Source organism: Liolophura sinensis, chromosome 1 (assembly GCF_032854445.1).
Source record: "Liolophura sinensis isolate JHLJ2023 chromosome 1, CUHK_Ljap_v2, whole genome shotgun sequence".
NCBI classification, from domain to species: Eukaryota; Metazoa; Mollusca; class Polyplacophora; order Chitonida; family Chitonidae; genus Liolophura; species Liolophura sinensis.
Window position 1 is genome coordinate 24,493,074 of NC_088295.1, and position 129,547 is coordinate 24,622,620.

The 129,547-nt window shown below is 38.2% G+C and overlaps 7 protein-coding genes across 8 annotated transcripts; 4 read left to right on the forward strand and 3 right to left on the reverse strand.

The window, feature by feature from the left end:
• Positions 1-16,382: 16,382 nt before the first annotated feature.
• On the reverse strand, positions 16,383-33,963 carry LOC135476669 (chitobiosyldiphosphodolichol beta-mannosyltransferase-like). The gene is made up of 13 exons (XM_064756777.1): positions 33,717-33,963; positions 33,184-33,264; positions 32,905-33,008; positions 32,302-32,450; positions 30,366-30,455; positions 29,799-29,909; positions 28,730-28,839; positions 24,315-24,353; positions 23,920-23,982; positions 22,651-22,761; positions 21,808-21,922; positions 20,646-20,721; positions 16,383-17,581 (listed from the first exon to the last, which is right to left on the reverse strand). The coding sequence occupies exons 1-13, from the start codon at positions 33,916-33,918 to the stop codon at positions 17,423-17,425; spliced, it is 1,410 nt and encodes a 469-aa protein (XP_064612847.1). The 5' UTR covers positions 33,919-33,963; the 3' UTR covers positions 16,383-17,422.
• Positions 33,964-34,397: 434 nt separating this feature from the next.
• Positions 34,398-44,964, forward strand: LOC135479170 (ankyrin repeat domain-containing protein 54-like). 2 transcript variants are annotated; one of them, XM_064758945.1, is made up of 8 exons: positions 34,398-34,644; positions 35,220-35,421; positions 36,814-36,861; positions 37,175-37,273; positions 38,467-38,538; positions 39,443-39,496; positions 39,898-40,022; positions 43,445-44,964. In XM_064758945.1, exons 1-8 carry the CDS (start codon positions 34,498-34,500, stop codon positions 43,625-43,627), a joined length of 930 nt encoding a protein of 309 aa, XP_064615015.1. In that variant the 5' UTR covers positions 34,398-34,497; the 3' UTR covers positions 43,628-44,964. The 2 variants fall into 2 exon arrangements, with proteins under 2 accessions (XP_064615015.1, XP_064615023.1); XM_064758953.1 differs by lacking the exon at positions 36,814-36,861.
• A 16,633-nt stretch (positions 44,965-61,597) lies between these two features.
• Positions 61,598-77,428, forward strand: LOC135473487 (thioredoxin domain-containing protein 11-like). Its single transcript, XM_064753341.1, has 14 exons — positions 61,598-61,930; positions 63,230-63,449; positions 63,781-63,901; positions 67,258-67,364; positions 67,708-67,801; positions 68,407-68,519; positions 69,231-69,299; positions 71,041-71,172; positions 71,614-72,369; positions 72,910-72,958; positions 73,395-73,543; positions 74,118-74,230; positions 74,685-74,765; positions 75,184-77,428. Exons 1-14 carry the CDS (start codon positions 61,791-61,793, stop codon positions 75,692-75,694), a joined length of 2,655 nt encoding a protein of 884 aa, XP_064609411.1. The 5' UTR covers positions 61,598-61,790; the 3' UTR covers positions 75,695-77,428.
• A 1,884-nt stretch (positions 77,429-79,312) lies between these two features.
• Positions 79,313-83,766, reverse strand: LOC135482336 (ATP synthase subunit d, mitochondrial-like). The gene is made up of 5 exons (XM_064762265.1): positions 83,625-83,766; positions 81,701-81,797; positions 81,473-81,550; positions 80,013-80,075; positions 79,313-79,705 (listed from the first exon to the last, which is right to left on the reverse strand). Exons 1-5 carry the CDS (start codon positions 83,744-83,746, stop codon positions 79,550-79,552), a joined length of 516 nt encoding a protein of 171 aa, XP_064618335.1. The 5' UTR covers positions 83,747-83,766; the 3' UTR covers positions 79,313-79,549.
• Positions 83,767-83,855: 89 nt separating this feature from the next.
• On the forward strand, positions 83,856-94,594 carry LOC135466440 (BTB/POZ domain-containing protein KCTD5-like). Its single transcript, XM_064743914.1, has 6 exons — positions 83,856-84,142; positions 85,041-85,149; positions 86,371-86,462; positions 88,470-88,565; positions 89,683-89,808; positions 90,092-94,594. Exons 1-6 carry the CDS (start codon positions 83,951-83,953, stop codon positions 90,119-90,121), a joined length of 645 nt encoding a protein of 214 aa, XP_064599984.1. The 5' UTR covers positions 83,856-83,950; the 3' UTR covers positions 90,122-94,594.
• Positions 94,595-95,778: 1,184 nt separating this feature from the next.
• LOC135468834 (WD repeat domain phosphoinositide-interacting protein 4-like) lies at positions 95,779-108,884 on the forward strand. The gene is made up of 12 exons (XM_064747284.1): positions 95,779-95,845; positions 96,864-96,967; positions 98,381-98,455; positions 99,000-99,104; positions 99,859-99,955; positions 101,551-101,645; positions 101,769-101,842; positions 102,366-102,488; positions 103,284-103,369; positions 105,059-105,160; positions 105,769-105,887; positions 106,557-108,884. The coding sequence occupies exons 2-12, from the start codon at positions 96,922-96,924 to the stop codon at positions 106,661-106,663; spliced, it is 1,029 nt and encodes a 342-aa protein (XP_064603354.1). The 5' UTR covers positions 95,779-95,845; positions 96,864-96,921; the 3' UTR covers positions 106,664-108,884.
• A 1,050-nt stretch (positions 108,885-109,934) lies between these two features.
• On the reverse strand, positions 109,935-120,707 carry LOC135468237 (dnaJ homolog subfamily B member 14-like). Its single transcript, XM_064746383.1, is given in 10 exon segments — positions 109,935-112,957; positions 114,298-114,461; positions 115,565-115,605; positions 115,607-115,675; positions 116,168-116,253; positions 116,510-116,566; positions 117,114-117,244; positions 117,467-117,610; positions 118,213-118,408; positions 120,573-120,707. Coding segments are annotated over 10 exon segments (1,131 nt in total). The 5' UTR covers positions 120,706-120,707; the 3' UTR covers positions 109,935-112,847.
• Between the last annotated feature and the right edge of the window lie 8,840 nt (positions 120,708-129,547).

The following is a 129,547-nucleotide window of genomic DNA, read 5'->3' on the forward strand; positions in this document are numbered from 1 at the left end:
TACAGGAAGTGTGGAATGCGCATGGGTGATCTATTTAAAACTATCCGCAAACAAATATAATAACTGTCACACAATATGTTTATATTTTATGTTACTGCTTTTCACACGTATATATGGCGACATTCAGGAAATGTAGATGCCTGTGTGCGACTTTTCAACTGACTGCATTTATTTAGCAGCCATCAAGTTTTTGTACGATTCGATCACAAACTCCGAATATATCTAGTAGGCGCTCGTAAAGCTGAAAATTGGTCATGACCGTTAAATGTACAAATTCCTCAAGTACAGAGACGCCGCCATCGACCACAAGATGAGTTAAAAGGGACAATACTCTGTTAGATGAAAGGAGAATATGCATTTGTGTCTTATCTGGCAAATGATGAAAACCGTTTAATAAAGTCCTTATCTGAACTGGATCACCAGAACGATGTATAATTTTTTGGAGGTTAGCCCAAGGCAAGGCTAAGCACAAAATTTCATCTTAATGGGGGTATATCTTTACCGAAGATTTGCTAACAGATATTCAGACGGACAGACAAATAAACCCCTAGTACCACTCAGTGAGTGGAAGTATTACCATTCACCACGTTTACGACACAAAGGCCGTTAAATTTAAGTCGGTGTTAAAATTTAATGTAGTTTCATACGTTTTATGAACCTAGTTTCAGTTATGCGCTCAAAAATTTAGTCCATCATTATTAGGAAATGGACGCAAGGGCTACCGTTAACAACTGATCCCTGCATGGAACATTGTCATCATACATGCTGCAGGAGGGATGGCTTCAATATGGACATCATTAATTACCGTTATTTGCATAACAATAGATTGAGCGGTCCTACACAGATGCCTTTTTTACATTGTGTCTGTTGTGTATGTGACGGTTATTATTATCATAACTAGTAGTATCAAAAATATTCAATCAAACGCCATCATTGTAAGTGCTTGAAATTTTACAATAAGTACAGTTATCTAATAAGTAAATGTGAACGTAGCGTCCCGAATCTCTGTCGATTTTGCCTTGTAAATATGTCCAATTCCGCTTAACTCGGGGCTATGGACAGTATACGGATCATGTTGAATAAAATCTCCCGTTATATGTATGAATAGTTCAGCCAAGGTGTTACTTATATACATGTCCATATTCTGACAAGAGAAAACTTATAAACTAGTATGGTACATTTTTTAATGATTAAATTAACTCGACCCTTTGGCAACATAGTTGGCTGCCTCTCTTTACATAAATTGTAAAAAATTTCATACTTCATATAATTTTTTAGTTCTTTGGTAGTGTGTGTTGAACGTTGTTTTAGAAATTATAATCTGCGATTATTGACCTTGAACGTCTATTGTCGTTAACGACGTACACGAATGTCTGTTAGGACGTCTAGACTGGATAAATACATCTCAAGGACAACCGTTTTCGGCATGGATTCGTCATCTTACAGACAACAGAACGAAAAGAAGGAAGAAGGGGCGGAAAGACGGACCTCAAAGGTAGTAATATATGTTGAGAGATGAAACACAAAGCAACACAGAATCTTTATGTGTCTCGTCAAATACATGCGTCTCGAACAATATATAAGTATCTATGGGTCGGGGATTAGTTTAAGACATTAACCTTTGCGAAATTGCCAGCAGTAATTCACCTTCGATTCTCCTGGATTACTGGCCAGTATAGGAAATCAAGTTGTATATGACCAGGCAACAAACCACTCTACCTGCTTTTCATTTCCGGCTTCTACAAGGTTTGATTTTCAACAACGCCATACCTAAAACTATATTAAAATGATTCATAAAAAAATATGCCTGCCTATAACTGCACTTCAGTCATTTACATTTAAGGAACATAAACTACTCGTTATTCAACAAAATATCAGATAACAAATGTTTAGCATTTAGTTGAATTTAAAATTGAATTGTATTCTGAGTGGTAAATCTTCGCAAGGACGAAGTGAAAAAATAAGCTGACTGTGTTAAAGAAAAACCTAATGGAGTAAGGCAGAATTACAGTATTAATCAATAATCAATCTATTTTAAGGACGGCAAACACTTATTGTAGCTCATGTAATAAGGACCAGTGTAATATTTTTTGAAGGTACCCATGTCAAATTGCAGATCAGCGATAATATCATATTCCCATTGCCAAGAAGCCGAGCCTTGCAAACATAATAACTGGACGGCATTCCATGTCCCGTTTCAGAACAAAAGTCTGATAAAAATGTGATCTTTGTTTTTCAATAGAAATTTCTCCAAAATTCAGTACGACTCATGTGAAACAACTATGAAAGGGAAATTACTGTGAAGAGGAATGGAAATGAGTGATACCCAAGTCTTGGCCTAACAGTTAGTGCGTAGTGAAGGTTGGCCTCATAACATGCAACTAAATGTATGCAGTGTCTGAATGCTTTCTTTTGTGAGTGTGGTGGGAGGGGAAGGGAGCTGTTGCCTTACGCCATAATTAAGAGTTTTCTCATTATACCATGATAGCCAGACTATACCGTGAGTGTGTATGCAGGTGTACTCAGAGTAAATCATAGGCACTTTGACACGTTCTGTTGACAAGCCATTAGGTGTGTGTAGTTAGCCAATGTCTTCCTGGGGTATGGCCAGTCCATGCGGCCAAAGTGCACCAGACACCAGACATGACACTCCACTCAGTCACATTGCACTGACACCGGACCAGTCCTCCTTCCTTGCTCTAACCGCTCAGTGCTGAGCACCAAGCGAGGCAACAAAAAGTACCATTTTCAAAGTCTTTGTCATGACCGAATCCCGCAATGCGAATACCCCGAATCCAAGCTATAAATTATCAGGTCAATATGACAGTAATGGAACCGGTAAACAACAGTAACTAACGAACTTTCGTGTTTGAAACTAGAAAATATATAAGACTTAAAGGCCAAGATTTTGGTGCAGTAATGTCCTTTTATTTTGTTCTGTGTATTTGTCCAGCTGATAACGCGCTTAGCTTAAATCTATACAGATTACTATGTCGAGTTGAAACAGCACTACGGATTCCAACAATATTTTTTTTACTCTTTCCGGGGCTTCCTTCTACGAAAATTATAGCAGCTTAAGACTTGGTAAGTGTTAATTTTGTCCAGCTTGTATAATGTAGGCCTTGTTGTGCCGATACAGCACGGACTTTTCACCAGGATGATTCGTTCATACCCCACAGATGATTTGTTAATAACCTTGTCCATATAACAGAATCAGAATATATTTATCATGTATATATATATATATATATATATATATATATATATATATATATATATATATATATATATATATATATATGTATGCATACAGTATTTAAAACAAAACGAAAATACGTTCGAAATGTTTAATATCATGTTAAGGTTTTTGTTTTCCTGTCGAATTTTAATTTGCCTGATCTGAATGTGCTAACTGTAGCTTATGCAGGTTTTAATTCATGGCTTGGCCTCATTAAGAGGGATATTAACGATGTGTCACTTTGCAGAATTTGAACATTTTTCTCGTGTCTGACGTTACCTAGTTAAATGGGAATTTTTTAGGGATTGCACCAGGTTGCTGTAGGTTTTCAAAACCACTTCTGAATTCGCTGAAATTTAAAATACAGAGCATTTTGGTCATGTTCTTTCAGGGTATTATTGCCAGATTGATTGTAACGTGAATGGGCTAAATCAGAGTTATCCAGATCATGTGGTTTGGCGGCCATATTGGAGTATGTGGTACAACTAAAACATCTTCTATCAGAATCTCTTGAAATTTATGATGTGATAAGATCAAAACGAGAAACTGATCCAAGCCACAGGATTTGCAGGCCGTTTTGTATTCACGTGAAAAACTTTTTTTTTTAGAACTACTGGGCCGATTCAGGTGAAATGCTATATACTCGCATAACATTTGCCGCGAAGGACAATGTACAAAAACCGTTTATATGTCTTCAAAACTGTGGAAATGCTCTTATTATCATGTTTGTCATTTGACGATTTTTTTAATTTGAATATCACTATGCTACATGGTGTATTTTGACCTCCTGATGACAAAAGCGGTATTATTTAGTTCCTGTGATGTATCATTTGTTGTAAGTTTTTCATTTTGCACGACATTCACCAGTGAAACCGATTAACGAATTAAGCTGAAATTTAATATACTTATTTTGCTGTATGGAATATATTACATATGCTACCTGGTGCAGTTTTGCCTTTCAACGCAAAGGTGGTGACTATAAAGGGTATAAGGTATAAAAGGGTCTAGCTCTGAGATCCGTTGGCCATGTTCCCAGCACATAAAACGCTCTGAATCGTTACATTCACTAACCTGGAACTCGGGCCTGGAAAGTGCCAACGCTGTACGCCACGAATGAAGGTGTCCCGTAATGTTAGAGTAATTCTGAATTCATATCACCCCATTATACGGGAATAATAAAGACGATAACATTGTGATTAAGACAAATGTATATAACCGACGCATCCATGGGACTGCATCAGAACTTCACAAAGCGCCATTTTCAGGATTGCATTGAAATGGTGGACTCAGAAATTAGATCCTCCCTTTTTTTACAATAGTTAATAGTTCCTTCTGATCATTATTAGCACACAGGATAAAGTTACGAGTTTCAAAAAGTTGCCAGTCGCTCTTTTAATGGTGTACATATGCCTGGTTTCAATCAAATATTTCCACTGTATCTTTTTTCCAGACAATGACGAGTGCGGCCGATTCGAACCTAAAATAGTGGTTAGCGAAGTTTGGCTTTCTGTCGATGCGCCATGTTCATTTGTGACATTTGTAACGTTATGGCCTCTCTTATTAACAAATAGCTGAGTGAATGGAAAAGCACAGATCTGTAATTCTGAAAGGTGAGCTTGGATGAATGAAACAGATTTAAAAGGAGACCATATAGTGAAAAGCGGAAATCAGTAAAGTATGCAAATACAGCAAAAAAATAATACCACAAATAAGCGATTGGATTGAAGCTGTACTGAAAATAAGCCTGGATCAATGAAGCAGGAGAGTAGTTCAAAAAATAATTACACGAAAAATATACATACATAATGAGGTATTAGATGTCAGGAAGTGATGTCAGAAAACACAAATAATCCGTCTCAACCTTTGTTTCCAATAATGCTTCATACACATGCATTCTCTTTATCTAAAGTATGTACAACATAATTCTAACCAAAACCTGAAATAATTGTATTGATGAATGCTGAATAAATATTTTCGCGCGAGTACACAAGTGATGAGGTTAAGTCTAAACAAGACTACGTGCGTCTCCAAAGGTAAAGCTCTCTAGTGGTGGGGGTGATATAAAGTGAAAGTAGAGAGTGGTAAATGCGTTGTAACGATTATGAAACCCATATACACTGATGGATAGCCATCTTATAGTAACCGGTAGTGACATCATCAAAACCGGAAGAGATCGTATCTCCATTCCAAATGATCGTAGAGATAAGGGAGAAACACCATTAGATATTACAAGGTATATTATAAGATGTTACATCTAATCCGATGTGATGGTATATCTTTTACAAATGACCCTGAAGACATGGGATTAACAGCAAATAAATAACCCAAAGTATGGACATAGATCATATCTTTAAGACAAAGTAATATCAACAAAACCGGAAGGTCTATGAATCGTATGCAGATGATCCTCGGAAATTGAAACATACAACACGCGACAGTCCGATAATCGCTGGAAGCCCGGTTTCGCTACTTGTAGCTATATTTTTTCTTCGTTTTCAGAACTGCCATAGTATGACGTCACGGTGACGAACTTCTTGGAGCCAGGGAGGGAGATTTGGCTTACAATGAATGTGAACTGTAAAAGGGGAGCATTACGTAAGATAAACGTGTCTGTCAATGCCAAATTTGATAACGGGCTTCAGAATGATATGTTTTGAAATATAGTAAGGTTTTCGTGTGGGAAGTTTTCGGTGAGTTATCTCTCCAATTACAATCCCATTCAGCGATAAAGACTCGCATACGCTTGGTGTCACCATTAATTATTGTGAGGGTTAGATATATCTAATGATGAGAATGAGTTCTAAATCATGACACGCTATACCATCATTGTTCACCGCTATTAAATCGACGGAGACGGACATCAGCAGATTAGAGGCCAACAGATGTCTCTGATACACAGAGCTTCCTCAACCATCAGTGCCACTCTGAAAAATGAGAGTGCAACTCTATACTTATTAAGTCCAAGTAGCGAATTTGTCTTGCCCTTTAAGCCTACACCTACTACCGTAAGACCAAATGGGACAGGAGCCTAGCTGCACTCAAGTGTATTCGCCTGTGTTCTCATCAATTATCATAAAAACCATTGGGCAATATCATTCAGGTAAAACACCCCAAACATTTAATTCTTACTGAAATTGAGTAATAAATTAGTTACTATACTACAAATGTTAATCATAGTCGTATAACCACATGATGAAATTATTTGAAGATTTCAGTTTCTTTGTTCACAGGTTGTCATCTCCATTTTAATCATATTAACATTCATAGTCGTAAGCCACACTGAAGTTACTGAAAAAGTGGGTAAGGTTTATGAAAATGAATGAACTGCAACAATCAACCACCCAGGCGTCCAGTGTCGCTGGCGTTGTAGTCATGTATAGGAAACACTAACTGGTCGCTGTTCCTTGGAATGGGACAAGTGTATCTGGGATTCAAAACCTGCTAACCTTGATGAACAAAACCACTGTGCCGCATTCACACCGATAATGAGCTAATCGATTAGCTGCATTCTGCTACACTGACTTTTTTCTTATCGACAGGAATTTGAGTGCTACCAGTGGCATATTTCAGAAAATTATCACCCGCCTTCATTGGCTGCCCCCTTGATCCGTAGTCAATACATCAGCTGTTATTGTACACAGCGACACAAGGTTAAGCGGGCAGAGGGCAGTCCTATCACACCCTGTCCGTCAAACGGCCACCGGCCACCAGCAAGTTTATTAACCCTTTATGCATCAGAGCCAGATTTTCTGATAACAGTTGAACAATTCTTGGTAATATTTGGACCAAACTGTGTGATGACAAGCAAAGTAATAATGACATGATCGATCACTAGCGAATTTCTAATAATACTTTTCGCACAACAGTAATCAGTAGCTGCTTTGCATTTTTCGTACAACCGTTTAAATCCATGGATTCTATGAGAAGCTTTGATGAAAACAACTTTAAAGATCTTGAGTGAAGTCACCGTTGCGCGTTATCACCTTTTGTTAATATCTATATTTAATGTGTACGTCTCCTTTGTGAAAGGTAAAAAACATTATACGAGGATAGCATCAGTTCAGAGCAACATAAAATTCAAGTTTGGCGCTTTATGCATCTGCAGAAGTCAGCCACGATGCCATAGTCTTGCATATCGCTGTACAAGCCAAACCTTTGATGGCAGGAAACAGAAGTTAAATTTGAGTGGGTGTTATGAAATGATTTTCCAGTGGACTTTTCCAGGTATATTCCACCAATAAATCTGGCTGCTGTTGAATGAGTGCAATATTTTAGAGTACCGTACGATAAGAATCAAATTAGAAAATTAATAAAAATCGCTCATTAAATTTGCATGAGCATTTCACCAATCTATACGCTTTCTGGTTGCTTTTTAGGGCTTCGCCAACATAAAAACACGTACAGTGATGAAATTGTTTCGTACTGGTCAGATTTTGTGCTGAACTACTGTGAATATGAAACGGCTGTAGCGTAGAGAGTGTAGAACTGGAGCAATGATGACAGCGTCGCAGCTGGGAAATGGGCACACGTATAACTGGTAAAGAACGGCCACCTGTTAGTTTACCTGAGTTAGGGTTTTACTCTAGCTCTTCCTTTTAAATGCCTCAATAGTAGCAATTTACACGCCATGTACAAATGTTATACCCAGAATTAAACAGCAGGTTCACTGTATCTGATTATGTCTAAATGTCAAATGTCAAATTGCAGATTTAGCTTTGTTACCGTGCTATCTTCAGAGGAGGCCGTAAATGTGTATGATAGGTGATGTGTTTGTGGTTTTCCCCGCCTTAACACATTGAGGTCAGGCAGACCTTATCTTAAGGCAGCCATTACAGTCAGTCATGAGTAATACGCATATATTGAGGGCTCTGGGAAAAGAATAGTGTTTTCCTGGGTCTTGTAGCCTCCAGATAACCTAAATATATAGCCTTTAAAATTTATGAAGCTCTTACACTCTGTACGTGATAAAATGGAATCTCTCACGAGTATTGAATTATCTAAAACTTGACATAATATTTCATTTCATATCGATGTTTATGTCTAACCAATGTATCATGTTTGCGATGCGGGACTCCACCGGGGATTGCATCCAGAACTCCACGGCTGGAGTGGAACGTAAGGAATGCGTTTCTAAGAAATACACCAACACATATTGAAACGTTACAACGTAATAGCCCTAAAAACTGGCCATCAGTTTGAACTTAGTTATTGTTATCAATATCAGTCTTCATCAACCTAAAATGATTGTTCGTTACATCAGCCCAACTGTCTATAATTATGAAAAAGTAAGACAGCTGCCCTCTTTTGATAACTTTGTAATGTGAACAGATGGAAGAAATCAGAAAATAAAACAGCACAAATGTGTTCCCGGACATAGAATGAAGCTTGCAATAAAATATTTTTCGCGCCAACATTCCATACAGTCTTAAATCTACATCAGGCTGTTTTCAGAGTAAATGTGTATATCAGAAATTCGTGTGTAGATCTCCAGTGATCTCATTTTTGGCCACTTGTAATTATCACACATTTCAATCTTTCAATGGTTAGCTGCTTCCTGTCGTGAATGTGTGTGCCAAATTCATCTGATTTGGTCGCGTCTTATGGAGTTCCGTTAACCAAATCACGCAATAGCTGCCCTCATAAATTAATAAGACCTCGAATCTGACCGCGTTTATCTCGATATGTGATACTTATGGTCGTACGCATCATCCTCTTTATGCACGGAAAATTTCAGTGCAAGCATAATTTGCAAACTATTATTTCCATTTCTTTTTAATAATTTAAAAAGATCTGTTTAGCTCTGGCGTTCCGGTGAGGTGGTTCCAGCGTTCCTATGAGGAACCACCAGGGTTCCGGTGAGATACGACCAGCGTTCCGGTGAAATACTACCAGAGGCCCGGTGAAGTGTAACCTGTCATGATAACAGTTAACGTTGTCGCTTTTCTTGGCTCTGGTGTGTTGTTTGACAACAGCCGCTTCCACAGTGCCTGCTTTGCAGTTACCAGGTATCACCATTAGTGATAGCGGACTAGGATACTGTTATCAATCACTGTTCACGCTGTCATCATCGTGGTCTTTGGAGAATTGTACAGCCTTTGCTGGAGAATGCTATCACAAGGACATCTACTATGTTCCCCTACCAGGTTCTTTGTTAACTTGTGTCAGTCCCACAACGTCAATCCCACAGTATGCTATTCACCATGCTCAAGAAGTCTTTGATGTTTTTATGCGCTTGCTCTTGGTTCTTCGTGAATGGGTTGTGCCCATAACGTGTGCGTAATACTTTCCATTGATGTAATTGGTACTCTGATGAAAAAGCACTCGAATGAATATTCCGGTATACGCGAAGAAAGGTAATTTATTTGACGTTGACTAGATTGTGACCAGTGATACAAATTTCCAACGTGAAGTCCATTCCACTCACACAGGACAGCTGTTCACAGTTCACACAAATAGGATTGCAGCTCTTCCAGAATAAGATGAATGTTATATGATTGTTTTGAATGATCAATGATCGTTCACTGTTTTTTACACTTCAATTTTCAAAATAACACAAAATGTGGAAGTTGAAGATTGCCCTTTTTATCATCATTTGTGATCAACAAGTCAGTACGACTTCCCTTGATATTTCAAAGCAAAACTCTTTTGCACTATAAATATTTCATACCATGCGAATTTCCAAAATTGCTGTTCATTTATCCCTTTCAAAAAGGTAAATACAAGCTCGAAATCAAATTATGTAACAAACGTGAACCAGTGTATATGGAAGATGAATTAATTTCCAGTGATTTGGCACAAGTTCCCGTATTTGATATATGGTGCCTCGTCAGTTACCTAGTCCAGAACACTGTTCAGGTAAACATTGCAGTTCCAAATTTTAAGTCTATGGTATTGTTCCCCGTTACACATACTGAAATATCGTAGTCGAGCATTTTCATTACACCCAGACACTATTTGGCGGGAATACGTACTGTATCTATAAACTAAGTCTTAGTGTGATCATCTGCCAACTATCACATTGCCGTCACGTACTGCTCTAGTTTAACTCTCCATGACGTAGTCTTTTATATTATAATCTCCTGCACAATGACCGTCAACTCTCATTTTCTGTCAATGTTCGATAATCCTGACAAAATTTCAGAATCTTTTCAATAGTTATGAAGGTTTGACCTAGACAAATACATGTACAGTGTTTGACGACGTCGACTGGAATCATCTATCTTCATCGGTTTGTACAAGCGCTAGTGTGTTGTTCATGTAATGCCACGCTGTAATTCTTCTTATCTCGTGATGCTAGGGGCTGTATTAATTGCTACTAGTTAAGTATTTACATGAACCGTTAGACAAGAGGCGGGATTTTACAGGTTACGTGTGACTATTTGCCAACTATAACACTGTCGTTGTTCCTCTGCTTTTACATGTACTTACCGCGATGTTGTTTTTTTATGCCTGCATAATTCAGGATTCTGCTGGTGACTCCTAATCCCCAAAACCTGCAGGTCCCTTTGCATTGTTTTCACATTATTGTTTAATAAATGTGATGATAAGTGTGTTGAGCAATTCTAGACCGGTGACGTCTAATAAATTGCAATCAACGTCGCTGCGTTTCTTTCGCCTAATACTGCTTAAACCATGGTGCTAAAGAGTGTTTAAGTTGCCACCGATTAAGTATATTAGGAAACCTAATATGCTTTACAAGTACTGAGCTGCACAACTTCATCGATTTAAAGTAAGAATGACAACCAAAATACTTTGGTTTAATGTGTTTCGAAGTTCATGGAACAATGGCCTGTCGTTTGAAACACCTAAACAATCCCCTCACTGAGGCTTTACATTCAATCTTGATGAAAACTCCCAAGTGCACACACGTTTTATATGCTATTGGATCAGTTCAAACTTACTGTTCGACCACTGTCTTATACAGAGATATTTACTCTACCATCCACACAGAACAAAGCAATATCTATAATAGTACACCCAAACATAAAGTTTTTAGTTTCGTTCTAAAGAAGCCTGATTTCCCCCGAACTGTCATACTTCCGTAAATTGTTCACATGTACAATACAGTTGCTTTTCTTGGACGTAAATAACAAATACACCTAAGGTGCCTTTATTAAATGTCAACTGTTGAGAAAGAATGACAGACGCTGCTTTGAAGACAGGCGATCTGATTATGTAGTCTGAATATCACAAATCATCGTTCGTCAAATCTCCCGTCTGGACACGTTCCAGTCAATCCCCTTAGATTATTAGGAACAGTAAATTAACCATGACGTTTTAAATGTACCATTTGGATAAACTGTCATCCACATGGTGCTGGCGTGCCAAATTTTGTTAGTATTCCAAGATAGCCTAATTCCGGTCATGTCCGCTCCTTACCATTTTCCGACATTAGTGCTCTGAGTTTTCTGCCCAGAGCAGACGAGGAATAACAGCGGCCAAGAACAAGTCGCAATAAATATAGGTTGTGTCTGGGATGCCCAGGAATATGAAGTTCGCGCCACAGCTTATATGATAATGATAATGATTTCAGCCAACGATAAAACGTGTAGAGTTTCATATATTCTTCTGCACGTGCCAAAAAATGTGTACGACTTCTCTTAGAAAATGCCACGGAGCAACACTTATAACTGAGGATTGCACTGGAGTGGTAATCATGGTCGGAGCACAAGGTTATAAGCTGTTTACAGAACACCATTTGGTTCGTAGTTGGAAGAAACAAAATATATGGTATTTTTACAAGGAAAATAATATTTCAGAACTTCACTAGCGCGTACACCATGGTTTTATCACCAACAGACGATGGCGGACGGTATGTCAGGGGGAAATACTATAATATTTTGTTCATGGAACAAAAATATAATAATATACCATGAGCATCTAACCATAAAGAAAGGAATGTCTGTTCTTCCGAAACTATCTATAAGATCGACTCCACATCTCACGGTTGTTCAGCCGAGGACGTGTAAGTGCATTGTCGAGCATATAAAAAGTGAGTCAGTAAAGTGTGCAATGATGACATAAATCTTTTCATCGAGCACTTTCATTGAACAGGCTGGGTTTCTCCACAAGATGATCCCCACAAGGGCTTAGTGCCTTTCTGACATACAAATTCAGATCTCCAACAGGGCTTATACTAAGAGTTACATTCTTCACATCTCCAGAAGAATTTGTAGTGACAGTACAACAGTTTCTGACAAATCTTTTCGACAGACACTGCACTATTTACTAACAGATCAGTAATGTCGCGTTTTGAACTATATCTCTATGCCGTGTCCAGTAAAAAAGTCTGAGCGCTTCCATACGAAACAATGACTGGCTAGGTAACAGCTCTTGAGATTTGATTGGCTGATATTTATGTCAATGTATTCAAAGTTATAATCAGATCAGAGACATTTCCTCGTGAATACAAGTAGATTGACCTGGATTGCTAAATCAAACTTTAATGATGTTGACAGGAGTTACTGCGACCTCCAATGGAATATTGGCCTATCGAACTGAATTATGGACCAAACATCTTCAAGACAACCTTTCCAATCCTAAAGGACTTGCGGCACCCATAAATCCCGTTATAGCTGTTATAGCTGTTACATTGCTGCGTAGCAGTAACAGGGAGATGATACTTTCAGCCAACACAGAAATTGGAACCCTGTGCCGTTGGTATACAACTTATATATACAACAAGCATAAGCTTGGCAGAAATTTGAAGAAAAAAAAGAAAGGATGTCTGAACGTATGGACCGAAATGGTCAATAAAACAGTATAGTAATGATCTAGCAATACTAGTTTTATAATATCATGCATATTAATATTGCAGCCTTAACGTCAATAAAGAGGTCTTCAGCACTTGTACTTTTACACCGTGTAAGAGTAAATTACACACGATATATTAGGGCCGAGCAAAGTCTATGGTTAGTCATATCAAATGCACTTCCATATACACCACTGCATTGGTGTAACTTCTGTATACAGCATACTGCAGGTATCAGCCGACAAAACCTGAATTGAAACTCCATGAAAAAGCAGAACTAAACTAGAAGCCCGACACAGTCGGTCACGAACATGGAAACAACCTGGCGGAAACGTTGATGCGCTATACTTTACACAGGATACGACGACATTTAGAAGAATTTCTCGCATGGGTTCGAAGAAAGGCAAGCCGCTCAGAAGGAAATGAATACGGACAGCCGATTGGCTGTCCCCAGACGCGTCGCTAGTTCCAGGAGATGTTTGTGGAAGGCTGATTTACATGCCTGCGATCCGTGGTCATGTGGCTCCAATTTATATTATGCCTTTGGAAAAGCATATTAAATCCTGACCTGTCACATAAACAAGCATTACAGAGTCCAGGTGTAATTCAGATATCTTAAATTAAGCAATCATGGAAACATTCTACGATACTCAGTAACAGTAATCTACATTATTTTACCAAGACTCGGTCATTAAATACACGCTTATAGTACTCTGTATCATCGTTAACTAACTGGTCCATATAACGTGTGACCCAACAGACTGTATGGTAGTGACAGACTAACGCTTCACACGCACCCTACTTAAACATGTATTACTGGATTAACAACTAATTTTCATGACCATCGTTCTGATACATCCTGCTAATGTATAGGTGGTAATTCGAAAGCCCTCCGCCACATAAAATGAACTGAAAGTGTGTTATCTAATACATGCCGAGATTAACCTTTCACCATGCCTGTCAATACCTGAAGCATCAGGGTCAGTGGTTACATTACCTCGCCCACTTAAGCCACTGAACCGAAGCCCCCGGAAGGGGAATGCCAATCGAATGACTGTTGGCCTTAAACATAGACCAGTAAACCAACAGAGAATGCCCGACCGACTTCTTTTCACGTTCCAATTTGTACCTGATGTTATCAAACATTAGAAAATCAACAGAGAACAAAAAAGTCCCTCTGGCGGTCAGTGTTTGATGTGAGCTTGGCGGTTCCAAGCGGCAGCTTTCAAGTCAATGAACCGCTTGTCAATGGTTGGATCGGTAAACAGGGAGTGACAGGTTCATTCCACCCATTAGACATCACAAGCTTCAGCCTTCCTTTTACACCAATGTTATATAATCAAATCACACAGCACTGCTGTTCTTGGGAGTGATACCCAGCTCCTGAATGAGAGTACCACTCCAATGAGACCAGGAGGTTTGCAATATCTAAATGAAATAACAAATGAACTCATTCAATGCTACGTCGTAAAATCAAAATATATCAATATATCGACCCGCCTACTTAATGAAATGTTTTTCCTCTGCGCCCAGACTGCTGGACACGCCATGTCGACTTGTAGGTTTCCGTGAGCGAATAACTCTGTCCACTAATTACTCAGCTCCGATGGGTGGTCGTCATCAGCTCGGTGTATTTTCCCTCTGTTGCAACATTTTTTTCACATTTCAAGTGTTGCACGGACTAGGCGATAGTTTCAAGGTTTCGAAGTTCATTAAATTATTCCAGACTTTATGGGACAGCATTAGTACACCTGCTGCCCGATGAATCCAGAACATTTTACTTTTTTCTCCAGAATTCTGGGCCCTAACAAAATTAATCAAAATTTACAAAGTAAAAACGATAATACACTTGCATCTTTAATATATCATATCATATCATATCATATCATATAATGTAGTATAAATTTTCAAACAAATAATAAAATATTGAAATGAAAAGCTTTCATCATATACTCCTATTAAATTCAGTGAAGCGTACCGGTATATATGATTTAACGCCAGGGAAAAAATTCAACAGGCCAACGAAGTTCGAGAATTTTATAGTTTTACATCACAGTAGTCTAAGTCAAGTGAATTTCCGGCCTACAAATCTAAAGAACCCAAGATTCTACCCTAACAATGTGTGATAAGTGAAGTAATGAGACAATGTCAGGCCCATGGGTGACCAGTGCGAATAGCTCCCCATTTCGAAATGAGATATTGCACGTGTTGAGTTGTTTCGCTGCCGATCTTAATCAGATGAAAACTACAAGTTTTTCGTGGAAGGAATTACGTGACAGATTTATTTTAATTCGCAGGCAAGAAATTCTTGAAAGCTTTGTTTTAGCATGGAGTAGAACAAGAGAAGTCGATGATGGAAAAAACTTGAACTAAGCAGCAAGGCTACCAAGAAGCTCTTCTGCCGGGAACACTTAAAATCAAAACTTCATCTAAATACACAAAGTATTTAAACCCCATGAGGCGTTAAGTAATTTGGGGTAATATGATGACAGGATGGCACATAGCCCTTGTGTGATTGTGATTTATCTATGCCCACTGTATGCCGAGCTTTTTGAGATACAACAATCCTACTGTAATGTTGTAAACATTTAATTGGGGTCAAAATCACCAGCACAACCCCTCCGGAGGCCACAACATGAACCAGAAATACCTAGACTATTACATGGAAAACGTCAACGTTGGAGAGCTTGAGCACATCGGTTATTTACATAACTACGTTTAATACAAATATCGTATCAATGTATTACATTTATTTTCTATACGCTTTGGTCGAGAGTATTACACCTACATCAGGAGCAGACTAGGGGAAACTGGGAAGATGGTATCTACACAAAGCAGCAATATGTGATCATTTGGTAGAGAACAGTTTGAAAACCAACATTGTTTGCTGTGATAGATTCCAGAAGACCATTTCTGACAAGTTCAAAGGACATGGTACGGTAAGGCGGGGAATCGGCAAGAAATTGTGCACCTCAGGAAACGAACCTGACTATAGCTGTGATTGACAGTTGCTGACATCTTTGTATCTTCTTTTTCCAGTTCTGCTTTTCTCCTCTTTTTCTGTTATATGACAAGCGTGTGTTAAAGCTCCAACATACCGTGAAGCGAGTCTATATCCGTGTATTATATCAGTCATGAAAATAGAAGAAGGAAGCCTACTCCAGTCAAACTGAAACATATTTGTAGACACAGTCGAATCATAACTAATGCAACTTTCTTGAATTGAAAAATTCTGGAGCACGGCTTAAACACCAAACAAATAAATATATAACAAATATAACTTTTAGCCATATAATTCTGCTACACAGTACATATTGCACGACGAGTTTATGATAGACCACCACGCGCTCTCAAACAGGATTCACATAGGATTTCGGTACAGTTGCCACGTTATGTATTAGCACATCTTAACTATTACCGATTCTAATTTATATTAACACTTTTTTAATACAAGCTGATCTATAGCTTTATTCGCACAAAAGTATGCTACCTGACTTCCCTTAAGAAGTTTATGTTTTACATATGAAGTCAAATATTAACCAAAACGAAAATTTGACAGCACCGAGAAATCCATACGTGAAAGTTTCAGTAAAAATATGTTTCTGGTTAACGTCGATCTTCATAAAGCAAATTTAAAACACAAAGCCTAATTTCGGCCAAAAATGTCGTTTTTGATCGAGATATCATGTTCGGTGGGGTAATACTAAGCAACCATCTTTTGAGTGGCCAAATTACTTTTATGGGCGCTTTGACAAAGTTTTATATTTCTGATTCAGAAATTCACAGAATTGTGGTGGCTTTTGAAACTTGCATTTTATTACCGTACCTCTCTGGAGGGCGATCCTCGCCTTATCGTACCAGGTCCTTTGAAGTACGGTTTTACAGGTTAAATTAGGGTCAAGCAGGTTAAGTTTAAACATTTCATAAATGCGTGTATTTATTATATATCAAGGCACGTTTGTTTAAAATTTACACTTCTAGTACCAAAAACTAAGCATTGTGACGACAGTCTAAATTTTGACGAAGGTCAGGAATGGCTTTGTGGAATCGATGCCGATTCTCTTATACCACAGATTTTCTCCTACAAACATCCATTAACATCGGCTACTATAGAGATGGTTATCTTGAAAGCAGTTCTTTGCAATCGGTTTAAAAGGTACTAGAATACTTATATACATATTTTGTCCATCTTTACAAATCAATTTCACGACGAATGTAACACTCCAATACTGACATAAAGGAGAAGACCCCCCCAATAACAACAACCGAAGAATTTTAAAATCTGAACCAAGTTCATGTACTTTAATATGTTTATCACTTCGTATTACTTCAACACGTTTTCCCTATCAACAAAACCCAGGAATGAATTCCTGCTGATGTTGGTCTTATGTCTGTGTTACAGAAAAATTTTCAGTGTCGCCAGCAATAATCTTTCAAGAATCTTTTTTATCCGGATTTATGTTGTTTCCTTTAAGTATTGGTAATACAACCCTTTTCCAGTTGGGATGCCATCTGTTTCTCCGGAACACCTTTAAGTTTTCTCGGAATGCTTCAAGCTGAGCATTTTTATGTGGAAATCCTTTCAACAAGGTCTGAAAGAAGAAAGGGAAAAAAGCTTACCTCGAAGATTCTTGCTTCCAGAGTAAATTTTCTGGGTATCTTCAGGAAATTTCACAATGTCCGTGCTGACAACATTCTATTAACATTATGACATACACATGGGTTGTGTGCTGATGAAATATTATCTTCAACGAGGATGATGGAAGATGTAACACGTGGTACACCCAGTACAATCTTACAACAAAACTTCCAAAGCGATGTTCAAAGAGAGCACTGACTATTACCTGAACTTATCTTAAGCGCCTATGCGCAGTGACTTAAGCGCCTATAAAAGAGATTAAGGTCTACACAACTGGTCTGGGAATATCAGAACTTAAAAAAAAACGTTTCTATATTTAGTTCAAGGAAACATCAGTGAGAAGCTTTAAAGAATGAAATAACCGTTAAAGAACTTCCTCCATATATGTGTTGCTTAGAACGAATGTGTAAGTTAGCCAGCAAAGAACCGTTGAAACACCAATTTGGTCAAGGCATAGGGCTGGAAGGATCAGTTCATTTTGGTTGTCCTTGAGTATTCTGATGACGTCCAAACTGTTTAATGTGCATGAATACAAGGTGATTTGAAGATGTAGACCTAGTCGATTAAGAGGGGTAACATCAGAGTAAGAGCCACCATAGTTACAATAATCACGATTAACAGATTGAAAGGGACAACTTTTCTCAAATGAAGGTGGAGAAGTCAAACTTTTACATTTATTTGATGAAATAGTATGGCTTCATTCATAAACACTTTTATATATTTTTAAACTCCCATCTACTTGTCGCATGATTGACAATCAAGTGATCTTGAGGGAATTTAATTCTGATTAGAACTTTATACTATTTTTTACTTTTGCATGCAGGCATTAGACGACATTTATCTGAGTTCCATAAATTGATCTATACAACCAATCGGGTGTGGGATGGCGTATCGTCGAGCGGAGACAGCCCAGATGCCGTGTGTAGGGGACAGGCTGGGAGACAAGGCCATAAATCCTGACATAAACCAGACGGGCTTGATTGAGCCGACAGTTCTATTAGCACAGCAAGAGACGACCAGATGACAGGCCAGGCTCTCCTCTTTACTCAGAAATCACATTCCCACATTTCCTCAGCTTAAAATACTTGGACTGCTAACATCAAAGAATTTCGAAAAGGCATTAACACCGCTTCCATGCCCAGCTTAGCTAGAATATTGAACACGGACAACGGCATAGATATTATCCCACACTGTGTCTGGTGTCGTCGAAATGATGTTTGAATTTGACAGCACGGTAAATTTTTCCGCATTTACAATCTTAGGAAACAATAAAGTCGCTGCGTTAAAGTCGTTGTAAGTCCAGTAAACCCACTTTAATACAAATCCATAGACAACAAAGCACAAAAAATATTTAAGGACGCATTCTACAGGGTACTTTTGAGATGTAGCCATGTTCTGTGAGTATATTCAAAGATTTTGAGGATGTTTAACTTAGGCATAGTTAACATGGTAACCTTTCTGTTAATCTACAGTTTCCAACTTCCTTCAGAGCCAACCAAAAATAGATATATCAGAACATATAGAAGATGATCCTAGAGGTATTAATTGTAGAGTACACCTTTTCATAAGGAACGGCTGTTTTTTTTACTTGATGCTAGTATTGTGCTAATCTTCACTGACAGGTGCTAAGATAACCCTCCAATAATGGTCACCTAAAGGAAAGCGAGGGGTGCTGTTATCAGCCTGTCTCATCCACTAATTGTTATATCATTTCATCTGATTTAGGGGATCGCCTACGATTTCCAACGACTTCTGGTGCCTTCCAGGAGCATAACCCGAAAAAAAGTGCATATGGTGGGATAGATTTGACTATGGGAGTGGGGAGAGGCTTGATGCGATAAGCAAGAGATAAGCCTGAGTTAAACCAGGTTTTACATTAATATGACATGGACAAGAGAAGGCATTGTACATATTAACATTAATCTAAATGCAAAAAAAATAATACGGGCAAGAGGTATGCTTTTCGATTACTGGACGAACGAAGTCATAAGTTACAAAATCCATCTTGGGGCCACAACTCTTTAATGTCACCTGGGAGTAGTTATTTAATTATCCTTCCACACCAACATCCAATCACTGTCAAATCAAGCTGAACAGAGGCCAATGGAGATAAGTATGCAGCAGCCAAATCTATCTGTTTGCAGAATTAATTTTCTGGGATGGGCCTGAAACGAGGGATATCGGGTGGAAAAGAATTATAAACCGTAGAATCATACCTCTGCCTATGTCGACTATCAGACCAACTTGCCAGCACCAGTCTCCACCAGTACAAAATACTAGAACAAAAACTTCATTGACCATCAACCGAAAGACCTATATCAACATCACATAACGATACCAAGACGGCAAAATAGGTTCAGAGTTTGCTGTTCCTGTATTTTTCAGTTCGAAACTCACCAGCAAGTGTGGGGACCAGCTAGATTCTGTCATATACCACCATCTCTTTTTCACGCCAACTATCCATTTCACACTTGCACACATTTAGACAGCAATTCAGCACTACCAAACACCATCCCACACTCCAGACAAACTCATTCACACTAAGTATCCGTTTCACACTGACTCACCTGTATTTGTATGGCCAACTCGGTGCTTTTAACGACACCATTACATTATCCTCGTTCCGGACAACCCCTTACAATCCATTTCACACTCACCTGCACTTGGGTGGCCAACTCGGTGCTGTTACCGACACCATTTCATTCTCCTCGTTCCAGACAACCTCTTACAATCCATTTCACACTCACCTGCATTTCCATGGCCAACTCGGTGCTTTTACCGACACTATTTCATTCTCCTCGTTGCGGACAACCTCTTACAATCCAATTCACACTCACCTGTATTTGTATGGCCAGCTCGGTGCTTTTACCGACACCAATACATTCTCCTCGTTCCGGACAACTTCTTACAATCCATTTCACACTCACCTGCATTTGCATGGCCAACTCGGTGCTGTTACCGACACCATATCATTCTCCTCGTTCCGGACAACCTCTTTCAATCCATTTCACACTCACCTGCATTTGCATGGCCAACTCGGTGCTGTTATGAAACACCATCCCGTTCTCCCCGTGATGGACAAGCTCACGCAAACTGAGAAAACAAACGCATAGAGCATGGTAAAATCTTTGAAAATTTCTCCATCCAAAGATCTAACAAATGAACTCATTAACAAAGGTCTAACAAATGAACTCATTAACAAAAGTTACAAATGCTCCAAAGAGTTACCGTTATAGTGATAGCGCCGCGGAGTGATTTGTAGTACCAACTTGTAGCATAAAATCGAGTCGAACCGTCAGATTACCCGAATCGTTTCGACATCGTATCCCATGTGCTGGCAAATCAAATCGCTTAAATTTTTTCCACTAAAAGTTACGCTTGTCAACAACCATGACGATACAAATGCTTGTACCGAGGAAAGCAGACTGGTGTACCACTCACAGAAACCGAGCAATTTATTGCTTACTCTGTCAAGATCTGCTATAAAATAACATGTGAATTACAGTAAACAACTCATTATGACAAACGTGCTAACAAAAACTCCTGACATTAACAACGGAAATGAACGAGAAAAACGCGATATCCGAGACATGTCGCATGCGACCATATTACATGCGATTTTTGTTAAACACTACAAATCGAATGTTACAAGATGGTTCTACAAATCGCATCGTGAGAACGGGCCTTTACACGTTTAACCCGTAAATGGGTCCTACATGTATCAGCGTTATATATTCTCCATATGTCTGGCCGGTTGGACAAAGGCTTTAATTCCGGTAGTTGTATCTGATACCTGACCAGTGGTGTTCATTTTCCCAAGGCAATGTATGCGTTCGTCCATCCATAAACCGCACCCAACATGTACAAGTACATATAACGATGTTAAACAACCCACGCAGAAAAAATGATAAATACCTCAGCATGTTTCAAGCTTACACAAATGTGCGCCAGAGGAGCTTGTGATGATGGGGTATAAAAGGTAACGTGGCTATGGATAGTGATCTACCAATCATTAAACTTACTCCTCATTTATGTAAAAATCGTAAATCAAGCAGAAAATTTATAAACTATATCGTATAATCTGTACTTATCCAATATTCACATCTTGTATTCAAGAGGCAAAAAGGTTATAGACAGGGTCGAGTCAGTGCAAGCAATATTAAAACTTTCCAAACACACCACTCGAAGTGAAGAGCGCAGACCGGCAAGGCGCAGCCAAACATGTCCACTACTTTCATGGGTAAATCCAGACCACTGGATGACTTATGGAGACAAACACCAAGGTCTGCAGAACCTGAAAAGCATGGACACTTAGGATAACCACTTGAGACAGATCAAATGGAAAGTGTGGTTAAGATTCCTTAAGGACCGTCGTCCACATTATGTATGCAGTACACTTCATGATGCGTCTTGAGGACACTTTTGACAACGTTGCGTCAGCTGATCTGGTCTGCTACACACGATTTTGACAAAGTATCCCAGAAATGGTAAATACATACCTTAGGAGGTTACTCGTATAACAACTGTGTCAATTTGGACCACTTACTCTGTTTCCACCTCGGCAAATGGGAAAAAATATTAAAACTTTCAAGGAGATGGACAAGCACTGCTTCCTAGATGTCTATTACAGAATGAGTGAAAGGAGGGGGTCTTCCAATCAGTTAATGAATAAGGCTGGAATCTTCAATTTTCAAAAAAAAAAAAAAAAACTAACACGGAAAGATTTCACTTACAAACAGTTAAGTTGGCGCACAAATTTAATAAGAAATTTGCGCAAATATTTGATAACTAATTGCGAGAGTGTGTGAGTACATGTATAATTCCAATTAATCAAGAAAAGAACAAGGAATTCCACAAACTTTCCCACAGTTTCCAGCATTACGAACAGTATATTTTATTTGCCTTGCTGCGTTATTGTTCCCGATTCTAGGAATATGGCAAAGTCATGGCTCCCTGGAGAGGTAGAATCAATTACATTATCTAGATTTCATTTGCTGGCTGACAGAACAATCGCAGGTTTACCTAGCATCAGCGGGTAATCACCGGACTCCAGCCATGGCAGGCACACTTTGACCACGCCAAACTTCTTCTGAGACAGCAATCCTTGGTAAAACGCCTTCTGGGGCCCCTTGCCTGAAATCAAGGTCAGCTGGGAGATCAGCCAACAAAATGAAGATTTCGACTACCCTAAACTAATCTGCCAATTAGAACGCTTCGAATCAATACTGCTCCTGGATTTAAAGTGATGAATGCTGCACCGGCAGCAGGTTGTTATTGAGATATGGTCCCTTTGTTTTCGCCTTGGCTCCCACGTTATGCACAGACGGCCGGCGGTAGTCCCGCTTCCCATATCAAGATTCTTCCATTCCTTGCAAACAGTTACTCCTTTAACATTCTCACGTACCAGCTTTATTGGAATTAGAACGCTAATAAAGGGACCATATTAAGAAAACAGTGCATATCTGAGACTTTATCTAAAGCAGCTGATCAGGGGCTTCCGTCTTTGGGTTGGACAAATCATTAATATAGTTAAAATATGTGATTATACAGTCTTATGTATAATAACGTCTGATGTTACGAAGCCAAACCGTTTTGCCGACTGCACAGCATATCAAGACGATGGAAAAGCCATCCTGTAATGTTGGAGACAACAGCCCAGTACACGTACCCTTACAACCGTTGCCTCCAATGATATACAACCTGTCATTATTCAACTGCTCAGCGACTCGCTGGAGATAGGCCTACCCCTGTCAGAATCCGCTGCACCGTGCAGTGAAGTTCTTAAGTAACCTAATAATTAAACTCCACTGTGTGACAAGCTCGCAGAAAGACGAAAAAATCAATGTTACAAAAGGCATTTGTTTGCTTACCACAGAACTTGAAATCGCACAGCTGTATACGGCCAAGTCGCGTTTAATCAGAGCAGAATGTAATGGTACCGTTGCGTTTGATGTTGAAGGCCTTATCCTTTAAAGCAATCCAGTCTTTAAACCCACTCCAGTCTCCCATATTGGGGGCGATCGAAAGGTTTACATATCACTCAAAGCAGGCTGCTGTCTACATGTCTGCCTCTGTAGAGGTTGCATTTCGAGACATTTTTAATTACACCTTGGCAACGGTTACACTTGGCAGTACATCTATGCCCTGTATTAACAAAGACTCATGAAACCCCGGCATTGGACATAGCCTTTTCTCGGAGCCTTAAATTTCATTGCACTGAAGGCAATACCAAAATGCATCTTTTACAAGGACTTTACGATTTCTGGGAAACACAATAAAAGTGGAACAGACCTGTAATTACGCACTTCAGAGGCGGCAGATCTGACCCTGGTTTCTGGGCAGCAACATCATATTCTGTGAAAACAGAACAGATTCGAACTTAAACTACTGCTGTTATATATATACATCCCAGCATTCCTTTCATGACCGAAATTAGTTGAACGTCATGACACAAAATGCATGTAACAAAATACCAAGAATCCAGTACATCGTAGATTAAGTTTCACGTAATACAACTCAATATTTCAGCATTTTATTTTGCCATCATGATGTCCATGATGCTGGCAAAACAGAATGACGTCCATGACATTCAGCTAATTTCGATCAATATTGAGAAATGTTGAGACACAATGAAACTTTCGTTTTCGGAGTTATACTACTTCTGTAAATATCATAGATTGTCTCACCGTCCAAGGCTGCCAGCAATATTGAGAAATCTTCATCCTCTACAATAAAAAAAAATAATAAAAATGCACACCTGATGTAGATTTATGTATATTCAGAAAATGAGGCCCCTCTAACCAAGGCACAATGTATCAAGTGTAAGCAACGCTTATTGGTGAATGTACACAATGCAACCAAGGCATAAGACTTGTGGGAAATATACCTAATTTTACCACGGTACATGTGCGGACTGGTGCGGGAATGTACCTAATGTTACCAAGGTACATGTGGCTGGTGCAGGAATGTACCTAATTTTACCAAGGTACATATACAACTAGTGCAGGAATGTACCTAATACAACCAAGGTACCGGAGATTCTATAGCAAAAAAATGAAAACAAAGTCTGTACTTACCAAGATTAGCCCTAATCATTGCCTTTCAGTAAGTATCAGATTAATACCTGTCATATTTGTGGCGTTAACACATACTTTTAATGTTTGAAAAAGTAGCGCGACCCGCTTTATAAAATTTAAGGAATTTTCTTGCCGATTTTGAATGGTAGCATGTGCTTATATGAGACTGATACTTTGTAAAAGGTATTTATTTGAACTAATTGCAAAAATAGTACTTGGGCCGATCGATTGTTTGCTAAAATCCCGGGTATAGCCAATTTAATTCAAGTATGTGACCAATCCACATTTTAGGTGCAAAGGATAGGACCTCAGCCTCCTGAGGCGATTAACACGGAACTCTTTTCTTTTCATTTGCTTCTGTTTGCTTTTTTTTTTGTTCTGATTTTAGTTATCATGATCATGTCACAAGGTATTTCTGGCAACGACTTGGCTGAAATACTGCAAATGTGATGTTAAACGCTAATCATTCATATCTTCATCCTTGAAAGACACAACGGTGGATGGTATCTCAAAAAGAATAATTGTGGGAAATGTTGTGTCCGGTGTGGTCAGCAGTACCCAAGAGCGGACAGAAGAAAACGTTACTAAGCAAAATTGTTGAGAATCACTGATAAATTATGTGTTTAAATTCCTTGGTAGAATTTTTAAACACATGAACTGGTGCACAATCACTGTGTAAGAAGTTCACATGCCACACTAATAGGTCTGTATATTTAGCTTGATGGAGGCTGCCAGGTTACGCTGAGATGTGCTGAGTACATTGACACCCCACTGACAGAAAGGCATAGAATCCCCCCATCAGGTCCCTGGGGAACCCTTAGAAAGGCGAAAAACTGGATAATTTACAATCTTATGTCAACAAATGGAAAGCTGTTTGAATTTCTGTTTAAGTTATACTGCGAGGAAGATAGACAATCTCAATTCAAATTGTCAGTGTACAATATCAAACCATAATACAAATTACCTCATTACAAAAAGTGAAATGAGGTATATTTCAATACAGCTTACAATTCTACACAAATTGTACACAGAACGCTTCTGCCATGTAATGGGGCTTCGGTTTCATCGACAATAACGACAAATCTATTCCGAACAACTTTGGCTATTTAAGATCCCCATGAGGTTGTGAGGTCAAAACGCTTTGTGATTTTTTTCTCGATTTAATAGCACAAACAAAATGAATCACGCACCGCATTACCAAAAAATACGGTTCTGCCGCCTGGAACACTAAGACTATTTCCCTCTGGGGGGTGTTTATTACTGTCTAAAAGCCTCTTAATAGCCGGGCTTTAAAAAGCATTAGTCGCCAGCTGGGATTTGGTCCACAAATTGTACAGGCCCTCTTGAAATGAAATAAAATCAATAAAGAAGCCCGACAAATACAAGGGAAAAAACTGCATTTTGAATTGTATGAATGATGGAAGTTGCCAGCTGAGAAAGATTAACTAGTACCAAAGAGAAATTTGCAGTGCCTCATTTGTGACTTGATTTAAACCAGGAATCTGGTGAAAAAATGACAGGAAGGAAATAAAGCTTATCGCAAACGGTTGTCACTTTATGGCAACTCATATCTCACAATTGCTTTCCGATACTCCTGCTCAGCTTATTGCCAGAAATGATTTTTAAAAATGTTCAAATTTATTGTTATTGATATCAAATACGAAATCAATGCTAGAAATCATTACTTTTGCCCATGTTCAGTAAAATGTACTTTCACATGATAGGCATACATAAACAGAACTTACATGGAGGACAATTACTACATTTTCAGAGAACTCAGTATCTCTCCGTTCAAAGTCCTGGGCACCCATATGATTCTCCAGGAGGCGACTAGCTGTCCATCAGGAGGTGACCAGCCCATGGCCAGGAGGTGACTAGCACATGACCAGGAGGTGATTAGTACATGGCCAGGAGGTGACTAGCACATGACCAGGAGGTGATTAGCACATGGCTAAGAGGTGACAAGCACATGACCATGAGGTGACTTCCACGTCAAGGAGGTGATCACCACATGACCAAGGTGATTTGCCCTTGACCATAAGGTGACTTGACCTTGACATGAGGAGTGGGCCATGACCAGAGGGTATGTCGCCTTGATCAAGTTGTGACATACCCTTGACCTTGAGGTGACTTTCACTTGTACGTCCGCGGCCTGCACTATGGTGTGAGGCAACCGAGAAGAGCCTAGGGGAAACCCATGTGCAGATTGCTGGAAAACCTTCCCACGTAAGGACAGAGAAAAAGCCTTGAGCTCAACTTTGAATTCACGGCAAATGCATTGGTGAGAGGCTCCTTGGTCACAGTGCAGCATCGGCACACTTACCACTTCGGCCATGGAGACCACCCCCTAGATTTCTTTGAAATTAAGTTAATTGTATTCCACATATTACCATGCAGGAACTTCTGACTCACAAATAATCATTAATTTTTACTGATAGACTGCATATAAAATTTCTAAATCAAATATCTGATTTTCCTGGAATTATCAAACTGTGTGGAAGATGAAATCAGCCATTTTTATACATACATATTCTTAAAAAACCATTTTATCTGGCAATGTTAACATATCATTTTTATAAAACCAAGTCACATCACCCTCTGTCTTCTTGAAACGATGAGATGAGATTCTGGCTCTCTCAAAAATGAACAATTACAGCCTCAAATTTTACCATCTGTCAGTCTCTGGTTCACAAGTGATCGATACAAACCTCTGTTACAGGTTTCAGATAATCCCTACATTCTGTCATCTTTCAAAATTACCAACAGTAACACACCGATGAACAGATCTGTGAAAGATTGTGAGTTCATTTTAAAATCTGATCAATATGTACCCGATTGTAAATATTACAGACAAACATTAGCCTACCCTACTCAGATTTCCTCTGGTGTTACAAGGAGTAAATAACACACTCTACTGTAATTTAACAAGGATCAGTTCTCATTTTTCTTCACCAAACAAACACATATTCCAGTGCACACAAATGTTAAAATTCAAAAATTACATGTATAATTGGTTGGTGCTGGCTCACTATGTCTACACTTCATCGTAGAGACTTAATATACACTTACTTTCCTAGAAGCATGACACATCACATGCCCATGACTAACCTCTTAAAATCCAGATCATTTAAGTATGTCATCCACATTCACTTAGCACATTTGCATCCATTCATTTTGAAGTTGTGGCCAGGGCTTCTAAGCTTGCAAGAAAACTTGTTTTGTCAAAAGCAAAAATCAAGTGTACAATATTTAAAAATAAGGAACAGATAAAAAAAAAACAACATAAATACCCCTATGGAAACAATGTGTAACTTATTCTGAACACAGATGTGGTACAAACTTTACCAAGAAATTACTGAAGGGATAATACCACACAACTTTTACAGGCATTTTCACCTAATTTTCACCAGATGCACGCGTTAAGATTGTCTATATGTAGAGCCTGTGAACAGACCTTGTTCTTAAGATCAAAAATTATTTTAACTGTATTTTATGTTTTTTAACAAATCTGCGGACTTCTGGCAAATCTGGCCTGCAGCTACTTGTAGCTAGATGTAGCATTGAAACAGATCTACTATATTCAAGGGGAGATAACTTTGTCAGACAACTAACAAGTTACAGGCAAAATTCCCTTATGTGTTTCCAGGTCGCTCTCTTTTGAATCTAGAAGATGGAAGACAGTCATGATCAGACTGAAATGATTCTGGTACCTTAACACATCCTTTAACACTTTTCTCCAAGGGAAATGTATTTTCTTTTAGCTTAACTGTTAAAAGTCAAGAGTACACATACATGTAATTTGTTCATGTACTTCCTGGAGCTCCTGAACTCCTTTTTTCGCTTAATACAGCAGCAGTTTTCGGCAATTCAGCAGTTATCGGCAATTTGACATAAAGAGAGGAGAAAAACAACCCAACCTCAATAACTGTTTCACATCCGAATAAAGCGCTCATGAGTTGGATATAAACACAAGCGTGCCTGTGGAGAGGAGGGTACATCCACGCCCACACGTAATTCTGACTGACCTGTCCAGCTGGTACTGCTGATGACTAATGCTGACCGCTTCTCAACATTTTCCACGATGCCAGACCTTCTCCTCACAGTAAATGCTGTCATCTCTTCCTCAGATGGCTTGCTGCAATATGAGCAGCCATTCATTACATCTGCTTCATTTAGATTACCCTGACATTAACATACCTGAATTTATTTATTTATTTGACTGGTGTATCAGGGATAAGACAAACACTGGGATGAAAAAAAGGAAACCATACATCACACTCATAATTTTGTCATCTTTAGCATTCTGAATTGAATTCTGAACATTTTACTTATGTATTCTTTTGTATAAATAAAGAGGAGTTCCTCCAAAAAGAGGACAAATCTCATGCCTGTGTACTCAAGAATATTTCACATATATGATGACGGCCAGCATTATGATGAGAGGGAGCCGAGCACAGCTTGGGGAAACCAACAACCATCCACTGGCAAGCCCTCACTCTTCTAGAGGAAGAGTGAGAGGGGCAAAGGAGAGAGGAAACCAGAATGAGCTGGACTTCATCATATTAATTAACAGTTTTACACTGAGTGAGTGAGTGCTTGGGGTTTAACGTCGTACTTAACAATTTTTCAGTCATGTGACGATGAAGGCATCCTTAGAATGCATGTAATGTACCTCCTTATTGCAGGACGGATTTCCACCGCTCTTTTATCTAGTGCTGCCTCACTGAGATGCCTTAACATAGGCAAGCAAGCCACCCCACCCGAGCCATTATACTGATACGGGGTCAACCAGTAGTTGCACTATCCCCTTCATGCTGAGCGCCAAGCGAGGAAGCTGCAACTTCCTCTTTTAAAGTCTTAGGTGTGACTCGACCCAGGACTGACCCTTGATCTACTGCACCCGAAGCGGACGCTCTATCAACTGTGCTAGCAGGGCCCATCAGTTTTATACTACAGTTTCCATTTAAAAGTCTGGAGCTTTCAGTAAAATTGGCACAACAAGAAACACTTTTAAATTTCTATTTTTTCTCAAATAGTGGTATAACAACTTGCTATCGCTGATTTAAATATAAATAAAAAAAACATAAACCTTACCTTGGTTTAAATATTTCATATTCACCAGAAAGTCTTTTAAACAGTTTATGTTTTGTTTCCAGGTCTGTTTCTTTAAACATATCTGGCGGACGGTCATACAAGACATCAGCTCTGAAAATTCAATTCTTGAAATGTAAAAACATAAAAGCCTCTGATATAATTAGATGATTTGTATGTCAACAGTTTCATTATTCACTATTGTGGGATTTTGAACCACAGGGTTTATTCGCTCATATTACTGCTGTTGGGCTTCAGGGTGATGAAAATGGATGTTAAGGTAGACAGCACACATGTGTTTGTGCATTTTATGTTAGGCCACATAAATTTAAATTGTTCTTTTATGGACAGGATAAATATTTCGGAGGGTGGTATAAAAATAAACATGAAACTTTAAAATCATTTAACTTGTAAGAAGTGAGTCCCAGCCATTTTTCCTGTGAAAGACACATTTACATGATCAAAAGTTTTTAATTTTTTTTTTTTATTCTTTTTATGCCTACTCACCCATAAAAACACAACAAAAAAAATTGGTTAATTTGTTAACAGTTTTACAATACAAATACATACTCTATCTTCCAAACAGTTTTTAGATCTTCCTTCATCGCCTCAGTTACGCATATGTTAAATTTTGAGCGACATCCAAACCAACCTTCATACCTGTTAACAGAGACATGCAGTTATATGAGACATATATATTAGTTAATAGGATATCCAGAAAGTCTATGCTGATATGCACTTTTATCCACTGACATACAAATACATGTATAAGAGAGTTATGAAATCTGAGAAATACCATAAATAACAGGCTTACACTTACATTTCATTTTTGTTTCCCATTTCTGTACGGTGCTAAATTTAAATAAATAACCATAAGTACCTAGGACAACAACTGCAAGAACAAACTTATATACTGTAAATCTTCAACATTAATGGAATTGTGGAATTTATGCATATAATCATTATGAAAATGATGCTTAAAATGATTTATTTGTGTCATTAAAAATGCAACCTTCATAAAAGTGTGCAAATTATTTCTCTACACCCCACAGTTTTCTCAGAATGTTTCAAAATATTGGTTGCAAATACAGCTGAAAAGGTTGAAGAATAAGGGTAGTGTTTGAGTAGATCTAGGCTGTAGGTGAAAGTGTTCCAGGCCTAGTTGCCATATATGAAGGATTTCTTCAGCTAGAATGTTAGTAAGTATAACGTATAAATCTTCCTTAGTTGAATACAGTCATAACGGCCTGAAAACCTTCTTAATATGACTTACTTATACGGGAAATGTATCATATATTCCAATGGCCTGGTAGACAATTACATGAAGTAAGATAGGAGCTTTGGTCTAGGTAGGTATTTGATGAAAATATTTTTTCTTGTAAACACAATGCTAGAATTATTAATAAATCTCTACAATTGACAAAAGCCTTTGCAGAAAAGTTGCTGAAACAGTCAAAAAAATTCGTGGTGTGCACTGATTGCACTACTGGTACATCCAGTTTGAACGGAGAAATGTAGCAATCAGAACAGTACACAGTGTATGAAAATATGCAATCAATATAATCCATTATTGCACTACGCAGGTAAATACCTGAACAGGAGTAATTATGAAAATAACTACCCGATTGTAATTAAACTTACGCATGCACAAGTTTCATACGTTCATTACTTTAGGGAAAGTTGCATGGACAAAATCTGAATACATGGGAAAACACTATTACACAAAGTCCAATAAAGCATAAAAAATCATAAAAATGATACCACATCAGATAAAAAGCATGACCACTTATATGCAAATATGATCTTTAATATTTTTTTCAATTATATCTTTTCTGAGAGAAGGGTATTTGAAATATTTTTGTATGGTCGGCATTTATGAACATTTCTTATATTGTCTTTGCATAATAATATTCTAAAAAGGTTGTGACGCATGTCTGAGAAATTTATTTGAATATAAATCTGTTGTTTATATCCAAATACATACATTTCATGTAAATTATGATATTATTTATGGATATATTAAAAATACAAATATGATTAAAATCAAACTTGAACACATTTGTTAGATATAATGACCAAATTCTAGATCAGACATATTTTTTGAATGTGTATTACATCCACGTTTATAACATTACATAATATATACCAAGAGGTGATCTTGAATACCCACAACACAAAAATTACTTTCAAATGTCGTCTTCTTCTCTTTGGAAAAACTGAACAATATATTGAAGACCACATTTACAATTAACTTTTCTCTCTCTTCCATCTGAACTTGTACAACATGTACTTTTTATGTTTTCTCCACTTTTACACATAAGCTTGCACAAATTCCGGTGATAGTCAAGGTGTATGGTAAGTTTCACCAAAATCACTGAAGTAGTTTGGAAGGAGATGCATTGATAAAATGTTGTCTACAGACAAACAGACAGACAGGGTGATTCCAGTATACTCCTTCCCACCCCACCAACTTCAATGAGGGATGAGGATTGTAGCAAACACATACCATTTGGAAAATTGCACAAGTGGGTGCATGTCGCCAAGAGCCAAGCTTAAAATAGTAAAGCCATAATTGTGCCAGTCAGTTACAAGCGTTGATCCACGTACTAAACACACAAACCAGACCACAGCCAAAGAAGGTATGGCTGGGGGATTCTGAAACATTAAACGTATTATTAAATGTTAACACTGTATAAAACGTATCTTACAGTGAAAAGGGAAAAAAATTAACTTTTCAACCTGACAGTATTTTCTGGTGAGTGAGAGTAATGGCCACATAACTGTCTGTTATATAATGAAAATTGGTTCATAAAAATCAGGTTTTACTCTCTTAGCCCTTACTGGCTATAAAATTATAGTCTTTCACTTGAAGTTTGGTATGTAAAAATGTAATTTTAGAAGCACATGAAGGCTTCAAACTGACACTTTTTATGCCAACACAAAAGTTTTTCAGATCAGAAATTAATCAAACTTCACAAAAAAATCTTCAGTGACCCTACAAGGTCGATGAATCAGTCTGAATCAAGTGAAATATGTCACTTTAAAAATACTAAACTTTAGGTGAAATACAGAAATGAAAACCAAGTTGAACAATAAAGTGCAAACCTACCTGAAGTATAACATGTGAGAACTTGGGTAGCAATAAGAGGGTGAGCATCACTGACAAAGACTGCCAAATCACTTTCAAAACATAATTCATTAGTCGAGGCATGTCTGTAAAAACAAAAGACAGATTCCAGTAAAATTGATGAAGCCTTATGAATGACGGTTATTCTAGTATCACTTTGCATCCAATAAACTATTATAAAGCTTGACGACTTTGAAAAAATAGTGAATACTGAAAGAGCTGTTCACACCATTTATGACACAGACTCACAATTAAGCTTACATTTCAACACAGCTGGTGGTTCCCTCATGATGTGTTGTTCTATTTTCTCATTTTCTTGGATATCTCTGTGAGGTTTGGATCCTGAAAATGTAAGATTTCAAATATAAGATCACAAATACTTTGTGATGTGTGATTTACTAAAAGTAGATACACCCGTTTAACAGTATACCATTCCTACAAAAGGCACATAATACCTGTCAGACAAATGAATGAGTCAAGCTTAAAGTTTACAATGAAAACTGGTTCAGAAATATTTAGATACGCCATATTCATGGCTGCAGAATATGGCGTATTCAATTATTTCTCAACCAACAGGCAGTGTACTTGGCCTATGCATATGCGTGTGGGGGGAAAAACAGGTTACAATTATATATAAGACTACCATTCTTGTGACATCTTACACAGCACTGACACAAAGACACACAGAATTTACATTATGTATTTTCTGGTGTGACAACAATATCTTAAGGTTGTAAACGAGATCACTGCTATTAAAATCGATCCCATGTGTTGCCATCTACATGTACATGTACCTCCATAACAGGCAACGTCAACATTGTAGCCCTCTGACGCCAGTGACAAGCAGTGGTACTGCATACGAGGACTCCGACCAAAGTCTCCCAAAACCACAACACAAATACTTCTCTCGCCCTTCACCATGTGATTTATTACAAGATAAAGGAAGATGAATATCACCGGTGGCAGGAAGAGGAACCAAGCTAGCAGCTCTGACATTTCTCTGGAGTTTGATCGGAGAACAAAATTTCCACGTGTGCTGGATTTGTTTACATGTACGCCCCCTACATCCACGATAACAAACGGCTTTCTCGTAATACAACAAACTTCAATATTAAATGGTATGCAAATGCTTGTAATCTTTGTTACACATAAGAAAATATTATGAGACATCATAGAATACTGAAACAAATACGTTTCATAGACATGCCTATTGTTTGTAATGGAGTATGCGCCCTACTATTGATTTCCTCCATTAGGGCCCATTTTAAAATATCTGTGATATATATGCAAATATTAGCAAAACGTTTGTTATTTTTTTAATGTTTAACTACCCAAATACTACTTATTCACTAAGATTTATAATGAAATGGGTATATCAATTTAAAAAGATTTCATTGATACAAAGTATACTTGTTATATGCGTGTACATTAAACGACCCCTAACCTTGTCAACAAAGTGGGAGAGGCAGTTTTCGCCTCGATGTTTGGGTGGCAGTGTACACGTTTCGGTACTTAGATGTTAGAATGATTTAGTGGTGTGGTAGCAAGAGTAACTGCAACGGTTAACAAGGAACTATGACCTCTTCTCAGACCGAAAGTGCTAACGATGTGTCGGACTCGGATGACGAATTCCAAGAAGCTACGGAAGATGCACGCTCGACAAACGGGCGACGAGATGAGATTGATAGGACTAGCGGGCCCAGTGTTTGTTACGGAATGGAGGTACATGTGGATGATGTGTTTCGTGTGTGCCACTGAAGAACGATGCACTGTGCAATACCCGCTGTGCCCTTCACAGATGTTAAGGAATAAAATGCGTTTGATGTGGTTATCGATCAGTCGATCAGTTAAAGTTTACATATTATGACAAGCTGAATCAGTATTTATTCTCTAATTTTAAAGATGACCAGTAGATTTGTTCGCATGTCCAGTTGTTCTATATGTACATTTAGGCACAAAGATCTGTACTGTACGTACATTTAAGCATGAAGATCTGTACTGTACATATATGTAGGCACAAAAATCTGTGCTGTACGTACATGTAAATACAAATTATGTTTTATTTTTATTTATTTATTTTTATTGGTGTTTCACGCCATACTCAAGAATATGATACAAATTAAGATCTGTACTGTACATATATGTATGTGTAAAAGTTTTGATTTTTTTGTACCATACCAAACCATTTTAAAGCATTCTAACAGATGTAAAGGAATTGTGTTGTGGCACATAATCAGAGTGTAATGTTTCTCATTTGCATATATGTTCCTTCTTTGTTTTGTCCCTTGTTTTCACAGCAGCCCAGTTTTGATTTCTCAGACTGGAACCCTGAAGCCCCAGCAGGCCTGCAGTTCCTATGTCTAATTCCCCAGCTGTCAGGATATGAAGCCAAGTATGAACAGGGGGATCTGACAGGCAAAGTAAAGATTTCCTTAAGACACAGGCAGCAGAGGTTGAGGCATTTCAAACAGGGCAAAACTGTGGGAAGAGATATTGCAGGTGAGGCGATCGATGTCAACAATGGCTGCAGTAGACTTATCCTGGAGAATAGGCCTGCATGAATGATTTTTACATGTCTCATCAAAATGAACTTCTGTAACCTTCAGATGTAACATATGGAAATTGGGATTTCTGAGGTCATTCTTTGATATATAATGTTCTTTTAATGGCTTCTGTCACATAATATTCAACAACTTATTTTAGTTCAACATCAGAGTCGAAACCAAGACATATTTTTAACAGGTTAAACCTATGTTAGTAAACTTTTATGTTAAAATTACCAAAATATCCTTACACCATCTTTCTGTTAATAAATTAATGATATGCCTGGTTAGTTAGGCATTTAAATGCTGAAAGGAATAGTGTCCAGATTTAGCTACTGGTTTATAAAGATTGTAACCTGTTTAAACAGTATGTAGGGCTTCTGAGAAATGTAATAATGACTGTAAACCCACCAAAAACAATAGATCTGCCCTAGCTGATCTCCAACCGGCTGCCCTCTGCCCGGTATGGCTCAGCAGATGACGTCCTAGATGGCCAATCCAAGTCTAACTGGTCTGTATAACCTGGGAATTCGAAGGGATTCTTGCTACACAGAAGCAAATATACCGCCCTATCAATTTTAACCTATAGTAGATGACATTGAAGTTCCGATTTGTGACACTGACATCTATGGCAAGACTTCAGATTACAAGTTTTCATACGTTGAATTTGATTTTTGCCAGGCATATCCAACTACACTGGCTAAGCTATAGCTAACTGTATGTTAACTGTATGTTCTGTGTTTATTTTAAAATTTAATATTTATTTAATGTTCTGTCCCTCTGTTCGCTTCACAATAACTACCATTCTATTCCCTGAGGGATTCTAAATTCATACCCGTATGTAATGACAACTACTGGTACATGTAAATGTCAGTATTGCGAATAGCCAATGCAATGCAGTCAATAGTATATTATAACCTTTGTGTAGGTGCCCTTGTCGAAATTTTTCCATTTCAGCTGTATTCCTCTCGTAGCTGTCATCTGTAAAATGGTGAGAGCAGATACCACAGTTTTTTGTGGGTCTAAAATCCTTCCGTCTGGGGTGTAAATCCATGCCTTTCCTGGGCCAAATCATCTGGCAACTTGTAAAAACAAACCCATGGTTCTTCAACAACCTGTTTACAACTGTATGCAGAACAGCAAGCAATTTTGTGTAGAAATTCAATATGCTTGGTGTCACACTTGTATTTTTTTGCGTTAAATTTAACGACATATACGGGGGTATCTAAATATGAATAAATAATAAATCTGGACAATTATCCTTTAAAATCAAATAGCCTGAAAAAGTTTGAGTATACTGATGTCTAGAGTGAGTACCAAATCCAAGATATGTATGTTCCTGTTGCAGATGAGAAGAGGTTGAGGCAGGCTGCAAATAAAAATGACTACAGTCTAGGTAATGTAAAAGAAAAGTAAAAGGACAGGCATAAAAAATATTACATATTTGTCTATTTATTTTGATTCTGTTTACTAGTACAATAATTTATCTTGAAAGCAAAAATAACTTCACATCGACAGTCTGTTTATTTCAAATGCAGTTACCGACTACGTGCAGCCTGCTACTGTACAAAATGTTTTGATCAAATACTTGATTTGACCAAAGCTTTGATTTCTCATTAGTTAACTGTCTGCCAGGAAGATGGCTGCTTTTCCAGGGTAGATAATGATAATGAGGGCTTTGAATGGTATCATGACTATTTTGTTTGCAGTATTAGAATTATTGGAAAGTGGAGTTGACCCCTCCAGTTGTGATGATAAGAAGCGAACCCCTCTGCATTTTGCTGCTGCACAGGGCAATGAACTAATTGGTAAGTTCTGGCTATATGGTTATACATAATGTAGATATTTTGTCCATGGCATTAGTGCTGTTCATATTTATCATATCCAAAGTGGGTGTGAATCAAAAGCAGGTAGATAAGGGAATAAGAGGAAATTTTCCTCTTTCTCCCAACCAGACTAGTGTATTACAGAGCCCGAAAAGTGAAATGAAAAAAAAAAATCTGAAAAAGAAAATAAATTGAGAGAAAATTTTTATTGTAACCCCCAACTTGATCAATCACTGTGACAGCCACATATGAATATCTCTGGTGAATTTTAAGATCAGCATTTTTGTGTCATATAAATAAAACTAACAAGAAGCTTCTAATTAAATGCACTTACCAATACACAAGTCAAAGTCAGGCAAATGGCATTCTCTGCCAATTACCCCTGTCAATGCAGTGGTATCATTGGTCAACAAAGTGATGATCCTGACCTTTAAAACTTAAAAAGGTTAAAAAATAGATTTTCTTTCCTTTTCTTTTTCTAATTTTTTTTCCTTATGTCACTTTTACAGCTCAGTGGTGTATTCATGGAGGGAAAAACAAATGTGTAGACATCTGTGGTGTATTAAATGAAATTGAGAGAAAATCCCCATTTCAGGCTGTTTGGTTAGCTGCGGGAGTGGGCGGTAATCACCAGGGACTGCTTTAGAAGCTGTAGGCCCCCTATCACAGTGGTTACCTCCCCCTTGTAGATTCCAGATTACCACACCTTATTTGAACATGTAACCATCAATTTGGAGCCAGAAATATTCGAACACATACTTTCTGTTATATACTGCTTAAGACTCATAGTTCTATGTGGGTTCAGTAGAAGTAATAATGAAGTCAAGGCATCAAGATGAAAATGTAAAAGGTTTCACAAGCTTTCGATCGACATGCCCGGATCAGAAGGATCATAAATGAAATACATTTTCATAATGATCCTGGCACCTCGATCGAAAGCTTGTGAAACCTTTTACATTTATGTGGTGATGCCTCGCATTCATCATTAATCTTTCTGATTTAAATCATAAGGAAGGAAATGTATGTACCGTTCACCAACAACAATTCCATTGTGAGAACTTGGGATAAATGAAATACATGGTGTGTATTTAATATTACAGGCTATATCGACCAAGCAATAAATGTGAATATTGCTCATGGTCATTAATGGTAAATTTGTTTTTCTGTTTTATCAGTCAAGTTGTTACTGGATCATGGAGCTGACCCAAACCTCACAGATATTCTGGGAAATACGCCGCTACATCTTGGTTAGTACATTAGAGACACTTCTCAAACTTATGTAAGATGACAAAAATTTTATTTTGTTTTTTACAAGGCTATCAGACTTTAAAAAATCCACACAAGGAAGAAAAATAATTGTGAAATCCACATTTTTACTTTGTCCAATTTTGATGTTTTTATGATTGTTCGTTTTTTAAGGCGTAAGTGGGAAGGTCTGCAGCAACCTGCAAATGGTCATGGGTTTCCCCCTGGGCTCTGCCTGTTTTCCTCCGACCATAATGCTGGCCGCAGTCATTTAAGTGAAATATTCTTGATTACAGTGTAAAACACCAATCAAATAAAGAAATAAATAAATTTTTTCGAGGTTCGGAACGTAATAATGTTTTCAAAAGGAAAAATTGCTGGAATAGTCCACATTTCCAAGTTAGATGATTTTCAAGTTTTACTTTTATCTTTATACCCCCTTCCAACATTGAGAAAAAAAAACGGATTTATTCATCAACATAAATTGCTGTGGCCGAACTCTCAGTCTTCATGCATGCATGGACTATCTACACGTATCAAGAAGGACTGTGCATACGGTAAAGCACCTCAAAACAAACTCTAAACATGCTGAAAGCCTGTCCAGACTATGCAGCTTTTGATATTTTCTCATAAATGTTTTATTCGCCCCAGTATCCAGCACTAATAATACGTACTTGTAAGATTCTGAAATACTTCTTTGCTTCGTTCTTGCAAGCTCAACAATTACTTGTAAGTGAAAGCAGGCCCGATATATATGTGTTTGACCTGGAATCATTCAGTGATGCTTAGTCGACATCAAAACATGTCGATGCTCTTATCTGTAATCGTATGATTACTACGATAAAATGAATAAGTTTTTGGGAACTCAGTAAGTCTCCATCCCTCTTCAAATTTTTTCTTTTTCAGCCGCCTGCACTATAGCCAGTCACATTGCAGTGGTAACTTTACTCCTCAAAGCAGGTCAGTAGGTTCATGAAAAATTGTGTTATGCCTTCTCTTTGCAATTATTATTGTCATTTAAAACGTGTACTTTCATGTATGTTGTTCAGGCATTCATGCGAATCATCAGCAGTTATCGCGCACTGAAAGGACGTCGAGGAAAGCCCCTGCAGAGAATTGTTGTACAGTAGTTCGAGCATAAGTCCGTTGCATCGACATACATGCATTATGTTGAAGAGCAGGTCTAAAACTACAGACAGACATACAGGCTACACGGATTTACACTCAGTACATTAGTAATAGTGCACTTGATAAGCGTGTAATGCTGGGTGGTGTGATCATAGTAAGGTTACAATGTGGAGCTGCTCATCCCAAAGACATATATTATAATGTTGCACTGTTTTTGTATTTGCTGTTTTTAGGCACAAATTTGAGAGCAGTGGACAAGTCTGGGAGAACGCCGCTGAGTTTCGCCAAGTCACGTCTGCGTGTCGTCATGCAGCAAACCTCTTCCACCTCAGAACAGCTCAAGAAAGACATTCATCAGGTCACCTCTTAAATCCATAATGTTGTCACAGAATTATTATTATTAAATATCAAAGGTTGTTACAACTGTGAGAATCTTGCAAGTTTTGCTAAAGAGTTGGTTGATCTCGGTAAAAGCTTTTAGAACTCCGTGAAACGTAAACAGGCCTTTCCATTACAGGCGTCTCCTTCCGACAATCCCACTGTTAAACAACTGACAGCCTTTCCATTACAGGCGTCTCCTTCCGACAATCCCACTGTTAAACAACTGACAGCCAAAACAACATTGTTTCAGACTTCCCCGCCTCGGTCTAGATCAGGGCACCTGCACAGCATCAAAGATCCAGTAGATGTTGGTTATTTTACTTAATCCTTGCTTTTGACACGGAGCCAAGCATTTAAGGCTCATGATGAAATTGGACAGGTGGCGAGTCCCCCCCCCACTCCCCGCAGCGCTTTGCATAAACTTGTTGAATGGGACAGCCCGGGCTCCACAGTACTCCCCCCCCCCCACTCCTCCCATAAAATGGACTTTCAGACATTGCAGTAGTTGTTTACCATGAACTTTAACTGTACATAAACGTACTCTGTTTTGCAAGGGATTTCAGTAGTATGCTTCTATATGTGAACTAGCTGACATCTGAATCAAAATATTAATGACAGGACTCTTTTATGCATCAGAGATCATGTATCATTTCGTAATGTTTATCAAAGAAGTCAAATTGTCTATCGTTAACGAGACATGCTTAAAGTGATAAAATTAATCGTTAAAACCAAATAGAAATGAATAATTTCAACATATAAGCTGTCCAATTTCATGTATGAGAACACCACCAAGATGAAAATTATTCCAATTATGACAGGCTTTTCAAGGTAAGTGAACCGAAGACTAGATTCGATGGTGTTGGCTTTGTTTTTGGAAGAAAATCTTGGCGGACATAAATTGCAGTGAAAACAATGAATACCATACCTTCTCAATAATTAGACACTCGCTAATTGAGACATATTGAAAGTAAGCGGGTAGATCAGAGAAGTCTCCCAAGAATATCGCCCTGCCAGGTGGCCCAGCTGGAGTACAGGCTTACCCTGGCCTAGAAATCCAACCTTTCCTGACAGCTTGTACAAGGCGATGTCATTTTTCAATATACGCGCTTGTTTAAAAAAGAAAAGATAAAATTATTGATACCAGAACATCAATCTAGTAAAAATATATCTTCGCTATTTCCCTTCCCAAAACACTTAACATTGCCATTTGATCATTGAAATAATAATGCTGCCTTACATATGTGGGTAAAACACCCATGACGATAACGCACGCGTATCGATTTGACTGAAGACTTTCCATTTATGACAAACGGTGTGTGTACTTTGGCGTGAACATGACATACATCTGACAGCTGAGTCTCACTGAGGAGTGTGTGTGTGGGAGGATTGGGGGGGGGGGGGGAATTCACTCTTTTAAGATTAATTTCAAAAAGACAGTTTGCAACATATTACCAAGGGCATTTCAAGATAAAGTTAGTCATGCATGCACATTTTCATCTATATATGTCATTAAATAAGCTAAACCGGGCTTTAAACTTTACCTTACAAATGCTAACAAAACCCACCGATATAAGACCACCTTGAGAGAATATCGAGCTCTTAGGAGTACGTTTTGCTCTGGATGGCTTCGGTAATTTCACAGAAAACATGAACAATGTTCGCTCAGAAAAAAAAATTCAAGTGGTTAGATCCAACTGAAAAGATGACAGGCCTGATTTCCCAGTTTCCCGAAGAGAATACAAACCATGTAGATTTCACATGGCACCTGATGGTCAGGGACATGCGAGGCTCTGGAAGGTCATTTTGCAGACGAAAACCCATACATACAATTTGTTCAGTGTCCTAATGATTGTCTAGATTAAAAAGAACAATTGTCAAATTCCCATGTGTGTTTGTCTACTAAACGCTCCAAAGGTATGCTCCAAACTTACAAATGATGCACGGCATGACATGGCCTCAGTAAATACATTACCAGGTACCTCAACACCCATCCGTCGGAAACATCACTCATTTCATTCGGGCTTCAATTAAGCTGAAGTATCTTGATGAACTCCCCAGTTGAACGTGAGTGAGACAAAATATGCAATGTGTATGTGGATTACAAAAATCGAGACCCCATGCACAACACCCGCTACAGGTACTGGTTTTACAAATTACTACCAGATATCAAACTCGGCAAAAAGCAGAATTAAAATAATATAGAAATTCACAGCTGATAATGTATTTTTAAGGAGCCCAATCATCGGCTGGCTTATGGATACATAAAATGGCTAATACATGAACGATTACCTACTGTGAAAAAACTTTTGAACCAGATTTTATTTTTAATGTGGCAATAAAAGCTCTTAACCAGGGTCTGATCAGCAGAAGCCAACACCAGACGCCATTGGTCATATCAAGAGTCCCAAGAATGGACACGAACTATTAACATTGGTATTCTTAATTAGATTCCAAGCCAAGATTTCCTCGTATTTGAGCAAACACGCATTACACAAGATCGAGAGTAGTCTGACACCAGCCGGTAGGCTGTAAAACCTCCACAACTGTTCAAGCCAGTTATGCCTGGAAACAGTTGTGTCCGTTTCTGACGTAGGCCTACCTGTATAAAGTATGTCTCACGACATATCCCCCACCCCCACCCCCCACCCACCCAATACTATGGGCTATGGAATATTGTGAAATAAGGAAATAAGTAAGGCTGTGAATATATGTCAAACTGTGCCAAACTTTGATTTTCTTTAAGAAAGGTTTGTATCCAGTCGTGAAATGGACTATTTGTTTCCGATAGTCTTCGTGTAAGTTGTAAATGCCACTAGTTGCTATGAATGACATATAAGTAGCTTTCAGATTTCGAGAACCATATCGACGTTAAACCCCAAGCACTCACTCACGCGAGAACCATATCTTTTGAGAACACGTATATCCAACGCGAGAGTCTATTGGCCGACGTTCAGTTGATGACAGCTAATCAATACATATGTTACAAATGCGATGTACCCACGTGTTACAAGCGACAATTCCGGAAATGTCTGTTTTTCTGCAATTTTGTAGGCTAGATAGGTTTACCAATGTGTGTAGAGTTTCAAAACGACATTGGCATGATTAAAAAACAGCCACCCAATGACAAGTCAAATCTTTCCAAAACCCCAGTCAATGTCTCTCCCCGTCTTAACAAGCTGGTGAGGCTCACTATGGTGTGGCGGAGATGTGAACTACTGTCACTAATCTACTACGGGTAATCCCTATTCCCCCACATAGAGTGTACTGCATAAGACGACAGACCGTGCAAGGCTTCATGGTATACATTTTCTATAAATAGGTCTGAAATTGTCGAGAACGTACGGTAGTACAGAGCTATATGCACTAATGGCACATGTGGTGTATTTTTCTCTGTTTCAGGTGATAGAGATGATGAAGGAATACCTGTCCCTCTCTGGAATGACTGAAGATGCTCTACAGTTAGACAGTCTGTGTGAACAGCTGAGTCGAAGTACGACGATTGAGCAAGTGTACGAGCTGAATACCTTGCTGTCGGACTTCACCAACATGACTCTTCACAAGAAATCACAGCCATCATCATGACGCCAAGAGGAAGCTCTCTGTCGACTGTTTAGCGGAATAGAGACGCCGGAAACGAATGCAGCCCAGCGAGAAGCGGTCATTCGAAAGATGGGTGAAATGACAATAAATAATGCTGAAGAGTCAACGAATACGTGAAAAATTGTCACGCAGCTAACTGATAGAGAGGGGGTTTAATTCTTCGGTGATCGTTGTGCTATTTGGTTCTGTAAAGAGGAATTTTCAAGCCGTCAGAGTTATGTATACATTTACATAAAAGGACTTTCTAGAAACGATATAATTCTGCTCGATTTTGTGAGATGTCAGTAGGCTATTGGAAACAATAATCTACTTCATTCATAACCACTACAGCAAATCTGAACTCAAAGTGAAACTTAATTCCGCTGTGGCGCGTACAGAGAGGGTCTGCCGTGGAAAAGGGGTCACATCATGTACTAATCCCTTGTCCATTCAGTCGTTGAATTGTAGGCAGCATCTTACATGGCAATTTAGCAAATTCACATGTAAACAAATTTGTGGACCTGAGAATACGTTGGACGCTTGTTTAGCAAGAATAAAACTGTCTTCCGTGGTATTTTGCCGCTAACCAGACGATATAGGCTACTTGTAGCTCATGAAATGGCCTTTAAGAGGAACGGCCAGATTACCAGAAGGTATTCATGTCCAAATTTCTCAGATTATATCTTTGCACTCACCCGCGTGAGTTTTGTGTATATTCGTTATAAAAAGGAATTGTTGTAAATTGTGTTCATATCTGTTATCCATAGCCAGTCTGCTTGTTATTGTATGTTCCAGTTTAAAAAAAAGTACACATGAAACTAAAATTATATCTTTGTTCGTACTTTCAAATACAAATACTGCTCCCGTGTTGCGTTGACCAAAGTTTGTGGCCCAATTTCGGCCGCCGAATGGTATTCTAATCTAACTGCGCAAATGTATGAAAACTGCATTGGGGGAAAAATTGATGTGTTTGTATCGTCGTCAGGAGATCAACCACTTATGCCACGATATATACAGTCCCTCGTTTTAACTTGCGTTATTTGGAATGCCCAAACTAAATATTTCAACAAACGTCGGGTTGTATACCCCCCGCCCCACACACACACACACACCTGCCCTTCTCTTAAAATGAAAGTGTCTGCCACAGAATTAATTGGGGACACCAGACAGTGGACAAAAACACGTTTTTGAATATCGTACTTTTGATTTGGCCAAAGAATCTATTCAACCCGTACAACACTCTCCCGCTGTACATATTGTAAAAACGTATAATTAATTATAACGGCTTGTATTTTTTCTTGCTCTTGAAAAGTGAAATAAAAGGGAATAATTACATGTAATTCTGTGCCTATGAGTGGAATATGACCTCGAATATATAGACTGATGACATTGACCCAGCCATGGGATTTATGGCATGAGCATAGAGCAGGTGGCTGATGTACATTTCCAGTTACACGCGCCAACACCGTCACACAGCTCTTGATGCAGAAGCTTTTGTAAGACATGTGTCGTGCTCACGTCAACTTGACTCGCCACAGGATTGCCTATTTTTCGTTTCGACATGGTTATCTGGTCTTGTTTTTCTAATGACGAAAAATAATGGTTTCATATCCAAATCATGCTCAATGAAAATCGTTTTCAAAACTTACACAAATATCAATTTGAACAGTAAACGTGTACAAGGCTTGTGTCTTGAAATGCGAAGGAATTTTTTTTTTTGATTGCGATTTAACGCAATACTCAATAACTTCTCGAACCCGTCTTCTGAGTGAGGAAACTGACTTGGTGTGTGCTTACGTGTGACGTACAGTACAGATTTGCACGCCATTTTGGTGGAAGACAAAAGGGCTGGACCGGTTTTTCTACGAACCTATAGGCCTCTGAACAAAAACCTTGCTGGGAAACTACAAATTTTGGCCAAGGCCAGGTTTGAACCTGCACCTAAAGCAACAACTGCAATGTAATAAGCCTTCTTTTGATAAATATCCGCAAGTTGGCATCAAAACTAACAAATTAAATGCACAAAACTGACTAGAACAAGCCAAGCCATATAAAGCTATAGTCGATACGTCTATCGTGGAGTCCTATAGACATTTATTGGTTTGATTGGTGTTCGACGCCGTACTCCAAAATATTTCACTTGTACAAATGCGGACAGCATTATGGTGGGAGGAAACTGAGCAGACCCCGGGGGGAAACCCACGACCATCTGCAGGTTGCTGAAGACCTCCCCACGTACGGCCGTAATAAACACTGTAGTCCCAAAACAAATATAAAATCAACTATTACTGATTCTTTACACATTCTAATCCCTTTATTCTCATCCACTCAGAAGGTGGTGTTGTAAACAGTATGAATACATTTACACAATAGGCCACGTAATTTTCGAGATTCAAAATTTAACATGGAGACCGTTTGAAAATCCCAAGATCGATCTTACATGTTTAGGCGAACCATAAAGTGTAGTAAAAAGATATCGACGATTTTGATCGAATGCGCAGGGCTCGTTTTCATGCGGGTTGTCCCCTGTCGCTGAAATGATCCTTTTTGCACGTGGAGCGGATGTGTGATTTCCAACAATGTTACAGATAAAACAATGTTACAGATAAAACAATGCACCTATGCATAAAATAAATCCACTATATTACCACTTTAGCTCTGTCCGCAAAGCGTCTACACACGCAATCATCATATGCCTATATGTAGATGAAATGTGTTTTGCACAACGCGTATAAAAAAAAATTAAAAAGATATACACATGTAGAATACTTGTACATGTAAAATCGTTTTATAGAATAATCATTGCTATACACAAAATTATAGAATGTGTATATCAAAAACAGTGGCATTCAATTACTATAATTACGACAGTTGTGTTACAATTCCCGAGTAACTAGTGTATAGTCCAGAGCGACTACATTAAAGGAGCACGATTACTTCAAGTATATATTGTGATTCTACAGCGAGATGGATCACAATATATACTTGGATGAAGTAAAAAACAAAAAAAAAAAATACACCATTAGGACATATGTAAGTTTCCGAAATTACACGATAAAACACACAGAATTGGAATACACGTTACTCTACGTCACAAAAATAAAGTTTTAAGAACCCTTCGGCTTGATCACAAACGCTCCGGTAGACCTCAACACTCCCACACTGTCAACCTGAAAAACAAATATGGAATTTAATATTTTACTACATATAATTGTCAACCTTGACAATTCGGCAAATTAGCTACAGGCGATCAGTCTGTTATAATATATGTTTTGATTGTTTACAAAATATAAAAATAATAACTGTTAAACTATTTCTATCAACATATTTACCGGTTTGAAAATACTTTAATTTTTAAAATCAGCAAATGCCTACCAGTAATTCCTGATTAAGAAAATCGACTTCTACCATTGGAGTTCCTTGGTGTCCTCAGCATAGCTAGGCAGCTGACTGGGTTCGCGTTGTTGGGACAGTATTTGATGGTGTGTGCGTTATCCCCGACCGCCCCACAGATAGGACAGGTGTAGCGCCGAAGGATTGGACATGTCACACGACCGGAGGCATCCTTCAAAACGTGCGTACCATACACTGACAGCGTCTCGCCATTATTCTTGCAAAACACACAAACGGTGTTTTTTGTAGGTTTGGCCTTTCTCTTGATTCTTTTATTTTCCATTGTCCCCACAGGTGCATCTGTTGACATTTTGTTTACAGAACACGGAATTGGCGTGGCTCTTAACCTGGCCTGGTACAAGTCGAATTCGTCCAATTCCATTACAATCCCATTCGTCTGGAAATCAGAGCGTTCGTTGTGACGAACAGTATCCAACGCTTCCAAAGGGCTGGAAATCATGATATCAAGAGTAAGGGAATTATTCTCCCCGTGGGGCTTCCAGCAGTTAAAGGGCAAACTAGGAGATGTGGAGATCGAAAAGTTTCCACTTGTTCCCGCTGTCCCATCTGAACTGCTATGACCACAGTCACTGTTCAGAAAGCCCAGTACTGCGGACATATCCAACAGGTCTACATGTAGTGGTGGTTTACTTCTGACGTTGTCGCTCATCTTTTTCGCCAAAGCACGCCGCAATAAATTGTCTGGGTCAAAAACACTGCTCGCCGCTGGGATGGATGAGTACCTAATGGTTAACCTACGGACTTCCAGAAGAGATTTCGGTTGTCTGGACTTACAAGTTACTGCGCAGGCGTAACAGGTTCATTGGCACTATGCATATGCATAGTACGAACTGTCTGCTTTGGAAATCGTCTGTAACTTCGACGAGAGGTCACTGACTGGACTTTAATTATAAGTGTATACACAATCAAAATTATTACTAATTGGTACCAATAAAATTGCCAGCGGTGGCATTGTCAGTATTGACAAAAGGCTACATCGAAACAAACTTACCATACCATAGTGTTTACGAGATAAAAACCACATCCTTTTACAGTTCACGCGCCAGGGGTCGGATGGGGAGGCCATAAGCAAGGGGTGTGTCGAGTGAAGCAATGGACAAAATCCACCGCCGGCTATCACATGCAAATAACACTGACATGAAGATAACCAGCCGTACTTAGTCACACTCATTTAAATACTATCCAATATCACGTCATTCTTTTATTGCGTTTTAAGTGTCATCTATTTATCGGCCAAGTGTCAACGTGCATGAAGACACAGATGTTCACCTGACATAACTTCCAAATGCCTACTGCGCGATGCAAAGAAACTCACACGTATTTTTTGTTTTTGTGAATGGGACTGGATATTTTCCTTCATAAAATAGTGTACAGTACATCAATGTAGGTGAGCCAGCGACAACTCCACGTATGTTGCCACCCACGCATACTGACATGTTTCAATATTTGGCTACATGCTCATGAATTTGGCGTTGGTGAAACAATGTTAAAACTTTCGCTTTATTAATTTGTGGTCGAGTAATGTGATTTCACTGCAAGCATAATTATGTATATTGTTTTGCTATTCCCGAATAGACTGCTGTTGGTACTCTGAATAAATAGTAAAACGGTTTGATATGTATTAAAGAGGCTATATAGCGTAGATTTTTGCCCAAAAAAAAATTTATCACCGCAAATCCATTCTAATTTTTGCTATTACTTTACAATATCCCAAATAATTACCTTTCACATAATTTCAGCTTCATCTGTTCGAAATGTAACGTTCCTTAAATTTATAAAGCGATTCGCATTTTATGTCTAAGAAATTTTAGAATCATTTTAACACCATGAAGTAGAAAGATTTGTCGTTCAGTATTATAAGGTTTTATACGCATTTTCACATGAGCCGCAAAAGTGACTTGGTAAAAATAAAACTCTTGGAAGAGAAAAAAAAATTTTTTTTTGAATTTAAGAAAAAAATGACATGTTTGAAAAAAAAACTGGAGGTGGGGGGGAGGGGGTGGTGGTGCGGAGGTGTTGTTCGGAGAGAGAGAAAAAAAATTAAAAACCCGGCCTAATTGGCCAATCACAGGTCGTTTGCCATCAAACAGCTATTATCGCAGCCACAGACGCGCATCTGTCGCTGATAACTACTTGTACTCTTACCATGAGATAAATATCTTGTATTTTAAATCAAGAACAAGGATTACAATGGTCATCGCCTACTCAGGTCAATTCCAGTCTGCTTGAAAACACATATTCTCAGTGTTTGTGAAGTTCATGTACATCTACGACTTTGCTCAACGGACACGACTAGGTCCACGCAGAAGCAGTGACCGACACTGAATGAATAAGAGTACATCGCTTTAGACTGACTTGTTTTAGGCGGACAATGCATTTCCCCATATCAACGAGGCAGCTTATTAATAAACAGATTCAAAGAGACATATATGTATTAAAGAATAAAATACAAATATAGCACGCAGTCCTGCCCTTATATAGCCTATGTTGGAGTTCTGTCAATCTCAACAGCAACAGCTATATGTGAGACTATTCGAATACATGTACCTGATCCAGCTAGGGTGGAACTAAGGCAAGTATTAGGAGCAAAGACATTAACTTAGTGCCACGCGCGTCTGAGGACGGCTGTGATAAGTTTTAAACTTATCGTTGTATTTGGTTGAGTGTTTACTCTATTAATAATAATCCCAGATTGTTGAAAGTGTACTATAAATCGTGTTGGCTTTCCTTGTCGTCTAAAATAACATTTTGAGTCTGAGAAAGTATAATTTGCAAGCGACAAAAGTTAATTTGCAAAAGCATAATGGCACTGACGATCAGGCAGTAGCCCCTTATTTACAGATGAGAACCCTTAATTTATGACTGGTCATTTATGTCGGGGCCCCGACTTATAAACGTGGGGCCACGATTTGTCGAGTCGGGGCTTAAAAAAAAAATTCTCTTCCAAAATTTTTTTTCTCTTCTAAATTTTTTTTTCACAATTTTTCACTTTTACGGCACCGTATAATCATGTGTCGGCAAGCCATGAATCTGTTGTTTATCTGATAATAAGCATCCCCGGTGCCTTATTAAGTATAACATCACTCAACACAACTACGTCACTCAAATTTCACCGGCTTAATGACCCATCAGCCTCTCTCCAATGCGGTCCCTATGAGTTCAAGACCAGCTCTGACCGACTTCCACTCCAGTCGTATATAGCAAGATCTGACAGCAACTTGCGGGCGGTCGTAGGTTTTCCGCGGTCTCTGCGTGGTTCCTTCTATCATGATGCTGGCTACAGTCGTATAAGTGAAATATTCTTGAGTTCGGCTTAAATTGAGTAAATAAATAAATAAACAATAAACAATTGTTTCTCAACAATCAAATGAATAAAAAAAAAATATCATAACAAAAGATATCAGTAAATAAACTGGTTTAATTCCAGGCCGTGGAGATTAGCGCGCCAGCGCGGCGCAATAACCTAGGAGCCACTCACCAATGCGGTCGCCGTGAGTTCAAGTGCTGGCTTCCTCTCCAGCCATTCGGGGAAGGTCTTGCAGCAATCTGTGGATGGTCGTGGGTTTCCCCGGGCTCTGCCCGCGATGCTGGCCGCCACCGTATAAGTGAAATGTTCTTTCACGGCTTAAACAGCAATCAAATAAATAACTAAATAAACCCTGGTTCGTCATCAACTGAGTTTGGTGTTGCTCAACACATTCTTGAGTTGTTTGTTATTGTAGAAGTAACGTCCGAGTCTGTCCGTCTCCACGTGATCGAGGTAAAAGCCGAAGAAAAGAAGAAAGTATGTGGTGTCAGGGGGTGTGCATCCACCTATGGAAGCCGATAGGGGTCATTTCGCTACCTCGACCTATTTAGAACAGCAAAACGAGGTAATGAGGTAACGAAGTATCGAGGTAGCGATGCGAAACAGTCGCTGCATGGGACAGAATTTTTGTTTCGGTATATATATATATATATATATATATATATATATATATATATATATATGTGTGTGTGACATATATATATTTGATATGTGGTCGCCAAGAATCAAAGTCCGCTATATACAGAATTATCGTGGAACGAATCAAGTTTTAAAATCTCAGCCGGACCTAAACCCCCCGCCCGACAATATCTCGCCAGACCAAAGCCCCGACGCCTTTAATATAATTTTTTTGCTATATGATGGTTCGTCTTATTCTCAATTAGGAGAAAGCTTCAAGTTTGACAAAAAGCAGGCTCTTGCTATTATAATATCGTTGAGTATCTATCAGTCGTGCATGGCATTTCGCGCACCATGCAGGTTCACATGCAGCTTATTTGCACAGGAGTCAAAGCAGCATTTTAGCGATTGGTTGCAGGCGTCCCTACCTTCATTACCAGAATGGTATGCATCTCACATGCTGTATAAGCTATTTACTGGACATACATATAAGATATAAAACATGCAGCTAAGAAACTAGCAGATAACAGCCTGTATAAATAGAACGAAATAAAGAAACCAAAAATGGCGAGTGAAAGATATGTAAAAAAAAAAAAAAAAATCTTCTGGTCATGCGGACTTCATTTTATACCCTTGACACGTTCGACTAACGTACAATAGCCATTACGTTGAAAAAAAAAATCTTCCTTTAAATCTGTCCCCTGAGTGCATTCTCCTCATTACTCAGAAAACTGATTAATTCGTTCCATATATATCCTTAATCCTTACCTGTAATTAGGAACGGATTATTCTACGAACATACAATTTGTCAGAGAACGGACATAACGGAAGATTGGGAGAGATTGTCACAGCACTACAGACGAGGGTCAATGCATGGGCCGCCTAGGCCGCGGAAACTCTGCAGCCCGATAGATTGCCATATAGACGATTTTTCATCCATTCAAAGTAATACTTGTTGTCCGATATGTAGGACCTAAAAGAGTGCGGATGAGCCGTAAAACTGACAAGAAATTTAAAAACAAAGTCAGTGCCCCGAATTTGATCCCAAGTTTAATTATCAATCAGTTTTATGGCAGCCACAGATTTTTGGCAAAATGTTTTTCACTGCGTGAGCGTTCGTTGAACATGGCGAACGGATCTCGAGAAAACAAGAATTTCAAAATTCTTAATCAGATATGATTTTGAATTCTTTGTGAAAACCAAAGAGAATCCATATCTAAATAGTATGGAAGCCATCCATAGTTGTGTATTTAGTCAGAAGCATTTGTGGATATAAGAATTAAATAAGAAATAATCATTCATGTAGTCATGCAGTTAATCCGTTTATTTAAGAAATAATGTTTTTCTCCGGTCTTTGTACATTTTAGTCCTGCAAATGTGGAAGATCAGAATTTTAAAGCTAGGCGGTACAATATATATTTTACATTTCCTGTCGAATCAAATTTTCCCTGGCACGTAAAAAGTGTGTGTGTGTGCGGGTGTGTGTGTTGGGAGGGGGAGTAGCCGCATATTTGGGCCCCAATCCCTTGATATTTTTTTTTAGCCACGCTTATGTCCGCGGAGCTATACATGTATATTGTTATACTGGTCGCTTTTCGGTTCCCCGATAATTAACAAAAAAAACCCAAAAACCAAAAACAACAACAACAACAACTGGCTCTTGGTGCCAGGTTCTGGAAAGAAAAAGTGTATGCGTGTCTGAAGAAATGAAATTCATCTTTGATAATTATTGTTAATAAATATTATCTCGCCCTTGTTGTTATTTGTCAAAACAAATGTTAGTCATTTTATTTGATTGTTCTATAAAATTATCCCATCATTTTTAGAGGCGGTAAATCTAAATATTGATTTACAATCATTCGAAGAAATTTCTAAAGAACTTATTATGAACAAAGCATTTTAAGTATATGTAAATTGATAGATTCAACTATAAAGTTCGTAAAACAGCGAAAAACGTTTTCTCCGCCGTGGAAAAGTTTAATCCGCGGGGAAAACGTTTACACCGTGGAGAAAACATTTGCACCGTGGAGAAAACGTTTACCCTGCAGAAAATACCTTTCTTCCGCGGAGAAAGGGTTTACGCCGCGGAGAATACCGTTGCAACGCGAGAAAAGGTTTTCACCGGGGAGGAAACGTTTGCATTGCTTTTCGAATTTTTTGTCTGTATTTATCGTTTTAGTATCTTTTCATTCTGCATTGTGTCTGTGTTGGTACATTTTTGCATATGCTTGCTTTGAGCATTTTAACCTTTAGTATTTTTTTTTTTGAAAATTTTTAATATTCAAAATTGTCATTAAGAACAAAGAAGTAAAAGTGTAAAGAACAAACTAACGCAGGCACAGAAACAAAATAGATATATACAATGACATAACTTTGAGTGAGTGAGTGCTTGGGGTTTAACGTCGAACTTAACAATTTTTCAGTCACATGATGACGAAGAAATCCTTAGAGTGCATGTTATGTGCCTCCTTGTTGTAGGACGGTTTTCCACCGCTCATTTATCTAGTGCTGCGTCACTGACACGCCTTACCGAAGGCAAGTAAGACGCCCCGCTCGAGCCATTATACTGATACAGGTTAACCAGTCGTTGCACTATCCCCTTCATGCTGAACGCCAAGCGGGGAAAATACAACTTCCTCTTTTTACGTCTTAGGTGTGACTCGACCCAGGATTGACCCTGGATCTACCGCTCCCGAAGCAGACGCTCTAACAACCATAACTTTGAAAAACAAGGAAAAACGTTTTCTCCGGGATGAAAACCTTTTCTTTGCAATACAAAGGTTTTCTTCGCGGTGTAAACATTTTCTTCGAGGCAGAAATTAAAAGGTTTCCGCGGTAGAAATCAAAACGCGATTGAAAGGTTTTCTCCTCCGTGCAAACCTTTTCTCCACTGAGAAAACCTTTCCTCTGTGGAGAACACTTTTTCGTGTTCGTAGATGAATTTATTAATTATTTTTTTAAATGTTTTTGCGTTTATATGCTTTGGCATATATATTTGAAACTCTTTGCTGTGGAGGTTTTACTACATGAAATCAGCTGAATCATTATACAAATCGGTAGAAAAAGTTGGAAATGTTGAATGGCACTAACAGGCACACATACTTTTTCTCCTGTTTGGAAGGGCACTGAACTCATCATGCACTGCACCTCCCCGGCCATCTGGACTCAAACTGGACTCCACCTGACACAGATCATCAAAATACTTATGTTGTCTGCTTTCAGAGGCTTCACTGCTTGTAGTTGCTATCGTTTGCTCGAGCGGCGTCAAGTTCGAGTCCGTCAATGGAGAGAGGCTCGATTCTAGCGCAGGTCCTGAATGCTGTCTAAGATTAGTTTCTCCTTCCTAAAGGCGACCTTAACGTCTTGAATGTATAGTGTTCCAGTCTGTCTTATACAATTTTCCTTCAAATTTGTTCCACCCATTCCTCGCCTATGTGATGCCTGTCTCAAGCGATATGGCAATGACCAGAATGTCAGAAGAACCAGGGCCGCTGAAGCACTACTAAACAGAAAACCGGGAGATAACGAGACAGTGGAAAACTACGTCACCGACATGAAGCGTTTAGGTCTTAAAATCAATGGATTTGCTGAACAACATACGACGGCACTCGCGGTCAAGGGACTATGGCCGACGCTTCTTCGACAAGGGCACATTATGGGACATGTCAAAACCATGGATGAAGTTGCAGACAAGGGACTAACTGCTGAATATATTGAAGAGCTAGACATACAGCAAGAAAACGAAGCACTACAAACATCAGAGACTAAAATTAGTGATGTCCTAGAACCAGCAATAAGAAAGCTAATGAGATCAAATGCTAGTTACTCGGATGTCGCAGGTGAGTGTGATCCTCCTAATTGTACTGCCAGTCAGCATCAAAGTAATTATTATAGAAAATATAATTATACAAGTAAGCACTCGCAAACATAAATGTTGCTGAAACTAAAGGTCTTACACAAAGACAGAACAAAAACAAGAAAAGGATTAAAAGGAATAATAGACAACAAAAAGAATGCTTTTTTTTATTAAATACCGATAATAAAGGTAGTATGGTGAAGGTGCACCATAAGAACTGTGTCTGCTCTCGTTGACACAGGAGATAGCATATCGTGTTTGTCAAAAGCACTGGCCTACATAATGAAAATAGCTTAGACCAAACAGATATAAGTGGTGTTACAGGAAATACAACTCCTGTACGTGGTGAAGTACTGTTACCCGTGGAATTTGGTGAACTTATTGTATATCAAAGTTCCATGTTGTCGAGAGGTAAACAAAAGATGTTATTTTAGGTACTGACTTTTTAAATGAGCAGAAAGCTAACATAGATATTAGCAGAGGATCAGTAGTTTTAAAGCAAGGTATGGTTGAGGTTCCGCTCACTGCTGATGGCAGTAGCGGATCTTTTTGAGTGAGGACCGTAGGAAATATAACAATTCTGGCAAGACATGAAGTAGCATTCTTGTAAGGTGTAACGTACCTACTTCAGAAGTTGCAGTTGGTATAGTAGAGTCAAGCCTGGCTTTACCTGGTTCCTGTAAACTTGCTGGAGCAAGGTGTTTGTTGGAGTTTAATGACAAAATGACTTGTTATAAATTAATAAACCCTACAAATTCAGAAATAGAATTGAAAGAAAGACAAATCTTTGGTCGATTTACTTTTCTTACAGAAGCAGATATTCTTCATTACATCGATATGAAGGACCACAAAACAGAATTTTATTACTGTAATTCAGGAGGTCAACGGTCACAAAATCAAAATGTACATAGAAACAGCAAAGGAATTGGGTGTCGACATCACTAATTCCGATTCACATGAAAAACAAAAACAGCATTTATTAGCATTGATTTGTGAAAATAGGGATATTTTGCCAAAGACTTGGCAGAATTATCTACATGTAATACGAAGAACTATAAGCATAGAATAGATACAGGTGATGCAACTCCTGTTAGGCAGAGATTTTATTGGGCGTCTCCAAAGATGAAAGAAGAAATTTCAAAAAAAATTGATGACATGTTAAAAAATGGAATAATAGAATCTTCAGTTTCTGAATGGTTATCCCCTGTTATATTTGTGAAAAAGAAAACAGGTGATTCAAGGTTCTGCGTAGACTTCAGGAAACTAAAGCCCATAACTAAATCCATTTATTTCCCATTGACAAGATTAGAGGAAGTTTTTGATGCTATTGGTTAATCCAAAGCACAAATCTTTTCCACGCTTGATTTATTTTCTGGTTATTGGCAAATATATAAAGATGAAGTAACAAAGCCCAAGACAGGTTTTGTATCTCACAAAGGCGTCTATCAGTTTAGGAAATTACCATTTGGATTGACAAATGCACCTGCTTCTTTTCAAATGATAATGACAGAGATCCTAAGACATATGGCTTGGAAATACGCACCTGTATATGTCTATGTATGTATACCTGTATATATTCAACAAATGTTTTCAATCCCACCTTAAGCATTTATCATCTATGTTCCAAAGAGTGAGAGAAAATAATTTAAAATTAAAACCTTCTAAATATCATTTTGGCCCTGAAAAAGTAAATTGTTTAGGACATGTCATTTCAAAAAATGGCATTTCAGTTGACTGTACTAAGACTGAAGCTGTACAAACAATTCCTGTACCTACGAATGCTACAGATGTGAAATCATTTCTAGGTTTGTGTAACTATTATAGAAGATTTGTGAAGGATTATGCAAAAATAACACTTCCTTTGAATCAGCTGATGAAGAAAGTCTTTGATTGGACAGAAGACTGTGAAAAAGCTTTTAAGCAGCTGAAAGATGTACTCTAGTCTCCTCCCATTTTACATTTTTCAGATTTCACAAAAGAATTTATTTTATATTCAAATGCCTCCGCATACTCCATAAGATATATTTTAGGACAAAAGAACAGTGAAAATAAAGAAGTTGTATTAGCCTACGGCGGCAGAGCACTACGAAATAATAAGAAAAAGTAGCTATCATCGAAGGCATCAGTCAATACCATGTTTATCTTGCAAACAGTAAATTCCAAGTAATAACGGATCATTGTGCTTTGACTAGTCTCCAGAGTATGAACTGTAAAACCGGCCGCATTGAAAGATGATGCATGTTCCTTCAACAATACAATTTTGCTGTTGTTCATAAACCTGAAGGAAACATAGCAATGGAGATGCTCTACCCCGTCGAACATAGATGTGTTCGTCAAGTGATGAGCATAATCCCATTGAAATAAATGATGGACATTTAATAATGTCTGCAGAAACTCTACCTCCGAAGACAGCGGATATTCTGGCTGTAGCAGAAGAGCCTTACATACAGCTGCAACCGTTAGTAGCACTTCAGGAAGTTTCCACAGTTTCTGTAGATGATCTTAGAAAATTGCAAAGGCAATACAGGAAATTCCTTGAAGATGATATCATTCCTAATGATAAAAAGGTAGCAAATAGATTAGATGCCGACCATCTGTCATATCAGATGACAGGTGGGGTATTGTATCACCTCTTTAGGGAACTAAAGTAGAAAAAGAGGTCAAACAATTATGTATACCTTTTGCAATGAGAGATGAAATTCTGAAATCATATCGTGATAGTTTAGTTCATCAAGGACAAGAAAGAACATAGCTTGCAATTTCTCTAAAATACTATTGGCCAAAAATGATATCCGACATCGACTACTATGTAAAATCATGTGAAATTTGTCAATCATCTAAGAGATATTATCATCAAAGAAGGCAACTTTGAGATCTTTACCTATTGGTTCAACTTCCTATTGGTTTAACTTTTAGCCGCCTTCATTTGGATATTGTTGGGCCTTTACACAAATCTAAAGATGGTCATTCATACATTTTGTTGTTTACATGTTCTTTTTCTAAATGGCTTGAAGCATTTCCTTTGAAGAATCAAGAAGCCAGTGAAATTGCTAGAGTATAATGTTCAGATATAATATGTCGATATGGTGCTCCCAGAGAGCTACTTTCTGACAGAGGACAAAACTTCCTGTCACATTTGGTAACAGAGTTGTGCAAATTGTTTCAAATTACAAGGTTGAAAACGAGCGGTTACCACCCTCAAACAAAAAAAAAACAAAACAAAAAAAAACAACAAAAAAAAACGCTGCGTGTGAAAGGATGAACAGAACTATCCTTCAAACTCTTACAGCTTACTGTAAGCCAAATCAGTCAAACTGGAATGAAGTTTTACCAGCAGTAATGATGGCATATGCAATGACTCCTGCCACAGAGTCAACTGGATACCGCCCTTTTGAACTTGTTTATGGCCGTCAACCAACTCTACCTATAGACACTCCGAATATTGGCAAAGATGTAAATGCTCATTTAGGAAAACTAAAAACAAACTTAGAAATCTGTAGGTCAATAGCACATGACAATATCAAAAAGACTCAGAAGAGGTACAGAAAAACAACACGATAAATCAGTTTCACAGCCAAAGTTTAAAGAGAATGACAAAGTGTGGCTCTACTGTATGAAAAAGCAGCCAGGGTTATCACCCAAACTGTGTAGAAAATGGCTTGGACCTCATTGCATTTGTATCTGTTATGAAAACAATACATACAAGCTAAGGAAAGCACAGGGTCACGATTTAGTGAGATCTGTAGTTCATCCAAACAGACTAAATCCTTACATAGATCCAAAACAACGACCAACCAGCCTACCAGATAATGAGGATGACTCTGAAGACCAAAACCCTGAAGAGTTGCAAGATAAGACATATGAAAAAAAACTTAAGTTCACAAACAAAACAAATAGACAAATCCAAATTGGATAATGACAAAAACAAAGATATACCTAGCCCTTGACAATCAAATGAGCAAAGTGGATCTTTGTCTAGTAGAAAGATAAAATCTCACGAAATAAAGAAAATTTTGAAATCTAAAAAGCAGAAAGGAGAGTAATTTTGTAAAGTGCGCTTTACGTCAGGAAAGCCAGCAGCATGGATTAAGGAAAACTTACTTCCTGATCAAAGTGTTAGACAGTTTCTTGCGATCAAAACCCAGAAAGGTCACGCAAGAAAACGAAGAAATTAAAATGTTCGTTTTATTACATTAGGAAGTTTATTATGGCTTATGCTATTACAATGAACATTATGAAAATTTGTCATAATGTTTCAAATTTAAAAATATACATATTGCATGGTATTCACACAAAAACCAATAAATGAAAGACTTTTGAGACAATCTAATGTTTTAAGGTTGCTCATCTTCATCCATTAGATAAACATATGTTCTCTTTGGCCTGAGCAACCATTGAAAACTGTATATTCGAACCATTAAATATCATAAATGTACGCTTGTACAATCCAGTTAAACCATGTAAAATGCAATGAAATACTGAAATGTTATCACATTGCATACTAGGTACAAACAATATACTGGAATAGTATACCTCTGAAAGTTGCCCTTCTAGTACTGCAGCACAACAGATTTTGTAATGCTGTTGTTGCAGTAAACCATTCAACAAGCAGCTACATGAGGTTTATAGTTTTACTGATATACATCTGATAATCTGTACGTTTATCTTTAGAAATGGATTTATTTTTCGATGCTGGCTGGCACATCTAAAGGATCACACTCATCCATTTACTACTGTATTATTTTGTTCTTAAATGTTCATTGTATTCTGATAAATATTGTTTATTTCAGACAAATATATGGTATTAGCGATAAATCTTGACTTGACATAAATTTAATATTGTTTGACACATTTAATTAATGTAAAAATACTTCGATTTAAATGTTCTATATAACTTTTCATAACTTACTAATTAAATGCATGTATATATTATAATAGTCATATATAATATAAAGTCATATGTTTGAAAGGTGATACGTGCTATAAAGTATAAGAACAGAACTTTGTATGCATGTGCTGTACATGTCTATTATTGGTATTTAAATGATTCTGTGTTTAGCATACCTGTTTTGCCAACCAATAATCTCCTCACAGACGACGAGGACGTCATGATGGAGAGGAGGCATATATGACCAGCTATATGCTGGTCATCCTAATAATTCATGTACATTACTAGTGAACGAGTTTCAGATAAGTTGTGTACACACGTAATGGTCAAGTGTAATATACATGTAAAATAGTTATGATAGACCTGTGACATGCGAATAGTTAAATCAAGCTATAGACACAGTCAACTGTGTTTGACTTGTTAGCATGCAGAGTTAAGTAGATTAAATGTGGAGATTAACTTTCCACATGTACATTAGACTAATCAGTCAGTATTTATAATTAAAGAACAAGTTTATACCTGAAACCAGCAACTGTTACTAATAGTTAAGTAAACAAACTATTGCATGCATAAATATGGGAGGTGAGGGAGTTGACCTGTAAGAACCTCAGAGTTTGGTCACTCCCATTTTGTTATGTGTAATAAATGCCTGTTGTTACTGAGAACGCCTTGGAGAGTTTTCCTATCTACCTTAGACATGGCACGAAGATAAATGACGGTGACCATCCCGGTCGCAATTTTACTTAAGACCCTAACCCCGGTCTTAGATAATCTACAGGGTCGAGGATCTTTAGAGGCCTGGGCGACCCTTGGACCCTCGCCTAACGTGCATGCTCGGATAGATTTCTGAACTGCCAACCGGTCTCAAATTTTAATATTAACTGTTAGCCATGCATGTTAATTGTACGCCTCTATAACCTCTTTAGACCCTGTGTCTTGGTGTCCCAACTTTGAATGTCTCCTGAAGTATAGGTCTGAATGGCCTATGGGACAATGGGACACACTATGGATTGTTACATATCTCAGGGCAACCTAACCCACCAGCTCCACGCGGACAATTTCGCCAAAACATTAACGTCCATATATTTGGTATGCACTGCATGATTGCCAAGGTCATCCAAGGTGTAGATATGTCAAGGTTAGCGACTGCCTTTTTTTAACAGTAGTCCATAATCCGTTTAATCTTTTGATTCGAACAAGTCGAACTACATAAATGTGAAGTCAGCCATGGTTTGAATTCGAACTTCCACCTAGTCCCGGTAAGTTAAATACGTGCTGGTTGTTTTAGCGTAAATGTATAGATTTGGCGCGTTGGTCACCCATATATGCTTAGATTAGCGATAAAATAGAGCTTCTCTCTCCTGATCGACTATACAAAATAAACCGCACGACACAGGCATGGCCGCTGTGGGCTTCCGTATTTTGTATATATACGGCATGTCTGATGTATATTCGAATAGCTCTTAATAATCATGATAAATTTTTAAAAATATGCGTATTTTTGGTCTTGTATTGAAATGGATACTGAAATGCTTGGTTTTTATTTCTTAATATGGACTTTTGATGTGGCCAAACGTATAAAAATGCCAACAAAAAAAATTCTCAGCTTTGCTCTTGGGTTGTAAAAATTGGGCTTTAAACATCAGTTTTCCTCAGGTCCCAGCTGTCTGTCCGTAAATTAAGTAGCCTACTGTGATGACGTCAACGATGATAGCTGTCTGAACAACTTTGTTGAGATTTAAAAGTTCACTGTACGGCGCACTCGTGGTTGGAATAAGATATCGCTGCCGTATTGGAATTGTAAGATGGTCCCTGCTCCGGCCTGTATTGTCGTAAAGTGGATTTACGACATACATCTGATCGATTGTGTTGTTGCAATGTCGATGGACGAGGGAGGAAAACGTGTGTGCTGATACATTTGTATTATGGGTTTATATATGAAAACCATGTGGCTCGTACTTAATGCAGAGTAGAAGCCATATCAGGCGAACAGATGGGCAAACCGCGCGGGGCGTGGTCAGCACTTCACAGTGCACACGTGTTGTTGGAAGCTGGCTTCGCTATGTGACGTGGTTTAAAATCAATGGAGAGTTTTGACAGCCTGAGCCACAACAACAACGTAAAGCTCTACCACGTTGCTTGGAAAGCCATGGCGAGGCATCCCGAAGTCTGCTGTATTCTCCTTGCTGTGTCATTCATCGTATTTTGTAAATATGGATACAGGTAAACATTTGGTGTGAAATGGTCTAAAATTGTGTGAAATTGTGTGCATTTCATTTCCAGACAGTTGTAAACCACATGCAGTCTGAGAGTTATGTGAGGATTTATTATAAGATTGAGGGGGCCTGTGTGGCCTAGCAGTTAATCTGCTATTGCAGCGCACTACCCAGGGGCAACTCACCAATGTGATCGCTTTGAGTTGATGTCCAGCTGACACTGACTTCCTCTCCGGTGATACTTGGGAATTAAGGCCTTTCAGCAAACTGTGAATGGTCATGGCCTCCTTTTGACTATAATATGTGACAGTGTAATGTGAAAAACAGTGTATTTACCCTATTTTTCTTTTTGTAAAACATTTCTCCATTGGTTTTTTTAATCAGTGAGAAATCAGAAAAAACATCGAGTGTCAATAGGAATATTAAGCAACGCTTAAACACAAACCTATCTGATCTTTACAGCTCACTGGAAGATCCCTTACGCATTATTCTTCTCAGACTTTGTCAACCACTTAAACATATCCACTCAGGGTATCACCCTAACCACCATAAATTTGTATCAAGAGTGAAGCCAAATGAGTGAAGGGTTCCCTGTTAGGGCCAATGAAATCATTATGATTTGTGGCAAGCATTGCAGGTGCTGCTTTCCTGATCTTGCTCCACTTCCATCACACTATAACATAAAAGGGAATATAAAAAAGCACTCCAAAGCAGGCATATCAGCAGTGATGTGGAATAGTAGCACCATTCAGTAGTTAAAATTTCCAGACCTGTTTCCAGTCTGAAAAAGCTCTAAAGTATGACACATATCATAGAGTACATGTATATTGGGATTAAGATGTCTTAATCCCAGATGTATATATTAAATCAGTTTCTATCATTATTTATTTGTTTGATTGGTTTGATGTGAGACCTTCTCAAATACGGCAAGAGAGGAAGCCAGCATGGGCTGAGTTTCTATCACAAGTACATACTTCTGTTTGTGTTAATTGACTAAACTAATATAACTATTACAATGAACTGGAAAATTTCTGTAGCTAGATCCTCATTCTAATATTGTACACCAGCCTTTCATAGAAAAAGTCTTTCTCAATGTACTGGGTAATTACATTCATGTTATTAAGTAGATTGGTGTGTTAGCATTTGACATCATTGATAAGCATAGAAATACCATCCACATGTACTTTTATGAAACTGTCAGTATGTAATATAGGAATAAATGTGTAAAAATTTCTTTGTGTCTTTAGCAGTAAGTATTAATGATACTGTATTATAAGTGAATAATTTAATGCGTATTGTTCTGCAGCATCCAGACAAAGCCTGTCATCGTCCCTCCTCGCACTCCGTCTCGCTTCTTCCCCCTCAACTCCCTGGTAAAAGACTTCCCCTATGGTGCCATGGAACCTGTCACCAGCATACTGGCTGATAACGAGTTTATATTCATCATGTTCTATGCACCTTGGTGTTCGAGATCAAAAGTTGCCAGAGCAGAATTTCAGAAAGCAGCCAGAGCTATGCAGGGCGAGGTAATGATGTAAAGAAAAATTTCTCTCTGATGTTTATTAATAATTAGCAATAATAGTTAACTTAAATGTGTCAGTTACATGTATATGTGTGAATAAGATGTGAAAAGTTGGTCATTACTCCAATTTTCTCAAAATGACAGCCATTGTGTGATTGAAATGCACACTGCTTAATTTAATATGGCCTTAAAACCCAATCAAAGAAATGGGTCTTGTAGTAAATCTACATTGTACAGGCAATCAGATGTTTTCTAACCCTGGTATCATCAAATGTAACAAGATATGTATAAGTTACAGTAAAATATTTATAATTCAAACTTCTTTTTCTTTGAAGGTGAAATTTGTGAGCATCAACTGTTCATGGAAGGAAGGAGATTGCCGACGAAGACTGAAGTTCCCTTACTTCCCTCAGTTTTATGTTTATCATACCCATCTTAATGGTTTCAGATTTCAAGGTACATTTTTATCTATACTGAACAAAAATATAAATGCAACACTTTTGTTTTTGCAACATTTCACAAGATAATGCTGTGATTTTTGTCAATTTTAAGGGATGGCCAAGAGCAAAACCCTAAACCAGTGTACATTCCACTCTCCAAAACCAAAGTGTTGTCAATTTCAAGCCTATTCACCATTTTGACCCGTCAGACAGGTGTGGTCCTATCTGTAGTATTCACTGATCTGTAAGGCCTTCCCTGATACTCCTTACCCTCAGGGCCTTTTGTAAGGCTGGCGCCAGAGCCCTTAATATGTCAACGATTAGTTGTCTGAGAAGGCGTCCTGAAGATTTCAGCACGACAGCTAATCGCCCGCATGCCCGCCGACCGCGTGTAACGATCCCTGATCAAGACCACCTTATTCGACCTCCTTCATATTTGCAACTGTTTCAGGCTAGCCACTGCTAATGAAAGACTTATTCTCCATTATAACCAGATTTGCCTCAGAGAAGCGAATTTGCGAGCTCATAGGCCCCTCTATGGTCTAGACCTTACCCCTGTCGACACCTGAGTTGGTTCGAGTGGATTGACATTCATGTTCGTTGGGACAATGGTGGCATATTATGTTTTCAGCTGAATCCCGTTTGCAGCTACACCGAGCCAATGGGAAGCGGCGAGTCAGTGAGTGCTATGCCGACGCAGTCATGGGTAGGGTTCAGCACAGTGGTGGGGTACTTGTATGGGCGGGGATAAGTCATGGCTAACCCACTCAGCTTCATTTCATCAACGTTAACTGGAATGCGGGTAGATACCATGGTGAAATCCTGCACCAAATAGTCGTCCCATTGGTCCTCTTCCATAGGGTAGGACACGACAGTGCCTGTCCCCATGTTGAAGCTGCATGGAGAGCATTTGTACAGGCTGAAAACATTGAAGTGCTTGACTGGCCTGCTTATTCACCTGATCTGTCCCCAGTTGATCACCTATGGGATGTCCTCGAGCGGCATGTTCACTGGCAACTTCCAGTTCCAGGTAACATTGCAGAGTTGCGTTTGGCCCTCGCACAGGAGTGGGAAGACATTCCGCAAGTCACTATTGACCATCTCATCAGGTCTATGCATCGAAGATGTGTAGCAGTGGGGAAGGCAAAGGGCAGACATACTTGGTAGCGAAGGGTGGAATTTCCCAAACTGACCCAACCTGTTCCATTTTATCCCCCCCACCCCCACCACCCCAACTGAAAAAGGGTATTGAAAGAAATTTAATAACGCAGTTATTTTTATCAAAATAATGCGTATTGAGTTTATATTTCTGTTCAGTATACATTATACTTGTAGGACTACTCATTCTTTATACTTCGTATTTACATCCTTAGGACTATGCTTTGCGATGCGTGTGTGGAGCATCCTGTGGATGCTCACGGGTTTCTCCCACCATAATACTGGCCTGTGAATCATCATGGGTTACCCCCGAACTCTGCCTGGTATTCTCCCACCATAAATACTGGCCTGTGAATCATCATGGGTTACCCCCGAGCTCTGCCTGGTATCCTCCCACCATAAATACTGGCCTGTGAATCATCATGGTTTACCCCCGAACTCTGCCTGGTATCCTCCCACCATAAATACTGGCTTGTGAATCATCATGGGTTACCCTTGAGCTCAGCCTGGTATCCTCCCACCATAAATACTGGCCTGTGAATCATCATGGGTTACCCCCGAGCTCTGCCTGGTATCCTCCCACCATAAATACTGGCCTGTGAATCATCATGGGTTACCCCCGAGCTCTGCCTGGTATCCTCCCACCATAAATACTGGCCTGTGAATCATCATGGGTTACCCTTGAGCTCAGCCTGGTATCCTCCCACCATAAATACTGGCCTATGAATCGTCATGGGTTACCCCCGAGCTCAGCCTGGTATCCTCCCACCATAAATACTGGCCTGTGAATCATCATGGGTTACCCCCGAGCTCTGCCTGGTATCCTCCCACCATAAATACTGGCCTGTGAATCATCATGGGTTACCCCCGAACTCTGCCTGGTATCCTCCCACCATAAATACTGGCCTGTGAATCATCATGGGTTACCCCCGAGCTCTGCCTGGTATCCTCCCACCATAAATACTGGCCTGTGAATCATCATGGGTTACCCCCGAGCTCAGCCTGGTATTCTCCCACCATAAATACTGGCCTGTCAATCGTCATGGGTTACCCCCGAGCTCAGCCTGGTATCCTCCCACCATAAATACTGGCCTGTGAATCATCATGGGTTTCCCCCAAACTCTGCCTGGTATCCTCCCACCATAAATACTGGCCTGTGAATCATCATGGGTTTCCCCCAAACTCTGCCTGGTATCCTCCCACCATAAATACTGGTCTGTGAATCATCATGGGTTACCCCCAAGCTCTGCCTGGTATCCTCCCACCATAAATACTGGCCTGTGAATCATCATGGGTTACCCCCGAGCTCTGCCTGGTATCCTCCCACCATAATTACTGGCCTGTGAATCATCATGGGTTACCCCCGAGCTCAGCCTGGTATCCTCCCACCATAAATACTGGCCTGTGAATCATTATGGGTTACCCTTGAGCTCAGCCTGGTATCCCCCCACCATAAATATTGACCTGGAGATGGATGTCGCTTTCTTGAAGGCCCTGTCCAGTTTCTTCCACCATGATTCTGTCTGATGTTGTACATTAACTGATACATTCTTTAAATAAGTACTGCGTAAAACACCAATCAAATAAATAAATACAAGAAATGGTTCTGTGGTTTATGGCTGGTTATATCCAGGTCTAATGAAGGTCAGAGACCTGTGTCTCAGCATTGATGTATCTTTGACACTGGCAGTGCCCAGGCCACCACTTTGAGTTAATGTGGTATTCAGTAAATCAGAAATGCTAAGGTACTTTTTTGGACACTGTAATCTTAACAAAGCATTCCTTTTTTAACTGACATAAATTGTGTTCAGATGTAATTTTGTTGGCAGGCACTGATATTCCTATTCTCTCGTTGTTGGGAAAATGTTGAAATATATCTTCATTGTTACGTACGATCAGCATTTGAGTTTAATTAATGGGTTATGTAACAAGGTTGTTGAAGTAATCTTGGCTGTAATTTTAAATACCAAATAAAAATACCGTTAAATGAGAATAATGTTTTGCTGAAGGCGGTGGTTTACCCTGGGCTTAAGGTTTCCTCTTCCCATGAATCTAACTACCATTTTTTAGGTGAAAAATACTTGAGCATGGCAGTTAATACCAAGCAAAAGTAATTATTTATAAGTAAATAAATAAGTAAAATCAATCGAAAGAATTCATTGTGAATAATTAAATAAAAAAGGATGCTAATGGATAATTTCATATTTTTTTCAGGTATTATAGGAGCAGAACACATGGTGAAGTTTTTGGATAATCTGAGATTTCCCCTAACATTTATATATGACAGACAGCGGTTGAAGGACTTCATCTCTTCCCAGGAGGTAAAACAACCCAGAACAGCTTGAGACTTTCTCATGGTTTCCTTTTAGCCATGAAATACATATATGTCAGTTACCTTAACATTGTATATATATGTGTGTAAAGGACGGGTCACTAAAATGACTCAAGATTATTTCGTAACCCAGTTTTTAAATAACTACTCATATGTACCATAATACCTACATTCATCAAGTACCCTTCTGTCTCAACAGGCCTGTTTTATGGACAGAATTGCACATTAATACAAATTAGAAATTACCAGATCTCTTCATTTTGGTAGCAAACATTCCTCTTTGTATTTTCTCTTCTGGTGTGAAATCTTGTAACCCAAATTCCTGTTTACAGACATCAGTGGTGGGATACTTTGACTATGGGACATCCCCAGAGCCACCTGGTTTCCAGCAATTTTACTATGCTGCAATGCGAATCTGTGAGCAAGGTACTAATCTGATATAGAAGCTACATGTGGTGTTTAGATGTGTGTACAGCATGTAAACGTTTACCTTTCTAAGCGACTTGGGTTGCAGTGGATGAAAGGGTGTGAAATCTGCCTGCAGGGTTAACTCCTTTTGGCAGCCTTTGTCACCTGCTTCACAAAATAAAAGGAAGCATTCTTTAGTAGCGACCTCCTAAATACATGTAGGAACAAAGTGCATACATGTGCAGGATTGAGTGCAATGTCATTTTTAGTGATATCACATTTCAAGATGACCACTACGACAACTGACTGTGAGCCATCACTGTGATATCACACACTGATTGCATCTCCACATGCAGAGCATTGTAAACTCCTGTGCAGAATTAAGCAGAAATTTAGAGAATCTTGAAAAATGAAACCCAAATAATTTACACAAATGTGTTAAAGAAAGATGTTGAAATTTCGTGTAAAATTTCCTCATCCAGTTGGCATTTGTTTTTGTGAATTGAGCAGTTGGCAACCATCATAGGACAGTTTCATTTGTAACAGAAAAATTACATTGTTCTATCAAGGACTAGAAAAGGACTTGTTTGTTAAAATATCTATTTTTGAATTGTTTTTCACAGATCCAATTTTTCCACCCAAGTTTGCAGTGGTAAATTCTAAACAGTTAGGAGAGATGTTTGATTTACGCAGTCCAAGTAGAGTGGTCATTACCAGGCGCTTCAACATTACCTTGGTGAGTATATATTTGGGCAGATTACTCTAAATCTTCAAGATTTTCAAACTCTAAAACCCTTTTTTCAGTGGAATTTATGCATACAATTATTTTGATGACAAATAATGTCTTTGTCTCACTAAAGATGCAAGTCTCATAATACTGTGCAAATTATTTCTGTGCCTCCTATAGTTCTTTCATAACGTTTCAAAATAGTTGTCTCAAGATACTGGTCTAGTGGATGTGTATCTCCTATCTGTAATTCACAATTATGTGTCTGATGCAAACAATTATAAGCAATATTTTCGACAGGATTCTGATTGCTGTCCTCCATGTATAAGTGAGAATTTATGGAGTATTATATTAAATACTGTCTTATAAAACACGCCTTTAATAAGACAGAGATTCATTTTTGCACCTGTCACAAACAGAGCGGGAAAATTTATGGAAACATTACTTTGTCATGTTTGAAACATTTGACAAGGATTCATATGCATGTCATATTTTCGAAATATAAGTATGATTGCAGCATGGCCTTAATAGTATTACGCATATAGGTATAGGTCCTACTATGAGGAAAGCACATGTATGGCTATAGTAATTTTTCATTTATTGGCCAAATTCGGAATAAAAATAAATTTATCTAATCTTTAAAACATTGCTGTACACTTATTTTGCTTTACTTATATATTCTTCTTGTGTAATGCAGAGAGAAAAATGTGATGTTTTCAGAAATTCCCACTTGTGACCAAACTGACCTCAACTAACATTGTTCAGTGGGTGATGAAAAACAGCATGAAGGTATGATATTGCTGCATTGTTACTGATTTTTTCTTCAGCCATATATTTGAAATCCTTTGCGTTTGTTTCAGGAGTTAATGGGTGATTCATCCATCAGGATGTACATGGGTGATTCATCCATCAGGATGTACATGGGTGATTCATCCTTCAGGATGTACACATGGGTGATTCATCCTTCAGGATGTACATGGATGATTCATCCATCAGGATGTACATGGTGATTCATCCTTCAGGATGTACACATGGGTGATTCATCCTTCAGGATGTACATGGGTGATTCATCCATCAGGATGTACATGGGTGATTCATCCATCAGGATGTACATGGTGATTCATCCTTCAGGATGTACACATGGGTGATTCATCCTTCAGGATGTACATGGGTGATTCATCCATCAGGATGTACATGGGTGATTCATCCATCAGGATGTACATGGGTGATTCATCCTTCAGGATGTACATGGGTGATTCATCCATCAGGATGTACATGGTGATTCATCCATCAGGATGTACATGGTGATTCATCCATCAGGATGTACATGGGTGATTCATCCATCAGGATGTACACATGGGTGATTCATCCTTCAGGATGTACATGGGTGATTCATCCATCAGGATGTACATGGGTGATTCATCCATCAGGATGTACATGGATGATTCATCCATCAGGATGTACATGGGTGATTCATCCATCAGGATGTACATGGGTGATTCATCCATCAGGATGTACATGGGTGATTCATCCATCAGGATGTACATGGGTGATTCATCCATCAGGATGTACATGGTGATTCATCCTTCAGGATGTACACATGGGTGATTCATCCTTCAGGATGTACATGGATGATTCATCCATCAGGATGTACATGGGTGATTCATCCTTCAGGATGTACACATGGGTGATTCATCCTTCAGGATGTACATGGATGATTCATCCATCAGGATGTACATGGGTGATTCATCCATCAGGATGTACATGGATGATTCATCCATCAGGATGTACATGGGTGATTCATCCTTCAGGATGTACATGGGTGCATCTGTGACAGAATTAATGATACATGTAGTTTGGAGTACATTTTATTAGGATTATGTGAAATAGATGCCAATCAGACGCTGTTTTTTGCTGTCATGGATATTAAATATCACATGTTATTTGCCGAGAGATTAGTTGTAAATTTTGCTAAGGATCAGCTATCGTCTGGTTCATCCATCACTGTTCTCATTGACAAGAAGGTGAGTGTAGGGCTATTATGGGGGAGGGGGGGGGAAGTGCAGTATTGGTATTTTGTGTTAAAGATGAGTTGTACTGGAGTTGAAATCTCAGCTGCTTGAAATATTGATTTCTTTGTACGTGTTATATGGATCAGTTAAAAGGCCATCAATATACTGCAAGATATGGCACATAAAAGACACTTAAGGATCAGTGTTCAGACTGATACATTGACTGTATATATATATATATATATATATATATATATATATATTTGCTGCCGTGCTTTAGATGTTTGTCTTCCACTTGTGCAGGTGCACGTAGAATTTTCTTTGGATTTTTATTTCTGTCTTCTCTGTCTGTGCCTTTGCGGTAATAAGTGACGAACACTGCTCATTGAATAACTTGCCAAAGGTAGATGCTTTAGTTTACACTTACACATTCCTTCCATGACACTGACTGAAATCCTGTGAGTGACATATTTTCAAGTATTGTTCTTAAGTATTGTTTCTGTTTTTGATGTTATCAGCCTTTGGTTAGCTGGGTTATCCCCCCTGGTATGAAGAGTCTCTTGCTTTCCTCCCAGCTGGACAAAGGACCTGTTCTTCTCCACTTCACCAGGCTTGACCCCCTGTATGGTCTCCATCATTCCCTCACACTTGTGAGTATCACATCAGCTACATATACCCAAGACACATTCTTGGGGGAAAAAATTTGCCAATCCCATGCCTTGTTTAAGCCATAATTCACTTTCTCTATCTGTTCAAGTCTGATTTTCAAAACTTACATAATTTTATCTGATCAGTGTGCTGTCTGTGACAGAGAGAGGCTTTAACCTCATTGATAGAGGCAACATAGAAAGGATTATATCATGATATACTCCACTGTGAAACATTGCCTGTTTTGAATTGTAACTATTGGTTGTATCTTGATCTTGATCTGAGTGAATTAAAAAGACATGTAGACATATGGACAGATTCTTTGTTTTGATTTAGGTTTATTATAAATAGTTTTATAATAACTTTCAATAATCTCTGCTGCTAATCATCTGGCATTGTAAAATTGTACATTTGATTTTATGGGTTTTTTATTTTTTTGGCAGCTGGAGAAGTCTGCCCTTGCCTATAACAACTGTGGCCGTGAGACGGATATCAGTGAGTCTCTGAACAGTACAGTATACAAGGGTTTAGCAGCCAGCAAGTTCTTTCTCCAGACTCTGTCCATGTGTGACAACCTGAGGAGGCAGAGAAAGCAGTTCCTGTACACAAGGACATGCTGTGTTAGTGTGGGGACTAGGGGAGAGACTAACAGCTCAAAGGGTGGTGCTGTCAGTGCCTGTGAGATATGTCAGCACTATGATAGCATGACCCCACTCCAGTCAGGCTGTACCATGAACTTACTCTACCCACAGCTGAAAATGTCTGCACACAGACCAGTGGCCAATATCTGTGCAGAGTCCGTGAAAAACTACAATGTTAATCGTCATACCAGCATCTGCTGTGGAGTTAATCGACAAATAAACAGACAGTATCCAGGAAAAAGAAAATCTGTGCCGGGGCGTAGAGCTACAGACTATTTCATGGAAGTAGCTAAAGAGAGGAGCCAGCGACATGCTTGTTGTAAGCTCCGCCTTCACGCATCTCAGTCTTTGCCAGCTGGGTTGTTCCCCACGCATGCACAGGTGCAGAGCGTTGATTGGATGAAATCAGCAGGACTTGCCTGCGCAACCAATCAGACGCTGTTTTTTGCTGTCATGGATATTAAATATCACATGTTATTTGCCAAGAGATTAGGTGTAAATTTTGCTAAGGATCAGCTACCGCCTGGTTCATCCATCACTGTTCTCATTGACAAGAAGGTGAGTGTCACACATATGAATAATGGCACACATTGGGGGAAGGGCTTTTTTTTCACCAATCATTTCCAGTAATTATTTCCTCGAAGGCTGAGGTGGTTAGCATGCCAGCGCGGTGCAATGACCCAGGAGCTTCACACCAATGGGATCTCTGGACGTATGTGGGAAGGTCTGCTAACAACCTGTGGATGGTGGTGGGTTTCTCCCAGGTTCTGCTCGGTTTCCACCCACCCTAATGCTGGCCATCGTATGAGTAAAATATTCTTGAGAAAATAAAAACACCAATCAAATAAATATATAAATTATTTGCTCCTTTTACCACTTTTTATTATACATGTACCAATAACATCTTTTGTTTTTATGGTTGTTAAATATACTACCACAAATGTTTACTAAATATTCCATTTCATCTTCAGCTTGTCAGGAAATGAAAACAAAATTGGAATACACACTTTCACATGTAACATGTAAATGCAGATCAAGTTTGATATCATGTATTGATTTTACATTGGTTGCAATGTAGACCCTGTTTTCTGCTTTCAGAATGAATGGCATAGTTTTATGAAAGAGCCATTCTCAGAAAATTCAATAGGTAAGTATGCAATACCCGACAAATATACATGTAAGTAGTGTTGAAAGCAAAGAATTACATTTCTCTCTCTCACTTTTTGGGGAAAGTAAAGATAGGAATGTGTTGGTGTTAGCTTAGATGTGCTAACTATGTGAAAAAAAGGAACTAAATATTCCTGCTAAAATTACATGAATACTGGTTAAAAAGATCAGACCAGGTGTCCCAAAAATTAGGGTATGTTAAGTTGCGTGAGTGTTTTTGTCTCGTGTTGTTTCTTGTTTACTGCTGTTCCTTGTTTACTGCTGTTTCTTTTTTATTCAATAGTCAACGCACAAAAAAAGCTTGAATGGGTGAACTATTAATTGGTTGTTGAAGTCACTGCTTCTTCATATTGAAGAGGAGTTGAAAGAGGCAAGCATTAAGTTTGTGTGTGGTTGTCTTTCTCTTCTGGTTTCAGATATATTTTTACACAACTACACCCAGTCATTGCTCAGCCGTCACCAGAATAGTGAGGCGTCTCCCCAAACCTGTGATAACCATTCAGCTGTCTGTGTTACTGATCTCACCACTCATACATTCCATGCTGTTGTTATGGATACTAGTAAGGTCAGTGGGGCTCAACCCAAATAAGGGTAAAGCCAGAGATGACTTACACTTCCACTTTCATACTCCCAATTTTCACTTTCATACTTTCAATTTCCGCTTCTACACTCCCACATCTTAACTTGTCTGTAGAAAATACAGCATGGGCTTATATCATACCCCAAGCATCAGCATCAGCGTCCAATAACAGTCGGAGTTAAATTGAGATAAATGATAAGGATTGTATCTCCAAAAGTAGTGCATTGAAATCAGGTATTGCATACATGTAAAACACAATTACAGTAATAGGGATATTCAGTCATTGATACCATCGTGTTAATTTCCATAAAGTACTATTTTAATGACTTCATAGAATCCATGTTAAACATAAATGTTGATGGTAGTATCTCAAAATGTACTTTAGCTGACGGTTTGTATTAAGCTGAAGTTTTTCATTCACATGTCTCAGACAGGCAAGCAGGTTGGTAACCTTGTTTGTCTTACGTTTCCAGTTTTCAGTCCTAAAAAGATAACTTTTAAATTTCTATTTTCTGTAGTCCATGTGCTAAAATGCATGATATCGTGCTCATGATTTCAGGATGTGTTGGTGTTGTTCTATGCATCATGGTGTGGCTTCTGTACCAGCTTATCTCATGTTTACCTTGCCTTAGCCAGGTATTTTATCTCCGCCAAGAGTATAATTTTTACAAGGTATGAGTCATATTATTTTACTGTGCTGCTCTACTTTATTTTGGCTAACACAATATAGTGTTATTTGCTAGTTTTCTAATTTCCAGTTTCTATGAAATCTGATTGGAAGTAGCAAGTTTCAACAAAGTGGTTAAAATATAAGTCTGCTTCACATAAGAGTATAATAATTGGAGTACTATTCAATTTGAGTTGTTTCAGGTTTGTATAGCAATCAACTGACTGTGACACCTGAAACATTATACAGACTCAAACATAATTTCAGGCCGAACACTTGGATTTCTGACTTTCACACGTGTACATGTAAAGCTGTGAATAGACAGTACCTGTAACACTCATTTCTTCTGGTATGTTTGCAACAGGGGGTGGATGGATTAATCATTTGAAGAACAAGCCTTCGGTTTTGTGCACATCCTCATGTTGAGGAAGACTGTACATGTCTTCTTTTCTCTTTCAGGATAGATGCTGATAGAAATGACCTTCCTTGGGAGTTCACAGTTGATGTCTACCCTACCTTGATTTTCTTCCCAGCCAAAAGGTTTGTATCTTGCATTACCAATGTTAACTGGCCATTGTGTCATCCTTAAAAACTCTTTGTTGGAAGTAGCCTGACCCTGTTCCAAAAATATGGTGTCTCGGTAGGGAAAGTGTGTTTTTTCAAATTCTGGCCAATGAAAAAGATAGACATCTTAAAGAATGTAACATTGAGAGGTAAATAGAGAAGTAGGATGCTCTGTTGATAGTTATTCCGTTTACTAAGCCCACTGGACAACATTTTATTGATGACTTAGTGTTATGAAGTGTGGGTCTGGAAGTTCAGCAATGTTTTCTTGTCATGAGCAATAAGGCTGCGTGGGACTAAGAGCTCTGATAGTGTTTTATCCCCATCTGAAAGGATGTTGGGACTTACATGTAGAAACGAGGGATATCCATTTATGTTTTGTTTTTTCTTGCAGGAAAGCCGACAGTGTGGTTTTCCCAAATGCTCTTCCAAAAACCCTCCCAAACCTGATCAAGTTTGTACTTCGCCATTCCAGCCAAGTCTTGCGTCTTGACACAGCCAGGGGAATCTGTTCCATGTCATGTATCCGCAGAAATAGGAGAGAAGTGTCATTTACCATTGTGGAGTTGTATAAACACATTCGAAAAATAAAACGGAAAGTTCCACAAACTCTACTTTCTTTGGACAGTGCAAGAAATCAGATTGACACTGACCTGACAAGAACTACGAAGGAATTTCGAATTCAACTTTTACTGAGTCAGTACATATTTTTGAAAAAACAACTGAGTAAAACAGAACAACAGGTGAAAAGTGCAAAGTTGTTGGAAGATATGTTGTCAAAAAGTAGTGAGATGCTATCATTATCAAGCCTTGAATATTTCAATCAGCAGCACAGAACATTGTTGACAAGGCTTGCAAAAACAGCTGAAAACCTCTCAACAAAGCCTTTGAGAGATGAGTTGTGACTTTAGCCATCCCAGTCTCAGTTTCTCAGCACTTTTCTGATACTTTTACTTTTTTGAAAGCCTTATGAGATTTGCTGAATGGACTTGTGAGATATGAAATGTGGAATGAAAATAGGATAAAGTCTCTTTCATAATCCCCATTTGGATGATGTGATTTTTTGAATGCTGCAATGGCTTGAAATAGTGGATGTTCAGTTTACACTGGATTAGTTCGGTGTTCAATTGGTTGACTCTTCTCAATGTGTGAATAGAGCTTAATGCTATGTGCACAAAACTACGTGCAAAATGTCACACAGGTTGTAGTGAAAATAATATTACCAAGGCTTTTATATATACTGTATATAACATTGCATAGAGTTTTGGCTTCTTTCAGAGGCATTTAGGAATTGGGATGGTATAGATTGACAGAGGCATTACTTATGCGTCTGTAATGGCTCCGTCAATCTATTGAGTTTCTGAAATAGACCTTGGTGTGAAAACAGCAGTTAGCATCTTATTGATAATGTTCAAAGGTATGAAAATAATTTTTTTTTTTACCAGTATCAAAGTTTTTGTGATTGAGAGTGCTGATATAAAAAAATATTTCCAATGCAGGTGTAGTGTCTTTCTATTGTAGCTCTAAATTTAAAATTTCTTTAACATTTATATGTAACAACTGACATGGAGTATTAGTTAGACTTTGCTACACAAGACAGTTTCATACTTCTCTTTACTGATATTTTTTTTTTACTTAAATTTCAATGTTCCTTAATGGTTGTTTTTATCAGGAAATTAGAGTGTGAAAGTTTACTTGACTGCAGATAACTGATAATATTTTTGAAACTGTCTCAGTAAACATTCTTGTATGTTTTGCTTGCTTGATTGGATGAGAGTCCTGTAGCAGAGTTGGGTGTGTTAATGGCAACTTTCCTTGGAGTCATCATTTGTATGAAATATATTTTAAAATTCAACATTGATGTCATTGGGGTAAAAAGATTTCCATTTTTATATGTACATGTATACAATATTGCCATTGAGTACATGAAATGAATGGAGCTAGGTATCGTAGCAAAGTGATATGATTATAGGTATTTATGAGTGCTGAATGTACTTGGTTATCCTGAAATCTGTGGATACTCTACCAACAGGTGACTCATCATGCATAACCACTGGCGACGAGAGAAATTATCACATGGCACTGCCTTTATGTCCCAACAAATATTGGAAATCAATTTTTATCCATTTACATTGTTTGCATATAAATGTATGTATATAAATGTGATCATACTGCATGTAAAGAAGGTGTCGAGTAAACATGTAAATGCCTTTTGTCTCTTTACTCCTCAGTTTTGTCCGGTCACTGTTGACACTTCCCTTGCACATGTTCCAACATGATTTAATATAGTGCACTCTCTCGGTTTAAATACATGTATTGGTATTATGAAAGCTACTTGTATTTGAAACTTAAAGAACACTTAAATTTCTGAAAGTGGTATAAACTGATGAAAAAATGAAGTCCATGTAAGTTTTTATGCAGCAGTAAATGTCATCTTATAGAAACATGGGGGGAAAAAGTTGAACACTAAATCCAGTTACATTGAAGGTTGACACAAGGTATGTGGCCGAGTGAAAAACTGCTGCAATGGCTACACAGAGGTATTTCACACTTTTAATTTATGTATCAAATGTATGTACTTCCAGTTGTCCATATTTAAGAAATGTACATTGAATGCAGTAAGAGATTCTAAAATTATGCAGACAATTCTAACTGAAAATAAATTATTAAATAAAATATTTATTTTAATCTTGTGATATTTACGTTGTGTAAGTTTGTTACTGTAAGTTTGGTCAGTTGGCATAGGTTGTTTTGTAGTCTGAACATATCTAAATCCTTCTGTATTTTGTGGTGCCTACTTGTTCAGTACCTAAAATTTCATTGTAATTCCTTTGAACACGAGAAACCAGAGTGAAATGTGACGTAAGTGTAGCTCACTGAGCAAGGTGCACAACCAACAAGCCAGGCACATAAGGTGCAGGTTCAGCCGTAGCCCTTGACATGGAATTTTTCGACTCCTCTTTGCTGTTAATCATGGCCTAGATTTGTATATGTGCATTGGGTTTTACGTCTTACTGAACAGTTTGATGATGAAGAGTCATTATGTGTTTGAATATGTACCATGCCATGTGTTTTTGTGTAAGAGCAAGTCCATGCTGCCAAGGTGCTGCCACCACTGAAGCATCATGCCAAAGAAACCACATATGACACCCCACCCAGTCACATTATCCTGACACTGGGCAAATCAGTCCTTTCAGTGCTGAGCACCAAATGAGGTGGCAACAAGTAATATTTTTAATCATGAACTTGATGACAAAACTAATAGTTGTGATAATTGGGCCATTCGCGAAGTCTTATTCTAATTCAACCTTTTTGCATATTAAAAAGTATAATAATACCAAGTATAATATCAGTCTGCACAGAATAATGTCCTTAGAATATGCATGAATAATTAACTTGCAAAGATGCGAAAAGGTTGTATTACAGTATATTAATTGAAGGCCAGTTTGTTTTCCTCTAATGAGGAGTGCAAGTGCATGTATGCACCTCACATGTATGAACCTTCTAACCTTTCCTGTTTCCTTCTCTTTTAAAGTTCGCCAATGATGTACAAGTGAAAAATTTGAGTACATGGATGCTGTTACACAACAACCAATCTATCCAACAGGCAGTAAAACAGTTGCACAAAACAAACAGAATACCCTGTACAACTTAACTGATCTGTACAGAAAAAATAGGCTTTAGACTGGTTACATGTAACCATCTTCATCATGATGGAGAGGGACGCCCGACACCTGTATACAGCACCATTTTCACCACTGACCACTGCATCAATGTGGTTCAAATTGGTTAGGCTGTGGCTTTTAACCAAAAGGTTTCAATGATACACTTGAAGGGTAGTGTTCCCCTCAACTAACCATCTTCCTGTCAGCAAGGTTGACATTGCTTGCTTGATTAAATGAAATAACTGACCCACTGCAAACTTTTTCCATGCCTTTTGGTATATATGGTTTCACTAGGCTGTTAACCTATAAGCATGGTCTGAGTTTATTTATTTATATGATTTATATGCCATTCTCAAAAATATTTCACTTATACAATGGCGACCAGCATTATGGTGGAAGGAAACTGGGCAGAAACCGCTGACACTGATTGCTGGCAGACCTTCCTTCGAGGGGAAAGCCTGGATTTAAACTCACAGAGACTGCAATTGTTAGAGGCTACCGAGTCATTGCACCTTGCGGGCACGCTAACCACTCAGCCAAGGAGCCCCCTGCATGGGCTGTGTGTCAGGTTGACGTCAACAAATAGTTCCCCCCTCCTCCCACTCTCACTATTCATCCTGTTTAAATTACTTAATATAACAACAGGTCCTATGTTTCTACACAGCAGTAGATATTCATATCTGGCTTGTAGTCTAAAAAACATTATTTGCTTTGTCTCACTTTGGTTTTGATTAAAATCACTCGCCTTATGACATACAGTTGGAGAGAGGTCAGGAAGGACTAAATTCAATAATGCAATCACCTCCTTGAAAGACAACCTACACAGAACCTATAAAGTACAAGTGCAATAATCCTGGATTGTTTTCAAATGTGTTTATTACTAGAATCATCCAGTCAATTCCAAATTGTGTGCAGGTTTTGCTAGTGACAACCATTTTCCTGAATATATACAAGATCACCGTGTAACACTGACATAGATGTGTTGCTCACAAGTACCTAAATTTTCAAAACACTATACACTTCCAAAAGCAAACCATGAGCTATTCAATATTACACTTTATCGGCAAAATTGATGAAATTCTAAAGACAATATAATTACATAAGGAGATCTTTCTTGTTAGCAGGCTGGAATTCTGGGGTGTGTGGCCAGTGAGTTGGCTTGTTGGGGTCAAGGTCATTCTCAGGGAAGTAATAACTGTACATCTCCAAGGTCATATGCTCAGGCGGAGGCAATGAGTCCAGTTTGGATAGCTGTAAGCATAAACACGTAATAAAAGACTTAAATGGACAACAGTAAACGTAAACATAATAGATAACACTGACAATGCCCACAATTCTCTTCCACATTTATACTGATCAGAAAATATATATATATATATATATACATATATATAAAAAACACGTGTATCTCATTTCTAACTGCAATTTTGCAGATACCAAATAATATTAATCATCATTTCTTGCACTCTATAGCATTATTTTAAAACATTACCAACATTCTTTGCAATGACAATCCGGAATTATCACTCAGCCATGATCGTTCCTTGATACCACTCACCACTTGTTTAGCCTGAGATATTTCTTCTTGCAGCTCTTTCACAAGGCTCTTGCTAGTTGCCTCCTGGAAGCATACAAAATATATGAACAATGCTTTAACATTTAATTCCTGTGCGTTCTCACTTGAATTTCCAGGGTTTGAATGAAAGGGAGCATGCATTCATATACATTTGATACATATTTTCGAAAAAGTATAAATTGTTAAAATGAGCAATATGTATACTGTAATTCTTTTTTCTAGGATAGACATAAGTAGTGGTGCATGGAAAATACTACATTTCTCTCTTAGTTTCTTGGAAAAGTTAAGATTAGCATCTGTTTTGCTTTTGATTAGACAGACTAACCATATGAGGAAAGAGAAGTTGTGTGTTCCTGTTACAGGTGAACTGCTAAAATGAGCAGACCAGACGTCTCAAAATTTAGAACAATTATAGTATACAGTATTTTTTTTTGAGATTCAGAAAATACTAAATAAATAATGAGGCAAACAGAATTAAAGCCAGACTCAGTAGGAGTCTGTAAAACATGTAAATGAACATTTTGATAAGGCAATGATCATCTCTGCAAAGCTCCATGAATTTCTTTTTAGTACGTTTAATATAGCAAACATCAACCTAGACAGTCATGTCAATATTCCTTTGCTGTGGAATAAAACCATTTCATTTGCCACTGCAACGGTTTAAAATTTTACCTCTAGATTATACCATGGCCGCCAGCATTAACTTATTTTGGGAGGAAACTTAACTTGAAGATGGGTTTATAAAAAATGCATTTTCAAAAGCACATTAAGGCCTAAAAAAAACCCCTTAAGTGGTACTATAAGATGGATGGGTCCATCAGAATGAAGCAAGGTGTGACTTGAAAAATGCTGAACTTTAGGGGAAATACAGCACACTCCACAGTGACTCAATGATTCCACCCAAACATCCCTGTCCTGCAACCCTTACCCAACAGGTTTAATTTGATTGGTGTTTCACGCCGTACTCAAGAATATTTAACTTCGGCCAGCATTATGGAGGAGACCCACGACCATCTGCAGGTTGCTGGCAGATCCAGCTACAAACAGCCGGAGAGGAAACCAGCATGAGCTGGACTTGATCTCACAGTCGCTGCATTGGTGGGAGGCCCCCTGGGTCATTGGGCCATGCTGGCGGGCTAACCCCCTTGGCCACGGAGGCCCACTCAGGGTCTTTGACAACCTATTGTGACGAAATTACAACAGGACAGATATGGATAAAAGGATAAAACTGGATTGATTCATTGAATTGGGTTGGCCGGATTTCAAATTCTGGTTAAATTTATGCCTTACCCCGTTAACAGAATTCTTGATGGAGGCAGCTGTGAGAGTTTGCAATAGGCCAATTGACTGTACTCAAATGTTGGAAAGGTCTATATGGATGGTTGTGGCAATATTCTGAAAAGCCTAGATAACACTAATGTTATGCTTTGCACAATACCTACAGCAGCAGACTTCTCTGAATCCACCTTTGCTGCCAAGTTAGATTTATCCTTGGGGTATGGGATATTCAATCCTTGATACTAAAAAACACAAAGAAAGCAAAACAAATATTACATTACAAATTTCATATTTATACTTACAAATGAAAGTTTAAAACATAAAATCATGGAGATAACTTTGCGCAAAAGATTTATTTTAGTATTAGTAGTTCACTGGTGGTTAATACTTACTGACTTTTCGAATTGCTCTGCAAGAGCAGGAGAAGCCAAAGCTCTTTTGTAGAAAGCAAAGTCTATAGCAGGCAGTTTTTCTGGATACTGATGTACCCTAAAAGTAAAGCAGACATCCTTAAAACAGTTAAGGTGAGATTTCTTCTGGAATGTTTTAATGGCAGTAACCTAAGATTAATTCTGGAAGTGTTGTCACCTGGTTTGAGCCTCACAGTAAAGACTATGCCAAAACCAATAATAGAACAAAAACCAGCCACAATCTTGTTTAAAAAATTGACGAATAGGCTCGAAACCACAACTTGTCAAGGTGAAGACATGTACCAAGTTTAAATTTGACGTAATGAACAATTTTGAGAGAGCGACGAATGGGCAAGACATGTAAACATATTGCTTCTTCCAGAACCAGTCATCAAAATATTTTAAGCATGTCCTCACTTTTATAGCTTCATGTACCAGGACAGTTCCAATGACTAAAGATGATTAAAACAGAGGTAAAAGGGTAAAACCAGACTTCATCAATGATAATGCATTGTCTTGTTTGAAGAAACAAATGTGAGGTGTGACACACCATCCCTATGCATCTACAGTATGTATTAACCGAAATTTACAACTGCACATGCAGGATAACTAGAGTCATAACCCTATAATGTGTGGTATACACTGAATCGTCCAACTCATGCTAAAAAAAATGATTTACTTTACAATTTTTTCAGCCATATGACGACAAGCAGTCATTAGGTGTGTGCATACGCTGTGTCTTCTTGTGGCAGGGTAAGTCAATGCTGCTAAAGTGTTGCCACTACTGAAGCATCATGCTGAAGACACCAGACATATTATTCTGAATCTGAGCCAACCAGTCACGTTTCTTTGCTCTAACTTCTCAGTGCTAAGTGCCATGCAAGGCAGAAACATCTTAAGTACCATTTTAAGTAGTTGGTATGACCTGGGTTTGATCCCTGAGCTCCTGAACTTGAGGGGGACTCTCTAACCATTAGGCCACCAAAGCATTCACTCATCAAATATGTCAAGGCTGTCAGCTTTGAGTATCACCTATGACATGATCGATATTGTGCTTGTGATACATCAACATACGAAAAGATAAGGGACGCAAGTGTCTGCACACGTCACCATGTGGAGATGTATTTAATGGGAAATTTTTGTCTCAAATACCATTGCAACTCCATCAGTTTTTTAAAAGGACAACACTCTGACGTTAGTTTGGGACCATTCTTGGCCAAACTAAATTTTACCAAGCCTAATGTCAAGCAATCTCGGACTATATGTTGCAATGTTGCTGTTTCATTAGCGGAATAGCCATAGACAGCAGTAGCAGCCTTGAAATTTAAAGGCCACTGTCTGCGACTTGGCTGTTAATTTGATCACACCTGCTAAGCGAATTGGTTGAAACTGAACGGGATTAGTGTGCTATACCCAGAAAGTGTGTTCTCAAATAGAGGCAAGTCACAGAAGTATTTCAAGTATTTAAGTATTTTCTATTTTCAGATGTTGTGAATTTTAAAGCTGAGGTTGCTGTGATGTGGAACAATGACATCACATCGTTGATAAACCAGCTTTGCACAATGACCATCTAAAAAAGGAAACATTGCCAAACAAAAGAATCAACCTGTCTTTACAACTGTCCCAAGTGTTAACATTCAAATTAACATTCGGGAATTTTAAAGTTGAGGTTGACGTCACGTGCTATAGTGACGTCAATTCTTTGAAAAATCAGCTTTTAGCAATGAGCATCTGGAAATGGGCTCATTCACAAACAAAAGGATCAACCTAGTCTCTACAGCTGCCTAGCATTCAATTACATTTTTCAATACGGAATGACTTTCCTTCGTTTAACGCATGTTTTTAACATTTTTTACATCCACAAACAAACTTTACTTTCAATCAGTTTAAACTCTAAATATCGTACCGATTTACAAAGCCTTCTGACCGTGCTTTAAATGCACGGAAATATTCTTTTTGTGCTGGAGGCACCCTTTCGGCAAACGCCGTCCAGTCGACCGCCGACTTCGCCAACCTTCGTGCTGCCATGACTTCTCTCAAGGTTGCAAAATGGCTAACTCAGTAGATCTCGCAAAGTCACGCAGGCTGAGGCAACGAGAGTTATTACCGGAAGTCCATTGGCAGGTTCGCTGGGCAAAGTGAACAACGTTTCTGGACATTCTGCTCTCGGTACCATGAGATTTCTTTGACATTTCCGCGATCTTTGTTGCAATTCCCTTGTAAGGGACAAGCATGGCGACTGAGAAAATGGATGTTAACCATTCCAGTTGTCCAGATGGAGATGGGAAAGCCAAGAACAGCCAGTGGGTGAAATTAAATGTTGGCGGGACCCTTTTTATGACGACGAGGACGACGTTATGTCGAGATCCCAAGTCATTTCTCTACCGCTTGTGTCAGGAGGATCCAGATTTACACTCTGATAAGGTGACCAACCAGATGAAGCTAATTGGTGATAATGCATGGCGTGCCCTTCCTATGGTCACAAGTTCTCGAGTTGTCACTGTCACTAGTATCAGGCATGTCTAAGGATAGGCCTGCACAATAATGTTAACTACATGTAACATTGTACTTATACCGTGAACTATACTGTTTCTGCTGGGGAAATGGAAATCGTCAAAGACAAATGTTTCACGAAAGTTAGTAAAGTCTTTCAGGATTAGATATAGGCATAGAGTTCAAGGTATATAATGATATTGTGGGCCTACACCAAGCCCTCCTTGGTGGCATGATCTGTTTATAAGCTGAGTCTGCATTTCAGGAATTTAAGTTCACGCAGATATGGACAAAACAGGATGGAGGCTCTTGCAAACTAATGCAGCTAAAAAGCGAGATTTGACGGTATTTGCCAGACTGAACACACATCTTGCACACATGTCTGTTGGCGCAGCTAGCAGCTGTCGTAAAAACACTCCTTTTAGCCACATTAGTTTGTGAGAGCCCTGACCTTACCTCGTCTCAATCTGTGTGTCACTTGAGAGTTTGGCTTTTTTATCAGTATTTTGGTTTGTATGGCAACAGTTCAACAGTGAAAGTTACACTGCTTGAGGTAAAACTTTCATATTGGCATGCAGGTTTATGTTGAGTTGATCTAGGTTGGTATGTAAGCTGGGGCTATTTAAATCAAGTTTCTGGTTTCCGTGTTAAATAATTATTGGTTTATTGACCTGTTTGCAAATGAAGTTAAAGGTCTGAAGCACCAATTTGTCTTAAGTTTAACTCACCTCTATGGCCTGTCAAATTAGAGGACTGTCATAGATGTGATCTTCGGATATATTTGACGAGAGTCAAAGCTGTATGTGTATGTGTCTCTGTGGTGTTACAGGATGAGAATGGTGCTTATCTTATAGACAGAGATCCCACTTACTTTGGACCAGTGCTAAATTATCTACGTCATGGTAAACTGGTCATCAACAAAGACTTGGCAGAGGAAGGTAAGTGAAGGAGCCAAACATCGATTTTCAGTTATTGTCATACTAAACAAGTAGATGCAGTTATTTATTTATTTATTTGATTGGTGTTTTATGACTTACTCAAGAATAATTCAATTATACGGCGGCGGCCACCATTATGGTGGGTGGAAACCGAGCAGAGCCCAGGGGAAACCCACAACCATCCGCACGTTGCTGCAGATCTTTGCACGTACGAACTAGAAACTGTTAAAATTATCTCCACATACAGTACAGCCCAGATATAACCTTACCAAAAAAAAAAGCGCAAGTGAAACACATGTTTTGTTGTTTTCATGTTCCCAGATCATCACTATTTTCACTATTGATTACTCAGTGCCATCTTCCAAAAATTCCGGATGAGCTCTGTGGCGTGTCAGCAGTGCAGGCTCTGGACCTCTTGCTCAACCCACCTAATCCAGTGACAGTTTACAGCAACTCCTTACGCATTTCTTGCGTGTAATTGCATTGGTTTATTTATTATTATTGACCAATGTTTATATTATTGGTACTAAGTTTCAGAATGCCTTCAACTTTCACAGTTGGGTATCATTTCCGCATGTGGCACGACATTAAACCTCAAGCACTCACTCGCTCACTCTCCGCATGTGTCCTGAAGCTTAATCCCAGTTTTTGTTCATTGATGGAAGAAATTGAAAGAGCCAGGTATAGTTTTTAGTAACTTCAGAATACAGACCTCCACTCTGGCCTACCTGCACTCGCCAGCAACACAAAGTTGCAATGTCAAACACTGGTCCTGTGAACCGATTTTACCGTGAATTGAGCATTGATTGCTGTTATCCTTGACAAGGGTACAGGACGTGCACAAGACAAGGACCTTCACTTATATTATTATACAGTCGTTGATCAACGCTTTTATTAACTGGTGAATCTCACACTGCATAGTTCAGACATTCAAACAACAAGGCGCTGAGAAAACACAGTTTATTGATGGCAGTCCCAAAGTAATCTCTGTTCAACATGTCTTGATGGCAGAACAGTTGGAAAAATGGCCGTGACTTTGTTTCATGTTATGGAAGTAGGATGTCAAGTTATTTTCTGGGCTGTACTGTGCGTGCACCTGTCATCTTTTACATCAAGGATGAAATTTGCCCTGCCCTTGAAAAACTGCCCTGGATATACCTTTTACTGTGATTCCAAGTATTCTGTATTCACAGTGTTGAACCTTTTACTTTTTATTTTTAGGTATCTTAGAAGAAGCAGAATTCTATAATATTACAGATTTAATAAAACTAGCCAAGGAGAAAATTCAGGAAAGGGTAGCTAAACAAAACCAGGTATGTATTCAGTAAAGAATATGGCATTCCTTTGAACTTTATCAAGATAAGTGTACATGTACTTGTAACCACGTATGCTATTATGCTAGTATTTAATTGATTCTTCTCAAACGGTGGACCTCATTGCCATATGACTGAAAAGTAGTTAAGTACAACATAAGACCCCATCCATACATACATGCATACATACATACATACATACATACATACATACACATACATGTTTATTGCATTTAAAGCTGATGACAGCTTCGGTGGCCTAATGGTTAGAGCTTCCGCCTCAAAGTCAGGAGACACGGAGTCAAACCTGGGTCAGGTCATACAAGAGAGTTTTAAAATGGTATTTCTTGCTGCCTCACTTGTCGCTCAGCACTGAGAGATTAGAGCAGGGAAAGAGGTCTTGCTGGCCCGGAGTCAGTATGTGACTGACTGAGGTGCCCATAATGTTTAGCCACGAATTGTTAAACTGGGAGCGCTAAAAAAATTTTAGGGAGTGCATGGTCTTCAACCGAGCTTAGTGGTGGGAGTTCACCGAGCGGAGTGCAGGGAGCTCACAGGTTGGGATCAAGGGGCTGCTTAGGTCCCTGGAAGCTCTTGGTTTCTAGATTGTGTCAGTTGCCTTCGGGGTGAATATTTTTATTTTATTTCATGGTCTCGTTAAAATCTAGCCTATCACCCTTGACATATTTATACATGCATATTAACTCTTGATACAGTATTCAGAGAAAATTAATGCGGTAAGCCACACCCAAAGTTTAACTGGGCTCCAAAACCCTTGAAAATCAAGAGACCAGCAGCTTGGAAATCAACTTTACAAGCAAACTTTTATTCTAAAGTCATCCCGATTCATGCCGCTTCCAGTGTTTCATCGCTGTTTACGACTATTAGCCACCAAAACATTTTTACAAAAATGTCTTCACCCCCCTTTTCAAAGCTCTGTGTTGCAATCTTCCCATTTGTTTTGGATATGTTTGGGTTTTAATTGTCCTCTGTAGCCAGTCAGAACCGTTACCACTGCAGTAGATTTCAAACGGCCGTTACATTGTTGAACACAGGTGACATTTCTGGCAATTTGTTGCAAGTTCACTCATTGGCCCATAGCAGAGACATGGCTAATTGGATGGCATGTATCATAGCAACATTCTCTGGAAGCCAGTGCATGTTGGTATCTACTTTTCTTTCACTTTTACTGGCATGCTGAAGATTGATCAAACTTAAGACGAATGAATTCCCACTTTGTTTACCCATCACACCCTTATTTTTTCTCACTGCTGTTAAAATTTAGCTGGCCTGCCGGACTTTCTTATACAACTCCAGCCAGCCAATCAGAGTTTTTACTATTCACCGGCCATCCAGCCAGCTATTTCGACTAGTCAAGTTACATTCGATTAGATAACAGCTCTTTTACTAGTGGACAAGTTAAGTTCCAACCAATCAAAGACTGTATAATATGGGATCAACCAAGTCCCCCGTGGAGCTGGTTCCTGCACCGTTGTTGTTGGTGACACTGATGTCAATCTTCTGTAAATTCCATGCTTGCCTACTTACTGCAAATTAAACTCTCTATTTGCCAACACAGTGAAGTAAAAGATGCACGGCTTGTTACAGGAATAGCTGAGCTGTGTATGAAATATTTAACCGTGTTTTCTCAGATCTGATCATGCAAATCACTGCTGCACAGTTCGCTAGCTAAATACTTTACCATCTGTGGTGTTTTTGGTGTGACACTTCAGTGGCGTTTAGCATGGACTCGCCCTGCCACAAGAAGACAATACCTGTATACACTGGGTGCCACATTGTCGGTATAATGTGACTGGGTGCATGGCACTTCAGTGGCGTCAGCATAGAATCTAATTTGCCACAAGCAGACACAGTATATGAACACACACCTAATGACTCATCATCGTCATATGACTGTAATATTGTAAAATAGAGCGTAAAACCCTAAGCATTCATACATACATGTACATGTATATTATGATCATAATTGTGTGTTTTCTGTTCCAGTCACATATGAAGAATGTTTACCGAGTTCTACAGTGCTCAGAAGAAGAGCTTACACAGATGGTTTCAACTATGTCAGATGGTTGGAAGTTCGAACAGGTATGTTTTTCGATTAACTTTATGTTTGATTTATGCTTTCAAATGTAGCCAATGTTTGTTTGAAAATTTAATACACACCAAAAGTAAAGCTTCCTTATTTCAGTTTGTGACTCAACAGCTGGCAAGGTTGTTGTCATAGTAAAGATGTTTAAAGCCATTATGCGAAAATTGTGATAATACTAACAGGAAAAATTCTCATAGATGGAATCGATGTCACAAAACATTAGCTGTGTTTTATAGGAGAAACATTCTCATTACACATCATGGTTCTGCCAGATATACTTTGGAAGAGTAATTAACTGTCATGGTAATCAGGTATAAAGTCCTCAAGAGTCCATCATTCTGCAATATCAGTTTTCTCTGGCATACGTGGAACGCAGTTTGGAAGTATTTATACTCACATTGTGTAGACAGTTTGCGTCGCCCACACTTGGCATTAATAGTGCTGCCATAGACCTTTGTACAAACAAGGTTATCTCCCTGTGGGAATGATGCACTTGCATAGCCAATACTGGGGATTCTGTACTCAGTTAGCACATGGAGTTTCACTGAGGACAATTATGCATCAGTATTAACAAGTTGAACATTGAGACTTGCTTTAGACAGTCATAAGTTGGTTTCATGGTAATGACCAAACCATTCCCTGATAGCGTTTTGTATATATGCCTCTACAAGGGTGATGCATAGTTCACCATTTAAAAAGTCACAATACATATGTTTCTGGAGCATTCTTGTAATGTATTATGGAAAAAGGCAATGGTGTATGTATATTTTTAACATGAGTGGGTTGAGACTCCAGCCTCACTTCTACCACTAAACCTGTGCTATTTCTGAAGGCAAAAGACACAATCCTAACAAACAAAGTGGAGTCATTCCAGCTTCTGGATGTCAATATCCAGCACTATAGGTGACGATTTTTGCTGTCAGATAATTAATGTAAAGAGGAAATCTTTCCTTCGTGGACGAATTTACTTCAGCATTAATTGGGATTCTAAAAATTTTCTCTTTTCAATGTTTTATTACTTTCTGTAATTTAGTGGCTTTGTAGATGATGAAAATGGATTGTGTGCTGCTGTTTGACATGCTTGAAGTAATGTTGACTGATTTATTATTTCAGCTGGTAAATATTGGGTCACAGTACAATTATGGCAGCGAGGACCATGCAGAGTTCCTCTGTGTAGTATCGAAGGAATGCCCTAACATTGTGAATGGGCCTGATAATGAACCGACTGACCGAGCTAAGGTGAGAATAACCGCTCTTATTGTTGCTATATGAATAAATACTCTCCATGTTATATCTGCAGCTAGTCCATCCTTAAATTCTGTTGGAATTCTGTTGAACAGTTTGTTCCGGTAACATGGTAAAGTAGGATAAAGTATGCACATGTAATAAAGTTCATTGGACCTAACTTAAACAGTCACTTTGTCTGATAAATTAGATGTAAACTTCAGATGTAAACATGTCAGAATGATAAATATATTTGAGACCTTACCTAGGTATTTTCCTTTTTCTCTCTCTTTTTTAGGTTTTGCAGCAGAAGGGGTCAAGAATGTGACGATTAAAGTGAGCTTGTTTAGTAGGACAGATGCTGGCAGAGAAATTTGTAATGAGATTTATAGCAAAGCTCAATCTGATCATTAACAGATCTTGTGTGGTCAGTCACTGTTATTCTGAAGAGTCTGGAGACTTGCTGAGATACGACAGGCTTTGTATGAAAAAGCAACATCTGTACACTTGATGAACTGTATATTGACTACATAGTTGGTAAAGCTGAGTGAGAGGTTAGATCACATGTACAAGTACTCTAGAATAACTTTGTAAATTATACTGATCGCAAGCTCGCCATTTTGTCCCTAGAACATCTTTTTTTTGGGCATATCTAATGTGAGCTATATTTAAATGCACATCACATATGGTCTGTTGTTGGTAAGGTTGAGCTGAGCCATTGAACCAGCTACACCTGAGTAATAGAACTTGAGGTGCAAGAGGAGGAGACAAGAAACCGTCTCTTCATTCTTAAGGAAGGGACATAGTGTGAGTTCTTGGAGGAGGACAACCAATAAGATGGAAGTATGTCAAATGACGTACAAATCTTGGCTGGAGCATGTGCATATCCCGTGGAATTGAGAAAGCTGTGTACACTGATATTATTATACTCTATTCAGAACAAGACTTAAAAATATCCAGATCTCTATTTGCAGATAACCTGTTCTGTTGTTTGTGGACATGTTAAGTGGATGTAACTACGCTATCTTGTCTACCGTATATGTCCATGTGTCAAGCTTTAGTCATGTGTCTGCCATGGTGTTTACCTGACATGTAAATGTTCCAGGTATGTTATGTACCAAACTCTCAGAGAGACTGTGGTGTTTCACTGTCAAATTCCAGCAGAGATTCCTTGTTGTCAGTGACCTGTTTGTTGATCCATGACATGTACACTTGTAGGGACACGTAGGAGTGTTTTGTCTGAAATGCACTCAAGCAGACACATTTTACAGCATTCGACTGACTGACTGACAATGTCCAAGGGCACAAAAAGTGGTGCTTACTTGAAGAGCTGGATTTGATTTAATATGAACAGCCATGGATCTCAGAGTGTCTTTCATTCCATTATTATAAGTTTCTTTGTATTCGTGTTGCATATTTTACACTAAAGGGTTCCAAAAAGATGACACACTGACCGTGATTTCCGGTCATTACGAAACTAACAACCATTAACACCATTAAGAGTTGGATGCATAATAAAAATTTATTAAGCTCTCTCATGCATTTCAACACCTTCAGTATGCTCATACACAAGGAACTCAAAATGTTCCTTGTCCTGAAACTAAGTCACTTGGATACAAAATGTACATGTACAGCATATGCATATGGAGTGTAGACCAAATGATGGAAAATGATCCTACATGTATAATCTTCTACATGCATTTCTGTGACAGAAATCCTTTGTGTAGCTTTGATAGACGTTAGCAGACAGTTTAGCATGTGATATTCTAGTAGGCATTAATGATTAAGTACATGTACACTCAGAAGTGATGATAGGTGATATAAATTTTCACAACATTAAAATAAGTTTCATAAAAGCTGCCTAATGATTGGGAATTTGACTTTAATTTATAAGTGAACTTTAAAGTTTCTAATTAAATTTTGTAGAGAAACTGATGAGTAACTGTTTAATAAGAATGCTAGTTACTGGTACCTGGCATCTGGATCAGTGTACATAGGTTCACAGCAATCACCTTCACATGTCAAGACTTAATACATTGTATAAAATTAAATACAGCATTTCTAAACTTGTCTTGCTTGCAAAGATGTTTTTCCCGAATATAGGTTTAAACAGTGTTAGTTATATCCAGTATTTTCTCTTTGATGTGTACATATTCTGGTTTGATACATGTTTCTTTATGTGTTGTGTTGTATTGTATGTATATATGAGCATTTTCATATGCTAGCAGATGATGTATACTTGTACATGTATGTATTCACTGTTATGGATTACATGGTAGGCAGATGTTCTAGTATATGTTATCCATCAAAAGTAAGACATTATCTGTTTCTGTACAGACTATAGTGATTTTCATACTTGATGTGATGTAAGTGAAGCAGCATCAGTTATATAGATGCACAGAGTGGATGATGTTCAAGACTAAATTGAGTGAAAAATGGACTGCTTTTCATGTGTGTGACATGCTACATAACTTCATAACACATGTTTGTCAATCAGAATGTCTCAATTCATTACCATCAATGTTTTCTTGAAAATGCCATTGTTTTGGTTTGAAACCCAAATGCTGAATATTTATATGTGAGAAAAAGGAACATGCATATATGTAACAAGTGTGTAAGGAAATGAATATACGTATCTACTTGGTTATGTTTTCATTTGTTACTTGGCTATATTGTATGCTACTTCCAAGGTTCATAACCCCGATACATCCCAAATAGGTTCAGTCAATGTTATTCTCCAAGTACATATCTTTTCCCTATATAGACTAGACCTATGTGTACACTAGTTGTGAAGGTAAAGTGATATTCTACTTGCGAAATTAATAGTTGTTCTTGATGAGTTGCAGATATTGTTTGTGCTATTTCACTAGTTCTGTATCAATATTGTATTTATTATGTTGGTATTATAGGGTGACTACTGCAGTACTGATTTGTTAAACTATGAAATCGTCTTGTGTTTCACTTGCAATATTTGTAGTTTAAACTGCTTATATCATGGATATGTAGTAGTAGGTTGTGTTGTCTCCGTCCTTCCAGTAATATGAGTAAGCTATAGACAGGCTGTACTGATGAAAAAATCTGAGTCAATGTACACGAGATGTACAGGTAGTAAGAAAATCCTGAATAACATGCACAAGTGTAGGACGTCAGAGATGTGGGTGTGCCTGTAAACCTTATTTTAGCCAGTGACATACATTAATTTTATGAAGCTTAAGCTGTTTATAGTTACATGCACGTAATTTTATTTTACATTGAAAACAACCGGGTTATCGGTACATGTATGGGCGCAGATTGAGTGACTTAACTGCATAATTAGATGACTTCACAGAGTTTTCACAATAGAATGAATTTTCAGAACATGTCTGGGAGCTCTGTTTTTGATAGTTACAGATACTGTAGGGTACATCTCTTCTTGTTCTGTTCGTAGATAATGCACATCTACAATGAAAAGAAAAAATACCCTTTGAGTTTAATGTAGATGTATGGTATATGTGTAGAATAGTAATACATGTATGTGTTATGTGTCCATTTGACTGTGGATAGTGAGTTGTTAAAATTTGGGGAATTTGTTAAAATTGAGGAAATTTAAATAAGCATGACTGTAGGGTCTAATGTTTCAAAACTTAGATATTTTTGATTTAGGCATAATACACCATGTGCAAAAAGCGTCGTTTTCTTGTTCATGTGCATAGCTGTCCTACTCAATTTACATATTTATTTGTTCTTTATCAAAGCTAGATGTAGTACTTGTCATTCCAAAAGAAGAAAAAAGTTGTTTTTTTTAAATAAGATTACGTATCTTTTATAGTCATCCCAATAAGTAAGTGTGTCTGTAAGCATTGTTTCCATGTTGATGTTTGTCATCCATTGAACATCTGTAAACCATAACTTTGCCTAACCATACAAGTCATTTTAAAAACATTTGTATTGACAATTATTTCAGGTGTATCGTTAGAGAATAGCTCAAATTACTGTCACCCAGAATATGCAAATATTGTTGGCACTGTCTGATGCTGCTGTGGATTTTCTTCATGGATCATACATGTTACATTGAGCCTATTTCAGGGTCTACATCTGTATCATGCTATCAGATTGTTGTGCCTGTCCTACTTAGCCTGTGCCTGTCCTACTTAGCATGTGCCTGTCCACATATTAGAATTAACTGGTACCAGTTACCAGGAACATCAACTTGCATTAAAGACAATCATTATCTTTTTGAGGTACACAAGCAAATCTTTTGCTTGTCGCAACAAACAATATTTTTAGCTGCATGTGTGGTCTTCCCAAGATACTGTAGGCCTAGAAGTAGTCCTAGTGATATTATTCATACAGTCCTTCTGCTCGCATGTGAATGGTCTGGTACATGTATTTGATAGTCACCTTTGAAATGGTACCATAGCTCTGTGTAGGTTTTGTCATAAATGGTCTGTACATGTATATGTTGTCATCTATATAGTATTCACTTTGTCATGGCATCTTCAACACACTACATACTCCATATCAGATCACCGTCTTGTATAAGAAGTATATCATTACCCATGTCATGCAATCAACCAAAAATCTATAGACTATATGTGTATATGGTACAATGTATTTGTATTGCCTGTGAAAAAATTCCTGATCCTTAATCTAATCTACATGAATTGGCATTCTTAAAGGTTTACTATTCTTTGTACTAGTACAGTCAGTTGTATGTATATCAATGAATACAATTTCAAAACTATCTGCCCACCTGTCTTTTTAGCTTATACCTCTTACAAGGTTCTTTGTTATATTAAATGTTACGATAAGTACTATGAGATTATTGTCTTTTGTTTCATTTTGTGTTTGTGTGCTTAATTGATAGGCCCCTATATGGTTGATTCTGCAAGCTGTAACATCATATGAACGGCATAATGTATATAGTGACGGACACACCAAGAATAACTTTTAGAATAGCAAGTATAGCTTTCTGTCTGTCAATCTGTCTGTAGAGACAATGGGCAAACACCCAGCAGCAGGAGTTTGATGTAATTTTATTAATGTGAAGTGCTCCTTTCCAAGCTTGTATTATCATGACATCACACTGAGGTCATTTCAATTTATTTATTTTCGGTTTCCATGCTGACTAACTCTATAAAGATACATTGGACAGTGTGAGTTCAACTGAAGCCATACCCACATGATGTAGGATTATTGCAGTTCAAATTTGGTATAAGTTTCATGCCTACATATCATCAGTTCAGGGTAAACTATAGATGTTTTCCCACTTTATAATATCCATTTCTTTGCAGGCTGTGTTGTTCTCAAGTCCCCTGGTTTTCTACCACCTTTTTAGTTAACTGTAAAGGCCTAGACCTACCGATAGGCCTATTATCAGTATAAACTAAATAATTGATTTCAAATATTCTGTGCCTGTTAGAGTGCATGGGGCTCCTGATGGGATTAAGTCTGCCACACTCACTTCTTCTTATACATCGAGAGAAGAAAATGGTTATTGATTATTGATAACTGAATAGATCTATATTTTGTTTTGGTAATTTTAGCGGTATAATTTGATTTTCCATAATGAAAGTTATGATTGTAAGACCTCCGAGCTCAGCCAAGTTTCCGCCCGCCATAATTTTGGTCGCGGTGGTATAGGTGAAATATTCATGAATGTGTCATAAAACACCAATGAAATAAATAAATAAATTATTGCAACAGCTTTGTTATTTTCACTGAAAAATTGGCGGCCCCTGTTATTTGAATGTTTTATAATCATAAAGGCAAAAACTACATTTCTGTAGCACATATTAAAGGTGCAAGACTATGACTTTTGTGTTTGGGCAACTGGCGTTTGACGACAAATTTAATAAAAACAAAAAGGAAAAAAACATCATAGGCCGCTAGTGAAAATGTTAGCCAGATATGAGGCGTTAATACATTTATTGAGGCGCGTCCATTCAACCAAGATTAAGGGGGACATAACTCGCCTGAAGGGGGCGCTTCTCCACTGTAAACTTTCATTTTTCGTCATAACAAAGGTGAATAGCCTATTACGTCTTAATGACAGATGCTACGGATTTGAAAGGTGAGATGCGCCTGACAATGTGTAAAAGTGAATTTAAGACGGCAAGGAAGTAACAAAGTCAAGTGTACCTAAATACCAACTCTCTTTTAACCCTAAATTACCGTTCAAACACTGGTCGCCCGTGTCGCATTGTAGAACAACAACAACAGGATAATCTTGACTTCGTGAGTGAAAATAAAAGAAAAATTGCTTTGGCAATATGTTTTCATCGTGTTTCCACGTTTTTAAAGTAGTCCAATATTGTCAAAAGTAACAAAAAGCTGAAAAATCAAGTGGCAAGACTGAGCCAGCTGAATGCAATATTTCACCATCTTTACTGTTGTAAAATGTAGGACCCTACATCTACATACTGACTTCTGTCAGATAATCTGGTTGCCTCAACTTACATGTGACCCGTTGTGACAATGGTATCAAATATATAGGATACAGCGAGAGAGTGTTCTCAAACTCCTGAGTCACATTTATAAGGAAATACTTCATTTATGTATTTGCTGGGAAATCCTTGTGTGTTTCAGAGCAAGAAATAAAGAATTATGGGATAGGACCACAGTTCAGTACACCAGACCATGTAAATTGTATACTTTGTAGATTAAAAGATGTAGCATTAAAATAGGGATTTATAGACCCCTATCTATAGTGGGGAGGCCCGGGATTCACCCAGATCGAGTCGTAAATGGTACTTGTTGCTGCCACACTAGCGCTCAGCACGGAGAGATTAGAACAAGGAAGCAGGACTGGTTGGCTTTTTGTCCGTATAATATGGGATGTCATATGTTCGGTGTCTTCTGCATGATACTTCTGTGGAAGCAGCAATTCACTGGCATGGACTTGCTCTGTCACAAGAAGACATAGTATATGTAAACACACCTAATCACTCCTCTTCATCAAGCATTCATTCATTTATAGACCCCCGTCACTTACTAAATTTGCAGCGAGATACTGACAGGTCACTCATTGAATATATATTATTTTCAATTGATTTTATATGGATAAATTAAACTATCAATTTCACCTGCAGAAGGCCAGAAAGATGTAGCCGTGAGTGAGTACTTGTACATTGAAGGGAGTGTGTCATCATGTCTAGTCGGGGTATCAACAGTCTGCGATTCAACCAGGATCATGGTAAACAGATTATCATTTGTGTTGTCATGTACATGTAAGAATACCATGTTTGGAAACCATAGCAGTTAAAGCCTAGTGAGAAAGTTATGATTTCATTGAATAGTCAAAACATCAGTGCCAAAATTTTCCTACCTTGAATTTTTCATACTCTGGTTTCTTTTCAAATTCCTGACCAGTTGGGTCCCAGGTTCGAATCTAGAGTTAGCAGGAGATTTGTCAGGTTCGCCTCTTGCTCAGCCTAGTTGTTGGGCCGAGTGCAGTGGTTTTTCCCTTCCTCTGCCTGGTTCCAGGCCAGTTACAGAGGTTTCCTTTGGGCTCTACCTTGTTCCTGACCATTTGCAGAGGTTTCCCTTGGGCTGTACCTAGTTCCTGACCAGGTGCAGTGGTTTTCCCTGGCTCTGCCTGGTTCCTGGCCAGGTGCAGTAGTTTCCCGAGTGATGGCCTGGTGTTAGTTCACCAGGGCTTTGTGTGCTGCCTTGCCAGGTGAGTTTCCCCTGGACACTGCCTGTTACCTTGCCAGATGTGTTGGTTTCCTCTGGACACTGCAGATTACCTTGCCAGTTGTGTTGGTTTCCCTTGGATTCTGCTTGCTACCTTGCCGGATGTGTTAGTTTCCCCTGGACACTTCCTGTTACCTTGTCAGGTATGTTGGTTTCCCCTGGACCCTGCTTGCTACCTTGCCAGGTGTGTTGGTTTCCCTGGCCTGGTTTCATTTCCATCGTTTCAGCCACACACAAGGCAAATTGACAGTAATATAAGTCACTTTAACTGAATTGCAGTATTCTTAAATTCAGCCTGTAATTCATGTTCATGCAGGCTGAGAAGTTCTCTGGTACAGCATGATGATCTGCCATGATATATCACCACCCTCTATCATATTTTCTCCACTCACTCCCTGGATCACTGTTGTATGAATCAATTGCAAATAACCTCTTGTACGAGCATAGAAATAAAACACAGATTATTGATTAAATAACCATCAGTGCAGCAAACAAGTCACCTTCAGTTGTAAGATATAACATATCAAAATCACGATACACTTATATGTGATGTAAAAAAAGTTGTGATTTGCAATAAGTTTCTCATTTCTTTGGAGATTTGTGAAACTGAAAAGATGTGGTGTCACCATAAAGTTAAAGGTAATTTACAGATGATGCCATCCTAAAAGATCCGACAGATCCAAGTTATTCATCACTTCCATTGTACAAAATGAAGTTAAAAGCTTTTGACTACATGTACATTGAATATGAGCAGTTCATGGCACTGATTTTCAGCTAAGTAATATTGTTATGACCTACGAACATGAAGTGCTTTAAATTGTTGGTATAACAAAATTATTTCACTATGCTCTGATAACGTGTTTCTGTCTGGAATTAATAGTATGCTGATTTCTTATCTTTTTCTTATTTACAGGTTGCTTCACTTGTGCAACAGAATCAGGCCTGCGTCTGTACAATGTAGAGCCTCTAGCACAGAAACTACACCTTGGTAATGGTATATTTGAACAAGGGAATGATTGTGTGCTATGTGTGCGATCAAAATCTGTTCAGAATCTCTTGCTTTTGACAGTATGTTTAGTATTAAGTACAGTGTTATTTTTAACAAGAGAGTTCTAATGTGTTAGGGAATACGCTGTGTCTGCCCCAGATCAACTGCACATGTTCTTTTTTGCTGAATTGCAATGTTTATACCAAGCTCCATGTCAGTAAAACTATAAATTGCCCGAGAGTCCTGGAATGAAGTAAGTGTAGAAACCTATTCCTTAGGTCTGCTTCCACACATAGTAATAGTTGTAAGAAGTTAAGACTATCAAATTGCTGTAAGTAACTTATAATTTCATGGAATACATCATGAATTAATTATAATGAAATCTTATGAAGTTAAATGCGGTTTGCTGTTAATCACATAAAGTTCCACTTATAGCAGAACAGGGTGATTATTTGGTAAAAATTCCATTCTATTCTTTCATAGCCTATGGGTGATTTTCTGTGTCATTTGTATACTTTAATGACATGTGTATTTTATTGTTCAGGTGTAGAGCATGTTGGCAGTGTTGCCACAGCAGAAATGTTACACAGGACAAACCTCATAGCACTGGTCGGGGGAGGAGCCTTACCCAAGTTTGCTGAAAATGCAGGTACAGTGTGATAGCATTCTCAACGATACATTATTCTGGTTTGATTGACAGCTTGTTCAGCATAAATAGCTTGGTACTCTCTTTGACTTTATTTGCTTAATTGGTGTTTTGCGCCATACTCAAGAATATTTCACTTATATGACAGCGGCTAGCATTATGGTGGGAGAAACCGGGCAGAACCTGGGGGAAACCCACGACCATCCACAGGTTGCTGACAGACCTTCCAATGTATGGCCGGAGGCGAAGCCAGCATTCGCTGGACTTGAACTCACAGCGACTGAATTGGTGAGAGGCTCCTGGGTCATTTCGCTGCGATAGCACGCTAACCAACTGAGCCACGGAGGCCCCCTTGGTATTCTTTGTGTGTGTTCTAAAATTGAATGTGTGGCAGATGTAGTTAATAGAGAGTTGCCAACACAGCCTAATTATTATTGTTTATTAAACTAGTGCAATATGATTTGTTTGCATTGAGGCAACGAAAAATAAGAAATGATTTCCTCATTAGAGGTATAACTCTAAAAAATGTTAGGAAAACCATCAAACACATTATGCAAGCTTGTTTGGGCATCATTATACATTGTTTGATGAAGAAATATAAATTTAAAAAATATATATTTTCTTCCATTCATGTTCTAGAATACAAAGGTTTTAACGAAATGCTGTTTTATGTCTTGTATCAGTTTTTTTAATTGAGTTTTTAGACACATTTATGCTTGTATCGCCCTGTGTAAACATGAACATTTTCTTCTCTCAGTTCTGATTTGGGATGACAGTCAGAAGGGACCAGACAAGGTTGTCTTAGAGGTGACATTTGCTCAGCCAGTCCTGGGTGTCAGGCTACAGAGGGATAGGTTTGTTATATTTACATTGCTTTCTTCAGTTTTTCATGTGGGAGAGATGGTCCCTTGTTTATGGAGACCTCTTCATGTTTTGGCAGCAGCTACAATTTATAAGTGAGGAAGTTTATCAGGTACTTGACCTAAACCGGTGGTTTGCTCTGCACACACTGGTTTCCTCTTCCCATGATCCTTAGAAGTCAGGGAGTTTGTCAGGTATCTGGCCTAAATTGGTGGTTTGCTCTGGGCACACTGTGTTCCTCTTCCCCTGATCCTGAGAAGTCAGGGAGTTTGTCAGGTACCTGGCCTAAGTCGGCGGTTTGCTCTGGGCACACTGTGTTTATGTTCCCATGAACCTGATAAGTCAGGGAGTTTGTCAGGTACCTGGCCTAAATCTGTGGTTTGCTCTGTGCACACTGGGTTCCTCTTCCCATGAACCTGATAAGTCAGGGAGTTTGTCAGGTACCTGGCCTAAATTGGTGGTTTGCTCTGCGCACACTGGGTTCCTCTTCCCATGATCCTGAGAAGTCAGGAAGTTTGTCAGGTACCTGGCCTAAATCGGTGATTTGCTCTGCGCACACTGTGTTCCTCTTCCCATGATCCTGAGAAGTCAGGAAGTTTGTCAGGTACCTGGCCTAAATGGGTGGTTTGCTCTGCGCACACTGGGTTCCTCTTCCCATGATCCTGAGAAGTCAGGAAGTTTGTCAGGTACCTGGCCTAAATCGGTGATTTGCTCTGCACACCCTGGGTTCCTCTTCCCATGATCCTGAGAAGTCAGGAAGTTTGTCAGGTACCTGGCCTAAATGGGTGGTTTGCTCTGGGCACACTGGGTTCCTCTTCCCATGAACCTGATAAGTCAGGAAGTTTGTCAGGTACCTGGCCTAAATCGGTGGTTTGCTCTGTGCACACTGGGTTCCTCTTCCCATGATCCTGAGAAGTCAGGAAGTTTGTCAGGTACCTGGCCTAAATTGGTGGTTTGCTCTGTGCACACTGGGTTCCTCTTCCCATGATCCTGAGAAGTCAGGAAGTTTGTCAGGTACCTGGCCTAAATCGGTGCTTTGCTCTGTGCACACTGGGTTCCTCTTCCCATGAACCTGATAAGTCAGGGAGTTTGTCAGGTACCTGGCCTAAATCAGTGGTTTGCTCTGCGCACACTGGGTTCCTCTTCCCATGATCCTGAGAAGTCAGGAAGTTTGTCAGGTACCTGGCCTAAATCGGTGGTTTGCTCTGGGCACACTGGGTTCCTCTTCCCATGATCCTGACCACCATCATTTAAGTGGAAAGTTTTTGAGCGCATCATTCAACACCAATCAAATTAATTAATAGATTTTCAGAGCTTGGTGTTCATCATGACCTTATGTCAGTTAAACTAACAGGTATAAACCCATTGTTGCAAAGCCAGGGTGTTATTTTTTTGTGGTAAAAAAACAAGTGAAGTCTTTGCAACTGAATATAATGTATATCTCTGGGATGGAGGTTTTACATAATAAAAATACATTAAAAGTCATGTTATGTAAAAAGATGGCTGCAAAGTGGGTGCTGTGGATTTTGTTTCAAGTGTAGGGCCTACATAAACCATGTGCTTAGACAACTGAGGTTTTCTCTTGCAGGTTGATTGTGATACTGCGCAACCAGGTGCATGTGTTCAGCTTTCCCAACAATGTGGAAAAATTGTACAGCTTTGACACCAGGGACAACCCAAAAGGTATGTCATGGTGACAAATTTGAAAAAGTAATCCACAGTATAGGTCACTTCTGTTCAAATTTGCGGCCAATATTTTTAGTGAACGTGAATACATGTTACCTGTATCCATCTTGTTTTTCCCAGGTTTGTGTGCTGTGAGCCCCTATGGACATGTTCTGGTGTTTCCTGGATCTAAGTGTGGCAGTCTGCAGATTGTGGTCAGTACCCATTTAGTGTTACCTGATGGTTTTCAGAGAACATGTGGCAATGAAAGCATGGTATTAACGGATATCAAACAATCACCTGATTGTAATGGGTAAAACAGTTGAGATTCTTTGTGTTACTGTCGAATGACACATGCAGTTGACATGAAAATGAATGGCCAAGATCACAGTTGAAGACTGAACATGTAGTAGTGTCTAAATACTTTACCCTCAGCTTCTTTCTAAAGAGATAGAATATGTAGAGGTGGACAAGCATTGTTCATGATTGGTATTAAGAACTATTGAAATTTAAAACCTTGATCACTTGATGTGAAATTCACAATGAAAGGGTGCAATAGGATGGTAAACCATTCATTTCTAAAGAGTACTCATAAAAAGTTCAGTTCTATTCTTATTTTTTTCACTTTATGATTTTAAACTTTTCTGTGCTCTTTTTCTAGATGATTCATATACTTCTACACCCATGTTCCATATTGACTAGTCAGTATGTCTTTATCTGGTGAACTGTTTTCTGTAGGACCTGGAGACCACACAGCCTGGAAGCTCTGCCTCACCGGTCACTATAAATGCTCACCAGGGAGAGCTGGCCTGTGTGGCTATAGATCAGCGTGGGACCAAGGCTGCTACAGCCTCAAGAAAGGTGGGATCTGGTATAGAATCTTTCAGTGTTAAGAGTCTCCATGTTTCTGTTCTTTTGGTATTGAGGCAGTTGTGGGGCACTTGGAGTAAGAGTTCTCCCAAACATGAGTAGTACCAGATCATTGTCAAACTACACAGCACGGGTAAGTGGGCCCTCGCTGGCTCGTTGAGGTCACTTGTAGTAGCTGATCTGCCTTGATGAAAGAGGTCACATGATTGTACTCAGTTTCTGCTTGTTCGGTTGTAAATTTAAGTGAAGTGCAGTAGCTTATGGGTTAAATGTCCACCGATAAAGCTTAGGCTCATAAATAACAACATGGATCAGAGTAATAGACAACATCATTTGAACTCTTTTAATTTTTTTAGCAAGAGTTTGTTGTAATATATGTGTATGTACACGTGGCTGAAATACCAGTAAGTTACTGTACGTGAAATGCCTTTAAATGTGAGCACAGAGATATTAAGTTGTATTACCAAGGTAGCTGAAATCAAGAGGTACATACAATAGGGAAATATAAATAGGGATATTGAAGGGATTATAGTAAACATAATTTTTGTTCCACATCTACTTCTGTGAAAAAGGAGAAATTAAAGCATTCAGGTAAATAGTGTATGAGAAAAGAGATGGCTCGGCTTGATGGTAGCATGGTTGTATATTTGTGATGTAACACTCAGTACTGGACAACACTACATGTAGTCAGGTGCAAAGAGATATTCACGGTCATGCCATTTGTGTAATCTGGGAATAAATGAGAGCATGCATGCAGACTACATGTGTATATATTGTTTGTTTTAGGGTACATTGATTCGAGTATTTGATATTGTTAAAAAATATCAGATTGTGGAATTAAGAAGAGGTGCTGACCCTGCTACCCTGTACTGGTGAGTTGTGTCTGTAATGCCTGCTACATTTGTATTATGTACTGGTTAGTTCTGTGATAAGTGCTTGCTTCTCTGCACTAGTGAGTCTCGTCACTGCTACCCTGTACTGGTGAGTTCTGTCTGAAATGCCTACTACATTTGTATTATGTACTGGTTAGTTCTGTGATAAGTGCTTGCTTCTCTGCACTAGTGAGTCCTGTCACTGCTACCCTGTACTGGTGAGTTGTGTCTGTAATGCCTACTACATTTGTATTATGTACTGGTTCTGTGATAAGTGCCTGCTACTCTACACTTGTGAGCCCTGTTACTGCTACTCCATACTGGTGAGTTTTCCTCACAAGTGCCTGCTACACTGTGAGTTCTGTGACTGCTACTCTGTCCTGGTGAGTCCTGTCAAAGCTACTTTGTACTGGTGAGTTCCTTGACAAGTGCCTGCTACTATGTACTGGTGAGCTCTTTGACAAGTGCCTGTTACTCTGTGCTGGTGAGTTGTGTGACTCCTACTCTGTAGTGAAGTTGCGGAATGTAACCCAAAGGGTCTGAAAATATAGTTATTTTGTGAATTTCTGCAGTTGTCATGGATCATTTTCAGTTCTGCAAGACACAAATCAGGTTAGTTGATTATGGGGACCACTCGGTTGACATGGGTTTAGGCTAGGGAAGTTTTAATGCATGCGTGAAGATGCGGTAAATGTGGCTTGCCATCGATCGGACACATTAGAAATAGTTTCTCCCTGTAACAGTTACTCTGCTAACACTTCATGCTGGTGAATTTTTAGTAAGGATATAACTTACGGTGTATGGTAATCATACTAACCGGATTGCCATTTTCTTGATGTGATGTTTGGGCCTCATCCCCAGTCCTTATCGCTATACAGTATTTTAATTCTTGGTTGATACATAGACACAAAATTGATGTGTAATTAATACCTTTTCATGGTTGCGATGGTAACTAGATTGCCAATGTCTACCGTGTATTGATGTAAATAGGAATGGATTTTCTCTCTCTCTTATTGACAATATCATTATGAAAGAGGGCTTAATTTGACTGTAATAGTAGATTGTAGGCAATACTTGTTACTCTGAGCAAGGAATAATGTTGACAGTGCCTGGTGCTGTATCTTGGAGAGTCGTAAGCTAAGCCTGCTACCCATAAAATGCCTCTTGTTCAAATAGGATATGTGCAAGTCAGGTAAAAGTGAGGTAATTTTGCAGGTAATTATTTCATGTATGATTTTACCCTTTTTATCTCTTTTTCAATCCACAATACACAATCACAGCCATGATCCTGTAAGCCAAACAGCATTTCAGGAGTCTCATTCAAGTTCATGGAGGTTTAGGCGAGACAGGGAGGGGGCTCGCAAACTAACAAGACTTATCAACACATGATTTTACGGTACCTGGTAACAGCACTGTTCATGCGAGATGTGGACATTCAGTGCAGAAAATACAGTAAAGCTACCACCTTGTCTCGTCCAAACCTGCCTGAACCCATGAGGCACCAGAAATGCTGATTATGCTTATTATTGTATGCGTGTGATAACTGAAATACATATTCAACATAGAACTTTATAGACATCTTTCTTAGTAAGCTATTATGTCTGTATTTGTGGAAGATTTTTGATTTTTTCATGGAGTATATATGTTTGGCTTGCAATATATCTCAGTGTTATGAACCTTGTTTTTCAGCTTAAACTTTAGCCATGACTCCTCATTCTTGTGTGCCTCTAGTGATAAAGGAACAGTACATATATTTGCTGTCAGAGATACTCATCTGAATAAAAGATCATCGTAAGTATTTTCATGCAAAACGGCTATAATCTCTTCTATCTGTCTTGTTACTTTTAACAGAATTATAATGTACTTTCCTTGATAAGCATGACTTATATAATATATTAGTCTTGCTTATATCTTATTTAGTACCAGCAACGGGAAACTGGTAAAACTCCTTCTCGCCTGTATCAAGACGGTCCAAAGTTGTGAACTCATTTGTTCTTTCCATGATTACATCATAATTAGCAGTGTATGTGTGCTCATAAAACATATATGAAGTACACACGCACTGCAGCATCACAGAAGAAAATGAAGTGTTCTCCTGTCATTTGGACTGCCTGTGTACATGTAGCTTTTCCTCAAGTTTCCCATTGTGCAGTCCTTGGTAAGGAGCATGTGTCTGAATGTACTTTACATAAATAGATACAGTATGAGTTTTGTGTATATGAGTCTGCTTTGCTTTGTTTACCAGTATTAACACAAAGATAGATGAATGTAATTACATTGTACCTAATATTTCTCCAAGAGGTTCTTTAATATTATAGCGCAGTGATGTTTTAATCCTCCATGGCACCTTTGAGCATTTGTCCAGCACCCGGATGCCTGTATATAATTGTGTGTTGTAGACTGAAGAAAATGGGTTTCCTGGGCCAGTATGTGGAGTCTCAATGGGGTCTAGCTAGCTTCACTGTACCAGCTGAATGTGCCTGTATCTGTGCATTTGGGCCTGGCCACTCCGTAATAGGTGAGATTATTGATATATAGATGTGAACCTCCAGAAGTGCAACATACAAAGTCTAATGATGCTAGTCTTTTCTTAGTTACAGTATGTGTGGATGGTACCTTCCATAAAGTACAGCGTAGTGAGTCTAACATTCTCAAACTTCCCTGTCTCACCATAATATGGCTGAAATACTTTCAGTGGGACATTAAACCAATTTATTCGTTTAAATTTTTTTCCCTCAGGTTCACTGTATTTGCATATGTAATCTTCCCGAGTGCAGAATAATAAGTTCAAAGAGGCTATACCTGAGATTTTTGGTGAAAACTCAGTCAGCCCACATCCAATCAAATTTTTATTATCATTTTAGAATAGCCCAAGATAATAACTTTTCACAAAATGTCAGTCCCATCTATGCCTGTGCTACCGTTCAAAATTAGTAATGAAGTTCCTGAAACTGATAATCTCTTTCAGTCTTTAGAATCATGTTAACACTATAAATATTGCAGGTACAGGTCTGACATTTACTGAAGGGCAATAATTTATGTCATTCTGAAATAGTGATTTGATTTTATTTGGCCCGATTGATTTTTTGCCAAAATTTCTTGGTAAATATAGAATATTTTGTTTCATTACAAAATATCGATAAAAATCTACAACCCACTTCATGATACTTGTCATTACTGTTCACAGCTATATGTGTAGATGGTACCTTCCATAAGTATGTGTTCACTACTGATGGTAACTGTAACAGAGAAGCCTTTGATGTGTACTGGGATGTGGGAGATGACAGTGACTGACAAAACAGAACTCTCTGTCCAGTGGATAGTTCGGGTGTTTCTTGTCTGATATGACAAGTGTGCTTCTCCAGGGTCTGTAATTTATAAAGTTCAGTTCATAACAATGTTTTTATTGGACTCTTCTCTTACATGTGTAACAGAAACAAGAGCTAAGGCCATAGCTAGTTTGCAATGAACATGTACTTGTGGATTCATCCAGCAAATACAAACATAAAGTTTGGACATGAATGTGTATATGTATAGTGATGTACGAAGATATTTTTATGGTTGTGCGATCCAGGTGTTGTTTAATGGGACTTGTACATTTTCCCTATTGTTATATTTTAATAAATCATTTGGGTATTACTTCAGTAATGAAATGTATTTGAAAGAACAGTGTTAAGTTGAAAGAACAGTGTTAAGTTAGGGTTTTCAGTTAAATTTTGGACACATGTACATAATGTATCTTCCAAATGACTGTATAGAGCTTGGAGGTTATCCAAACTAATTACATTTATTACCCTATTTCTTTTAAAATCTGGAACACCTGGTCTGCTCATTTTAGCCAATGGATATGTAATAGTGGTAGAAATACTGTTTCTTTTTTCTCACTTAGTTATACTCATACCTTTACTTTTCCAAAAGGCTGGTAAAGAAGTGTAATTTTCTACTTTCAACACTTCTGATATCTGTCCCAAATGTTAGACAAATTAGGATAAGCATCTATGTGGACAAGGTCGGCAATTTATGTGTAGTTACTGTTAATATTGACTATACAGATTCATATAGATGTATATGAATTAATGTAAGATTGTCTTGGTTTTGTAAGGGTCTATGTTGTTTGGTTTGCCCGTGATGAACTTGTTTATCTGGCCAATATACTTGGCATTTAATGGAAATAATTAAATTATTTAATCTTATTAATCAACAAGCTCCATTAAATGTTACCATCTAGGTACATGTTGGTCTACTGTTGTAATCTTAAACCGAGAAAAGTCATTCTTTTACAATAAATATTCTTATGTACTTCTTTGAACCTTACTCTATCAGCATATTGTGTCCAATTTAACGATAAGATTTATTTCTCATAAATATATCATATGTACGGGCATTAATGTATAGTGCATTTGTTTCGATGCAGTATGTGATGTAAAATAAGCTTAGCATATCTAAAGTTACGACTTTTATTATGTGAACTTATATATAACGTGTTAGAAAAACGGTTCAGTATCTGTGCCCACAAAATATTGTAAAAATTTTGGGTTTTTAATATTAGAAAACTTAAAGGTTAGAAAATGGCATACATTGCCACAAAAATATGATCAAAACATTTTTAGTTGTGTGGCCTTGTGTATGAATTTTAGTAAACATTTATTGTTAAAGAGTATGGGTGAGTTTTATGTACAGTGTGTAATAAATGTTAATAGATTTCCTGTTATTTTTGAGCGCATCTGCATGTACATGCATCAGTTATTTTGTGGGTTTTAAACCATGCATAGATTGAAATAAATGCACTTCACAGTAAGCAGCGAATTGTTTTTTAAAAGTGGTCATTGTTTTCATTGTTTGGAGGTTATGCATACATCTAGTCAATTATCCGTTTACTTGATTGGTTGGTAGTGAATATAAATATTGACAGATATTTACAAGGTTAAAGTTTCTGCTAGGGGCAACATTTCCAAAGCATGTTATGCCAGTTATATTGGTTATATCATTGATTAAATAACATTCAACAATGCTTTACAGAGAAAAAATCATGGTGTTTAATTCTATCATAGTCTCCATTTTAATACTTTCCTGACAATGCTCTTTCTGGGTCATTCAGCTGAAGATTGTTCTAGCCACAAGCAGCCGCTGGACAATGAGGTTGCAGGATCGAATCCAGCTCTTGCCAGTTTTGTTGTTGATTTAGTCAGACGGTTCACCCTTTAACAAAGCAGTGTTGTTTACTCTTGTTTTGTCCACCCATAAATTTATTTATTTATGATTGGTGTTTTATGCCTTACTCAAGAATATTTCACTTATACCACGGCGGCCAGCATTATGGTGGGAGGAAACAGGGCAGAGCCCTGGGGAAACCCATGACCATCCGCAGGCTGCTGTCAGACCTTCCCACATACGGCTGGAGAGGAAGCCAGCCTGGGCTGGACTTGAACTCACGACCGCATTGGTGAGAGGCTCCTGGGTCATTACGCTGCGCTAGCGCGCTAACTAACTAAATCACGGAGGCCCCTTCCACCCATACAACTGACTGTCATGTAAGTGTGAAAGTCTTAAAAATGACAATAAACACCAATCAAAAACTAAATTGTTTGTAACTGTTCTTGATAAATAAACGATCAACAAGAAAGTATGAGCAGTTTTAGAATTCAGCTGTACACTTATGGTATTCTAACTTAACCTCTATTATTTATTTAATTTAGGCATTCTGAAAATCTAAATTGGTCAGCCCAGCTTTGTCTCCCGACATAACAAGTCACTGGTGCATGATACAAGAAATTGGTCTCCATGGCCGAGGTGATTAGCACGCCAACGTGGCACAATGACCCAGGAGCCTCTTGCCAATGCATTTACTGTGAGTTCAAGTCCATCTCATGCTGGCTTCCTCTCCGGTTGTACATGGGAAGGTCTGCCAGTAATCTGGGGATGGTTGTGGGTTTTCCTACCAGCATGATGCTGCCCGCTATCGAATTAGTGAAAGCACTTTCTGTACGGTGTAAAACTCCAATCAAATAACAGTAATCAATAGGCAGATAATCTATGGAGTTCAGGATATCCTTCTCTGTGAGATGCGCAGAACCTTAGAAAAAAAAATGGCCAATAGCCATTGTAAAAGGACCATAATGTGGCCAGACTAGACTGGTTTGTGAAGGTCATTATTATGTATCAATCGGCTGATTTTGCAATGTCCCATATCTGGATTTTGCTACAAGAGGTTTTAGTGATTGGGTTTGTACATTAAAGTAGATGCAAGACTGGGCCCTAGCAATTAAGGTTAATGGGACACACAGAGTGGCAAAAAGCTACATATTGTGGATAATAAGGCTGCAGTTTTTGCAACTTGCCAAACATCTTGAACACAGACAGTTCAAGGCTCACAGGAAGAAGTGTACAAGATTTTTTGCCCACACAGGTATTAAAGATAAGATAAACATCTGATACCTTATGTTTGTCAAACTTTCAGAACGACATGTATTAGATTTATTGAGGCGGGTAATCATAACCATCGTGAAAGCTCATACAAGTAAGCAACACTGAGTCTGTAAATAATTCAAACTGTTTTTATTTACAATCTTTCACATGTGCTCTAGATTGATATCATACAACACTCCCCAATTTCCTGGTATATAAATACACTGTAAAATAGGTTCAAGACTTACAATATATGATGCTGATCAACAGTAAATAAACAATATCTGGAATACAATGTACAAGTTAATTTAATATTTACACTAATGGTCTTTTTACAGAGTTTAATAAACGAACAACACTTTAAAAAAAATTCCCCTGTACAACAACCTTCCCAGACATAAGATTGAGAACAAGTAAATCACAGCACCTACAAGAGATAAAATCGTTATATTACAGGAAGGAAATTACGTTAGTAACATGCAGATTAAACAGCATAATTATTGCAATGAGGGAATATTGACCAATTGACACACTGTACTGCAAGGGAAATTAAATAACCGCTTAACTTCAGGACAGATTTAGTTCCCAAGAAATCAAATCTGATTCCAATTTAAAAACATTCCAAAGTACAGTCTACATGACCTACAATCCAGCATAATTACAAGGTTTGAACTGAATATAGGTGAATAATTTGGGTCTGACTGTTCATGATGAATTACTCCAAAATTTTAGAGAACAACTGCACATGTAGCTAAAATGTACACATTTTACTGTTAAATACACTTCAAGGGATGCCCATTAAAGCTAATAAAATTTTTGCAAAAATGATCACAAATATAGTTTATAAAACATGACTATGTGAATGGTGCTACTGATTTTGTCCTATATTGTTGACCCAAGGTTTCATGGCAATTGAAAAAGTAAAACAAAAAGTCTTGCTGTTGTAGGCTTTATCCTAAATTTCAATATATGTTAAATCTCATATTACTAGTAAGTTTGAAATAGCCTGTGCACACCATATTTAGCCATATTTAGTCACTCTCGTACTAAACATAGGTTTTACATATGTTGCAATGGTATCTAACTGTTTATAGGAAAATCCTTTTCTCTGAGCGACACTGAAAAAACATGCACTCAAGCAACCGGTATGTCTTTGATTCTGTACAGAATATCGTTTGTGTCCTACACAATGCACCGATGATGTATTATTGCACACACAAACATACAGGTGTATTAAAAATAACTTGTGGACATAGATTTCTGACTGAATGTTAATTATTACACATGCAGCTTTTCTTGGGACAGTTGGCTTGGTCTAAGGTTAACTACTCTCTCAAGCTGCCTACACAAGCAGAGTAAATATTATGTGTATATGTCACACAATCCAAGTACAAAGCTGGCCTAGCATACAGAGAGTATGAAGCAGAGGGTTTTGACTTGACATGGAATTGTTACATAAGTGCTTGTGAGGGGGATGTAAGTGACTTGGGTAGTCACCCAGTGTATCCATCCTACCCCTGTACATGATCATGTATCTAACATGTCTAAGCTCTGGCGGTTGAGCCGAGGCCCTGGTACCGAACACTCAGTGCTCCTCACCAGGTCTACCGAGAACAGCCTATATTATACAACATACAACTTACACAGCACAAACAGGAATTCCCAGTAATGCAATGGCAGGCAACAGGGTAACGCCAGGGCAGGAACTACAGACAGTATTTATGCTGATCGCATTCAGATCTTACAGTCTCACTACATCAGCAGCTGATCTCAATGACAGCCTGAGGAATCTCAGGGCAGCCGCCAGACAAAGCCTTGGTGTATGTAAAGCAAGGTCACTTTTACGGGAAAGCAGTCTATGGGAATATCACAAAGGAAACCTGGAACAAGATCTTATGTTCTTTCACAATGAATGACAACCTACTTGAACATGAGTTAATGGTCAACATCGAGGGCAACGCAGAACTCCCACGTGATGGCACACTAATCCAACCTAAACAACAACCCATTCATGACAAGACAGCACACCTTATGTGCAAGTGTGCAAGTGCATATAACAGCAATGCCACCGCTGCTTACATTTTCATGATGTATTCATAATGTAATTTTTTAAAGACTTTACACCCCTTTTATCTAGTGTGTTTCTAGTAATGAGTGTCTGAGCTGTACAGCTCAATTTACGTTCTATTTTGAGCTCTGATTTGGGCCAGGGTTGTATACTAGTAGCTCATAACAAGGCGCAACAGTCTTCAGCTTGAAGATCATACATCTATCATGCAAACTGCAACATGTACCACAATTTTGTCTATTTTTCAGTAATATACATACACGTTGAATGACATGAATGTATGAACGATACGAAAGTAACATGCCACTGGGATGTGCATCTGACAAGATCATAACAATGCCAACATGTTACAAAACTGGTACCTTCTGAACATTACGCCAGCCCATTCATATTACAGCAACATGAAATGTGGCCAACATTTATCTACTTTAAAAATGCAGTTTTCTTTGTAGTTCCATTTTCTAAATAATTAAAATTATTACAGGCATTGCTGACAAAGTATGCTAAACAAAAGTCACTTATACACATATTTATTCCTACACAAACAGCTACATGATGTAACAGATGAAATAACCACTTGAATTGGCATAAAATGCTACAGTACATATTATGAAGAGTGATATACTCACTCATGTTACATGCATGTGCATGGTTTTTTTCGTGTTAAACTCTTATTTCCAACCTCACAATTAAAATAATAACCATTTACATAATAAATAGGTCAGAGATAACAGAAGATCCCTGAAATCCATTCTACTAGGCATTCTAGAGTTACAATGCAAGGTGTCATATGGGACTTGTGTCAAATCTCCAGACCCAATCTCTACAGATCTGTACTCTGCTGACTGTCGCATAAAGGCCTCCATTAGTCACTGATAGTCATCAGCTATATACAAAGTCTTTAAAATGATCCTCTCAGAGGATAGCTCTGACATCAAACAGGATTTCGCCAGACCCTGACTGAGCAGTGGTCAAACTCCAGTCCATTTCTCACCATACTCTGTGTTATGCATATATACTGGCTAGTCTATCACACGCTGGAGTCTCCATGTTCATTGCTTTTTCATATAACTGTCCATCACCGTAGTTTCTTGCTCTCCACAGCATGTTTTCTTCTGCAAAAAGAAAATAATTTGTGTAAATCTATATGCAATGTCATTTTAGAAGGTACAGGAAGAAGTTCGCCAACATAACCCTTATGTCTGACCATCTCAACACATATTATGGAACAAAACCATAGTGTATGCTCTGTTATATATTCTTAACAGTAAACCCTAGACTGATTAGTATCAGTAGGCATCATTTTCCTATATATGCAGCTATACTTCTAACATTTGTTTGGCGCTATCAGACTGATGTCCACCAAAACGAACACCTATGTCTTACACATACAGCATAGTGCTGCTTTAATAACTCCTCCTTGACATCAGTAATAATAAATAATTTTATTTAAATCCAACACCAAAACCAGCATTGTATTCATCATAAGGGATAGGTAAAGAACAGGTCAGTGAATGCATAAGGCAAGTCTGGTGTCTTTGGCATGAAGTTCTACTCATCTAAATGTCCTCAAGGTTAATGCTCACTATAGGCTATGTAATCAGCCTTGCTTTACTGTACATATAAAAGTCTTCAGAAACCTTCTAATTCGACAGCAAATGGCATTACGGCCTGCATACTTCCCCCACAGCATTTTCAGTCAATCCTTCAGCATCCCTTATAAGTGTCCCTTATTTCCTTGTTTCGAAGCAAATGCACGTCAGATCCTATTTATTCCGTGACAAAACATTATACAACAGCAATAAAGCATTGCTATGAACGGTGACCAAAGTGCTTTTATTGAAACAAACAGGCAACAGAAATTCACAGTGTTATCAGGCAATACCAATGGCAGCAGATGAGGCTTAACAGCCAATCAATGTAGCCTATGTTGTTGTGATTCCGCCATTAATTTCTATCAGGCCTATTCTGCATCAAAATGACCGTCCTCCTGATACCCTATTTTTGCACTAGCACTTCTACGTCCAGTGTGAAATAAATTTGTTTCATACACTGCACAATTCTCACTACAGCCATACCCCATGTTGTTTTGAACTCCTGCCAGCATCAATAACTGAGGTGTAATCTGATTTGATCACAGTAGATGATGTCAGACATAACTAGCTTGATTAAATGAAGATGAGTTCTACTGAAGCAGGACTACATGTATAAATAAAAGAATGTCTGTTCTGAGATTAACCTGTTGCATTGATGCATAGTGGTGACATTACTAAAGTATATCTAATACAGAAAGCAACATTAAGAGTTAAAGCTACTGGCATGTAATAGGCAGACAGCCAAATTAACTTAAACAAGTTTTCTGTGTACATCAAGTTGAAAAGTTTTACAGGCTGCAACTTCAAGTTACACATACTACATATTCATTATAAAGATAATGAATTAAAACAATACTCACTGTAACTTCTCTCTCGAAAACAGTTGGCTCTTAAATTGCTTATATATTCTTCTTCAACCTGTCGTTCTATTCTCCGCAAGCTGCCTTTATACTCGATATGAAACTCTTCTTTCACAAAGTATGGCACCTTTAGGTTATGTGTTTTCCTTTCTACTGGGTATTTTCTAAAACAGAGTAGTGGAAATTAATAGAAAAGTGCATGCGGGTTAATCAGAGCTTCATATAACTAAGATTGGACGATGAGTGAAAGAACAAATGTCATCCCTGATAAAGAATATGAATGAGTGAAGCCTTGTTTTATTAGACTGTCAATATACTGCACATGAACTTGATCCTAAAATTCATCTGAAAAGCTAGAGACAAATAAAGGTTATAAAATATTTCTTTTAGTGGTATAAAAGTCACACATTTTCAAATGAAAATTATTAGGACTACCATACAAAAAAACCTCAAAACACCTTTCTAAGATCGGGTAAAGTGAGAAATGTAGTCAAGCATGAAATTTTGTCAAACTACAGTATATACGATATCTTATACAATGACGACCAGCATTATGGTGGGAGGAAACCTAGTTGAGCCTGGGTCTAACCCCCAGGTTGCTAGTTGGCCTTTCCATGTTCACTGAGAGAGGAGAAGCCAGGATGAGCTGGACTTGAACTCAGTGACCACATTGGTGAGAGGCTCCCTAGTTATTGCGCTGTGGTGGTACGCTAACCAATCCATCAAGTGCCCTATGGAAAACATCCGTCTTTCATAGGTCACTGACAAACTTTCCCACGTGACTTATCAGATATGGTGCATGCAAGGCAAGCGATTTTAAACTAATGTTGGATTTTTGAAATAGTCACATGAGCGCTGTTGACCCCACAAACGCTGAGTACGGGAGAAACCATCAATTCCCTGTCCAAGGCTGAGACTGAGTATGCATCTTCTGTGTCCTAGCCATTCAAAGACAAACGTGTGAACCTCTGACCAAAACCCCTTATACACACTCATTGTGATCACTTAACTATTATTTAATCTTGTAGGAAAAATTTAACTCGCATTTCCAGACAAACAGTGCAAACCTGACTGCACAACTGACAGGCATTAAAGCTAAGAGGCATCTCTGTATGTTTGTTCACCCTATCTCTTCACGTTACGCTATCCGTGTAACATTCAGGCTTTTCACACAGGAGATAATTCTGCTTCAAACCCCAAACTTTAACCCAAAACTGGGAGGAGGAAGAGGGGGAATAAAGAACATAGCAAATACTAGAATACTTACGAGTTTTTGTGCATATTAAATACTGGATCACTGACAAAAAAAACTACTCAACAGAGACAAGACAATGAGAAGTAGGATGGGGGACAACTGCAATAAGAGGGTGTAAGGTCCCTGAAAGTAGAAAAGAAAACAGGTTGCTTAAGAAAAAATCAATTTGAGATACCTAAATCAGTACATTTCCAAAGCTGAATTGTTTTGGTATTTCAAATAGAACAAACGGAAAAACAATGTTCTGTTTTATGTTAAGATTGTATAATTTCACAAATCAAAGTGATCCAGATTTATTTCCAAAATATACCTGTGTTATTATAATAAAAGCTGTGGTAAACTAGTGAATTTTAACTGGAGATGCTTTCACTTCATTATTAAGATTTTTATGGTTAACAGGAGTCATAAACGAATGGGAAAAGGGCATGCATACACCTTTACAAACAGGTGAGGCACAGGCTGGCAAGTAAGCCAGATTAGTGATTACTTGCGTCTGCACGCACTAAGGAAGCTACATGTTCTTGGTTCTTTAGGTCAACGAAGACCATTCCACAATTAAAGGCATAAAATTTTGTAATTATGTTTTACATTAAGCTGACAACACAGAAGAATCACCTCGTTGTTTGCAGTCTCTCTCTGGTAGAAGTGGTGGTGATGACTATGGTGTGGGTGATGTGAACGTCTCTGTTGATACAAATTTGCTGCAACAGAAGAGAATTTTGCATATAACATTAAATTATTATTATCACTCATGACATTCAATTTCTAATCACTATCAAATCCAAATTTCATGAAGTCCAAAAAACAATACAATGCAATTCACCCCTTCACAGGAAAAAAGGTAAACATCCTACTAGATATTTTAACATGTTAAAATATTTCCCTGAAAACTGAATCAAACTTAGTAACAAGTGTTATGATATAAGTAAACGTGTAATGAATAAAAATCAAACTTACAAGATGGAAAACCTCCTCCAAAGAACATGTTGAATAACTCTTCTGCTGAAATGTCCGCTGAAAAAAAAAGTTTGATATCTTTATTTCACTGTCCCTTATCACCACACTTGTTCAACGAGACATGGGTTGCGCAAGTGTGTAACTTTAACCATACGTACTTATCCAGATGGTTCAGAAAATCACACCATATGATATATATTTTTCCAATTAATAATATCCATAACACTTGTATGACTTGGCATCACTTACCTGTAGCTGATAATAAACCAATAATAAAGGTTATTGTTTGTCTCCCTTTGTGGGCCCTTCAAAACTGAAGGTTGGAAAAACTTCAGTAAATTTCCACCATTGAGGCACCTCACTTTGTAACTTTGTAGTTCCATATTCCACATTTATCATTTACATATTGATATAATTCCCATTTTTTGTATTTTAACAAAACATAATCTTACATGTACCCACGAGATGTACTGCATGTAGTTTAAGTGCGTGAGAAGATGAAGGAACTGCTTGATCAGGCCAGCAATTCTTGACTAACTTTGAATAAGACCAGTCTCAGACACACCTCAGATGATTATGTTAACATGCAAACCTCGTGACCTACCTTCAAATCCCCCATGTGTGTAATCATAGCCTCTGCCGTTTCGCCGAGGTTTGTCCTCATCAGGCCCATACAAGTCGTATTTCTGACGTTTCTGTGAATCACTTAACACAGCAAATGCATTTCCAATTGCTGAAGATGCAAAAAACACATAGATCTTTAGAATATCAGTGAATGAAAACTCATGTCCATGTGTCATCTTTCCTGATTTTAACCAACTCAAATATTTCACTGATTTCCAAGAAGCAGAATTCTCTGAGTAAAGACTAAACAATACACTTAAAATATGCTTACAAACAGCACATATGCCTTCAATACACTGGCAGAATTGCAGATGTCAGGCACTTCTCATTACCTTGAATGCTTCTGTAGCTCCAGGGGCTTTGTTTTTATCTGGGTGCATTTGTAACGCTAACTTTCTGTACGCTTTTTTTAGCTCTATCTCTGTGGCATCTTTCTTCACACACAAAATTTCATAATAATCTTTGCACCTTTTCACCCTGCAATATGAAAGAAAGCAGTAGTAAGAGTTTACAATTTGTGTCCTAATTTAAGGGTTTAATTATACATGAACTTTAGCAATATGTAGCATGTCATCTACCAGCACAGGTTTTACACTCACAGATTTATGGGCCGAGAAAAATATAATTTGAAAAATAGTCAAGTTGTCTTCACGTACCATTGAGACCAGAATGAAGGACTGTATCTACTGTATAGCTTAACGTTGAATCATTGCAGATTTTTTATTTTTCAGTTCTATGACAGTTGTTAGGTTTATGGGTGGACTGTTGAAGTTCACTTCAAAGCAGAAAGGAGAAATCTGGTTCTTGTAATTCTTTAACATTTGCGCATGTTTGCAAGGTGTTTATTCAAGCATATTCTGAAGGCATTACACTGTGCTGACTGATAAAAGTATACTTTTTGTCAAGCCCTGAAACTGGCCAACCCAGCCAATGTAGTTTTGTCTCTAAAATCAAATTAAAAATGTGCATAACTTACACTGAAAGCTAGTCTTTCATATGCGAAAAGGTTGAGGAATTAGGGTATTTGTGATTAACATAGTGTGAAATGTTTATGTACATCACAGCAAATAACTGTTCACCTCTTGACAGATTCCACTTGTTCCGGTGTGTAATCCTTGACATGGTTATGCTGGTCTGCACTACTGTCCCCTGACCCTCTCCTGTTGGCACTGTTCTTTCTCTGTCGGACATGACTGGGATATGACGGACCATTTTCTGTAGACTGTGTCTGCTCCTCATCATCATTACATTCATTTGATAACTGCTCTATCAACTCTGAAATCAAAATCATTGAATTATTTGAAGAGGCCTCAACACACTATCAACCAGCTAATTTAGATAACATTCTTCCTGAAAGAAAGTTCAAAGACAGTGGAAGGGACATGAGGAGTAAAATATAAGCTCTGCTCATTCATTTCTGGCTTTGTTTGTCAAAGATTTTACATCAGACAGGACAATATTTTTGCCTCCACCTTCAGTTATTTTACAGACACTGTAGCGGATAAATATCTGCCAGAAACTGGCTTCATCTCACTGGAATGTATTGGCAACCATTGATAACCATTCAAAAATTCTTATGCATGTTCTAAACTTTGAAAAGGTAACCTTATTAAGTCCAATCACCAGAGTACCCTTATGTTTGAAGGAATTGACCAATTCTCAATGAAGAGTTCCCAAGGGAAGAAATTTTTGAACTGCCAGGGCACCAAGAATGTTCCAATTCAAAAAGTGATGGATATTGGTTCAGCTTGTTCAGTTCAAAAGTTCATGTGGGTGGATTACTGTTAGAAGATGGATAACTTAAGTCTACCTAGATGTACAGAGTGCTATTTTAAAATCCTGACATTCATCGGTGAACAGAGTCCATCTCTACATGTATCTCTCAAGAAACATGGCACGGATCACAAACCCCTAGTCCCATTCAAAGCACTAGAACTCATCTGCGTTGTTCATTTTTATGTCATACTATGGTTGAATCTTGAATTCTACACTGTTAACTCACTATCAGCACCGATAAAACTAATTTTTTTTTTTTTTTTGATTGGTGTTTTACGCCGTACTCAAGAATATTTCACTTATACGATGGCGGCCAGCATTATGGTGGGTGGAAACCGGGCAGAGCCCGGGGGAAACCCACGACCATCCACAGGTTGCTGGCAGACCTTCTCACGTACAGCATGAGCTGGACTTGAACTCACAGCGACCGCATTGGTGAGAGACTCCTGGGTCATTACGCTGCGCTAGCGCTTTAACCGACTGAGCCACGGAGGCCCCGATAAAACTAATTAACTCACTGTCTTGTGGTCAGACCTACATGTGGCCTCTGAAATGTAACTGAGCTCTGGCATTAAAAATGTCCCGAAAAAAAGTATAATATTTACATTGTTTTCTGTTGGTATAACTCCAATCTCCATAATTCAACTGAGAAGGACAGAAAAAAGGACTTGTTTAAATCTATGTTATTTGGGTGTCACGCGCATGTACCTTCTTCAGATCAGTTCCACTCAGTTGGGAGTCGGCTGCAATATTTTTGAGAGGTAAATGTTGGGGTGGACTCACTGTAGTAACAATTTTAAAAATAACACAATGCATCCATCTAGATGGGCTAAGTCGAATAGGCTTTGACAGTTTTACGCTTCCCCTACAGTGGAATCAGCGCATTTCAAACATAAGGATGAGTTTGAATTGTACATGGCAGTGATATTTCTGCCTGGACTTCAACTGCTAGAGCTAGGCTCTGCAAAGGGAGAGGTCGGTTTAGCTTTAGCATATGGCCTTTTCTACATTTCCAGTTTATCATGTTTCCAAGATTCAATGATTTGAGATAGAAAGCCAGTAGACAGAAAGCCCTGGTTGGTTAATAAGTGTTTACTAGCTGACATCTTTTACAAATTACGATATTGCCCGCCCCAATGATAATTACCCATAATCACCTAGGAGAACAGAAATAAGTACAAGATTCTCTTCAGAACCATAAAAATACTTGTCTTGTTTTACGTGACTATTATAAATATGAAAAAAATAAAAAACAATAAATCATCACACTGTAAAATGTACCTGTTATGCTACGTATTGATGATTTACCAGAAGGAATGCTAGTTATGGTTTAGTGATCACTGTCCCTGCTAACAATACATATATGTGAGACAAGGAGCAGCTAGATTCTGCTTATACAACAACAACGCCATCCTAAAAATGCATGTCAGCATACCTTTCTATTTTATAATGTGTGCCTCATATACAAAACTACACCAGAGAGACGTGTATCAAGGGTTCTATACGGACGACATTTGATAAGAGACGGATGATCTCAGTAAAGATACAACACAGAAATTGAGTAACAAACATTGGTGTCAGTCATGCCGGATGACATGCCCACATTGCATTGGTCGATGTTCAAGGGCATAAAAATCGCCTCAGACATGACAAATACGTTTACCTTTCGCTTTTTTCGAAGGATATAACTTTTCTGCTTTCAATAAAAACTTCAAAGCCTTTTCCATGTCCCCTGCATTCATATATTTTCGGCCGATTCTGATACATCGTTCCGACTCATCACGGTTGCCGTCCATTTTTCCTGATGTACACAGTCCGACCAAGGCTTTGCTACGCGGCTTTTGATTGGCCCATGGAGCGTTGTGGCAATCGGCCGGGTTAAGCTTATTTGTCAAAATCACGTCCTCTGATACTCTAAGCTTTGCGTAAATGCTTCTTTGGTCGCACAGAAGTATATTATTCACAAGCGAGTAGAAACAAATATTCCCTAACAACAGCGAATACCATTTATTAACTTTTCTTGCTTAACTAGGTATCCAATGCAGGTTGCTCTTTTATATCCCCTAGGCGAGTTGAAGGCTGACGTTTCTTACTTGTCGATGTAAGGGAGACAACACAGCTAGAAACATTCCCTTCTGTTCCCAAGAGATGTCCATATGAAACCGAAACGTTTTCAGCCCACAGAAGAAAGAACGTAGAACATACACGAAAATCGACATCAATTTACTTTTTCTCCTGGAATAAAAGAAGCTAATTTTTCTTTGAAAGATAAAGTAAATTTGTTTCATTTATTAAGACATTAATTGTTTTAACTACTGCTACAAGGAAAATAATTTAAAATATTAATGTTTAACCAAACGCACGAGGCCTCCACCATTCGTCACTAAGAAAAAAAATTCCGAAAATATGCCTTTGACAGATCTTTCCTTTTGTCCTAACGGGTCGATTCATGTATTGTCCTGAATCGTCATGAAAACTGTTAGCCCCATATGCCTTTACGGCTTCAACATGGACGAAAGTATTATTTTGCAGATTTTCATTTGACTTTCATAGGGTTTACATGGTCTTAAAACAATTATAATATTTTTTAAATCTGATGTTTTAAATGATCATTTGTTCATAAATAAAACTGACAGTTCTCATGAAATTAGCAACAAATAAATTATATATAAACCAAGACGTAAAATCAACAATAGCCAGCTGTGGCCGAAAAATCAGAGGCATAAACCAGCTGCAATAGCCTGTCCAAGGAAATTGCTCTCTTATTGATTGAGAGGGTTAAATTAGATAGGGTGACAATGTGGTGTCAGTTTCGGCCTACCATGCAGGTGTTTGTGGAAAGCATGCATGCACCTGTTCACCACCTAATTCAAGCTGTGATGATGGCGATTCTATTATATATATATATATATATATATATATATATATATATATATATATATATATATATATATATATATATATATATATATATATATTAGCTCTTTAACGACAGCTGTTATCTTCCAAGAAAGTTACATATTTTTATACTGGAGGGGGTCGGGTGGAGTGGCATAGGTATGTTTTTCCTGCTATATATATCACAAAGCGCTTATTTTTACTTTAATATATCTCAGGTTTAAAGAGTGTTCAGGAAAAATTGTCCCAAGTCACGTACCCCACGTCCACATTTACTTTTCTTTTTTGATATTCTTTCAATTACAGTGGTTGTGTAAATTCACCATTAACATTATCCAAACATTTCTCCCTCGTCGTAAATTGTAAATACATACATTTTGCCAATTAACTTATACGTGTATATTTTGATTATTACCACCATTTTCAACATCTCTGCTAAATGAGGTGTATTGATTAAATTGTAGATACAAATTCCAGTGTGGGAGAAGAGGGCGCACAGCCATTCTCAAAGGACTGAGAATGGCAGGTTTTTCAAAACTGGGCACTCTACGTGCATGTATATAGTCTTACTGTCGTGTTTGACTGATAACAATGCGTGTATTTAAAATGCATATAATATTTAGTTTGAGACGTTGTGGTGTGTGCACAATTAACGTATACTGTGAATTCCAGAAACCCAATATACATGTATATTTCCACGGAAACATATTTTGATCATTACTTACAAATATTTTCATTTACATATATACGGTCACCATTGCGAGTGGGAGAAAATGGGAGTGGGGAGGGGGGGGGAGTCCTAAGTAAAACATCGCATCCAGCAGTCCAAGCCTCGAAAAAACCCAAAAGAGACTATAATAGGGACCGTAAAAAAAATACCGGTATTTTTTGAATAGCACAAATAGTTACCTTTCACAAAATTTCTCGCAGCCTAGTAATAAAGTTCCTTAAATGTATATCGCTGGTCGCAGTATAACTTTTTCAAACTTACGAATCATTTAAACATAAAAAATAGCACATGCGAAAGTCTGATACTTACTGAAAGGAAAAAAATTAGCTATTCTTAATAATTACAGACTATTTGATTTGGTAAGCAAATATGGATTTTGGCCAAGAATCTCTGGTATATAGCCTCTTTAAAATCGTCCACATGTAGGTCATACAATCAGCGTCCAGATGAATTGATAATAACACTATCCAGGAGAATTTTTACTCATATTTTTTAATGTTTTACAATGGAATTTAATGCACTCAGATGTTTGAGTTATAAGGTGGGCTGTATGGACCATGCGGACAATGATATGTACTCTAATCTTTTTTTCACACTGGCAATATTTTTGTAAACACTGTTTAGGTCATCTATAACGCAAGCCGTAAGAGCTATTCCAACATTAAAACTGTATTTAGGCTTGAAAAAAGTTCATGTGTAGCCAGATTATATAAACACCAGTCATATTTCTTCATAAAGCCCACCATGCAATGGACTCAAACATTTGAATAGGGTTCTCGGTGGCAGAGTGGTTAGAGTGTTAGCGCAGCCCAATTTCACATGAGCCTCTCAACAGTGCGGCTGCCATGAGTTCAAGTCCAGCTAATGCTGTCTTCCTCCAAGGTTGTACGTGGGAAGGTCTGAAAGCAACCTACTGATTGTCGTGGGTTTCCCTGAGCTCTGAGCGCGGCTTCCTCCCATCACAATGCTGATGAACGCCACAGCAGAAATAAATTATTCTTGCGTATATGGCGCGTAAAACCCAGATAAATAAATAAATCAATCAAACAGTCGATTTATCCCTCTTAATTTTAGATAAATAAATGAAACTATTTTACATATATATATATATATATATATATATATATATATATATATTGTTTCATAATTGGCATGTATTTCAAAAAATGAATTGTATTAATCGGTGTGCAAATCTCTGTTTCTAAGAAACACATATAGTAGCAAAATGCGGTACATCATCTCCTCTTGTACCTAACTGCTTTTGTTTCAGAATTGGCATGTATTTCAAAAATGAATTGTATTAATCGGTGTGCAAATCTCTGTTTCTGAGAAACACATATAGTAGCAAAATGCAGTACATCATCTCCTCTTGTACCTAACTGTTTTTATGAACATTCACGGAAAAGTGTGACGTGCAATTATTACAGAAAATAGTACATACGTGTGGCTTTAATGCACTTCGTTAAGGATGGAAGGCAGTATTACGAGGTATATATACATGTATTTTTTGAGTTACCGTTTTATAAACCTCACTTCACTTTTTATCTTTCTTTCACTTTAAATCTGACTTTCAATCTAAATAGTTGAACGAAACACCGAGGGCCTCACGATTAAATATTAGTAAAAACATACGTGACTTATAACGTTAATGTAAGATACAGTTTATACAGAATCACAGTGATAACTTTACATCATAAAACGTACGTGGGAAGGTCATCCAGCAACCTGCGGATGATCGTGGGTTTCTGCCGGGCTCAGCCCGGTTTTCTCCCACCATAACGCTGGCCGCCGTCGTGTAAGTGAAATACTCTGGTGTACGGAAAACACCAATCAAAAAAACACATCATGAAAAAGACTTAAGTTTGCATTTGGACAAACTACAGGCCTACCTTACCATATGGCTATAATTCTTTCTTTTCTTCTTGTGATTATGAGTACATGTTTAGCTATAGATTTATTTTCAATGACCTGGACGTAAGACGATGCAATATGAAAACATAGAACATTTATCTAAAATTACAGAACGAATACACGTTCATTTATTCATTCTCTCAAAAATGTATTCAAAGAGATTTTGTCGTATAGAAACTAAGGATTCATTATACGTACTGCATTGTTTTAAATATGACGTTACACTGGCTCTTAAAAATTATAATTAAATTAAACGATGGATTAAAATTTGTTAGAAGTTGAACTTTTTATTGAATAATGTTTTTTTACTACAAAAAAAAAATACTTTTCTGGAGCCGATATAATTTTATGTAGAGGGTGCAGATATATCAGGGCAAATCAAGGGAAATCACTGCATCAGGCATAGACCTTCTATACAAAGAGAGGCAACTCCTATAACTGGTCATGTTGAAGGATTTATCTCGAATGACATTTGCCTAATTCTAATTTTATTAGAGCAAATATGGAGCAAATATTCAGTTTTATTCAGGGCTTAATTTTTATATACAAACACGGTGCCACCTTGCAGGTACATGTACATATTACTAGACAGCTGGCCATATTATCAGACCTAATAGATGTGTTATGTCTAGAACATTCTGAATTAGTCCTTATCTCGTAATTTGTTCAGTCCGTTGATCCGTTGATCACTGAGTAAACATTCTATAAATGACAGTTGTGGAATAGAAAATAACTTGACAGTAAATGTTTACATTGAGTACATTTTATACGAGTATTATGATCGAGGTGCGGGTTCAAAACCAACCTTGGACAGGAAATTTGTAGAAACTCCCGCTTTCACTGTTTGTGGGCCATTTTTGGTGACATTAAGTGGTCGACGACCGTTCAATGGCCATAATTTGTGCATTGTTACATTCGTTGAAGATCACTTGTCTTCCAGTAATATAAAAAAATATAATCTGTTAAATGTAACTGAAAGCCTGTTGTCTGCGTGATGCTAGAATGTATTGTTATTGAACATTGTTACTGTTATTCAGTATAAAGATTCTAATTGGACAAACGGAAGATTATGTTGAATATGACACAGAATTATGTTATAATACAGAACACCATCCAGCATTACTCGGATAACAGACTTTCTGTTAACATTAACTTTTGTTTTTTTTATTGCATGTGGGAAAATTTGTCAGTAACTTGTCCACCAAGGTCGGTGGTTTTGCACAGGAAAGTCGGTTTCATCCCTGATCGCCTTTGTATGAGTGAAATTTTCGAGACTATGGTGTGAACAATAATGAAATACATAAATGAATAAATGTCCAAACATTTGAAAATATATGTATGTAAATCTACCTTGTCGACAAAAACATAGGTGGATGATACATATTCGTTTAAATGTGTTGCTTTGGAAAAGTTTTTTTATTTCTGGACAAAAACCTAAAGAAACAGTTCCATGGCAATCAGCTATTTTTGACAGGTCAAAACTTTGGGCTATGCGATGTGAATTGCTGTCACAGAACCCATTACCAATGTATTGGATACTCACAAATGTATATTCTTATTCTGTTTTGTAAAGAGAAAAATAGCAGTGCTGCTTTGGTTACTACGATTCTCTTTTGCGCACATAAATATTAGATTAAATGTAGATGATTCGTTTTTCCCACAGCCCCTACGGCACTCTCCAACTTGACTTATTATAAAGAGCCTTTATCTGCTCCTGGATAGGGGCCTTACCGCTATGACCCCCGGAACTCTACACAAGAAGTATTTCGAGAGAAAAAAATATGACCCTTGCGTCCGCGTTGTATATCCTGTTTCATATTCAATACAGACCTGTCAGTGTGCGGTACGTGAGGGTTGCTCAATGTCAGATGAATCTGGACAGAATATGCCAGCGTATTTGCAGCTGATATATGATACATGTGTTTCAAAACTTTGACAGTGGAATTCAGTACCGGTATTTTAACTGATTGTTGTAGGAAAATATGTCCATGGGCGACGTAAGCCTACCAATATTTATGGCTATCGCATAGAAATATAGCATTTCAGGCAGGCCTGTATGCTTATATCTACGTACGATGGCAATCAGAGTTGCATACAGAAAACACAAATCCATGTAGTAAACTTTCCATGTGTTAAAAACTGGATTAATGCCCCCATATATGCTGGCGATATATTTGTAGATCCAGAGGACGAAATACTATAGGCATGAAAGAATTAAGGTGCATATCCTCCACATCCACGGTAATCCAGTTTCCTGCAATCATACATGTATTTTTCTACATGTATATATGCCTGTAACGAAGATTTTTTTATATGCCATTTTTCGAACAATTATAATATTTATATGATTAACACCATACTCAAGAATTTTTTTACTTGTACGATGGCAATCAGATTTGAACCCGCACCTCGTGTGTCCTCGCATGTGTGTGTGTGGGGGGGGGGGGGAGAGGGGGGGTTACGTCGTACTTAACAATTTTTCTGTTATGTGACGACCATGAATGATTAGGCGTGTGTACATATACTGCGTCTTCTTGTGGCAGAACGAGTTGCTGCCGCCACTGAAGCATCATACCGAAGACACCTGCAGATATGACACCCCATGCATACAGTCACATTATACTGACACTAGGCCATCCAGTTCTGTTTCTTTGCTCTAAACTCTCCGTGATGAGCTCCAAGGGAGGCAGTAACAAGCACAATTTTTCATGACTTCGGTATAAGCCGACACTCGTTGACTAAATCTTTGTTTAATCTACGAAGCAATGTAAAGGGTTTTTTTACCCTCGCAACAGAGCGTCTTGTTGATAAAGATTGTTTTTTTTATTATTATAGCTTGTCCTCAGACATCATGATCAATCATGTTATCGTGAAAACGTCATGAAAACATATCCAATCATTTTATGAAGCAGAACGTAAAGTGAAGAGGACTTTTCCCGTCAGATTACAATCTGTTGAAATAATATATAAGATCAATTATCTGCGAATATCCGAGTGACTTTGTAATCAGAATTTGAAACACGTAAAATACTTTGCAGCAGACATGTGCAATACATGGTATTTAGGTTCCTTGTACAGTTTGTATAAACAGTAACAAAACATGAGGAGATAATGTATATTCTTGTTGACAATATAGGTATACACCTCAAAATAAAAATGACATACAGACAGACGATATTCAGATATTTTACCAGACCATTTTTTTTTGTATCAGCTATAGTAGAGTATAAAAACAGGGCGATGTCAGCAAGAGACACACATTCACACATAATTAACAGGTTAGATCGAACAAATTACTATGTTAGTCACTCAAACAGTTCTACTCTAAAACTGTATCTCCGGGTGTCAGCTGATATACTCTCACGTGGTATCCGGTAGCTCATGGCAATCTCTATAACAATAACCATGGGAAAATCTCTGTCAATAGTAACTCGGTCGAAATAACGCGAACTACAAGACCGTAAAGAGCTTTTCACCTCTCCTTTTCACCCTATGCGTCTTTTCGCCTGAGTCAGTGTTGAAAGGGGACTGAATTCTTGAAGGGACATCTGACGCGCTCTACCGCCCAACGTTTCGGTTCACTGCTCAGTTCCTTTCATGAAATGAATTTTAGAGCACGGAATTACCTTGTGTCATTTTCACATTCCTTTCCAGCGCATATTGGTTCACGTGATCTTTTTCCGATGACGTTAATTAGTCTGACAAACAATTATATATAACGGTATTCGAACGTAAAATTTGGAATTGTCTATCACTGTAGATGAGTTATCCGTACAGTCTACAGGACATAACACTGCAGTGATAGAGAAACGTGTTAACAGTCTTTCTGTAGTCATATAAAAGATATCTCACGCTCGAATTTCACGACGGGAGTATTTCATATAATTGCTACACTTTTGTAGGTAAAAGGCCTGTATGTATAACTTCCAAACCACGGCACCAAAGGAATGTTTGTAACCCACGCTGTATATGTAGGTCGTGTTGTAGCTGTACGCCTGCATAAGTCAGCTCCAGTATTGCTTAGCTGGGCTTTTCAACTGTATATACATGTATACGTTGGTAAATAATATACCAGTGGAATACTGGCCAATCCTAGTGAAGGCCAGTTGTACTTGCATTAGCTTTGCACACCGGATAATAATTTTATGGCTATATGAAGTCGTACAACTCGTGCAATTATGCCGAAACACGTAGAAAGCACCATTTAGACTGATGGGGTTTCTGTTCTTCCACATACATATTTAGTTACTTCACATCCTGTTCGTGAAACAGTCCTCATTCCACATATGTGTCGCTCCTTTTCCAGTGGTACATACACGTGCTATATGTCTTTGTATGACCTTGACAGTATGTGTTCCGTTTACCATTGTGCACATATCATGGGAGCTTTGCGCCCCTTTATATAAGTATGTAAGGGTCATGAAGGAATTTAACCCGGAGCAGTCCTCTTTCCTATATGGGTGGATGACTTCTGTGAATGTGTAGTATGTAACTTCAATTCTCGCATGCGTAGAATGATAAATGATTGCATCTTTTTGAAAAATTACAACTTGAGGTCAAAATTATACGATACATAAACCGTGATGCTTGTTGCATTGGTTAGTATTTCCCCGTCTACTGAAGGCAGTCGACTATACTCTAATCTAACACTCACGGATGCAGTGTTAATAGAAGTGGAGGTGTGTGGAAGAAATCAGTATTATAGTTTCGGTATATCCGGGTCCACAACGCATCTGTATAATGTGCAATATTATACAATATACATTATTATGTTGTTTACTTCCACCAGACGTTTCTTTAATATATGTACAGGTAGAAGTTGGGTATCTAGATATGAACTGCATTAGTTTGACCATGAGAATATGGTCAAAACCCCATGTCACTTATGTGCAGGTACGTCACGTGAGGTTTTGACCATGAGAATATGGTCAAAACCCCATGTCACTTATGTGCAGGTACGTGACGTGAGGTTTTCGGCAAAGATTATGCCTAAAGAATGAGATTCATTGCCTATCCATTGGCCACACATACCTAAGTTCATCAACCATGCATGCATCATAACTTTTCGGTGGCCAATATCAAAGGATTATCTAAATCGA

What these genes read in the sequence shown, in the direction of transcription:
- LOC135476669 (XM_064756777.1), bottom strand. Translation starts at nt 33,918, where the DNA reads ATGTCAGAGCTGCTAGCTTGGTTCCTCTTCCTGCCACCGGTGATATTC. An exon ending in ATTGCTGGCAGCCTTGGACG is followed by an intron (nt 23,983 to 24,314) that starts GTGAGACAATCT and finishes CTGTTTTCACAG; the next exon opens with AATATGATGTTGCTGCCCAG. An exon ending in TGATTACCCGCTGATGCTAG is followed by an intron (nt 21,923 to 22,650) that starts GTAAACCTGCGA and finishes CATGCTTTTCAG; the next exon opens with GTTCTGCAGACCTTGGTGTT.
- LOC135479170 (XM_064758945.1), top strand. Translation starts at nt 34,498, where the DNA reads ATGACCTCTTCTCAGACCGAAAGTGCTAACGATGTGTCGGACTCGGAT. An exon ending in TAAAAATGACTACAGTCTAG is followed by an intron (nt 36,862 to 37,174) that starts GTAATGTAAAAG and finishes TTTTGTTTGCAG; the next exon opens with TATTAGAATTATTGGAAAGT. An exon ending in ACAGGGCAATGAACTAATTG is followed by an intron (nt 37,274 to 38,466) that starts GTAAGTTCTGGC and finishes CTGTTTTATCAG; the next exon opens with TCAAGTTGTTACTGGATCAT.
- LOC135473487 (XM_064753341.1), top strand. Translation starts at nt 61,791, where the DNA reads ATGGAGAGTTTTGACAGCCTGAGCCACAACAACAACGTAAAGCTCTAC. An exon ending in CCAGAGCTATGCAGGGCGAG is followed by an intron (nt 63,450 to 63,780) that starts GTAATGATGTAA and finishes TTTTCTTTGAAG; the next exon opens with GTGAAATTTGTGAGCATCAA. An exon ending in TGATGAAAAACAGCATGAAG is followed by an intron (nt 69,300 to 71,040) that starts GTATGATATTGC and finishes TGATGTTATCAG; the next exon opens with CCTTTGGTTAGCTGGGTTAT.
- LOC135482336 (XM_064762265.1), bottom strand. Translation starts at nt 83,746, where the DNA reads ATGGCAGCACGAAGGTTGGCGAAGTCGGCGGTCGACTGGACGGCGTTT. An exon ending in ATTCAGAGAAGTCTGCTGCT is followed by an intron (nt 80,076 to 81,472) that starts GTAGGTATTGTG and finishes GTATGCTTCCAG; the next exon opens with GAGGCAACTAGCAAGAGCCT. An exon ending in TATCTCAGGCTAAACAAGTG is followed by an intron (nt 79,706 to 80,012) that starts GTGAGTGGTATC and finishes TTATGCTTACAG; the next exon opens with CTATCCAAACTGGACTCATT.
- LOC135466440 (XM_064743914.1), top strand. Translation starts at nt 83,951, where the DNA reads ATGGCGACTGAGAAAATGGATGTTAACCATTCCAGTTGTCCAGATGGA. An exon ending in CAAAGACTTGGCAGAGGAAG is followed by an intron (nt 85,150 to 86,370) that starts GTAAGTGAAGGA and finishes TTTTATTTTTAG; the next exon opens with GTATCTTAGAAGAAGCAGAA. An exon ending in AACCGACTGACCGAGCTAAG is followed by an intron (nt 89,809 to 90,091) that starts GTGAGAATAACC and finishes TCTCTTTTTTAG; the next exon opens with GTTTTGCAGCAGAAGGGGTC.
- LOC135468834 (XM_064747284.1), top strand. Translation starts at nt 96,922, where the DNA reads ATGTCTAGTCGGGGTATCAACAGTCTGCGATTCAACCAGGATCATG. An exon ending in GTGGCAGTCTGCAGATTGTG is followed by an intron (nt 101,843 to 102,365) that starts GTCAGTACCCAT and finishes TGTTTTCTGTAG; the next exon opens with GACCTGGAGACCACACAGCC. An exon ending in CTGCTACAGCCTCAAGAAAG is followed by an intron (nt 102,489 to 103,283) that starts GTGGGATCTGGT and finishes TGTTTGTTTTAG; the next exon opens with GGTACATTGATTCGAGTATT.